This window comes from Rattus rattus, chromosome 1 (genome assembly GCF_011064425.1).
Source record: "Rattus rattus isolate New Zealand chromosome 1, Rrattus_CSIRO_v1, whole genome shotgun sequence".
Taxonomy (NCBI): Eukaryota; Metazoa; Chordata; class Mammalia; order Rodentia; family Muridae; genus Rattus; species Rattus rattus.
Genome location: NC_046154.1, coordinates 252,198,901 through 252,342,478, shown reverse-complemented (window position 1 = coordinate 252,342,478; position 143,578 = coordinate 252,198,901). Strand labels below are relative to the sequence as shown.

General features: G+C 45.6%; 1 protein-coding gene across 3 annotated transcripts; it reads left to right on the top strand.

Moving 5' to 3' along the window:
• Positions 1-25,169: 25,169 nt before the first annotated feature.
• On the top strand, positions 25,170-125,091 carry Tcf20 (transcription factor 20). Of its 3 annotated transcripts, XM_032918562.1 has the most exons (6): positions 38,028-38,084; positions 76,442-82,228; positions 110,559-110,652; positions 117,780-117,829; positions 118,828-118,950; positions 123,772-125,091. In XM_032918562.1, the coding sequence occupies exons 2-5, from the start codon at positions 76,478-76,480 to the stop codon at positions 118,909-118,911; spliced, it is 5,979 nt and encodes a 1,992-aa protein (XP_032774453.1). In that variant the 5' UTR covers positions 38,028-38,084; positions 76,442-76,477; the 3' UTR covers positions 118,912-118,950; positions 123,772-125,091. The 3 variants fall into 3 exon arrangements, with proteins under 3 accessions (XP_032774461.1, XP_032774453.1, XP_032774458.1); XM_032918570.1 differs by lacking the exons at positions 38,028-38,084; positions 118,828-118,950 and adding an exon at positions 25,170-25,338; XM_032918567.1 differs by lacking the exon at positions 118,828-118,950.
• Positions 125,092-143,578: the final 18,487 nt, after the last annotated feature.

The window sequence follows — 143,578 nt, the reverse complement described above, 5'->3', positions numbered from 1 at the left end:
ATCCAGGATGAAGCTCCTTCTCTCACTGAAGCTGCATCCTGTAGCATGGGATGGGCTTGACAGGGGAGCCCAGACTGGGACGGTTGGGAGCGATCTAGTTGACGCACAATGGCCGAAGTCGAGAACGACGCACCTCCCTGACTCTTCTGCCACCCGCCTGGATCCAGCTGCTCATGTCTGGCTGTTTTTTCCTGGGTTCTGTGAACGTGTGGTCTCCAAAAAAAGGGATAGGGCCTGGTGAGGTTGGAGGACAGAGGCTAGGCACTCTGCACTTTAATCTTCTTCTCAGATTCAGGAGAGAGATGCTTGGAACCTCAGAGATCTGCAGCCCCGTGCCTCTTCATGAGGGAATATTTGTTACCGTCTTTCAGATGCGGAGTTCAAGGCTCAGCAGGGATAGACAGGCCAGAGAGCGACCACTGGTTGGGATAGGAAATGGTTGTAGTGGCTGAGAATGAGTGCTTTGGTCCCAGTGACAATCCTTGGGAGGCCTGGGGTGTCTCAGTTCCTAAATCTGAGCTCTCCAGCGCTCGTCTTCCCATACCCACCATTAAGAGTCCCCTCTGTGGGCTCTTAAGTAGACTGAGGCTTATCTGGCCAGACCCATCAAGACCCCATCCATAGGGGCCATCAAACTTCCTCACTACTTGAAGCCGAAGATTCCATCCCAGCCCCTGGGCTCCCACCAGGCTTGCAGAACCCTGGCTGTGTGGGCTTCCCAGTTAGGTGCCTTTCTGATCAGAAGGGAACCGACTAGGATGGATCAGTGACAAAGTCCTGGAGGTTCTTCTCCCACCTCTGCACAGTGGCTTGTTTTCCCTTTTCTCTTCTTCTTCCTTTCTTTCTCTCACTCATTTGTTCGCGATGGCACTTGTGAGGCTTCAGAGATTCGCCTTGTTCTGTGACCCTTTGTTCAGTGTGCTGCCATACAGCGCACTCCTTACCAACCCCGTGTGTGGTCAGCTTTCTGTCAGTGGAGCAGATGTCTGGTTTGTTTGGGTTCACAGTTTGGAGTGCCCTCCACGGTCGGCTGGTCCTGTGGCTTGGGGCCTATGACAAGGCAGTATAGCATTACAGCCGGAGTGTGGAGTGGGGCAAAGCACTTACTTCATAACCAGGAACCAGAGAGCAGAGGTTGGTGTCCCACAGTCACCTCACAGGGCCTGCCCCAACAGCCTGAAGAGTTGTGTGTGCCATGACCCTAAACGTCCCACCACTTCCCAATAGCACCAAGTCAGACGCTCACAAAGCCTCTGAAGAACATTAGATCCAAGAGTCTCACTGTCCATCTCTGCAAGGGGACTTCAAAGTCCCCCCTTCCTCCTCAGGGCTTCCTCTCTTTCCCTCCTTTAGCATTTCCTTTCTTCATTCCTTTCTCTCCTGCCCTTGTATCTGTGAGGCTGGTCTTGAATTCATAACCCTCTGTCCCAGCCTCCTGAGCGCTAGGATTATGGGTAGGCTTTCTTATGCCCAGCTGATCCTTTCTCCCCTCCCTCCATCTCTCCTTTTTCCTTTTCTCCTGTCTTCTTTTTCTCTCTCTCTGAGAGCAGAGCTCATGCAGGCTGGCCTCTACCTTACTATGTAGCCAATGCTGTTATGTTACATAGTTAAACGTTTGTTACTGTGTTGGCTTTGAACTCTCAATCCCTCAACCTCCGCCTCCTGAATGCAACACCATATACAGCTTTCCATCTATTTTTTGTTTTCAGCATTTCTGTTGTCCTGTCCAGGTTTCTCTAAAATTTGAGCCCTATAGAGTGTCATGCCTCCTCTAGGGAAGGACCCCCTTTTGAGTCCCAGCATCTGGGTAATCTGAGAAGGCCAAGGCTATCTTAAATGTCCAGGGCTCTGGTGCTAGGGTTTATGGAAGCGATGGAAAACAGCCAGTCAGGCAGACAAGCAGCAGGCTTTTGTGTTTTCAGGGCTACCAGGGATGAGGCCCTTGCTACCCTTGCTCTGGTGGCCCTGGCTCAGCCTTTAAATCTGTCTTGCAATGTAGCTGGCCAGGCCAGGCCAGGGTCCTCCCACTCATACTTTGGCCCATCCCTTCCTCCTGCCCTGGATGTGGATATGTGATGCTGGAGTGGGCCCTGTTGGAAGCCAGGGCAGTCCCTCTGAACTTAATGGCTGCCCAGCAGATGCACTGTGAAAAGCCATTGCATCCAGTTTGAGCCTTCCCCCATACTCTAAAGCAGGAATGTCCCCATTTTTCTAATAAAGGAAACTGAGGCACGGAAAACGCCTAACTCTGGCTACGCACATGCATAAATATATATGCACACGTGTGCGAAGGCTGGGAAGGGTATCTCTCTGGCCCAGGCTTATTACGGGAGGTAAAGCCCCAAACAGCCCTTCCGCTCCATCTGCTTCCCTGACTATATGCACCATCATTAGTACCATAGGACAACAATTCAGCTGACTGCAGGGCCTGGCAGGTGGCAGGCTGTGTGTGGGCAGCAGCTCGACAGCCTGGCCCCCACCTGTACCCCACTACCGTTCCCGTACTCATGGGCCCATTTTTTGAGGGCAGTGATGGGTAGACACTCTGATGTTCATCCTCAGCTGTGGTGCTGTCCCTAATCGGTCCTCCTCCAGGCCGTATTTTCTCCAGTATTGATGAGCCAGTGTCACCAGGATGCAGCCAGAAGTTGAGCTAAACTCAAGATGGATCGAGCCCAGGCCTCATCAATCTGTTCGTGCCACTCTGCTGGGGAAGGCATCGAGTGCCTATGCACATAGCTGTGCAGCCCTCAGGGCTCCCCAAGGGTCCTTTGCAGGCCGCAGATCCACCTGTCTGGTGCTTTGTTCCCTGCCTTGGAACGTGCAAAGTCATGGGGTCCCCAAACCTTCCAGTCTGGGGGCTCTCGGCCTGGCTTTCTGCAGTCTACAGATGAGCGCACACTGCCAGCCTCAGCCCTGAGACCTGGGTCACTCCAGTTCCTTCTGCTATGTTTTAGTCACAAGGCCACCAAGTCCTCCAAACCCCATACCCCTCTCCTCCTCCAGGCTTTTCTGTGTCTTGCTATTTAGGTCTGAATGAACCGTAGGTGCACTGGAACACACACACACACACACACACACACACACACACACACACACAGGCCCACGGGGTGGGGGGGGTGGCAGAAGAGAGACAGAGTAGATCCCTGCTGTTAGTAATCTCACCACCTCATTCCTCCTGCTGACCCTCCAGACAGCTGGAATCAATGAGATCCCAGGTCGCAGAGAAGTTGCTGGGATGTAGATTTTGTGTCCCCAGAGCCCATTCATCTTCTCATTGAACCAGTACTTCCTGGCTCATAGCCCCTCAATGTGTGTTTGATGCATGAGTAGCATAGGACTGTCCCTGCCCTAAAAGTCCTAATCCTCCTTCAGACTCCTAATAGAGGCACACCATCTTCCCTGGGAGAATGGGAGGTTCTGCCTTCTGACTCAGCAGCTCAGGGGCACAGGGAGACAGGGATGGAAGGGCTGGGGATTAGGACCAAGGTAGTCTTAGCCATGTGGACAGCAACTTCAGAGCCTGCTGAGGGCCTACGTTTCCATGTGCTTTACTCATCTCTTGCTTTACAGGTGAGGAGAGTGCAGCAAGGCTCAGAGAGGTGACAGATCATGACATTTAGTTCCTGAAGAGCTAACCTTTAGGTGAAAGTTAACTCTGCCTCTTGCAGGAGGAGCGAGGAGTTTCGTCCCAGGCCTGGAAGGCAGGGAAGTCATGTCAGGGAAGTCATGTGGAACATTTCACAGACTCTAGACCCAGAGCCACAGCTCCTGGGATAAGAGAGAGCAGAAGGCTGTTGCTGGCATCAGAGCTATGTGAGCAAAGGGGGCTGTAGGATGACGTGCGTGTGTATGTGTGTGTGTGTGGGGTGTTTGTTCCTGTTCATCAAAAGCTGTGTGTGTGTGTTTGTGTTCATCAAAAGCTGTGTGTGTGTGTGTGTGTGTGTGTGTGTGTGTGTGTGTGTGTGTTCATCAAAAGCTATGAATAGGGAAGAAGGCTAAGACTCAGATGCCCAGGGAAAGGAATAGTTCCTGTAGAGGCTGGGGAGGTGGCCAGGCCTGAGTGGGGAGGGAGCCCAGGACAGGAGTGCCAACAGGGCTTGGCTGCTGAATGGAACCTCCTGGCATAAGCTCTTGTCATGATCCTGGCTTTTGGCAGCTTCCAGGCTCTTTGGTCCTTTGTTTCTTCCCGTCTCTTCCCTTGCAGGTCCCCTCCAGGCTGACAGGGCAGGTTGGGGGCAGGAGGCTACAGGTATCTGTCCTTGTGGGTCATTGGCTTCATAGAAGTCCTTATGGGGCAGTAGTGAGAAGGGTGAGGAGGAGCCTAGGAACTGCCCCACTTCATCGCCTCAGAAGAGTGAGCAATGCTTCACTGCCCTCCCCATCCTCAGCCATGGCTCCCTCTGGTCCTCTAGTGGCTTATCCTGCATGGGCCTGGGGCCAGCCGGCTCAGCCATGCATCTCGTCAGCTCTCCACCCTCTGCAGGCAGCAGACATCTGGCCTGGGTGGTTCAGTGCCCTTATGCCTTCAGTAAGCGTCACTCCCAGGCCTTTGTGGATACACTTGGGCAACTCCTGTGGCTGTGGGCAGAACCAGTCTGTTTGTTTTCATTAAGGCTCAGAGAGCTGGCTGGGATGAAGCAGTACCAACATTTGGGCCAGGTCTGACTAATTTTCACCCAGCTTCCACAGGGAGACAGCACTCTGCGCTTTCCTTCCTCCCTGCTTCCCATCAGAGGGATCAAACTCAACCGAGTGTGGGGAGGCTCACTGTGTGTGGACATCTGTGTGTGAGTATATGTGTGAAGGGATTCATGATCGTGTGTGTGTACTTGAGAGAGAGAACATGTATGTGTGAGTGTGTATGTCTCTGTGTGTGTGTGTGTACTGGAGAGAGTGTATGCTGTGTTTGGTGAGCATGTGTGTGAGTGTGTGTGTGTATGTGAGTGTGTCTGTGTGTGTATACTGGAGAGAGTGTGTGCTGTGTGAATGCGCTGTGTGTGTGGTAAGCATGCGTGTGAGTGTGTGTGTGTATACTGGAGAGAGTGTGTGCTGTGTGTGTGTGTGCTGTGTGTGTGGTGAGCATGGTGTGTGTGTGTATATGTGTGTATATGTATGACTGTGTGTATGTGAGTGTGTGTGTGTGTCTGTGTGTGTATAACTGGGGAGTGTGTGTGTGTGTGTGTGTGTGTGTGGTGAGCATCTGTGTGAATGTGTGTATATGTGTGCCTGTGTGTGTTCATTCATTTGTTCTTTCATTCATTTATTCATTCCTAGACGTTTTGTGCCTACCCAACACTTTAGAGACCTTTGGGTCAACTCTGTAGAAGTTGAAATCTAGGGCCAGTGAAAATAGAGGCTTAGCAAATAAAGGCCCTTGCCACCAAGTCAGACACTCTGAATGTGGTTCCTGGGACCCTCGTGGTAGAAGGAGAGAGCTGATTCCTCTAACTTGTCCTGTGACACACGTGTGTCCACACATACAAAAGAAATAACCATAATAAATATTTAAAAAAAAAAAAAGAAGCTGAACTCTAGGCTACAAGGTTTGATTTTGAGTTTGCCCAGGGTACTCTGGGTCCTCCAGTAAACTAGCTATTCTAGCTCTTTAAGCCTCAGTTTCTTCACTTGGGGTTAAGAAGAGGTGATGTCTGTGGATAACTAACCCTGAACACAGTAGGCCTTACCCTGTGAGATGCTCCTGTCTCAATCCCCACTCCCCACGGCCCTCCAGGAAATATCAACACACTGACAGTGGCTTCACCCCTGCTCTGAGCTGTCTCACACTGCCTCCAGGTTCAGTAGCAGAACCTGAAGGTCAGATGGGTTCCTGGCCAGACTCTAGACACCTGGGTGTTCCCCCCATGGGCCTCCACCCCACCTCAGCTACCAGACCAGGGCTCTACACATAATAGACACTTAATACATGTTTATGGAATTGAATTAACGATAAAACGAGATAATGGCCTGGAAGGAGCCTGAGTTGTTAGGAGGGAATGCACAGCATAAAAACCAGGCATATTTTTTTAAGCAGATTAATCTGGTCTTAACTCATTCTAATAGCTTGCGCCCCTATTGGCCAAGGCCATTATTATAATATATAGCCAGGGCCAGGGAGCTGGAAGATAGCTGGTGCCTCAAAGTTCACTTCCCAGAGGATGCCGCTGCACGCTGCTTCCCAGCTGACCTAGCTGGGGCTCAGAGAGCCTGTGGGACCTGCCCAGGGTCATAGATGAGCAAGGGAGAGCCAGAAAAATCCAGCCCGGAGGTCTTTGGCTTATCTATGAACAGCAGCTAAGCTAAGAGCCTGCTCGGGAGGTCTGGATGTCTGCTGCAACGGTGGTGTTTTATTCGCCCAGCACCGGCAGGGCCAGAGAGCTGCTAGATTCCCATCCCTGTGAGCTTACTATCCAGTTCTTCACACTTTAGTCTAAGTTCACATCCTAGTGAGGGCTAGGATCCGAGGGCCCGGAGATCAGTGGGCTCCTGGAAAGGAAGCAGTGGTCCAGCTCCGGTGTGAGTAGATGCAGCAGAGTCCCTGTGTCGTGGTTGGGCAGTCCTCCTCCTCACATGTCCTTGGTTCAGATCCCAAGTGCGGATGGAAGACCGGAGGTTGGGAATTGTCTTAGTTCTTTTGTTACCATGATAAAACCGTCTGACAAAAGCTATTGAAGGGAGAAAGGGTTTGCTCTGGCTCCCAGTTCAAGGCAGGAAGTCAAGGTTGAAGCAGCCGGTCATATTCTATCCATCATCCGGAGACAGGGACGCATGTGCTCAGCTGCTTCTCTCTGGCTTGTTCAGTCCAGGATCTCCTGACCAGGAAACGGTCCCAGTCACAGCAAAAATGGGGTTTCCCCTCATCAGTTAATCAAGATAACCACCACAGGCATGCCCAGAGGCTGGACTTTCAGGTGATTCTAGATTTTGTCAAGACAGTTAACACTACTCACTTCAGGAACTGTGGCTGGCTCGGGGAAGGAGTCTCAGGTGGTGACCAGGGGAAGTTCTTAACCTGACCGTCCAGGGAAGTGGGGTGGCTGATAACCACCGTTGTGTGCTACTGGCCAAATGTAGGTCGTAGCTATGGCAGTGGTTGTGCTGTGTGGCTGTCCTGCAGCTTAACAGGAGCTAGCCTGTGGTGCCACTAAGGCCCCACTTTTGCCATTATATGACTCCAGTCAGTGCCTGGGCTCCTTATCTGAAACAAGTGTACTGTCCTCCTGAACCCCCCGTTTCCTGGTCAGGAGGACAGCAACAATGGCCAAGGTGTTTGGTACAGCCTCAAGCACAAGGGAGGCTCCCTCCATTGGTGGCATTTCCCTGCTTCTCCCATCTGCCGAGGAGGAGCTCAGGCAGAGAGGTATCTCCCATAATCCACAGGGCACCAAAGGTCACCAAGGTGGCCTGTGAAGCATCCACTTTTACAGCTCGTAGAGGGAGAAGGATGTCTCCCTTGGCAGGAGGCTTCCCCTCTTCAGAGCTCTCTGGGAGAAGCTGCCTGAGTGTGGGGGTCCCCTACTGGTCCCCGTTGTTGCTCCCCACCTGCCTCTTAGCAGGTGGACCATGCTCAGCTGCTGGCCCAGCCTGGCAGGGCGGCTGCAGCTTTAATCAGCCACCGTGCTGCTTTCCTTGGAGGGAGAAATTGCAGGTGGCAACTCGTAATTTCCCAGGCTTCTCCCTCTCATTAATTTCTCCCTGCAAAATGGAGATTTTCTGCTGAGCCGGGAATTGGCAGCCGAGCACGGCATCTCTGGCCCAGCCATGCTCCCTGCTCATAGTGGGGGCGGTGCCAGTTCCTATGCTCATACTGTTTGCTGTGCCCCCCTTGCAGAGGCCAGAGGTTTATTCTGTGTTCAAATTGGCTCGCCGAGCCCCACCAGGTCTGGAAAATTGCTTGGTTCACCCCGTGCTCACTGTTCTCTCTCTGATGGTGAGAGGAGGTGGCGACCTGCCAGAGTTAGCTGTCGGTGTACTGTGAAGGGGGCAGAAGTTGCAGGATCCCCCTGCCCTCTGTACCTCCATTTCTACTGGCGTGGGCTTCAGGGATGTCTGTGTCTCACTCTTGAGGGGCTCTTCAGCTTTCCAGAACTTAGGACCTGCAGGCAAGTGAGCAGAAAGAAGACAGATGGTACCCTGACGGCCGGTTAGAGAGAGTAGAGAGAGCAGAGGTAGAGTGTGGCTTTGGAAGCCAGAGGCTAGGAGGATGGATGGAAGGTGGGTTCAAGGAAGTCCTGGTCCTGGGACAGCCAGGGAACAGACACTCTGATGTCTTCTATCCCTAAATGTCAGGCGAGCAGCAGCCAGGGTTAAGACAGGGTGGTTCCAGAGTGAGCCAGGGGTGTCCAGAAGGAGAGTTTGATCTTCCTTGGGAAATGAGAGCTCTTTGGTCAGACGGGCCTGGTAGAGACACCTGTGGATGGCCAGTGTGGAAAGTGGGAAGGGATACGTGAAGATCCTGAAGGATGCTGGGAGCTGAGGTTCCCAGGTGAGCCTCAGAACCACTGTGGGAAGGAGCTGAGAGCTGGGAGGAGGGAGGAAGGCGTGGTCCTCATCTGGAGGAGGTAATCTCTGCTCCGTGTGAGTCCGGGAACTGGAGCGACCAGTTTACTCATCCTCACCCGTAGCCTCGGGGAGAGGTGCTCTGGAGAGGTGAGGTGCACCCTGCCTGGACTTTGTAAACGGCACGAGGGGGTCCTGGGTGTATCCAGCTTAAGTCTTGCTGTCCCATGGATGATCAAAGAGAATTCTACTGTGTGTCCAGAGTTCCCCCACAGTCTGTGTGTTCTCCAGGAGGTCTCTGGGCCTCTCCGAATCTGGTTCCTAGTTCGTGTACACTATCAGCCAAAACCCGGACGGAGCCTCTCAACACTGAGATGTTCACTGTAGTCCGTTCCTCGGTTTCCCCACCTATAAATAAAGTGCCAAGAACCCATGCCTAGGGCCTCCCCATGAGACGTGTGCCTGTCGCTCTTCTGGGACCAGGATGCCTCCCCACTTCCGCTAGCTCTTGATAACCCCTAGTGCCATCCCCCTCCCCCTTAGGCACTGCCATGTTGGGTTTTACCTGCCTCTCCCCACGTCTGCCGTCTATTTATGGAGTTTCTAGGAGAGACTCTAGCGCAGCTTTGATCTTTTCAGAGGAATGGGCAGCTGAGGCTGGGAGGGATCTGGCTGTATATTTTCTCCCTTAATGGGGTATTAAGTAGACAGCCCAGATGGGGATCTCCTGGCGGGCGGGCAGGAGGGGGGCGGGCCGCATGCTGCTTCAGATCAGCCTGAAATATGGCCGGATCACCGCCAAACCTCAAAGGATGATACCTTTGGGCTGGCTGGGAACCAGCTTTGATGTTCTTGCCGTGAAGGGACCAGGCAGCTCTTCCTGGCACAGAAGGCTGCAGCCTTGGCCCCAGCTGTAGTCTGCCAGATATCAGGAATAGAGAGGGCCTGCCATGTGGTCCTTCCCCTCCCCCACCTTCCCCCTTTTATGCCTTTCTTTTGCCTATTTCTCATACCTCTCCTCTCTGTAGCCCTTCCCTTTCTTTCACCTCTCTTCCTCCTCTTCCTCCTCCTTTTAGCCAGCGTCATTTTCAGGCAGTTACACAGCTTCTATTCGAGAACCGTCTCTCATCCATAAGGGTCGCCTGGGTGGAAAGGGCATCCTGTTAGGGCCAGCCCTGGTGCCAGCCAGACTTTTCCTCTCACCCCCTGGTTAGCTGGCTATGGAAGGGGGTTAGAGGTGGGGCCAAACTGCCTGGAGGGGGTCTCAAGCCAACACCGATCATCAGATTGGAGAGTTCAGTCCTCTGGCTTGGAGAATTGGGATGTGGTTGCCTTCATTGGCTGAGTGAATGCTGTTAAGCCCTGGAATGCTTGCCCTGCACTGAGCCTTGATCTTGGGCTGGAGCTTAGCTTCACTGAGCCTCCATTTCCCCTCAGTACCACAGTGTGAGGGTGGGGAGGATGAAGCCAGAGCTTACATCTCAGTATTTGGCACAAGGGGCATCAGTAGACAACACTCTGTCCTGTCTTAACCTCAGCAGTGTCAGGGCCAGAGGCTGGGTTTCAGCCAGTTGATCTCAATCTCAGTTGTGCCACGTGGGTGGGAACCGCTCAGGTGTCGTCTGAGCTGGGGGGTGGGAAGGCACCACAGAGCCTTCAGTGAGAACCGGGTTCTCCTGGAGCAGAGCCTGTGCCAGTTTTCTTCTTGCCACCCTCCTGTCCTCAGCTCTGTTCGAAACATCCGGGAATCCTGTCCACCCAGGCCTGAGAAGCAGAGGGTCCAGCTCTGGTCTCTGCCCCTCACCTGCTGGTGATCTCAGCCTCTTCTCCTGGCCTTGGTTTCCTCCTCTATAAATGAGCGGATTGTTAATGTCCTTCCTGAGAGAGTAGCGCAGAGGCTGGTGAGTGGAGCAAGAACCCATGAAAGACCAAGGATCATTCAGGGGAGCCCTTTTATGCCGACCCCAAATCCACATGCTTCAGGGAAGAACACAGAATGACAATTGTGCAAGGCCACATCCCTACCTCAGCCGCCCCCTACCCCTCTTACCTGAGTCCTGTCTGGTGTCCATCCTGTCTCTGTCCTGCAGGCTCTGGTCTCCTGGTCTGAAGAATGGGGCTACTAGCATCTGATGAGCCATCATCAGTCACTTCTGGGCTTTTGTGGGGACGGCTGGCCCCTCAATCCTGTAAGCACGACTCTGTGGCATTGCTTCAGCTGCCCTTCTCATGTATACTTTGGGGGCCTCGTGGGTTTCTCTCCTGGGCCCACATGTGCCTCAAAAAGACTCTTTCTCTAGGGACTTAAGGGAACTCATCCTATGTTTGAGGGCCAAGAACCTGGAATGTAGGGCCGCCATCTCCAAAACGTGGGTGTAGTAGAAGCCTGTGAGGCCACCCGGCCAGGAGGCTTTATCCATAGGACTAGACCTTGGTGGGAAGCATCAGCCTTGGGGATGGCTGCCAGCGTGCTGGCTTCAGTTCCAGATAGGAACTAAGGTGTTCAGTGCACGTGCCTCCACCTGCCTGCCCCCCCCCTTTCCCTTAGAATGGCCCCCTTTCCTTTGAGACAGTGTCTGGAAAGCTCTGCTTCCTCTGGCCCAGCGCATCCACTGTTGCCTGCCTAGTTAGCACACTTAGGAGACCCTGCTGTTCCTGCCTCCTGTCCCTCTGCAGATAACATTCTCCTATTTCGTTCTTTGGAGGTCCAGGTCACCTGTCTGGTGTGATCTCCCTCCCAGCCTTCTCCTCAATCGCTCAGCCCGGCCCAGAGGGAGTACTAGGTAAATATTTGCTGAAGAATGGCTTTAAGAAAGAACAGGTTTCTAGCCCTGTGTCTCGATTCCTCCCACAGTGAGGATCTGAGCTGATCTCTCTCTCCCTCCAGCCCCTCCAAAGGCTTCCCAGTGCCCTGGAGATCAAACTTCCAACTTCTGAGGCACATTTTCTTCCACTCTGCTGTACCTCGACCCCTATCCCACTTTGCCTGTTGAATGCGGTTCCCGTGTGTCTTGCCCTGAGTTCCTTGCAATCCTGGAGCCTTCCCTAGGGAGCCTCTCCTGCCAGCAAGCTGGGACAGCTGTCTCCTCCATGGAGGGCTCCCATCTCCATCCCAGTCACCATGTAGGGTTGCCCTGGCCAGGATTCTCCTGCAGCTGAATGTTAGGGTGCCGTTCCAGGCTGGAGTGTGAGGGAGCAAAGGCAGCCAGGATTTGGAAGGGTCAAGATGACATGTGAGAAGCTGGCTAGGAGGGGCAGCCATGAGGAGCCAGGGTGGGGTAGGGTGGGGGGGAAGGACTGCCCAGGGCACGGGATGGGGGTAGAGGATTCCTAAGACCCAGCTATTGCCACCAGCCTCCATCACCTCCTGTTCTCCCGCAGATCTAGATTTATGGAACCTCAGATCTGGGACCCCTCTGCCCCCAAGTTCCAATCCTCTCTGTGATCTTGAGTAAGCTCTTACCCCTCCTTAGCGACCCCACAATGAAAGAGCAGGTTGAAGCCTATCATAAGCCCCATCCCAGCTGAGACCCCTGGGCCCGGTGAGGACCTGCTTGCTGTATTTGGCCCACATGGTGGATTTTAACTGTATTTGGCCCACATGGTGGATTTTAAAAAGAGTTCTTTTTCTCCCCTTTGCACCAGTATTAAAAGGAGGAAGCTTTTTAAATGAAAGCCAGATTTCCAGCTTCTTTCAACCAGACTGGGCTGGCCAGAATCTCCTTTTACCAGAGGAGTTGGGTGGTCCTTGCTCTTGGGCCCCCTACCCAGCCACTGAGCAGGGGGCCCTTCAGGCTCCAGCCGCTCCAGGGGACAGGTTTCCAAACCTGTCTCCTCATCCCTTACTTAGAGATAAAACTCCGTTCATCCCCTCCACTCCCCGTTCTAGACAATCTGCCTCGTTTTAAAATTCCTTCAGCAGCCCCAGGCCCGGCAGCTTCTCCCAGCTAAGGAACGCAAGGAACGAGGTTGCACGTGACTCTGCTCTGCGGCGGGCAAGGCTTTGATGTTGCAGTGATTGTAGACCGCCCCTCCCCCACGGGTCCCTCCCTCCCCACCCCCCTTTCCCCACTCCCTTTCTTCCACTGTTCTCTCCCCCCATCTGCCCCCTCCACTTTCCCCTCCTACCCCTCTTCTTTCCCTCCTCCCTCGCCCCTCCACTTCCTCCTCCTCTTTCCCACCTCCCCCTTCCCTCCACTTCCTCCTCCTCCTCTCTTTCCCACCTCCCTCTCCCCTCCACTTCCTCCTCCCCTGCTATTCTCTCCTCTCCCGCTCCAGGTATCAGCTAATTCCCTGGCTCTGGCCCAGCTAGATCCAGATGGGGGGAGGGAACCCCACCATTGGGGAGAAGTGCGGAGGTTGACCAATTGATGTCTGGGAGAGAAATGGACTTGTGGGTTGGCTTGGCATGTGCTCCCAGGAAGAGTGGCATCTCTACCCACCACCCCGGGACCAGGGAGTTCCGGAGTGACCTCCTCCTCCCAACCTGCCAGTTATTTCTGTGAAGATTTGAGGCAAGGGCTCCCCCTCAGTTCGGGGCGGTATCCCTTCTGCCCCGTGGGGAACAGAGGCCCTAGAGCATCTAAAGCTAAGCTGCAGATTAGTAAGAGGAGTGTGGGGTATGTATGGGGTGCAGATGCTGCGTTATGGGGGAAAGCGGCAAAGATGTGGCAGATAAAGATGAGGCTGGGGAGAGGGTGTGTGGGCACCCTCAGAAGGACCACACCCCTGTCCTCTTCTCCCTCAGTGAATGGTTCTCAGTTTCTGGGAGTTCATATTGTCTGCCTGCTACCTCTCAAGTCCTCTCAAGGCTTCTCTGGTAAATTCTTCCAGTCCCAGGGGGTGGGGTACATAGAGACTTGGTGTTTGCTCGCCACTGTTGTCATTTACTGTCTCCAGGGTGGGACCCGGCAGCACCATAGCCTTGTCTGTACTGGCATCCCGCTGGCTGGGGCTTCCCTGCTCTTTCCCTCTCCGTCCTCCCTCAGCAGCTGCAAAGGTGCCCTCCGGATGCCTAGGAGGTTGTCTGGTCCTTGGGAGAAGGGCCCCAAGGTCTAGCCGAGCCCTGCCTCATGTCCTGTGGCTGCATCCGCCCTTCTGGAGGACAAGCTCTGGAAGGCAAGTGCAGAGATAAGCGATTAGGGCCAAGCTGGCATCTTGCCAGCTGGCAAGACTGCTATGCACCTGGCCATTCATAAGGGACAGGAGCGAGCGTAGTATCTGGCCAGCCCTCCCTAGCACCAGCACTACAGGATCAAAGAGGGGCCAAGATTCCTTAGCAGACCAGCCCTCTGCTCTGCGGGTCTGTTCAGTGGAGCCCAAGCCCCTCCAGACATGAGGTCGCCAGAGGCACCTTTCTTTGGTGACCCTACCTTGCTCTGCTGAGCCATGCTGGTCTGCTTCTGCTTTCCTGGGGTGCCTGCCTTCTTAGCAGCTGATAGCCCACAGTGGCCCAGTCTTAGGTGAAGAAAGTCTCCAGAGGACTCCTTCAGTCAGTGCTACCTGTCCTGCATCCCAGGTGCCCCCTTAGCCTCCTGGGTTAAGAACTTTAGGAGCCAAGAGTAGTGTGGCTCTGGGCCTTCCTGTCACGTTGGGAATCTGATGAGCGGAATGGTAGGACCTGTGGTTTGCGCCTCACCTGTGTGAGTCACTCACACTCCCTGGGCATATGGAAATAGAGCCAGTGGCGGTGCCATATCCTAAAAGTTTGACTGACTGGGTGTGAGAAGAGATGGTGGGAAGCCCCCAGCACTTTAAAAAATATATTTTATTTTGAATAATTATGTGTGTACGTGAATGAAGTCTGAGGATGGACTTGTGCATGCGAATCAGTGCCCCAGGAGGCCAGAAGGGGGCGTTGGATTCCCTGAGCTGTCCTCACAGGCAATTACAAGCTGGGAATGCAGGTCTCTGGAAGAGCAATCTGTGCTCTTAACCTCTGGGCCATGGCTCCAACCCTGCTCTCCGTGCTTTGAATAGACATGAGCAGGTGGGCTGAGTGTTTATCCCTGCGTCCTCGTGGCCAGTCTTGAACTCCAGACTCGACAGATGCACGGGGCTCTGCCCTGTCCAGGCATCGGGCCCTGCGTCAGCCAGGGGGGCGTCAGGGTTCCAGCCTCAGGCCTTTTTCCTCGTGCCGAGTGGCTGTGGGCGAGTTATCGCCCCTTCCCGAGCTCAGCCGCTGTGCAGTGCTAGTATCTCCTCCCAGAGGAGTCTGCAGTGGCACCGGGGGCCGAGCGAGCGCTCGTTCAGTGTCAGCCGTGGTTGTTGCTGTTCTTTATTATTATTTGACGTGAAAATCTCCTGCTCCACGTGCTGCTTCCACAGCAGTCGTTGTTTGTAAAGAGCTAAGCTGAATAAATGGGGACCCAGCAAGATGATGTCCCTGCTCCCTGCTCAGGGCTGGCAATGACAGGGCCCCCTTGAATCTCTGGTGGGAGGAGGAGCTTGGCCCTATCCTGGTGGTCTGGCCGGGGCCCTGTTCAGGGGCAGGGGGTCTCAGCCCTGCCTGGCCTGCCTCCCGGCTGACAGCTCGGGCACTGTGAACTGGCTGCCAGCCAAGCTGCTTCCTCTCCCAGCTGGCTGCCACCCAGGGCCGGATGCCAAGGGGCCGGCTGGTGGGCAGCAGCTCCGTCGTAGTAGGGCTGTGATCCCAGCCAGAAGACTCCAGTCAGGGCTGGGTGTTGGGGCTTCCCACCAGCCCCTTGAAGCCCCTGGGAGCCGAACGCAGCTGCGTTGGCTCTTGGCACTGCCCCCACAGCGATACCTCTGCAGAGCACAGAGAAGAGCGGATCTTTGAAAGACGCAGTAGAAAGAGCACACCTTGGGCGGAGGGTCCATGGAGCAGTATGGAATGTCCTGCAGCCTCTGTGTGCACATCCAGAAAATGGGGCCAGTATAAGCCTTTGGGGCCTGTCTCATGGGTGGCTCGCAGGTGGCTGTGGTATTGCGTTAGGGTAAGGGAAGCTGTGAGCTTCACTTTGGATGTTATCTTTGTTTGCTCTTGTCTATAGTTGGGGTTGAGGGTGCGTCGTGTGCCAGCTGTGACACTCCTTCCCACCCTGGCCTACCTCAACTTATCTCCTCACGATAGTAGGACGGTATTATTTGGTCCTTTGGATATCTATGGTCAGTGATGTTTTAGGTCTACCCTCCTTAGGCCTTTTGGACAACCTTGGTCCCACCTGTGCTAGACTATGTCCCAAGCACATTCCTCTGCCTGGAGCTATGGTTTGCACATAGGACACTATTTTGACAGCCACCTTTGTGCACAGCTCCTTCATTCCATACCATAGGTCTGTGTTCCGTCTGTGGGCAGCCAGACCCTCTGCCTAACACTTTGTAAAGCTGGACGGTGAAGGCTTGTTGATGACTGCCGGCTCGGTGCATTCTCTGTTCACTGGGGATGTGTCCACTGTGTGGTTGGCCACGAAGATCAAAGACACATCAGCAAAGTCGGCCAGGAGCCTCACGGGGTCTCCCTCAGTGGTTGCTGTTGCCAGTAGGAATTCTAAATCCTCTAACTGCTGGGCCCAGCACCCTGGACAGCACCAGCCTGGCCCTGCCCTCTCCCCTAGTTGGAGGTAGGGCACTTTACCACCAGCCGGGTCCAGTCTCTGCCACGCCCATCCCTATCAGCCTCCGCAGGCCTCCCCTCCTGCTCCTGGAGTCTTAAGTCTTCGGCACAGTCTGGTAATTAAAAACCTTCAAGGGGGACTTTATTGAGTTAGCATTAGTTATTTTGTCAGGCTGGGAGAGCGAGAGAATTATCTGTCCTCCGGGAGAGGGGGGCTGGGCGGAGGCCGTGGGCTGAGATTGGCAGGTGCCTGCTTGTGCACACTGCAGCGGCGGCGCGGGGCTCGGCAGTTACATGGTTGCGCTGCACTGCAAGTGCCAGGAGGGGCCGGAGGGGAACAGGCAGCGGGCCCTTCTCTACCCAGAGGCTTACCTTGCCACACCTGCCCACTGTTCAGGTCCTTCTGCTCCTGGATTTAAAAAACAAAACAAAAACAAAAACAAAAAGCCCCCTTCTGAGCCAAGATGGCTTCCAGCTCTGGTGGGGATGAGGCAGGAGACTATTTTCTTTACAGGCTGTAGGGTATAGGCTAGACCTCTTGTTTTCTACAGGCCAGGACTTGAGTCTAGGGTTGGCCAGAGAGCTGGTTTGAGGTGCCCCTGACCTCCTTGCTTCTTTCCATAGCTGGAAAATAACCTTTTACAGCCAGGTAAGGTCCATGTGGGATATGCAGCTCTGATCTTGGGCCAGCCCCTCACTGGGGAATATAGGGCAGCGATCTCTCCCTCTCCAAGGCTGTCAGGATCAATAAATGAAATTGAGCATGTGGTCTCTTGTTCCGGACGGGCCCAGTTCTCAGTCCCCTGGAGATGTCCAGCCCTAGGGAGGGAACCAGCACTTGTCCCTTCTGCAGGTCTTTCACTTTGTGACTAATCACTCCGACTCCGGGTGCCGTGGGTCTGTTTTTCAGATGAACAAACTGAGGCTTGGAGCTGTAAAGTGGTTTGTGGAGTCAGCCAGCAGTAGGAGGTTGGGTTCAGATCTGGGCCTTTCCTTTGACCCGGGGGCCAGAAAGACAACAGTCTAAACCATGGGGTCTTCTGGGAGGGCCACTAAGGAGGATTACTAGCAGCTGTCTGCCTGCTGCAGGTCTTGGGCCTGACCAGGAGGTTACCTCTTGGAGATTGGGCCCCTCTTCTGTTTAGACTATGTCCTGCCCCTGCCTTACTCCATAGCTAGGCCTGAATTCCTGCGCCCCCCACCCCCTTCTACCTACAAGTCCCAGACCCTGCCATTCCTTTGAAGAAGTACCTGGCTACCTGGCTAAGAGGATGTGAGATCTGGAGCCAAGGCTGGGAGTGAAGGAATGAGTTAGCCATGTGCCTGTGACATCTACGGCCAGACAGAGTAGGGCTCTCATGGCCCTGGACCTGCCGTGGCTAGACTGAGAAGCTCATGCCTCAGAGATGCAGAAGGGATTGGCCTGGGTGTAGGAAGCCTGAGAGTCCCATGTGGGCCTTGTTTTCTCCCGGGGTCTCCTGTATGGTGCTTTGAAACTCAAATGAACCGGTAGGTCCCTGCCCAAACCTTCCTCATGGGAAGCCTTGTGGGACTTGCTGTTTGCTGCCTGGGGTTCGTTCTATAGCCCACCTTGGTTGCAGCTGACAGGCTGGGATGTCCCTTCCTAGAAGGCAGGGATGAGTACTAGTTGTGTCATTGGTTTCAAAGTGTCTGCTGGGTGCCAGCTGAGTCCCATCTCTGCTTCATATTCCTTGAGTCCAAAGCAGGAAGACCATAGGACGAGAAGAGGGAGAGGTCCTTTTATGCATCCTTGGTTACTGACCACCAGAGCCTCGGGGAGGGCTGGGTACAAACACACAGGTCTGGACCTGGAAACCATGTGGTATCTCCTGCTAGCTGTGGCACCGGGATGGACTCCCACTTGGGAACTGGGGATATTTATCTAGACCCTTCAGCATGTGAGAGGGGCCCATGCTTGTGTCAGTTTCTAAGCCTCAGCTTTCTTTTCGGAGAAATGGAGAGAAGCCTTTCGGCTTTCATGTGTTCACGAGACATATGTATAGTAGCATGCGAGAGGCCCCAGGCAACACTTCAGGGCCCTTAGGTGCAGGAGATCAACTGCTGTCCTTCAGCTGGGCCCTTTGCTGGACGTTGGGAAGCTAGGGCTTGTCCTGCAGGTCTGATGCTTGTATCCTAAATGCCAGTTCTGACCTGAACTGGAAAGGAACTGAGTTGAGTCCCAGCCCCTCAAGCAGCCTCGCCGCTGGCCTCTTGTGAACTGGCCCACATTCCTGTGTTCTTACAGGCTCTGTCTCTCCCAGTGCTGGGCCAGAGTTGTAGTCAGGTTCAAGAGGCTCTTCCGTCCAGTGGACCCAGGGCCCCACCTTCATTTGGCCTGGACCAGGCGGTGGGAAGCAGGGGCTGGTTTAGATGACTTAGCTCTATGGATGTCCTGGGCCTCCAGACACCTGCCCAGCCCTTCCCTGTATACCATTCTGCTGCTGGCCACATCTGATTCTCCGGGGGTGGGGTGGGGTGGGAGACCCTTTGCCTGACACTTTGTAAAACTGGATGGACCTTAAAAGTCACTTCAGTGGGGGGAAGGAAATGGAGTCCCAGAGCCTGCTAAGAAGAGCCTGGATCCAGGTTCTGAAGGCTGAGCTGATTGGGACACTTTTCTGTCCTGTGTGTTTCCTTGTTTGAAAATGGACGACCTGAAGCTGCATTCCATGGTTGGTTGGAGATTTAAACACCTGAAGATGCGGCTTTTCCTAGCCATACTCTTCTGGTTGGACAGAAGGCCTGCCTAGTGTCCCCAGGATGGCAAGGATGCTGAGCCCAGCTTTGGATCAGGAACTCTTGAAAGGCAGGCTAGTGCCTCCGACCTCAAAGAGAACGTTCAGTGGTCAGCGCTTCCTTAAAACCAGTCAGCAGGGTCAGGAGAGGAGAGTGCTTCTTCTCCTTAGAGACAGCACAGGCCCTACAAACCGTCTGCTCCCATCCCCTCGTCCCTCAGCTTCTGACATTACCAGTTACACTGTAGTTTTGGAGTAAGCAAAGACCAGCAGTCAGCTCCTGGCTTCCGTAGACCCAGCCTGCCCCCTCCAGGTCTGGGTTAGCCCCATAGCTGAGCACAAACTCCCATTGCCAGAGTCTCCTTTGCCACCCACGCTTTTATATTTCAAGCAGATGAAAGATTTTTTATTCCTTTTTGTATGCCTGCCTTTTTTTTTTGGCCAGGATTTGCTGATCCCTGGATGCCCATTTGTCAAAGCCTTGCTGTGTTGAGTGGACATCAGAGAACCTATGCTATGTGGCTTCCTGGGGGCTCTAAGCTTCCTGAACGTGCAGGTTCTAGGACAGGAGGCCAGGGGTCAGGGCTAAGGGAAGAAACAGTATTGGGGGTAAACCTTACCACAGGTAGGAGCCAACAGGAAGTACTCTGACTAGACCTTGGCTGGGCTTTGGCCCATTGGTTCTTGTTTGGCCAGCCTGGTTCCCATGGAGGGCTGGAGTCTGGCCCTTCTTCCCTCAGGCTCTTGATCCCCTGGCCAGGCCTGCTCCCCTACCAGCAGCCAGCAGTGCAGGGGGCGCATGCGTGCAGCGGGAGTGAGCCGGCTGTGGAGAATTAATATTCCTGGAACATCGCCCCGGCCGCCTGCACACGCCGAGGAGAATATTACGGCGATTAGCGGTGGGAGTTCGGCCTGCACGCAATATCTGGATGGAGAATTCGGTGTGATTAATCTGGCGCTAAGTAGCAGCCTCCGGGGTCCGCGGGGCTCTGGCATGTTTGGAATGAGAAAAAAGCTCTGGAGTGCAGAGATTCTTTGGGGGGCTTTTTAGGGGTCTGCCAGGGTAGCAGCTGTGCCTAGGGAAGGCTGCAGGCTCCTGATGGCCCTGGGTGAGCAGAATACCCCATGTTTGCGGCTCTTGGCAGACTGCCAGCCCGCAGAAGTGTGCCATTCAAATTTGCAGCCCACCAACACCCCAGCCTTTTCTCTTAATACTGTGTTCCGGGTCACAAATCCTGGGTTGCAGCTTTCCTGCATACTTCGTGCCCCCCTCCCTGGCTTCTGTTATCTTATCTGTAAAATAGGGTGCATGCATTCTTTTAAGAGCTGTTCCTTTCGCATCTTATGGAGGAGGAAACTGGCAGTGAGCGTTTCTTCAGGGGTGGTGGTGTGCTGCCCGGGTGTTGGGGATCACCATTAAAAGCACTATAGAAAACCTGACTGTGGGGTTGGGGATTTAGCTCAGTGGTAGAGCGCTTGCCTAGCATGCGCAAGGCCCTGGGTTCGGTCCCCAGCTCCGAAAAAAAAGAAAGAAAAAAAAAAAAAAAAAAAAAAAAAAAACCTGACTGTAACAGCCATTCATTCTACTGCAGGCAATGACAGATCTGCTGCGGGAACCATGATCTATGGCCTCATCTGTAAAATGGGTATAAAGTAATTATCTCCTTGAAATGGAGGCCCAAGTCAGGATATTGATTCTTGTTTTTACGAGCTTTGTTCCGGACAGTTTTATAGTCTGATTTTGGGCAGGGTTGAAACTGGAGGGGTGCGGGTCAAGTGAAAGCTGGCTAGCCTCAGTGAGTATCCTCCCTGCTTCCAGTGTTCGATTTACAGGTGAGGAAAGCAGAGAAGCAATATCAGTCCAAGGTTAAGCGGAAGTTTTGGTGTTGAGGGTCACAGACTTTGGAGCCAGCCAGACCTGTGTTGACCAACAACAGGACTTCCTTTCTCTGAGCTTCAGTTTTCTTGTTTGCAAAATGGGACAATCTTGCCAGCCTTTTGGGATAGGACAGCACAGTGGGGCTGGAACAGAGTAGGTGCTCAGCTCTTAGGAAGAGAGGTCTGGGAGCCCCAGAACCCAGTGCATAAAGTTGGCCCACATCCTCTGTGCCCAGGGACCTTACCAGAGGTCCTGTGGTAGCAGAACTCAGATGCTGTGCCTGTTCATTCAATTGCTCCAAATTTGAACATTTCCAAATCTTACTAAGACTGGAGACCTCCAAACAACTCATCATTCTGTCCAGAAAGTGGATACTGGATCAATTGTCTTCATTCTCCTTTTCCCATGCAAGGGAGGTAATGGCCTTTGAAAGGGGGTTGGTTTGTGGTTTCCCAGCAGAAGAGTGGTCTGTGGTCTTGAGCAGCTCAATTCGAAGCCAGGCTTTTCAGGAGGACTGATTTTAGTGAGCTCTAAAGCAGCTGGGTACAGCGCAGAGCTCTGTGGGGTTGGCTCTGCGTTCACTGTTGACATCTCAGTGTCTGGGACAGCAGGAGCTCAAATGAGCACTGTGTGAATGATTGCATGCATGCGTGCATGTGTGATCTGACGGATGGGTGCATGCATGTGTGATGTGATGGAAGGGGGTGTGTACAGACCAAATGGGATGGATGGGAACACACCTCTGATGGTTTGGACAGGTGCAGGCATGCATGCACACATGCATGATGGGATGGATAGGTACATACATGGATGGGTGCATGCATAATGATTTAGACTGGTACGTGCACGCATGATGGAATGAATAGGTGGGTACACACGTGTAATGGGATAGATGCGTGTATGGACACCTGATATAGGATACAAAGAGGACAGGGTGCATGGGTGGTGCATGCATACATACATAATGCCTCAGACTGGGCATGCATACATTATGGGCTTGATGGGTGCACATGGGTGATGGGATAGAGACATATGGGATAGAAGCATGATGGGATAGAGGGTGCATGAAGAGAGCATGGGTAGATGGGCGTGTGCATGCAGAGTGGATGTATGCGTCCCACAGCATGGGATGGATGCATGGTCTCATGAGAATCAGGAGGGTGAACTGGTTAAAAACGTTAACTCTGGAATCAACTTGGGTTCCCAATTCTGGCTCCGTTCTTTATTAACTATGTGAGTTGGAGTAATGTACTTCAGACCTCTGGGCCTCAAGTTGTTCATCTGTGAAATGGGACAAGATGATTTTAGCATCCCTTTCAAGGCAATTCTTGTTACTGTGATGTTGGCCTTGATCATCAACAGGATGCCCAGAATGGAAGGTTGGTGCTCTCCAAACCAGCCACCATATTTCTCCAACTGAGTGCAAGCTCTGAAGTGAATGCAATTGGGTCTGGCCACCCAAGTGTGAGAGTTGCCGCCTTAGCAATCAGCTTTGCCTTTGGGGTTAGGTGGCCCCGCCATGTCTGTCATTTGCTTCCACCTCCCTTTCCTGGACAGGGTGTCCTGACCCAGCGTGCCCATCCCCCACTTTTCCGGAAGCTCCTCCTTGTGTTCGGTTCATCTTTCTCCCTTCTAAGTCCCTTCCCTGTGTTTCTTCTGCCTGTGCTTGTGAGCTCATGTATGTGGAGTGCTGTTGGAGTTAAGAGTTGCACGTGTCTCCACGCTTGAGAGGACTATAGGGACCCACGTTTATGGCATGTGTACTCAGTGCTAGCCGTGCGTCTGAAGACAGTTTGTTCCTATTTCTTATCAGACACCAAAGTCTCGGGAAAGCAGAAGGCTGCCCCGCTTCAAGAAAGGGAGAGCAAGGGCTGGAACGGTTCTGTGGGAGTCCAGTCTGCTCCTCTGGTGACCACGCCCTTTTGACTGCACAGATGCAACCTATCTTCTTGGCCCCGATCAGATAGTCACTGAGGCAGCTAACCTTGCTCTGGCTCCAGCTGAGTGTGCACCCTTCTGAGTATTTTGCATCCCTTATCTCATGCCATCTCGAAACCTTAAAAGGGAAGTTCTAGTCTTCCTCCCATTTTACAGGTGGAGCCTATGTGGCTCAGAGAAATGAAGTAACACTTGCCTTAGATCTCACAGGAAGGAAGTAGCAAAGCCAAGGTCTAAAGCCAGGCAGTCTAATGTAGGTGCCTGCCAAATTGAATTAGAATTCTTCAATCCGAGATTTCAGCCATCCTCGCCTAGGTTCCTCAGTGTAGATTCTTTTTTCCTTTCTTTTTTGAGGCAGGGTCTCACTATGTAGCCATGGCTGTCCTAGAACTCCATATGTAGACTAGGCTGGCCTCAAACTCACAGAGATCCAAAAGGCTTGGAACTGCTCTGTCCTGCTACTGAAACTCACCCTGTGTATATGTGTCTGCCTCTGCCTTCTGAGTGCTGGAAATAAAGATGTGGCTATCATGCCTGTCCTGCGTGTATTTCTTAAGTGTCCACTGTTTGCAGGCATTTTGACCGTGGTCAGAGGACATTACTGACCTGTATCCTTGATTAGAGTCCCATTGGGGTAGAACAGGTAGGTAAACAGGCGGAGGTCCAGGCAGGAGTCAGCCCTTACTGAGACCCTCCAGTGGACACTGCTATTACAGTGCCTATCTGTAGGCACATAGGATGAAATGGACTCAGAGGAGCCACCTGGCTTATCTGTGCTCACAGTGAGCCTCGGATGCTAAGATAGGAACCCAAGCAGTCTGCCTTGATGCCTCTCTTCCCCCTTCTAGCTGCCTTCCAGGATGCAGTGCAGAAAAGCAGGGGGAAGCAGCATCTAAGTTGGTCTTGGGATCAGACTCTCCTGTGGAAGTGATATCTAAATCAAGATCTCGGGTAACAAAGGGCTGGCAGTGGGGAGAGTGGGTGTTCCAGGCAGGGAGAGCAGCTGGTGCAAAGGGCCAGAGGCAGAGAACCTAATCAAGAATTGTGCTCTAGGTTTCTGGGCTGACACTTGCAAACACATCTTTCCTGGGTGGCTGGTTTATCTGGAAGTGTACTGAATAGAATGCCTGCTGTGGACTCTACACCAAGTCGGGTCTTACAGACTGTGCATGCCCTTGGCGGGGTGGAGGGGGGAGAGGAGGTGTTGGTACAAAGAGTACAGTGGCCACGTGGGTTCCAGGATTTGAGAGATATCCGGAGGAATGGAAGTAGTTTTTAGATAAGGAGGAAATAATTGGTGCTTGGGGCCTGGCACGTAGTAGGCTGTCACCAAACATCATCAAAGAAGTCCGGACGCCTATGTGTGCTGAGATTGACTCGACAGGCGTCCCGGATGCCCTGTGGCACAGGGTAGGATGCTGTTTTGGAGTTGGTGGATCAGGGCAGCAGGGCTATATTGGGACTACTGCCAAAGGGGAGCAGAAGTAGACATTTGGACAGGGGAGGCCTCAATAAGCTAAGGATCCCTTAAGCAGGAGGTTCATGGGTGATGGACGCTGTAAGCCAAAGACATGACTGTGGTTCCCAGTACCAGGGGCTAGACCCCCGGTGGGCCACTTCCTGAGCCTTGGTCTCCCTTTCTGAATGTGAAACAGGGGACTTACCTCTTAGGCATTGTCATGGGGTTAAAGAGAGGGACTGTGAAGTATCCAGTAGCAGGTCTGTACATAGTAGGGGCTTAATTGCTCAGAGCTAGTCCTCCTACCTAGACAGTAAGAGGCAGAGCTACAGTTCCAGGACAACCTCCCTTCTGCTGCCATTCCTGAATGGGAGGCTTGGAACGGCTCTGTCCTGCTACTGAAGCCCGCCCTGTGTGTGAGTGTGTGCGGTGTCCTAGGTATGCCCTCAGTGGCCTGGGAAGTTTCAAGATGCTAAAGGCTGCCCAGCTGGCTCTCCAGCCTCTGTGCCAGCCTGTTCTACCTCCTTAGTGACTCCTGGCTCCAAGTGTGGCTGTGCAGCCTCAGGAAGGTTCTTCCCTCTCTGAGCTCCCCCAGTATAATGGAATCCTCTTTGGCCTTTGTGAGCACCATCCAGGTGCAGATGCCAATCACCGTACACAGTAGGCATACTGTGAGTGGGCATTCTTACCTTCACCCTTGCTCTAAGCTTTGATTCCCCACCTACGGTGGGCATTGGCTCTTTTTAAGCCATCCACTCTGGGGCCAATTATAAATAGACACATAATCGCCCCTATCTATAGAGATAAAACGTATTCTTTAGAGATGAGCCACATGCCCCTCCCTCTACCGCCCCCCACCCCCCAACACTGGCACTAGCTCTTCGCAGTTAAGGGCGAAGGAGGGATCTGGTACTCCTCTCTCTCACCCATTCCTCCTCCCTGCTGCTCCTCCATCTCCACCCTGCAGAGGTGTGATCTGGCAGGGGCCGTGATGTCAGAGGCTCAGCTGATGTCACCGCCCCGGCCCTGTGACTTCACTTGCTTGCTTGGGCAGGAGGAGCTGTGAAGAGGCTGAGACCGAGAGGAGAAACTGCCCCCTTTCCGTTTTCTTCCCGATTTCTCGTTTTCCCTTCCTCCCTCCCTCCGCGGGGGTTTGTTTTCCTGCCGGCCTGCATGCTCTGGGCTGTCAGGGGGTCTGGGGCAAGTGCCAGGGGAGGATGCAGCTGCAAAGGTAACGGCGTGCGCGGGGCCTCTCCCACGGTCGCGAAAGTTTGCTCTGGCGTGTGAGGCGTGCCCGCTGGGCGCCGCGCCGCGCCGGCCCCAACCTCCCCGGGGGCGTGCAGGGGCCAGCGGGCCAGGGCCAGGCCAGGCAGGGGCCTCCTGGGCGGCCTTCACTGCCTTGTCCCCATCAAAGGCCGCAGCTGCTCGAGTGGCGGCTGCAGCTTTGAAACTGCCATAAAGAGCGATGGAGGGAGGGGAGCGCGGGGGATGCTCAGAGCAGTGCCCAGGAGGGCGGCCGCGAGAGGAGGGGTGGCCGGGGCTGCTGGCCGAGTGCAGTCGCAGCAGCAGGGGCGTGAAGGGCAAGGCCCCAGGTCAGGATCTCCGGGGCCAGATCCTTGTTACTGCCCCTGTCCCCTCTGGTCCAGCCGCCCTCTGTGGCCGGGACCCCAGCAGTGTGGTGCAGAAAGCTCTAGGAGGGGGCAGGGGCTGATTCCCCCTATTATTTCCTGACATATTCTTCCACCTCCAGCAGGCCATTTGTCAGTGGTAATGCGGGACAAAGGAGGGGGCAGTGGGTGGTCTGCTCGAGTTTCGCGATGGGCATAGAGCACAGGCCGAAGAGAAACGCCAACAATTAGGAGGCAGATCCAGAGCTTTGCTCATTCAGTCTATCGAGGGAGCCGTCATTTTGTGTTAGCGTGTGTGTCTGAGGTGGGAGGAGGCAGAGAGGGGAGAATGACAGGAGAAGGATTATGACATTGTGTTGTCTCTGTTTGTGGTAAATGCAAATTTGGCACCAGTGGTTTCCTGGGAAAAGCAGAGGCAAGTGACCCAGGCCAAGGCCTTGGCCCACACCCACCAAGGGAGCGGGTGGGCGGTGGTTTGGGATTTTATTTGTTCCTCCCTTTTTTCTTTCTGGTGTGTGCTTCTTCCATTTATTTTACAGTGAAGAGCTGGAGATAGACAGGCCGGCATGGCGGGAGGAGTCAGTCCCCTCTTCCCTGGTTTTCCAGGCCCTCCTCATTCAATAGGAGGTTCAGGCACCTCCCTTGCCCCCAAGTCTGCCCCAGGTCACCAGTTTTCCTCTTTGGTCCTCTGACCCAGGCCAGGGTCACACTTGGTTTCTTTTTTTTTTTTTTTTTTTTTTTGGTTTTTTTTTTCGGGCCTGGGGACCGAACCCAGGGCCTTGCGCTTCCTAGGTACACACTTGGTTTCTTAACCTGGATGCCTGAGGGCTCTGAAGGCTGCTTCTGCTCACAGCTGCTTACTCAAAGTGACTAGAGACACCCCCAACCAAGACCATGATGGGACTGTGAACTCCACGCCCACCCCTGGCTTCAGTTCTTGCCTGGACTGCCAGGGTTTGTTGGCAGATGTCCTGGGCCTTGCCTCTTTTGCTAGATCTTGAGGGCCGGAAGTGTGAGCCTTCTCTAGGCCAGGAGGCGGCCACAGCTCAAGGCTTTGGGCTGCCACAGAGTTCAGTAGGTACAGTGACATGGACATAGGGGATCATTCTGCTTGAAGCCAGCTCTCAGAATGCATGGAATGGGTTTTATCAGGACTAGGCTCAGGTCCCACTGGGACTCAAGAGTTCTGAGCTGAGACTCTAAGCCAAGAATCCTTTATAGTGAGGGCCAGGAAAAGATGTCCAGAAGGATAGTTTGTCATATTATGGAGCTCGTACAGTGCCCACTTTCTCCCTGCTTCCTCTAGAGTTGACCCCATTCCTGGACCTTCCCACTTCCTTTTTACCTGTCAAGTCCTCTGGACTCGGCTTCTCCTCCAGGGCTTGGGTCCCGTCCCCGCTTAGCGCTCTGACCACGCTGGTAGCCTAGCTCTCAGCCTTTTTGGCACAGAGTGTTGAGCACAGAGACTTTTAGGGCAACCCTTGTAAATTCCTGACTCAACCCAAAGCTGAGCAGGAAGGCTTGTGCCTGGAGCTCAAGGTAGCAGAGTGGCTTGGAGACCCCTCGTGGAGTGGGACTGTGAAGGTGAAACAGCTATTGCCTGCATCTGTCCTGGATGGGTCCAGTCCTTTTGGCAAAGCCACCCAAAGGAGAACTTTCCCAGTGGTGCTTGTTATGCTAGGACTGCAGCCTTGGTTATGAGGGAAGACACGGACTGAGTCGGGGCAGCAGGGGCTGGATGAAGAACAGCTGTCCAAAGGCACGGCGTTGGGCTTGGGGCTTAGTCACCCTGATGGCCTACAGCGTCCTGGTATTCTGTGGAACTGTGTGGCAGGTGGAAGAGGAAAGGGTGAAGATGAACTCTCCCAAAGAGGTGTGGGGTCCATCCCAGGCTACAGGGGTGCTAAGAGCCCCAGGCTGATCCCTGGTCCCTGCTAGCCATCTTTACCTTGCCTAGACCAACAGATGGCCTGTTCACTTACAGCTGCCTTAGAGCCACCCTCCAGTCCCACAGGTATCCTCCCCCTCCATTTGGTTCGAGTGGAGCTGGAACAGTAACCTCCCTGCTGCTTTAAAAGGCAGTGGCCTAGGAGCAGTGCTCTCTTCCTGTAGACTTGTTATGGGGATTAAGGATTAGACTGAGGTACAAAGTAGGTGCTCAGCTAACGGCAGTTGTGGCTATTAAGGGTGCCAGAAACCTGGGGGACAAGATCAAAACAAAACAAATGAACAAAGCCTCCCTTAGTACCTTATTAGACTCAACAGGGCAATCAAGAGAGGCTTCACAGGGGAGGTGGCTTAAGGCTTTGAAGGGTGAGTAGACACCTGCCAGGCTAAGGCAGAAGAGAATGTATCTGGAGAAGGGAAAAGGAACAGAGCTTACACGGGGTGAGAGGCAGGTTAGGGAAAGGGGAACAGGCTGAGAGGCACCTGGCTCTTTCACAGTGGGAGCAGAGTCTAGAGGCAAAGCAAGGTTGACCTGATGACAGACCGTGCTGGCTACCCATATATACATCATTGAAACTCACCCTCACATACGTTTATGGCTGCAGAATCTTGCCAGCTCCTGCCAGGTCAGACCTGTCAGCTGCCTTGGGGTATGGGGATTTGTGGATGGCTCTACACTTGAATTTAGACTAGTATCAATTTTCTTACTTTCCATTCCTCTTCTGTTTCCCACAAGGATTAAGATCGGGGGTGGAGGTGGGGGTGGGGGTGAGGCTGGGTCCTGTGTTGCATTCCTAGGCCAGACAGGCTACATTCAGAGCTGGAGGCAACGTTTCTGAGGGAAGTGATCTGGAGAATTTTGAGGCAGATTCCGGGAGCTGCATCTCCAAGCTGGACCCCAGGGGTGACCTGAAGCTCCCGCAGAGTCTGGCTGTCTAGTTCCTCAGCCCTAGGTTTGACCAAAGTGGTAGCATAGAAGGTGGTCTATGTCTCAAGGCCAGACTGCTTGGGTTTAGTCTCTGTAGTATTCAGACTGGTCATGTGCCTGGGGTAGCAGTGACAAGCACTTCGAAGGGCTCTGATGAAGGTTACAGGACTTACTTTCCTCACACCCACCATCTTAGAGCTGTGCTCTCTGGACTAGCAGGCACTTGGAAACTGTTAACTTGAAGAGAGAACAGCCCAGGAGAGTGAAGGCTTAGGATATCTAGGTATCGATTGCATAATCCCTCCAAACCTCAGTCTCCCTAGCTATGAAATGGGGTTGGTATCGTGCTGAGTTATAATGACCCTTACTGTAAACTGGGCTGGCATTGCCTGATTGCCTACCTTAGTAGTCTCTCCCTGCCCTGAGCTCTGTTAGAGCAGCGTGGAGGGATAGGAAGCCCAGAGCTGAAAGGGCAGGGGAAGAGCTCTAGAGACTTGGCATTTTCTAGATGGGGCTGAACCTCCATCTCTGGTTACTGTGTGCGAGACAGAGGGAAGTAGTCTGCTAGAGTGTCAGCCCTGGGGATCAGCCAGGGCCCACCCACCACTGCAAACGAGCCACTGGTTGGACACAGGGTAGAGCCACTGATGCTCCGAGTGGCCCTGAATGTGGCATGGCGTCCTTCTGGACCTCAGCCCCGCTTTGTGTGGAGGAGGGCTTAGGTCTCCTTAGGTCTCCTGCTTCCTTGAAGTGCTCTGATTTTCCTGTTGCCGGTTTTCTTGGATGGCGCCCATGCAGGCTGTGCCTCGGGCAGCATCATCTGCCCACCGGTTTTTCTAGAAAGGACGGTCTTCCCTTTCATTACGCCTGGCTTGCTTACTAGTGTACTACTCCCCGCTAGCACTGTATGGAGGCTAGTGGAGGGGCACAGAGGGTCTGGCAAGGGTCTCGCCTCCTCCCAAGAGAATGGGGGAGGGGGTGCCTAGCACCTTGGCCTGTACATTTGTGAATCCATCCAGGTAGTGGGTATGGTGGGGTTTGGGAGCTAGACACAGATGGCTCTGGGAGGTGACTGTCATGGAGGACCCCAGAGGTCATGAGCACTACCTCCCTCCACCAGCACAAACTTTAGAACCAGCCACTCAGCTCCACTGAGTCTGTGCTGGTAGTTGTGGCACCTCACTTCCTCAGGACAGCTGTCTGTGTGAGGCTACTGAGGCAGTCGTGAATCAGGCAGCCCTTTGTAGTGAACAATAAAAATCTCTGGGGGCACAAAACTGAGGGCCCCGGAGCTCAGGGACTTCACTGAAGGTTCTCGTACCTACCTGCTACCAAAGGAGAAGAGAAGCAGATTACAATGCTGGGGGTCCAGAGACCACTGACAGGACATTCAGGAGACACAAAACTTGGGATGAGGTGACTGTGCAGGTCCGCCATCGCTTGGTGCAGGGATATACTGATATCAGGTGTGTGGGAAGAAGGGGTGCTTCGCATGGCTGTGGCGCTTCAGGAACATTCGTTCCCTCCTGCCCAAGGTGTTTCTGTACGCGTTCATACCCGTGGGGTTGCTTAGCAAATACTGTCTCAGCCACCTGTTACCTTGCATCCTCAGGCCGCTGACGCATGCCGCCTCTTGCCTCTGTCTGTATACACCCCGACAGTCAGTGAGGACCCGTGTGGGACCTGGCTCGTAGAACTGTAGTGGGATGCTGTGGGTTAGCACAGGAAGTGCTTCAGTGCAGGCGAGTGCATGTGAAAGCTGCAGGCACACTTTCCTTTGTTCTCTCTCGTCAGCTCAGGTGCCTCTGCTCACACTCAGTGTTGACTGAGGACCTGCAGCGTGCCAGGCCGAAGCCTCTCTGCCTTGGTGCCTGGGAGCTGAGTGTGCGGCTCTGATGCAGACGGGTAGAGCTTCTGAGAACTGGTGTGCTGGCTCCCACTGCTGGTGTGACTGACATCCTGACGAAATATGTCAGTTGGAAACAGTTGTGAAAGAAATATCTGGAGAGACTATTAGCCCTGCAGGAGGACCACAGGGAGTCTGAACTCAGGTCAGGTGCTAGTCTTGGCTGTGTTTTCATGACTCGGGGAGGGAGGGGCGTCCTCCTTTCCTCAGTTTCCTCATCTGAAATCAGGGCAGTATTCGGCGATCTCACCTTAGAAGGTCGACTCTGTGGGATTGCTCACGTGGTAGTGCATTGTAAGCAGCTGTGACAACTTGCATTTTGGTTTCTGGTCCCTAGCATGATGACCAAAGGTACATCCTGTGTAGTCCATGTGCTGATGCTGGGCATGGACATCAAATAAAGCTTGTTCTGCTCTCAAGGGCTTCTGGAGTTTTGGCATCATTGAAACCTCTGGATTCTGTAACTTGCAGAGAGAGGAAGGTCCATCAGGCAGATTTGCTCCTAGAGGGGATATGTGGTCACCCAGGTCATGCAACCGAAGTTTCTGAACAGTTAGTTCCTTGTTCCGGGCACTGGGTCAGCTAATAGGGATGAAACTGTTTGGTCAAAGGCCAGTATTGCCTTTGAGCTCAGCCTAGGAGAAAGGGTGTGAAAATCGCCCCAAAAGATCAGAGAGAGGGATGTGGAACAAGGCACAGCTACAGGGCAGCTGGAAAGGTGGATTTGTGGTGCCGTCTAAGAACTCTTCCCTTTGTCTTGGGATGAAGCCTGTGACCCGCACCATGCTGCAGCTGCACCCCTGCTTTCCTTTGAAGCCTCAAGCCTGAGACCCGCACCGTGCTGCAGCTGCACCCCTGCTTTCCTTTGAAGCCTCAAGCCTGTGACCTGCACCGTGCTGCAGCTGCACCCCTGCTTTCCTTTGAAGCCTCAAGCCTGAGACCCGCACCGTGCTGCAGCTGCACCCCTGCTTTCCTTTGACTTGCGCTGTCCTGCCTCCTCCCCCTTTCTGCTCTCTTTGCTTCTTCCTGCCTTGGGGCCTTTGATGAGCAGCACCTCTCCCTGCAACTCATCCAGACTCAACATGAAGCCCCATAGGACCACAAACATCATGACAACAAGGACCTTTTATTCAACGCTTGGAATATGATAAAGACCCAGTCAGTGTTGAGAGAATGAATGGTTATTAAGGAGGCAGCATTTGAGTTGGACCTGAAAAAGCAAGGTAGAAATACCTTAGTCTCTGTGGAGGCGGAGAGGCAGGCTCCTCTGCCTCTGGGAATAGGCCAGGCCAGGGACAAAACTTGTTTGGTTTGGCAGAGACAATGAAACAAGGGAGTGGAGGTTGGCACTGTGAGCTAAGCCAAGAGAGGGCTTTGTATCCAGGAGAGTGGGACTTTGGAAGCCACTCCGCAGCTACTGCACACTGTTTAGCCAGGGACAAGTGCTCATGGGACTGCAGTGAGTTGGCGGCAGAGATGAAAGTGGCTCACAGAGAGGCTGGAGTCAAGGACTGATGTGAGTTGGAGAATACATGACTCCTGCTGCTTTCTGTTCCCAAGGCATCACACATGTGCTTGGCAGTTGTCCTTGAGAGCTATCAGGGAGATGGATGCAGGGCAGTAATGAGGCTTCTCACATGATGTATCTTTTTCTGGGAGACAATTGGTTTGGTGGCAGGGCAGCCATTCCCAGGTCTCTGGAGGGGAAACATCAGTGTCCCCATTTCTGAGCCATTCTCGTTGAGAAGGTAACCCCCAGCTCTGCACCCTTATACCTGGACCCTAGTACAAGGTGAGGGAGAAGGATGAGCAGAACCATAGCCACCATTACATCCAGTACAAGAGCCCCAGGATCCTCTTGCAAGGCAGCCACTGTGAGAGAGAGAGAGAGAGAGAGAGAGAGAGAGAGAGTGTTAGTTTGAAGGGGCGAGCTTGAGGGCAGCTACTGGGCCCACCGCTTAGTAGTTGTGTATCTTTGAGCATCTTCCTAGCAGCCTTGGACCTCTTCAGCCATGAGCTGGAGCGATGCTCTGGCCTCTTGAGGGCTGAGGCGAAGTGACACATACAGAGTCCTAAGCCAAAGAAACCGCGGCTCAGAAGCAGTCAGAAGCAGTGGCCGTTAGCATGGCTGCATTTTTCTCCACCGTTTGCATTCTTAGCAGGAAACTTGGGTTTCAGGCTTACAAATGAAGAGCATGTCAACAAAACAGGATGGAACAAAGTCTTTTCCCAGCATGCCTCAGCATGTGGCACTGCCTTCCTGTGGCGCCCAGACAATGATGTGGCTAAAAGTCTTGAGCTTTCAAGCAGAAATAATCCCAATGGAAAGGAACCTCCCATTGTTAGAAGCGATGCAGGGGCTTGGCAGCCCTACTCGCCTGGCTCGGTTTTAGCTCAGACCCCTCCTAACTGCTGTGCCTCAGTTTCCTTATCTGCAATGGAAGAGCAGTATCTGCTTCACAGGTTTGCTGTGAGGATTAAGTGAGTTAATGTGCAGACTGTGTCTCCCTTAGTGCTACAGTCAGATCGTTCATCGTTAACCCTGAGCACTGAGTGACTTGGTGGAGGCTCTGGAGCCAGAAGGCTGGGTACCAGTCCCAGCTCTGCCTTCTGTTGGCTGCCTCACTTGGAACTAGTCACTCACTCCTCTGTGTGCTCATTTCTGCCTAGTATCATGATGGTACCTCACAGGCTTTTAGTGAGATGTGAAAAGCATCACCCAGGGAAGGGACCCCGTTCCTAGGAGGCAGGTAGAGCACTTGCTTCCCATGGCCCAAATCCCAATTTACAGATAAAAAAGTCAAGACCTAAGTCAGTAAGTGGTTTGCTGGAGTACACACTGATGAGAGCTTATTGGTCCCCAGTTTTGTGATCTGTGTTGGTAGTTCCATGTCAGTGGCTGCCCAGGAAGACTCCAGCCCAGAGAGAGGTACAGTGGATTTCAAGCTGTGTGGAGAGCTGATGTCTCCTACCATCTGCCTTCAGGGTCCTTCTTCTGTGGTAAAATGAATGCTGCTAGGTGTCAGTTCCCCAGTAGTCTCCAGAGCTGCAGTAGACTATGGAGAGAGGCAGCCGCCGAGTTCTTTGTTCTCTATGGTCTCTTTCCCTGGCCGCCTGGAGACTTTGGACCTGCCAGCTGTCTGCCCCTTTTCCCAGTAGTCCCTGAGCACTAGGAAGTTGGACAGTCAAAAGTAAGGACACTGGGGACCTAGGATAATCCCAGCTATGCCTTTTTCAAGCTTAATGACTTAGGACAAGTTACTTTAAATTCCCCTGCATCTCAGAGGCTGCATTTGTAAAGTGGGGTATGACATCAGTATCAATCTCATCAGGTTCTCTTGAACATTAATTAGGGTGATAAGGGGAACTCTGCTCAGTTCCTGGTATTCTCTGGGCTGTCTCCTAATCGGCAATATGTAATTTTTATAAATATGCTGTCTTTTCTCGCATAGTGTACCAGACACCAGACGGAGGTGGGAATGTCCAGTAACCAAAAAAGAAAAAAAAAAAAAAAAAAAAGACAAACAGCCCAGTGGGACCAGTGGGAACCATGACTTTGATCTTGTTAGGGCAGAGTGGAAGGGCAATCCGGTGAGCAGAGGCCACTGTGAGACTGCAGCGGTCCTATCAAACCCTTCACAGGATATAAGGACCCGCAGGGCCCCATCTTCATCATCTCTTTCTACTGCTCTGGGCACAGGTCTCTTGTGCATAGCAGGGGCAGTAGTTCCCTCCATTTACAGTCTTGGGTGTGCCCACCGGAGGCCTGATAGCCTTCCTTCACCTTGCCTGAGAAAGAACTGTTGAGGCTTACAGCCTCAAAGACTGCAGGTGATCCTGTGGGATGAAGGCATGCCCAGAGCCTCAAGCCATGCCTGTGTGCCTAAGCATGCTCAACACCTCCATCCTTTGCCTGGGGAAATCACCTGGCTTGGGACAGGCACAGCATGGTGACAGGGTAGTTTCCCCTCTGTCAACCACAGGCTTTTGTTAGTGCCTCCTGCAGGAGTAGAAGTGAAGCCCGGGGCTTGTGAGTGAGGAATCTAGGCTTTCCTCTTGGTTTGTTAGAGTTGTTAGCCAGCGGCCCCTCCCAAGAGGAAGGAGAGCATGAGTCTGCTGAAGGATAAAGGTGAGGGCTGTTCTGTTGTTCAAAAGAGTCAGCCACAGGGAAGGGCACCAGCCTGCAGCTGAAGCAGACACCCAGGCTCAGTTCTCTCAAGTCACTGATCTGCTGAGCAGGGCCTGTCTCCTCAATCAATCCGTGCTGACAGATGGTAGCGGAATCAGTGACCTAGAGGCAGAAGGCTCCATTTGTAATCCCAGAGTGGTCCAGGTTCTTGGAGGAGGGCTGAGGAGTTTGTAATAAAAGGAGTGACACAGGGTTTCCAAAAGCCATCTCCCAGCCGAGGGAGAGAGAAGGGATTAGTTTTTGCCTCTGGAATTGATACACAGTGATTCCATTCAATAGGTATCTTAGAGTGGACTGGGTTAAGAGAGATGGGAGAAAGAAACAGCTCATTTACTCTGTTTTCTTTAAAAGACTACAAAGTATAGAAGGAAAGCCGAGATGGATACATTTGAGACAAGGGAGGGACACAAGAGGCTGTGGCAAGCTGGGTGTAGTGTTTTTGGGGCTGTGATCCCAGCACCCCAGATGCTGAGTAGGGAGGAGGATCATGACTTGAGGCCAGCCAGGGCTACATTGTGAGACCCTGTTTCAAAACAAAACAAAGTAACTACCCTGAGTTGTAAGACTGTGGGCAGCCATTTATTCCCCCCCCCCCCCGGGGGCTTCATCCGCTTTGCTGTTGTATTGACCTCCAATTTACAATGACTCCCTTATTTCCGCCTCCTGAGTCCTGGGACTCCAAGCGTGGAGTCATGCACGGTGGTGTTAGAGTTAGGTGTGTCTGGTACTGCATGAATTCTTCATGCAGCTCTCTTTAGATACTCACAGTACCTATAAGTGAGGTGACACTAGGGGGTCAGGCATGGCACTCGGGTGAAATGTGTCCAGGGCCACACACAGCACAAGAGCATGAATACCTGTCTGCTGGTCATGATTTCAATGAATGTGTTTCCTCTCTGTGATACTTCAAAGGCACATGGGAGGGCCCCAGCAGATCTGGCTGTAGAATGGGGCAAGTTTCCATGTGGTGGTCACCTGGACAGTGTTCTGTTAGGAGCTAAAAGAATAGGGAGGGGGCTACCTTAGGAAAGGAGGCAGGAACTGGATGCAGTGTTTCTCTACATCCTGTTCCTAGTGAGCTCTCTTGTATCCCTTTTGTCCCTTGAGACAAAGTGAGACCTAGGAAAGGAGGGAGAATGAGGAAATGGTGTCCCTTCTCTTCATGACTGTCTCATGAAGCTGCTGCTGGGGCTGTCCTCAACACAGTTTTCAAGAAGGCAAATATCCCCTGTCCCCCCCCCCCCGTGTGTGTGTGTGTGTGTGTGTGTGTGTGTGTGTGTGTGTGTGTGTCTCAAGTGTAGAAAACTTTAGGTCAGTTTTCAGTTCCTCCTACCTTTCTCTCTGCAGTCCTGACACTAACTGAAGCCAGGCTTTGGTCTCTTAAAAGCCTAGTGCCTGAGAATTTGAAAACGAAACTCACAGTTAGAACAATGGGAACAGCTAGAGGGCAGGGCCTGGCAGCCTATTCAGCTCTGCTCGGGAAGGGCTTGGCACTTTGCCTGTTGTCAAAGAGGTGTGGGGGAATCAAATCTCCAGGAATAGTCCTGACCCGCATTGGAATCAGCCTCCAACTTGGTGAGAAGGTACAGGACACCACATCATCCTGTCAGGGTCCCTAGAACCTCTTCAGGCCCTGCCTGGGAAGCCAGACCCTCTGTGGGTGGCCTGAGGCTAAGGGAAGCATGAATTGCTCTGGCTAGGTAGAATGAAAGGTAAAAGCTAGGCCACAGGGATCTGTAGACCTCAAATATCTGAAATCTGGACCCCAGATGAAGCACAACTGACTCCTGTCAGCATCTCACCTTTCACCCAAAGCATGTTTGATCCCAATCTCCTCTCAAGTTGGGTTGCTTTAGGAGGGGACACCACATACCCTACAATATCTAGGCCAGATGCAGGCCTAATTTAGAGTCGGTAGTTTTAGGGACACCTAATCCAAACTCTTCTCCTTCCTCTTGTATCGATGGGAAACTGAGGTCCAAAGTGGAGAGGTCTCTAGGTGTGCCAGAAGCAGAGTGTAAATATTCCAAACTCACCCTATCCTTTTTCACTTTGCATAGCAGGGGTTGGGCACATGGAACCACCATCTAAGGCAACCTCTGGGCTCTCAACCTATGGGTCGGGACAGCTTTGGTGGTGAATGGCCCTTTGACAGGGGAGACCACCAGAAAACACAGAGTACAATTTATAACAATAGCAAAATTACAGTTATGAAGTAGCAATTTAATGGTTTTATGGTTGGGGGTCACCGCAACATAAGGAACTAAATTAAAGGGTCAAGCATTAGGAAGGTTGAGAACCGCTGATCTATGAGATGTTTGTAGGAGATTTTCTTGAGGAAAAAGAAATTTAGCTTTCTGCTCCGTGAAGATATCCAGGAGACAAGGGAAGGCTGGTTAGGGCCTGAGGCATGGCCCTGGAAATCTCTTACTTCAGTTCTGGGCCTGCCATCCAGGAGTGCAGAATCTCAGCGCCATTGCAGACTACTGGCATGAGAGTCTTTTTTACAAGTGAGGTAGGTTGGCTTATTTGCTTTTATAAACAGAGGAAACTGATGCTCAGAGACTGTTGTTCATTCAGGAACACCCAGTAGGCATTATGGGCAGAGACAGCATGCACACACTCTACGCTGGCCTGGTGTGACCCACCTGGGCCCGGCGGACGTTAAGAAAGCAGGCGCCACCCTGGTGACGGCTCAACTAACTGTACAAATTGCCACGGGCTTCACAGGCTGCCAGAGGCGCGACTTCGAATTTGCAGGCTCTGGGAGAACTCCAGAAATCCCAGTAGAAGGTTCTGCGCCACCAACTCCCAAGAAAGTTGCTTTGAGGGCACCCCACAGGGTATCCTCAAGCGGAGGAATGGAGGTAGCACTGGGCGCGTGGTACGGGACCGCTGAGTGGGGTCTCGTCGCTGTGCCTCTCGACGCTGCCACACGCGGGTGGGCACGCGCGCCACCCCGCCCCCGGCCCCGCCCCCCTGCGCCGCCCGCCCCGCCGCGCGCCCTCCCGCCCGCCCGCGCGCCGGGGCCCGGAGCCGCCTCATTGGCTGCGCGCCGTCACCTGACGCTCTGTTATTTCCTGTGTGTTGGGAGAATGGAGAGAAAAACCCGGAGCCGAGCCGCCTTCGGCCCCTGCGAGGCGGCCACGGCCTCAGCCGGGGAGTCCTCCCTGAAGCGCGCCGGAGCGGGGGTGAGCAAGCGAGCGCGCGGGCCGGAGCGAGCCTCTAGGGGCCGCGGCCCCGGCCCGCCCCGCCGTCGGCCTGGGCGTCCGCGCTGGAGGCGGTGGAGGCACCCCCACCCCCACCCCGCGCCGCGCCGCCGCCCCCTCCCCTCCCAGTGCCGGCGGAGGCCGAGGGACGGGCCGGGGGGCTCCTGCAGGTAACCGCCGCTCGGTCTGAGGGAAAAGGGCAGCCCGAGGGGCCGGGACCGGGCCGCGCCGCTCATCCTGGCTGCTGGGAGCACAGGTCGTGGCCCGGCCCGCCCTGCGAGTGCTGAGCCTTGGGAGTCGCCGAGGGGGCTGAGGGGACCGGCGTGGGCTGCTCAGGGGTCAACCGCCAGGACGGGCGTCAAGGCAGAGCGGGCCGGAGGCTCTCGGGCGGCGGGCGGAGATACCTGGTCGTTGCGGCCTGAGGTGCTGAGGGGTCTACGTTCTTGGCAGCCCGGCGGGGACCGGCGTTGCTGGCCTCTTGGCTGCGGGCTGGGAGTGAGGCACCGGTGGTGGAGGGCCGGGCTTGGAGCGGGCCGGGGAGGGGCCGGCTGGGGCCGGCGGAGCAGCCGCGCGAACACCTGAGGCCATGTGGATGCGGCTGCCGCTCGCCTGCTGGCGGTCCAGGGCAGGTACCCGGCGGCGGGGCGCGAGCTAGGGGCGCAGGATGCACTTCCTGTGTGGGGCGCTCTCCCCTCCCCCGCCGTGGTGAGCAGGGCAGGGTGTGGGGTCCGGCGGAGTCCACGAAGGAGCTCTTCTCGCGGGTAGGTTTGGGAAGGCGAGGCTCTGAGTCTCTCTTCCCCATTCTTACGGAAAAGTGGTTTAAAGAAGAGTTTGCTATCCGGCCTGCGGCGGGAGGTGGGGTGTCTTGAGTGCGCCAGGATGGGAGTGGAATTTAGTGTTGGGGGACGGTAGATTCCTCTACGGTTTGTGGGTGCGGACACCAGTGTTGCTTGCCTGCCTGCCTGTGTTCAATTCCTTTGGGGACGAATCAGAATTGGGGGCTTCTGCCCGAGCTCTGCGTTCTCCCTCCAGAGATTAGATGACTCTGGTAAATGCTATAAAATGGATGGAATTTTTGAGCTATTATCTAACAGGCTGATCTTTGAATGATAATTGGACCCTTATGCTAACAGCCTTGGTGAAGAGTTTTATAAAAGGTTTACACGGGGTGGCATTGGTGGCTGGGGAAACTGCACTAAATTCCGATCTAGGAGGCCTGGAATGCACTTCCAGCTTGGCCACCAAATAAACTGTAGCCCTGGGCAAGTTACCTACTACCCTTTCATGCCTCAATTACACTTCTGTTAAAGACTCCTTTGCAGGCCAGGCATTTCGAAGGTTTATTTGAGTTTGGTTTGGTGGTTCTTCCATTCCTGTTTTGTACTCTCATTTTGACCATAGGAACTTTTCTGAGAAATGTTTAAGATGTTCCTCACTGGATTGAAAAGTAACTTGGTCAAGATAGTTTTTGCTCAATTCCCAATGCTTTTCTGTGCTTCTGAAGAGAAAACACACACTATTAATAGCTGTCTAGCCAATGTTGAATGCACATTATATTTTTTCTTTGTGATAAGAGTTTTCTGACTAATTGAGAAATATGGATGAGATGATTGGGTCCGTTTTTGTTGGCCCTTTCCATGCTGGGAAGGGATATAATTTCAAGATCTTTTAGGTGACTCTTGGCTAACTTGAAATTTCTAACTTCGGTCTTGGAGTAGGGATAAAGTAGAATTAGCTGTGCGATGTAATAGGCTAGTAGAATTAATATCCACCTCAGGAGGCAGTAAATATTTGCATCCGCGGTTTAATCCTAGTGGTAGGGTATTTCCTGGCAGATGCTGAAGAACCCCAATTAGTTTTACCTATTTTTTGGTGTGTGAGGGCCCTGGGCCATATGCTTTTGAATAGTAAATACCCCTAGACCAACTCGGATTTTGTTCTTTTTGTCTAAGACTTTTAGTATTGTAATATTTGAGGGATATATATTTAATGTGATCTCCTGTGCCTCTTATTTTTGGCTATGTAGTTCTGAATGGCCTTGAACTTCCAGTGATCCTCCTGCCTCCTGATTTTATTCATCTGGGGTTAATAGCTTAATTCCCCATAAAACATAGTCCATTATGTTTTTCTTGGATCATTTTTTAAAAATTTGGTCTGTATAGTTTAAAATGGTCTTAACATGGATGGGGGGATGGGCTCATAATGTCTATTTTGTGTATGTGTTAGAAGAAGGTTTTCTTTTTCTTAGCATCAGGCCTGTCACATAAGGAGACACTTAAGACTATATGAATGAGTATAGTCATTTTTGGAATTTTCTAAAATATGAAATTCTATTAGGACTTGAATTATGACCCTCTCTTCAGCCCCCCCGAGACTTGTCTTTATTACGTTCTAACTTTCTCTTAGAGATAGGAAAGGATTCTAACATTTGCATTAAAAACAAAAACAATGGGGCTGGAAGAGATGGCTCAGTGGTTAAGAGCACTACTATTCCAGAGGTCCTGAGTTCAATTCCCAGCAACCACATGGTGGCTCACAACCATGTGTAATGGGATCGATGCCTTCTTCTGGTGTGTCTGAAGGCAGCCACAGTGTACTCATATAAATAAAATAAATAAATCCATGAGCCTAAGAATTCTCAACTGTCCTAAAATGTCTTCTCAGTGGACCTGAGAGTTCATCATTCCTTCTCCTCAGTACATAAGCTCGTGGGAAGTGGGACTTGGATATAACTCTCCTCTCCTAGACCGTAAAACTCATTACCAGGTTCCTTTTAACTCAGGGCAGGCTCAAGGTGCAGAGCAGTTAGTGTGAGCAGCCCTGAAATACTTAGTAGCTTTCTGCTGTCATTCTGCTTCACTGACTCTTAAAACAAAACCACAACAAGCAACCACACAACTGGTGAGTATGAAATCTGGACCTGGGTGAAATACTGGAAAGTGGTTTCTGTGACCCTTGGGAATTTTCTTTCTTTTTTTTTTTTTGGTTCTTTTTTTTTTTTGGAGCTGGGGACCGAACCCAGGGCCTTAGCGCTTCCTAGGCAAGCGCTCTACCACTGAGCTAAATTCCCAACCTCCCTTGGGAATTTTCTTAACTTTCAGTTTGCTCATGCTTGGCCAGTTTTGCTGGTATCCCTAAAATTTAATTTTAAGAGTTTCTCTTTCTTATCTAGTTTTGTCATTTTGTCTTGAGCTGAAAACAACTGAAAGTGCACAAGTCATAAAAGGTTGTCTTTCTTGTTGTGTGCCTGTGTTACTGGTTTGCAGTGTTTAGGAACCATGTCGTGATTGCTTTCATTTTGACCAAAAGAGACTTTGTTGGCATAAATTTATGAAAAACAGAACTTTTCCCAGGATGCCTTAAACATTACTTCCTCTTGAGGGTAGTATTTTTAGTTTTAGGCCCTTGAAAGTCCTGTGGAGGTGAAACTGGGGATTGAGAGCAGAGTCTCAGTCATGCTAGGCAGGTAAATACTCTGCTACTGAGCTATAACCCCAAGCATCTCAAGAATTTTTGTCATGACCATGGTACCCACAGTATAGGTGAAGTTTCTCATGATGACAAATAAAATTCAGTGTTTCCTATAGTAGGGCCATGCTTACTTTGAGGTAATGCACAAGACTAGCAGGAAGATGTGCTACGTAATAGGAGTTGTTGATATAACTGTGGCCTCATTTGATGATTCTTTTTTTTTTTTTTTTTTTTGGTTTTTTTTTTTTCGAGCTGGGGACCGAACCCAGGGCCTTGCGCTTCCTAGGTAAGCGCTCTACCACTGAGCTAAATCCCCAGCCCCTGATGATTCTTTATGAATTTAAGAACATAGAATTGGGAGTGGTGGCATATGCTTTTAATCTCAGCACTTTCAGAAGCAGGCAGGTCTCTATGACTTTGAGGCTAGCCTGGTCTACATAGAGTTCCAGCAGGCTGGCAAAGGCTGAATAGTGAGATCCTGCCTCCAAACAAACAAACAAACAAACACCAACCAACAAAAGAATGAGAGCATACTAGCTACTAGGGAAACTACCCCCTACTATAAAAGTTCTTCTGTAGGATTGGGACACTTGACTATCAGCACAATATGGAGATAGTTTCTTTGTTTGAACATAACATCCCTAAATGTTGATTAAAATCCTCTTCTATATGTCTTGTCATTTGCATTAATAGATGTTTATGGGCTATGCTAAAACGTAGAAGATGAAATGGTAGGCCAGATAGAGAATGGGCCACTCTGAAAACATGCCATAAACAGTAAATAAATAAGAATGTCATATAGTAATAGCTACAAGGAGAATAAAAAAAATATAGGTGGATGTGTTGGTGCTTGTCTCATGAGACAGCAGGATTGTGAGTTTAAATCTAGCTTGAGCTGCATAGTAAGCAGGCCTATCTGGAAAAGAAAGAAAAGGCGCTCAATATGATAATAACTTAGAATACTGCTTTAGAGTGGTTTCAAGATGGCCCCTGTTTTGTAGACATTTCTCTTAGCTGGGTAGACAGATTTAATCTTTAGGGCAAGTAAAAAATGCTAAGTAATTTACTTCGGCCTTGAACATCTGGAAAAAATACCCAAGGCCATTGCTAGGAAGTGATGTTCCCTTCTCATAGTCTGCTACCACCATTAAACATAGACTTTCTGTAACAAATGTGCTTTATCCCATACTTACAAAATAACACACAGAACCTGTTTCTTACTTGTGTGGCCAGCCATGTTGTAATCAAGGAAATACCCCTTGGGATGTAGTGCCCCACTCTTCTCAAGAAGGCCCCTCCCCCTTGACATCCCTCCCCAACTTGGCTGGCTCATTCTCACTATGTAGCTGAGAGGATGGCCCTAAACCCCTGATCCTCCTATTTCCACCTCCTAAGTTCTAGGGTCAGACGTGAACTATTGCACTCAAGAAGAATCCCTACTTTTACCAGGCACAGTGACTATTTTTCAGGCTTCCTAAATAATAGTTTATACTTTTAGTCATAGAAGTGAAACCAGGGCAGTCCTGTAACTGAAGTGTAGAGATAATATCAAAAGTTATCCCCACATCTAAAAATGCCTTATTGTAACTGAACTCTAAGGAAGCATTTCTCCATATTATACATTGTGGACCAAGACAATAAGGATAAGAAACCAGTTAGTGGGGTCTAAGAAGCCAACACTGTTTGCCTTTGTGAAAAGTAACAGCAACAGTCTTTGTCCATACTGCTTCATATTGATACAATGTTTCTCCAGATTGGAATTTCATAGGGTTTCTGTTTGTTTTAGGCCTAGTCTTGTAGTGATTGAACTCTATTTAATAGACTAGGCTGCCCGAACTCACAAAAATCCTCCTGCCTCTCTCTTGAGTGCTGGCATAAAAGGCATGCATGACCACACCCTGGTGAATTTTTAAAAATTGGAATGCATTATGCCATATGCACATGTGCGCAGGTGCACATGTGCACGTCTTTGTGGAGAACAGCTATATGCCCAACTTTTATGTGGGTATAGAGATCAGATTCATGATCAGGCTTACATGGTACACACTTTGCCTGGCTGGCAAAGAGCAGGCTCCCACCTTGACTATCTGTGTAAATCACCATTCTTTCAGTTTTTCCTGAGCTGTAAAGTCGTTGGGTTAAAACAGATTTATTCTTTCTTAATCTAGTTTGTAATATGTATTTGGTGTAGGTGCCTGCAGAGGCTAAAAGAGGGTGTTGAATCCCCTAGAGCTGGAGTTGAGGTTGTGAGATGCCTAATGTGGGAGCCAACTTAGGTCCTAAGGAAGAGCAGTTGGTCTGCTTAACTGTTGAGCCATCTCTCCAGCCCCCATTGCTTGTTTTTTTTGGGGGAGTTTTCTTCTGGCTCTGAAATTCTGTAGTCATGGATGAAAAGGGAAGCAAAAGGCAGTTAAGATACCATTTAGCTGGGAAAGAAGTTGAGCCTCCTAGCTTGGACTAGCCTGTCTCATCTGTACTGCGTCACCCTTTGCCAGATCCTCTTATAGCTGCCTTTGCTGCTCAACATCCTTCTAGCTCAGTTCCACTCAGTTGGGACCCTCTGTTTTTGAAACAGTACCCTAGCAAGACATACAGAAGTCACTGTGTTCACCACCTCAATCTGAAACTTTAAATGTAAACACACCAGTGGATGTTTTCTGCCTTCTTTTTTTTTCCTTTTGATTTTGGTTTTGGTTTTGGAAACAGGGTCTCTTGTTTCCTAGGTTGTTCTTGAACTTAATGATGGTTCTCCGGAGTGCTACACGTATAGGCATAATCCACTACACTTAGGTATCCGCAGTTTTTATTAAGACAATTAGAAACAGTCAGACATTACTCCTTACTGAAGCCTTTAGCAGGCACCATGAATGATCTCCCTATAGTTCTTCTGGCTAGTCCCTATCCACACTCACTATCCCCAGTGCATGAAAATAAAAAGGCATAATCATTCTGCTTCATTATTTGGATTAACTTTTCCATACATCTCCCTCCTCTCAGTGGTATCACTACCTTTCCAGTTTCTCAAGTCATGGTTGTATCATTCTCTTATAATTCATCACTGAGTTACCGACAGTACTATTTCTGTTATATGACTTTCTTTTTAAAAATTGTTTTTAATTTTAATTTTATTTTATGGGTGCTTTTTTCCCCCCTGCATGTATGTCTGTGTACCACACGTGTGCTGGCTGAGATTGCCATTGTAAGCTCCATGTGGGTTCTGAGAATCTAACTCAGATCCCCTGGAAGAGCAGCCAGTGCTGTCAACTGTAGAGTCATCTGTCCAACCCCATAATATAAGTCTTGTAATGATATTTCTTTCATCCTGTCCCCACTACCCCAGTGCCATATTCACCCTCGGTGGAACATTGGCCTATTTCTATTCACATCTGCCTCTACTCCATCTTAGCCAGAACTTAAGAATCATCTCTTTCCTAATTAGAATATTTTGTTTCCTATAGCACCCTATAGAGAAACCTGACCCCTTCTGTCTTTTTCCACCTATATCTCTGACTGCTTGTCTCGACTCTAGCTTTCTTCAGCAACTCTCATTATTCAGTTCCTTGAAAATGCTATTTCCTCCAGCCAGAACAGTGACTACCCTAGCCTTTTCTCATCCTTCCTGATGTTTGTGGAATGAAGTACCAGAAGTTAAGCAGTATGAAAGTGAAATAAGAAAAACTGTTTTTGGTGTGCATCTGTAAAGTTCTTAAAGAAGTAGAAGTGTGTGTGCAGAATGCTAGTTTGGTTATAGCATAGGCAGAGTTTTTTAAACAGTATATCTAGGAGTCTGCTATCCTGTTGGTGAATGTGTAAAATGATGTAACCATTTTTGGAAAACTTAAAAGAAATTCTTAGAAAGTTGAACATGTATATCTTGTGACCATGTAGTTTCATTTTTAGGTATTTATTCAGAAGAAAGAAAAATTTCTGCAACTAAGCTATATGCAAGAATGCTTATAACAGTTATTCTCTTAAAAATCATATCCTGGAAATGGTCCAGGTTTCTATCCATCAGCAAGATAAACAAACTAGTATTTACATTTAATGAAAGGCTGCTGAACAATAAAAAGGAACAGACCACTGGTACTGTGGTACTGTAATAAAGATGAGGTCTCACAAAACGCTGAGTGAAAGTTAGAAAATGGATCATCTTATTTATAAGCCAAAGTAAACCATGATGTTAGGAATTGGATCGGTAATTCTTTTTGTTTTGTTCATAGGCATGTCTCATGTAGTCCATGGTGGCCTCAAACTTGTTAGTTATGTGGCCAACCTCTGCTCTTTCTCCTACCACCTCCCAAATGCTTGGATTATGAGTCTTTCTTACAATGTTTGGCTTTGATACCCCTCCCTGACACTTTAGGTAGATGAGGATTGACTAGGAGGGGGACATAAGTTTTTTAGAGCAGTGGTTCTTAACCTTCCTAATGCTGTAACCCTTTTAATGTTTCATGTTGTAGTGACCCCCAATCATGATGTTATTTTCATTTCTACTACATAACTATAATTTTGCTACTGTTATAATATGTAGGATATCTGATATGCAACTCCCAAAGGGGTTGAAACTCATAGTTTGAGAACCTCTATTCTGGAAATATAAATATATCTGTATCTCAAGAATAGATCCTGTGTTTATAAGTAATTTTATAAGTAAATTATATCTGAAAACAATTTAGGAATTAAGCTAGATTCTAGGCTGGTGGTGGCGGTGGTGGTGGTGGTGGCGGAAGAGGAGGAGGAGGCAATGGCATGTCGACAGTGGACAGCAATGGCACTTAGATCTCTGCAAGTTTGAGGCCATGCTGGTTGGTCTACAGAGTGAGTTCCAGGTCCATCAAGGCTACATAGTGAGGCCCATTCTCAAAACTAAAACAAAACAAATAAAACAGGCACTATAGTTCACACTTGTAATCTTAGCGCTGAGGAGACAGAAAAGGATACTTGGGGCTTGCTAGCCAATGGGAGAGATCCTGTCTCAGAAAACAGGGTTGAGAACAACTGAGGAAAACACCCAGGGCCATTTTCTGGCCTCTAGGCACCCACCTGTACACATGCACCAAAAGTAGAACATGATTCAGAGTCTTGAAAGATGGCTCAGTTGGTAAAACACTTACCTCATAATATGAGGACCTGGGGTTTGAATGCCCAAAAGCCAACTTGCTGACCAGTTAGCTTATCCTGCTTGGCAAAGTTCCAGACCAGACACTGCCTTAAAGAAAATGTGGAAGGTACCTGAGGACCTAAACCCAAGGTTAGCCTTTTGACTTTCATATGCTCCCTCCACAAATGTACATGAAACAACGCGCCTGCACACACGCACAAAAGTTGGGTGTTTTTAATCTTAATACTTGAGAGGTAAAGGCTGGCTGATTTCTGTTAGTTGTAGGCCAGCCTGGTCTATAGTGAATTCTAGGACAGCTAGGTTCCTTCAGAAAGACCCTGTCTCAAATCAAAATAAAACACCAGAGTGAGATGGGAAGCACTTTTACCCCTGATTGCAGGGCTGGGGTTTGGGGGTGAAGTTCACTCTTTTCTCTCGTCCTAACAGAGCAAGCAACTTGTCTGTCTGTTCTCTTTAGATATCTATCTAAAACTTTTGTTTACAGGAAAAAGACTTGAGAAATATTTCCAAACACCACTTTATATGCCTTTTTGGCTAGTCAGAGCCATTTTGCATTGTTTTTATTTTGCTTTGGCTTCTGTCATGTTCTCTTCAGTGCGTTAACAGTGAAAGTACTGTTTTGCCAATGAGCCATTGCTCTGTTGTGATCTATCCTCAACTTCTGTCTATCCGTGGTCAGTGTAGGTCAGAGGTTATGTAATATAAAACATGTTTATTTCTCCAAGTTTGTCTGTTGGCCAAGATGCTGTGTTAAGCTTTTTGACTTTATGTCTTTTCACATAGGTATTTATATTGAATTTAATTGTAGAAAATTTACAGGGTATTTATATGACTAACTAAAATTAATAATAGAGAAGACTTCAGAGGAAGAAATAATGGTCTGAGTTAATTTAGCCTGAGAGGAACAAGATGATTGAAAATATTGGTTTTAGGGTATATTGAAGAGTTTCATAGTTAGGGTTTTACTGCTGTGAACAGACATGACCAAGGCAACTCTTTTTTTCAGAGCTGGGGACCGAACCCAGGCCCTTGCGTTTGCTAGGCAAGCGCTCTACCACTGAGCTAAATCCCCAACCCCGACCAAGGCAACTCTGACAAGGACAACATTTAATTGGGGCTGGCTTACAGGTTCAGAGGGTCAGTCCATTATTGTCAAGGCAGGAGCATGGTAGTGTCCAGGCAGGCATGGTGCAGGAGTTGCTGAGAGTTCCACATCTTCATCTGAGGGCCACCAGGAGAAGACTAACTTGTGGTTAGGAGGAGGATCTTGTCTACACTCGCAGTGACACAATTTCTCCAACATGGCCACACCTCCTAATAGTGCCACTCCCTCAGCCAAGCTTATCCGAACCACCACAAAAAACATGGCCAACTGTTCCTCAGCTCTGAAAAACAATGCAGAGAGGCCCAGAATGGAGCATTGTAGTTTAGGTGAAGAAATTGAAGAACTCCGTGCTCTGTGGGGAAAGCTGGGAATTTCTGGAGAATTTTGGAACAGGAGTGCTCTCATTAGTGTTGAATAATTATCCTACTGGAGGGCAGTTTGGGACTGTGTTCTTAAGAACAGAATGGCGCCTACACACTCTAGGACTATCAGTGAAGCCAATAGTTTATAGCCACCTGCGCATGTGTCAACAGACAGTGAAAAAGTGCATGTTGTATTGAATTCAGTACTAACTACCCCTACCCAATGAGTTTAAACCTGACAAAAGGCCTGAGGGTGCAGCTCTGTGGTAAAGTGTTTGCTTAACATGCACAAGGCCCCAAGTTCCATCTCTAGCATTGCAAAGATAAATATAATGACAATAGAGTTTCATCTTTTGATTGAAAAAGACTTTGTGGAAGCGGAATTGAATTTTAGTATATTCCATAGGAGACATTTGAGTTGGGAGTGAAAGACATTATAGCTGGTATCATTTTTTAAGTATTTCTATGAAATGAAAATAAAAATTTGCTACACCTGGTTAGCATGTGCTAAAAGCTGACTTTCCCTGAAGATAAGTGACACAGATAAGGGATAGGCTACATCTGAGAAAAACATTTCACTTCAGTCAAGATTGCTAAGTAGATTATATTCTATGCACAAGAAATACCAAAATATCTTCATTTTTTCCTAGAGTTCAGTGTCCGTAGGAGAATCAGACACAGAAAATTAACATTTATAAAATGTACAAAAGATCTGTAAGACAGTAGCAGTGGTGTAACGAGCTCTAGAGGAGAACATGGAGGGGGCTTGTTAACTCCTGATTGAGAATGGAAAGAGATGAATGAAAGCTGTGGAGGAGGAGACATTTAGTGGGCCTCACAGGAAAGAAGAGTGGTGCAGAAGCAGTGGGGAAGGAACATGCCAAGAACAAGTTCTTTAAGACTGGGTCAAAAGTATGTGGTCTATTGCTACAGCAAAGTGAGCTCTGGAGCATGGCAAGGTGGGTGGTCAGGAGCAAGAGGGACCCGGGCAGCCTAAGAGTGTGACCAACCTTGAATTTGAGTGCTTGATTTGCATAATGGAACATGGTTTGGAAATAGAGTTGTAGTCCATGATTGAGAGGCCCTTTCTCACTGTGAGGAAGGCTGGGTGGAGACATGGGAGGGTTGCAACCCTGTGACGAGTTGGTGAGTTTTGCTTCTTCCTCTTCTGGTTTTCCCCTGGCCCAAAGCCTTGTAAGAGGCAGCATTAAACTAAGCAACTGGTTTAAATAAAGTGGACTTATAGGAAATTCTGGCACTAAATCTGCCTTATCATCAAAACAGGCAAGGATATTCTAGTGGCCAAAAACTCAAGTTGTTCATAATTTTTATGTAACAAATTCTAAAAGCTAGACATTCTCAGTGCTTGACAAACATTGACTTATTTAATTATTAGAAAAATTAGGAGGTAATGTTATCTCCCATTTTGTGGATGAGGAAACTGAATCTTGGAAGAATTGAATGACATGACCAAGGGCACATAACTAGTATGTAGCAGAGCCAGCTTTTGGTGTTGGGCACTTGGCTCTTGTTCTGCTCTTAACTGTACTTGATTTGGTTCTGTGTTTAATCTGCTAGATGAGTGGCAAGTGATGTAAGTACAGGATTCCTTGGAGGAGGAGAGATTTGGTTTTGGGTTGTAGAAAAAGCAGAATGAAGAACTGTCTTTAAGGACCAATATGTGAGAAGATAAGGACTATGCACCATTGTGTTCCCGACCTGTAGGGGTGTATCGTTTGTGCTCAGCAAATAGTTTTTGAGTGGATCAATGAGTAGAGTAGAGTTGCTGCTCACTTTCCAAGCACTGTGCCATGGGAGGGGTCTGTTGTTCTCACAATGGTCCCATGAGTGCGCTACTTGCTTATATATGCTGTGTTCACTCAGTTTTAAAGAATGCTGTTCAGACAACTGTTTACTAAATTTAAAAAGTCAACTTATTTTCAAAATAAAAATATTGGGCTTTATGATTTCAGCAGAAATCTATATATTCAAGTGCTGGACAATGCCTCTGGTTTGTCACATAGCTGTATGTAAGATGTGAATCTTGAAAAGGTTTAAGGAGTCGGGGGGTTAGGGCGATGACTCAGTTGGTAAAGTGCCTGCTGCGTAAGCATTGAGTCTACATTCCTAGGACTACATAAGAAGCCAGGTATGCCATGGTGGTCCATGCCTATAACCCTAACTCTGGACAGGCATATGCAGAAAGCTCCCTGGAACCAAATCTTTGAGCTCCAGGTCCAGTGAGAGAATCTTGTCCTGCTCTTAGAGAAAGATAGCTGTCATCAACCCCTGACCTTACAAACCTTCGCACAAATAAATCTCACACATTCACAACTACATGGACACATACATGTATCTTACAAATATGAATTGACATTGAATTCTTGATAGTAGCTAAAGTATTTATGTAATTCATGTAAAGGAAAGTTTATAATAAATATTTCTCAACAGACTAACATTCTTTCTACCCTCCCTATCTCCATTTTTATATGAATATTCATAAGATTTGATATTGGCCCATCCTTACCTGCTAAGAGGCTTGCTAGTGGTTCATTAGGAAAAATATTTTTTAGTAACCTAGTGCTAATTCAGCTCAAGAACTGTCTTTGCCAGTATTAAGTCACAGCATCGATCATGTAGAAGTCTTCTATATGAGATCATTAGTAAATTAATAACTGATACAGGTTTCTAGGGAAGAACAAACTAATGTTTTATCTTTGCCTAGTTTGTTCTAAATTAAGCCATTTGAAAAGAGGAAAGGGGTAAGTTTTTTTAGTGAATCAAGACTTAATTCCACAGCCAGTCAATTTATATATTGACCTAATTTAGCATATTCACCTTCTATTAAAATAGATCTTATAATATTTTCTATTAAAAATAAGATTTAACTACTAAGCTAACAGTATGAAAAATAATTTTATAAGAGTATTACTTTTAGTTAAACTAGTTATATAAAAAGCTATTTTTATTGAAATAGTTACGTATGGAAATATGTTAATGTCACGATTGTTTATCTAATACAAATATTTTAACTAAAATAGCTTCTAGAAATGTTTTTGTGGCTGGAGGTGTTTTCTAACGTTATTTTATAAAACATCGCTTACTGTTGTGTTTCTAGAGCAGAAGACTTATTAGGTTTGACCCTTTGAATTTGTGGTTTCTACATTTACTGATTCAGCCAAATGTAAATGAAAAATAATTTAAAATAAAAGCTTTATAATTATCTGGTGAACAATATAACTATTTTGATAGTTTTTATATATGTTATGAAAAACTGAAACATTTTATGTAGGGAACATTGTTTTTAATGTGGGGAACTTGAGCATCCACATAATGCCCATGGAGATTCTGGAAGTGGGGCTTTTTTTTTTTCAAATGTATATGGATGTTTTGTCTGCATGTATGTCTGTATATGTCTGGCCAGAAAAGGTATCAGATCCCCTGAAACTGAATTGTGAGCCACTACTGGGAATTGAACTCTGGTCCTTTGGAAGAACAGCTACTGCTCTTAACCACTGTGCTATCTCTTTAGCCCTGGTGGTAGTAGGTCTTAATTGCTACTAATACCATATTTATTTCAGACAGTTTAGACTAGGTTATATATAATATTTAGGGCTGAGTGTAGTGGTATATACTCTTCACCCCAGCATTTGGAAAGCACTGTCAAGTGGATCTCTGTGAGTTTGAGGCCAGCCTATATCAGAACAAACAAACAAACAAACAAACAAACAAACATCGGTTTTTGATGTAGAAGTAAAATACTGTCTGTTCATATTAGACCACTGATGTAATAAAACACCGATTCATACTTTGAGCTCTTGTACCAAGTACCAGGTCTAGTCTTCTATTCATTATTTTATTTCTTATAAGTTAACCCTATAACCAAGTACTTTATTAGTAGAGTGATAAGCTAAACCAGACTTGAAGTAGATTTGAAAGCTCGTATAATTTATTTAGTGGTTATATGTTAGAGCTAAGGCCAGACTTTGTCAGGTTCCAAAATCTGTTTTTTTTTTCTCTTCTTATGTTAGATGTGTACACTATATAAACTTTATACCATGTGGCCACTCCCTCTATATGCAGAAAGCCTTCCATGCCTTCCTAGGGTTCAGGTAGCCTCCTTTTCTGCTCTGTTTTCTTAAGACATCATCTGACATTTTGTTTTCTCCCCTAATATGAGCTTCAAGGGATAAAAACAGTGTCATCCCTGTTTTTAGAGTAGTATCTGGTATACAGTAGGAGCTCACATATTGATTGAAATATGTACCTTACGGTTATATCTCTCTATGATACTCATATAATTGATTTTGTAGGAGTAGTGATTATTTTCTTTCTAGACTCTGTTTAAAGTGTGTGAGTTGAAGGTCCCCTGCGGAGATGCTGAGGAGCCCTCGCAGGGTCAGTTTATGGCTGTTGCAGATGAAGTTGAAGGAAGTGAGTGAAGTGGGCACGGAGGAAGGCCTGCTTTTAAGTTGCTTTTCTAGCCTCCAGAAAATAACTTCTTTCCCTGTGTCTTCTTATATACTGCCATAAAGTCTTTCAAAGTTAGCTTTGCCATATCCCTTATTTGTGTATGGATCATGTGTAGATACCTCTCTTTGTAGTCCCAACTCCCAGCTTTCTCGCAGTAATTACTCTATGTGCCCAGAACTCTCTCCATTCTCAGTTGTAGGTCTGTGTATTCGACATTAGCCATTTCTTGAAGCTATTATTTTTCAGGGCCTTTCTCAAATATTCTTTCTCCCAGGAAAGCTTACATGTTTGTTTGTTTTCCGTTTCTCTAGATAGCCTGGGCTGTCCTGGAACTCACTCTGTAGTTACCAAGATGGTCTCAAACTCGTATGGTCCCACCTCTGCCTCCCTAGTGCTGGGATTAAAGGTGCACACCGCAACTGCCTGGTGTTGACATTTCTTTAACCAGTCATTTCTTTGCTTTGTAATTTTTTTGTTTTCTCTATGTTGGAGATAGAACTCAAGGTCTTTGTGTGTGCTGGGCAATTCTGCTACTTCCATATCCCTTCTCTACTTTGACTGTTTTTTGGCACCTTCTCTTTAGCAAGTTTTTTTTTTTTCATTGTTTATTTATTATGATGTAGGTGAATGTGCACATGGCATGACGTGCTTGTGAAAGTTAGAACTTGTAAGAGTTGATTCCTTTTTTAAAGGATTTATTTACTTGTGTATTAGGTTTTTTGTTGTTGTTGGTTTGGTTTTTTTTTTCCCCCGAGACAGGGATTCATTCTCAATGTCCTGGGTGTCCAAGAACCTACTTTGTAGATCCTCCTGCCTCTGCCAACTGGGTGCTGAGATTAAAGCTGTTGACCACCAAGCCCTGCCCTGTGTACGAATGCTTTACCTTCATGAATGTCTGTGTACTGTATGAATGTCTGGTGCTTGTGGAAGGCATGAAAGGGCATCCTGTTATTAATGTATGTGGTATGGTTGGTATGTTTGATGAACAATTATTGATACATTGCTATTAATGAAAATTTATAGTTCATATTTGAGTTCATTCTTTGGAATTTGCCAATACATAATTTTATGATCCTACCATGATGACCTCATACAGAGAGCCTAACTGCTTGTGCTAGCTAGCTCCATCCGTGGCTCCCCGGCTCCCCTTTGTATCCTTAGCAGACACAGATCTTTTTCACTCTCTGCAGTCTGCCTTTCCCAGGATGTGTCATTTTTGGAGTCATATTGTCTGTATCCTTTTCGAACTGTTTTTTTCTATCCAGTAATGCCTCAAAGGCTCTTCGTCAGTGTTGTCTTCTTTCCTGACAGGGTCTTGCTATGTAGCTTTGCTTGGCCTCAGACTTGGGATGATTCTCCTGCCTCTGTCTCCTGTGTACTGGGATAGGCGTTGCCACACTCTGCTAGTTCTGTATCTTTCTGAAGATTGATATATCTGTTTATCATTGTTAATAATTTACAGAATACCACCAGTCTATCTGTTTACTACTGAGGAGGCATCTCAGTTACTAATACTTTTTGACAAATATAGATAAAGCATGTAAGTTTTCTTGTCTTAAGTTTAGTTCATTTGGATATTTAGATGTATGACTTACTGATATCTATCAGTAGGCTTAGCTTTGTAAGAAATTGCCATACTGTTTTTTTGAAGTGTCTATATATTAATTTTTCTTGCTGTTTTAAAAATTAACTTATATTTTAATAGATGAATGTATTACAGATAGTCATTTTAGCCCCTTTTAAGTGTACAGTAAAGTGGTACTAATTATATTCACAATGTTACACAACCATTATCACTCTTTCCAAAACATTTTCCTTACCCCAAACAGAAACTCTAGGCATTAGGCACTAACTCTCTATTTCCTGCTCTTCCAGACCCTTATAACCTCCAATCTTCTAATCTGTTTCTGAATTTGCATGTTCTAGTTATGTGGTATATATAGAATCATGTTTGTCCTTTTGTCTCTGGCTTATTTTACTAGCAGTGTTTTCAAGGTTTTCCTTGTACAATGTAGCAGAACTCCATTCTTTTAGATTGAGTAATGCTGCATTGTAAGTATAAAGTAGGCCCTTTTGTTTGTCCATTATCTATTGATGTGTATTTGTGTTCTCTTCACCTTTGGCCTATTTTGAATAATGTGGCAATAAACATTGGCATTTAATATTTTTTTAGGGTTAGAGATGTAGCTAGGTTTGTACAGTGCTTATGCTTACTTACATAGCTGCATGCTATGTAAGTTTTCAGTCAATCCCCTGTCCTGTAAACAAATGTGTTCCACACACTTGTAATTCCCTAGCAATAGGAAGTTGGTGGGGTCAGGTGGATCAGAAATTTAGGGTTGTCCTTGGCTACATAGTCCAGTTGAGGCCATCCTGGAATATATGAGATACTGTTTAAAAAAAAGTATCTGGGACTGGAGGGATGGCTCAGTGGTTAAAAGCACTGACTGATCTTCAAGAGGTCCTGAGTTCAAATCCCAGCAACCACATGGTGGCTCACAACCATCTGTAATGTGATCAGATGCCCTCTTCTGGCATGTCTGAAGGCAGCTACAGTGCACTCATTCATATACAATAAATAAGTAAACATTTAAAAACGAAAGAAAAGAAAAAGTACAGTATCTGTTGAATTTTTGTTTTGAGTTCTTTTGAATATTGATGTGTATGGTAGAATTGCTGTTTATATCTTAACTCTGTAGTCTTTCAGGAGCTGCTACATTCTGTTCCAAAGTGGATATACTGTTTAACATTCTCATCATAATATATGGGATTTCTAGTTTCTCTGTATATGGGCCAGCATTTATAATTTTTAAAATTTTCATAGCTATTCTTAAGGAGTGTGAAGGAACATCTCATTGTGGTTTTGATTTGCATTTGCATTTGCTTGTTGGGCATTTGTGTTTCTTCCCTTCCTCAGAGAAATTCAAGTCCTCTAATTGTTTTCTTATTTGTTGGTGTAAATACGTGCTTCTGAACGTTTGTGTACGTTTGCACGTAGTTATAAGTGAAGCCAGAAGTCAGTGTCACATGTTGTTCTTGAGATGCCTTCCACCTTGGGTTTTGAGACATGGTCTCTCTCATTGGCCTAGAACTTGCCAGTTAAAGAAGGCTGGCTGGATGGCCAACAAGTCCTAGGGGTCTGCCTGTCTCTGCTGCCTAAGATTGTAAGTACTTGACACCATGCCTGGCTTTTTCATAGGTTAGCTTTTAAAAATCAGTAGTGGTTTTGTTGTGGGGTTGTAAGTTCTGTGTAGCACATATCTGATACTATATGATTTGTATTATCTAGGAATTTTGTATTCTTTCTGCTAATGCCTTTTGGATAATTTAGTTTAAATATGGATGAACCTGTATGTGGTGGTCAGGGACAACTTTTGGGAGTTTTACCTTGTTGAAGCAGGGTCTTGTCATTTCTGTCACTTCACTCCAGGCCAGTGGTTCTCAACCTTCTTAAGGCTGCAGGCCTTTAATCCAGTTAGTTCCTCATGCAGTGGTGACCCCAAACATAAAATTATTTTGTTGATATTTCATAACTGTAATCTTGCTACTGTTATGAATAGCAGTGTAAATATCTGATATGCCAGGTATCTGATATGTGGGACCCCTGTGAAAGGGTTGTTTGTTGTTGTGACCCATGGGTTGAGAAATGTTGCTCTAAATGGCAGACAGCCTGTCCTGGAATGAGAAACTCTTGTTTTCCCTGCTCCCTTCTTTAAGGATGGCTTTGCTGATACTCACCTCAGCAGTTCCTCTCCCACCAGAGTGCATATCTGGCATTTTCAAATTAGCTGGGTGTGGTAACAACAGAATCCATTTTACAAGGCAAGTTTCTAAGTGCTGGAGGATTCCTTGTTTCCAGTAGCTTTCCCACACTCAAGAGAATGAGACTTCAGGAAGACTGTGAGTTTGAGATCAATTTGGGCTTTATGAGATCCCGTTTACAAAACATAGTTAAATCATTACATTATAGTTTCCTTATTCTAATATCTGGACTTCTCTGTCTGGATCCTTGTTCTTCATGTTTCTTACAGTATTTTGTCTGTTCATGTTCGTGAGCTAGAGATGGAATTTGGAGCATTATTTATAGAAATAATTAGAGGCTGAGGAACTTGATGTATTTTCAGGTGCCTGAGGGCACCAGTAAACCAGGATCACTTGGATCCGGGTTAGAGTTTTTGCATTGTTCTAAACTGACCGGATGATTCTAAACTTACTCTTACTCCTAGGAAGTAGCTTTTTGGAGCTCTCCTGCCATGTTACAGGGTTGGGGAGGTGTCAGGCATGTAACTGGACCTCCTGGCCACTTCTGACAGGTTTACAAATGCCCCCCAGGCCTTCTTTGGATTTTCATTTTTTTTCAAGGCAAATTATTTACCTTTTGTTGGTGTTTTAGAATTTAAAAAAATGGGCTGGGGATTTAGCTCAGTGGTAGAGCGCTTGCCTAGCAATCGCAAGGCCCTGGGTTCGGTCCCCAGCTCCGAAAAAAAAGAACAACAAAAAAAATAAATAAAAAATCATGTGCTTATATTTTACTTAGTCCTTCCCACATACAGAAAAGTTAGTTTATAACTAGAAGCAGAAAGTGAGTTCTTATCTTTATAAACTCAAGTTACTGTAACAGTAACCTCAAACTAAGTGGCCATAAGGTTAAAGCTAACACTGAATCCTGATTTGCATGCTAGTCAGTATAGCTAGCTGAGCTGGTTGGGGAAATTACACAGTGGCAGTTTATTGGTTTGTTGACTGATTTTTTTTTTTTTTAAAAAAAGATTTACTTGTTTTTATGTGTATGAATATTTTGTCTGCATGTATGTCTATGCACCACATGTGGGTAATACCCACAGAGGTCAGAAGAGGGCATTGGATCCTCTGGGACAGATGATTTTGAGCCACCATGTGATGCCCAAGGTCCTCTCTAAGAGCAACCAGTGCTCTTAATTGATGAGCCATCTTTCTAGGACTAGTTGCCTAATTTTTGATTTGTTCTGTTTTTCTCTGTGCCCTGGCCATCCTGGAACTTGTTCTGTAGAATAGGCTGGCCTTGAATTCACAGAGATCATCTGCCTCTGCTTCCTGAGTGCTGGGATTGAAGGCCAGTTCTACCATGCCTGACTTTCAAAAATCTCCCATTTGTTCACAGTGTGCATCTAAGCAAGTGACCTAACTATTCTGTGTGTTTATTTTCTTATCAAGAGAAAATGGAAATAATAGTTGTATTTCATAGGTGATTATGCTGATTCATCTAGTAACTAAGCCAGTCAGATTGTTTGGTGGGGTAATGATTCCATAAATTTTAGCTACTCCTTTCAACACTTGGACAATTGTGAACTACTTTGTTAAAATGTTTTACCCTTTTTGATTTTGTGGTTGGGTTGCTACACCCAGCTGTGTTCACCAGCCTGACCTTCAGTGTTTGCAGCACAGTGCTCCTACCTTATCCTCTCAAGCTCTGGGAGGACAGTTTACCACACTAACTTTTCATAAAATACCCTTTTTGGTTTCTTACTTTCAACTTTAGCTTGGGTGTGGTTTTACCTTCTAGTTAGCCTTTTGTTCTCTGGATAAACTTTAGAATGACTTGAGGTTCAGGTGTTTACTAGCTTTATGCCAGTGATTAGACAAGAAAGAGAAATTCTTGCACTTACTTGAAAGGCTGTCTCTACCTCTGAGTTGGGTTCTGATAGGCAGGCAGTGTTCCTGCTTAGGAAGAGTAGCAACTAGGCGGGGAGTGAGATGGCCCTTTGGTGGCTTGTGGTCCCTACAGTGGGGAGTGAGATGGACCTTTGCATTCCTGACTGAATTAGAGAGGACAGATGAGGATGTTTTTACGAATGAACTATAGGCCCAGGATAGGAGTTTCCTCCTTTTCACATTAGACAGTGATGTGGAAATTAACTACTGCCAAGTAGGCTTTGTTATATATTGTTTTTAGGGTTGGCTTTTGTTTGATCTGTGGCTACTCTGTTTTCTGTTTTCTTGTTGCTTATCTCTTGCCTTTTTTTTTTCTTTTTTTTTTTTGCCCCACCCCTACCCAAATCCCCTCCCCCTTTTCCTATTTTTTAAAAATTAGTTTAGAAGTTGACCTCAGAGAGGATTCAAGTGGAGACACTATGAGGATAATTTACGTTATTGTAGTTCGTTACTGTGAGGTATTTCATTTTTACAAATGAGGAAAGTATTATGGGTAGGTTTTTACAAGAGATAAAAACTAGGAAGTGTTTAAACTTAGGTTTCCTGATTCTAAATATAATACTTTCTTCAACATATTCAGAAGAATCAATACCAAACAACATAATAGGGACTTAGTTGTACCTTGCTAAAAATAAAAGTATATTTTCTTATTTTGCTTACTAAAATATAATTCTATTTCTAGAATTTTTTTAAAACCTTTTTTAAAAAGATTTACTTATTTATTTTATGTATATGAGTACACTGTAACCGTATTCAGACACACCAGAAAAGATCCCATTACAAATGGTTGTGAGCCACCATGTGGTTGCTGGGAACTGAACTCAGGACCTCTGGAAGAGCAGTTAGTGCTCTTAAACCGCTGAGCCATCTCTCCAGCCCCTTTTTAAAACTTTAAAAAAAATTTTTGACCTCTTCATTTTGGCTTGACTGCAGCAGGTGAGAATAGTGCTAACCATTCCTTCTCCCAGGATAGACACTAGTGTGTCCTGTCTAATAGTACCAACTTCTACCCTCTTGACTCCTCAGGATATCACATAAGAGAAGTTATCAGTTGAGGGGATGCTGGGGAGTCACTGCTCCTCAGACCTCTGAAGAAAGACAGCTAAAACAATTATCAGGAGTTTTTCTTTGTTTCTTTATTATGTTTACATTCCTCCTGCCCTCTTACCTTAGTAATATGAGAATCTAAAATGTGGTTTGGAAGTCACAGCATTTGTGCAGATCTTATGCTGCTGAACTGATTTACCTTTTTTATTTTTTAAATTATATTATTATTTGTTGTTATGTGCAGTGTATTTGTGTGCCTGTGGCAGGACAGTTAGAAAACTTGGGGAATTGATTTTTGGGGAATAATCTCAGGTCTGTCTTGGGTCTTAGTTTTATTGGCAGACAAGGTGAGCCATCTTGTTGGTTCCTTTTGTGTTTCTTTGTGATCTCCTAACTTTAAATTAACCTGCCAATTATTTTTTAAAAGATTTCTTTTAAATTGTGTATGTGCATGTGAGTGTAGTGCCTGTGGAGACTAGAGATCCTCTGAAGCTGCCGTTATAGGCAATTGTAAGGCCATTCTTTCACCTACATACACCCAGGAACCAACTGGTCCTCTGTAAAGCTCTTAACTGTAGCACTCTCTCGCTCTCCTCTTGCTCTTGCGCCCCCCCCTTTTTTTTTTTAAAGACAGGGTTTCTTTGTGTAGCCCTGGCTGTGCTGGAGCTCTGTAGACCATGGAGTGCTGGGACTAAAGGCATGCGCCACTACCGCTAGGCTGCTTAACTTTCTCTTTTTTTTTTTTTGGTTCTTTTTTTTTTTTTTCCCAGCTGGGAACCAGAACAGGGCCTTGCGCTTCCTAGGCAAGCGCTCTACCACTGAGCTAAATCCCCAACCCTTAACTTTCTCTTTACCGTCCAACTTGCCAATTGTTTGTGCCCTTCTTGGACATTGTGAAGAGACTATTTCTTCTTAATTTGAAGTTGAAGTTTTATATTTCTGATATGTTTTAAATCTTTGAACTAGTTCTAGATGTAGACTTTTGTGGATTTGAGTTTTTAATATATATAATATATGCATTATTACATATGTTATAAATATATATACACATACATATGAGAGGGGGAGGGAGGGAGGGAGGGGCTCAATGTTCTAGAAATAACTTGAGTCTACTGACACTAAGCTCTGAGACTCAGTCAGGAATGCACTTGACTGTAAGCACAATGGCTGTAGTTTGATATTCAGAACTCATGGTGAAGTGGCTCATGTTTGTAACCCCAGCCCTGAGGAGGTCAAGACAGGGTTTCGGGGACTCACTGGCTGCTACACTAATTCGTGCACTCCAGTTCAAAGGATGTTGATGTTCTTGAGGATGACATCCAAGGTTGTTGTATGTCCTCCACATGCAAGTCACACGCATACACGTATATGTATGTGCACACACACACAGCTTAAAAAATAAAGTAGAAAGATTGAGAGCTAATATTGTTTTGGAGTTGTGGTGAGTTTGTGGCAACAGTGGAATTTTACAACCATCTACTGACCTACTTTTCTCAGTTTCTTTGTTTCACAGAACTTCATCATCAGTATATGTTCCTCCTGTGCCTCCGTCCTCAGCTGTATGGAGAGTAAACTGTTAAAAGGTCCATTGGCCTTTATCTGGAGTGGACTAGATTCCGAGAACTTGGTTCTGTCTTTTGTTTGATTTATGTTTGAGCTGTGACTTTGGTACCTTCAATAAAATCAAAGTTGGAATGCTTTGGTTGACTTACTTTTCTCATTGGTTTGTTCAAGAAGGCCAAGACACATTAAAGTCTATTTGTCCTGTTTTACATTCTTTTCTGGAATTGTTAGCTGGCACTGTTGTTTTTACAGTGTGTTGTTTGGGTTTAACTTACCATAAATTCAGATGTATAGTGTTACAAGAGCTTGTTGAACTAAATGTAGAAGCTTGCTTTTAATGGTCAGCTTTGGAAAGTAATTTTCAAAAGCCCTTTTAAGGAAAAAAGCTTTAAGAAAATCCTGTTTTGATTGGCATTATTTACATTTTAATAGTGATTAAAGCAGTTTTTACCCATCAAGTGGTGACTTATTACATTTAGTCCCATGTAACAAGGCTAAAAAAAAAAAAAAAACCAACCTGCTTCTCCTTATACTTTAAAGTTCAGAGGTTTAAAGCTGAGATTGGAGGCAGGGATAGAAACTTTTTTTTAAACTGTTAGTTCCTCCTACAGATTGAAATAAAACTGGGTTGTTTGTTTGCTTTGAGCATGCTAAGTTATACCCCATTCTAAAAATGTTGGCCTTCACATATGAGCTTTGTTTTTATAAGGAAGATGGATTGCACTGCCAGCTTACCAGTATTTGAATGAATGCTCTGTGCTCAGTCTTAGGAGAATCAAAGGTTCTACACTGTGGAGAAAGTAAAGGGGAAAATAACTTCTTACAGTGTTGTGTGTGCCTTAGCTCTAGGTAGGTGTTGATGTCAGAGATTTCTGTGGGATTTTGACGGTAAATGGTATGTCAGCAAAGTCATTATTACTCAGTACCAGTTTTTAACAAAAGTGAGACTACAGAGCGCACATTAGCTGCTCCAGGAAGACAAGCTGATAACGGCACAGTAGGGGCTAGGGGGCCCAGCCTCAGCTTGTTTTCACTGTCCAACTGTATAGATTGTGTAAATTATTTAACCCCAGTTATGTCATCCATAGAATGGCTAATAATATCACAGAATCATCTTAACAGCTCAGCGGTTAAGAGCACTGACTGCTCTTCCAAAGGTCCTGAGTTCAATTCCCAGCAACCACATGGTGACTCATAGCCACCTGTAATGGGATCTGATGCCCTCTTCTGGTGTGTGTGAAGACAGCTACAGTGTGCTTATATACATAAAATAAACAAATCTTTAAAATCACAGAATCACTAAGATTGAAACTAAGCAATTCCATGATTCATTTGAAGGCATTTGGGCCTTGTGTGAGATCATGTCTCAAACAACAACAACAAAAAAATCCCACCCCCAAACTCTCAAAAGATGACTGGCTATACCGTCTCTCACACAGTTTAACTTAAAAAAAAAAAAAAAACTTTATAAAATACCCTTTTATTAGTGAAGTAGAATTTCATCACTTTCTTCCTCTTAAAAAAACTTAAAAATACTTATTATAAGGAACCAAAAAAGCCTTGGGCAGGGTAAGGTGACATGTGCCTTTAATGCCAGCACATGAGTGTCTTAAGTAGATGGATCTCTGAGTTTAAGGACAGTCTGATCTACATAGGGTATTCCAGGACAGCCAGGGCTATATATAGTTCTATTTTATTGTGTGTTTCTTTGCATTGTTTAGTTTTTCTGGTATTGGTGTTGACTGCCAGTGTCCTAGCTTTACGGTGTCAGGAGGGTAGAAAGTGAAGGCCTAAAGCATTTATTTTGAAAGCAGTTTGAAAACAGTCTTCATGCTGAACAAATGATTGGGTTACAGAGTGGATGCACCAGAACTGGTGTGCAGGGAAGGCTGCCTTTTTTTTTTTTTTTTTTCTTTTAAATAAAGTTCATCATATTGTCTTTCCCAGTATGTGTATGTAACAAAGAAAAAGAAGTCAAGTATTCAAGAGGGAACAAGGCAGGGTTGAAGAGAGGAAAGGGAAACAAGGAAATAATGTAATTATATTTTGTTTTAGAAAAATAATTAAAGAAAGAAAATAACATTAAAGGTGAAGCATACAAACTAGGAAATATGGTCTCTAGAGCCAGACAAATATGACAGTAAATGGAACACATAGTATGATTAGAAAAAAGCTGTATATAAATAATTACACAATAGCAAGAAAAGCATGTGACAGGGACAGAAATGACCTGCCTTCACCAAACACAGTGAAAAGTGTGTCACAAAGTGTGGGAGTTGAAATAATATGATTTTATTTGAAAACCTTCACCACCCTCATTTGAGACACGGTCTCTCTGTAACCTTGGCTGTCCTGGAACTCAACTATGTAGACCAGGCTGGCTTTGAACTCAGACACCTGCCTGCCTCTGCATCCTGAGTGTTGGGAGTAAAGATGTGTACCTAGCTTAAACCCATGGTTTGAAGGGACAGCAGAATATGAGGTCTGTAACATTCATAAACAGCAAAATCTAGTTTTTTAGTATCTACTACAATATGCTGACACTGTCACTGGGTCTCAGAAAAAAAAATTTGGGGTTCTGTCCTGAAAAAGCTCTCAACTCTGCAAAAGTATTGAAGTAGAGTAAGACCACGGTCAGAGGACAGTATGAAACAGTTAACCAGGGAAATGACATTTTTCCTTTCCAGTCATAAATAACCAATCCAAGTCCATAACTCTGTATACACAGTTTGCTCCATGTCTACATTTCCTTTCCTTTTCATAGTAATTTCCTTTACTTCCTTTTGACTTCTTACCTCTTAAGTCTTTGAGTGTTAGAGGGATTTGAGGATGAATCTTAAGTTTAATTCTTAGGCCAGTGGCTTCAAACTTCTTTTTAAAAAATAATCATACCAAGTGACAGCCTGGTATTAGTACATATATGAAAAAGAAACAAGTTTATGAAAATAAACTAGTTTATATGCTTCATCTTTAGTTAGTTTGTTTCTTGAAATTCTTTTTAAAAAAATAAAATATAATTACATTGTTTCCTTGTTTTCCTTTTCTCTTTCCAATCCTGCCCATGTAACCTGCCTTGTTTTCTCTTGAATTCTTGGCCTCTTTTTCTTTGTTATATACACATACACACACATGCTTATGTGTATAAGTACAATGTGCTTAATCTAATTAGTCTGGTTTTTTTTTTAACCTACTTTTTTTTAGTGTTTATTTTAGTGTTGACTACTTGGTAATGGATAACCAATTAGGGAGTTAATCCCTGGGAAAGACTGTTTCTCCTTCCAGCATTCCCTAGTTGCTTGTACTTCTTTGTGTAGAGGTAAGGGCCTGTGAGATTTCCCTCTCCATGTTTTTTATGTCTGTTGGTGGAATACTTTTTCAGATATTGTTTGGGAATCATGTTGTTGAGATATGGGTGAAACTTCCATGTCATTTATGTGAGATTGGGTCTTATATAATTTCCTTGTCTTTTGGCTCTTACACTTCTTCCACACCCCCCAAACCCCTCCCATGATGTTCCCTAAGTTTTAGGTACAGGAATTGTATTGTAGATGAATTCATTGTGGTCCGGCACCCCATAATACTTGTTCTAGGCATTTTGATCAGTTGTGGCTTTCTGTAATGGTCTCTATGTTGCAAAGTTGTTTCTTTGATGAGAGTGGGAGCTGCTCTTAGCTTTAACGAGGGGTATAAGGATAAATATTTCGAATGCAGTTAGGAGTCATGCTGGTTTAGCCAAATGTTAGAAGTAGGTTCTTCTCTCAAATTGAAGACCTCACTTATCCCATGTAGTTAACTAGGTTTCAAGTATCAAGCATAGTTTTTCTCCTGTTGACTGGGCCTTAATTCAGTTAGACAGCTGCTGGTTATCAACAGGATATAGGCGCCACTCTTTCATCCTTCAAGTTATTTTTGTCATGCTGGCCACTCTTGTGACTTATAGGTGTTGCAGCTGGATAGGGCTGTTGGTCGCTTTTCTTGCTTGGAAGCTGCTTTAGTTAGGGTTTCTATTGCTGTGAAGAGACACCATGGCCAAGGCAGCTCTGAATAGGAAAAGAATTTAATTGGGGCTAGCTTACAGTTTCATAGTTTTAGGTCATTATTGTCATGGGAAACATGGTGGTATGCAGGCAGAAATGGTGCTGGAGAGGTAGCTGAGAGTTCTACATCTGAATCAGGCAACAGGGAGAGGGACACTGGGAGCACTTGAAAGCTCAAAGCCTACCCCTAGTGATACACTTCCTCCAACAAGGCCACACCTCTTAATAGTGACACTTCCTGTGGGCTTATGGGAGCCATTTTCATTCAAACCACCATAGACACACACAGCACCTTCCTGTACTGTAAAAGTCTCCAGGAGAATATTTTCAGTTCTTCAGGATCCCTTCGTCTGAAGTGCATGGTGCCTTTAACAATAAGGTCTTATTACCTCCAACTTCTGGGAGGCCACCAAGGATAACAATAGACTATATTGTTTTGGGAGTCTTATAAACTCCCCTGCCCAACAGTTAAAGGGAATTTCTCTTGCCTGAACTTGGGGGTTTTGTTAGTGTTTTATTTTACCCTCTTCCTTTTTTAAAACCCTCTTTCCTTTCTATATTGACTTCCCTCTTCTCCCTCAATTAAAGCCTCCTCCCTGTTTCCTCCTTCAAATCACTTAAAGATTTATTTCTACTGTTTATACTTTTGTGTCCATGTGTCTACAGGTGCTTTGGGAGGCCAGAGAATCAGGTCCTCTTGCAGGTAGTTGAGAGTCACCTGGTGTGGGTGGTAAGAATTGAACTCGGGTCCTTTAAGAACAGTACATGCTCCTAACCACAGCCATTTCTTCAGTCCTGCGTACTCTGGAGCTGTCACTCCATGTGATTTTCCATCTGTTTTGTTTTGTTTTTTTAAAGTGTTGAATTCAAGATCCTCTGATTTGAATGTACAACCTGCTTCAGGTGATCTTACTCTTTCCTTTGAATTCTTTATGCTGCTGACTTTACCTTTACCCCATTCTTACCTGAGTTCCAGTCATGCCAGCTGTCTATCTGGCATCCCTCTCTACTTGGATTCCAGTGAGACTCTCAGAGATGATGTGTCAGGCGGAAGCCTGATTCCTGTTGTGCTTCCAGTCTCATCCCTCTCCGCAGTGGTGCCCGTTTTTGCAGTCGCATTGTAGGAGCTGGTGCTGGAGTCTGCTACCTACACAAGCCCACTGCCAGGCTGCTACAGTTGGACAGATTCGAGTTTTCATCTCTGAAGGATGTAAAGCACTGGTGTTCAGCTAATGTCGCTGTGTTGTTTGTGTCCCTCACATTTATTTCTGATACAATAGCAATTTCTGTTGGCTCTGAATTCTAAACATGTCCTTTATTTGACCATATATCACTACATCCACCAACATTACATTGATCTGTGCAGTCAGCATCCCTTACACAAATTACTAAAGTAGCCTCTCTACTGACTCTGCTTCTGCTCTGCCCCTCCCCTACTTGTTTTTCATGAAACAGTCAAGCCATTTGAAAACCGAAACCAGAACATGTCACCATCTAGTTCAAAACTCCCAGGAGACTTCTAATGGATTCCAGTTTGGGGCCCTTAGTTTCTCAAGACCTTTCATCAGTCTTTGTTAAGCAGTGCCACATGTGTGATTGCCTGGTGTGAGCTGGTTAGCAGGCAGAATGTGATTCCATAGGCTCGTGGTGCCCAAGACCCTGCTGTGAGCTTCATGAGAACAGCAGTGCTGCCTGCCCATCCACGTGCTCCACAATTGAGGTCCACGGAATAGTGTGTTGTATCATATGTTTTCTCAAGGTCAGAAGGAGAGGGTGGCATTTCTGTCCTGTGCTTAAAGAAACTGAGACTTAAAGAAGTTCATAACACATTGAAGATTTTAGTAGTAATAAGCTACAAAACTGAGTTTAAACTGAATTTGTCTGATTCTCAGTCTATGATGCCTGAAACTGCATGGCTGACAGGAGTAATTAACTCAAAAGAGAAGAGTATTTGAGCAGGTTCAAGCAGGAGACTCTGGTTAGTCAAACAGTGAAAATGGAAAGACACTGATAGTCAAGCCATGGGAGCAGCATGGGCAGTACCTGCAGGTCTGAAACCTGAGTATGAAAGGCAGACCATGATAACCATGAAAGATGTCTTGGTGGTAGAAGCTAAAAGGCCTTGAATTATATAAATTCTGTCTCTCTCTGCGCATGAGAGAGAGAGAGAGAGAGAGAGACAGACAGACAGACAGACAGACAGACAGACAGACAGACAGACACCTATAAAATGACAATTACTTCCTGACACTGGCTCCATTTCCATCAGATGTCTTTCTGGAAGAGTGAGCTGTTACTTACCTTGTACTTTACCTATTCCTTAGAAAATCAATCTGCCAAGAAATCTAGGTTCTATTTAGTAAGACACATAGAAACCTGAAAATGGCTGTGCTTGGTGGCACATAATACCAACACTCAGTGTCTTAGGCTTTTCCTGCTGTGAGCAGACACCATGACCAAGTCAAGTCTTATAAAGGACAACATTTAACTGGGGCTGCCTTTCAGGTTCAGAGATTCAGTCAGTTATCCTCAAGGCAGGAGCATGATAGTGGCATCTAGGCAGGCATGGTCCAAGAGGAGCTGAGAGTTCTACATCTTTATCTGAAGGCTGCTAGCAGAATATTGGCTTCCAGGTGAATCTTAAAAAGCCCACACCCACAGTGACACACCTACTCCAACAAGGCCTCACCTACTCACTCTAACTGGGCCACAGCTTCTAATAGTGCCACTCCCTGGGCTAAGCATATACAAGCCATCACACTCAGGAATCTGAGCCAGGAAAATCCTAAGTTAGAGACAGCTTGGGCTACCTTGCAAGACACTTTTTTCGAGAGCCAAACTGAACAAAAACCTCCATAGCAGTATCAGTTGATCCTAAAGACTAAATGTTTTTTGTATTTTCTCTTAATTTTTGAAAAGATGTTTAACTTTTAAATTTGCCTGAAGTTTGTTTTTATGGATATTGTGAGGTGAGGTTTAACAGTTTTTTACTACCCCAAAGTGGCATACTAGTGTCCTTTATTTTAAGTACACTAAAAGTTTTAATATATGGATAGGGTATGGGTTTCCTGCCTTTATGGTTTTACTATTTTTATATATTGCTTAGAATTCCTTTTAGATGAATTTTAGAATTAGTTTATCAAACTGTAATAGAATTGTGCCACATAGATAGTGGAATGATCGGTGGCTGGGGAGGTAGCAGGAACAGGGTACAAGGACGAGACTGAAATTCTTGGATGTTTATCTTGAGTAAAAGAAAATTGTATGTCTTTGTTGAAGGTTATAGAAGCTAAGTTCCTTACTGTCTGACAAAGGAATTAACAAACATGGACTGATAACAAGGAGATGTGTTAGGCTGGCCTGAGAAGTATTTTTATAAGTATGGAACTACATCTGTAGAAACAGTTCAGGGATGGTAAGCATGGGTGCACAGCACTTTCAGGCTAGGAGCACTGGCCTCTTAGTCTCAGTCCTAGCACCTACATCTTTGTTCTGAATCATCTTCCTTCAAGAGGACTTGCCTTTGGGGAAATGGCTACTTCTAGGAGTTGGAGCTGGGAAAATACCAGATGAGTTTGAAGTGTCTTTTGCCAGGAAATGGGCGAGTCATTCTAAAGACCAGAAAATGTCAGGCTGGCTCCAAAGTTATTTGAATTTTCAGTTGGCCAAATCTGGGACTTTTGAGTGGCAAATAGATGAAGAGGCCAATACTGTGCCTTTTGATGAATGTAGACAGAATGAAGGCTAGAGTATCACCAACTGTCAGGTGTCATAGAGATGCGGGGGTGGCCATTTGGATGTTGACTGTTAGTTGATACTTGACAAAGAACAGGTTATTGACAGATCCAGCAAAGTGATTATTTTGAAGAGGAGCATGATAGTACTTTAGAAGAACCCACTAGACATTGGCTTGACATCATCAACCTGTTTGACATTGGCTTGATATAGTTAACATCATCAGTGTAGGAGGATTGGTTGCTGTTGGTTTTGCTTATGTGGTATGTCTTGTGTTGCTGTCAGTCTGGCCATTAGGAAATGCAGACCAGTCTTAGGCTGAGGGGTGACCCCATGAAATGAAAGGACCTAGCAGGGACATAAAAATCAGCAAAATGAGGGGCTACTTCAGATCAATAGACAGCAGCAGAGACATGTCACTTGGATGAAATGTTGTACCACAAAGAGGGGGAAATGTGGCCATTCTCATAACTGAGATAAGGCCTGTGGGCTGAATTGGTAGTGTAGTATTAATGTGTTTTTGCAGTACTAGTGTTAGTGTTAGCTTCCTGATGTGGAGGCTTGCGTTCTGTTATGCAGAAGAGTAAGTGTTTGTGTTTTAGATTTCTCATAGTGATTGGGAACTGGTGGCTTTGGGTACATAAAGAAAACTTAACAAATGAGGTAAAACACTGAGTTGGGCAATCTTGCTAAAAGGTGTATAAGTACTTAGAACTTTTCTGTGTATTTGGAATTATTTCAAAGTGAAATTAATACTGTTATTAAACCAATCTGTCTTGACTTCTGAAACTGGCCCATTTTGTCTAGCTATATTCAGTTTGTTTTAAACTTTTAGGGGCTTTTCAAAAAGTTTGTGATTTTGCTCGTATAGCTTTTTACCTACTTCTGTTTTGAATTAGTCTTTTGACTTTTTTCTAGAAGTATTTTTTAAAAAGATTTATTATGTGTTCTGCCTGCATATATGTCTGCATACAAGAAGAGGGCACCAGATTCCATTACAGATGGTTGTGAGCCACCATGTGGTTGCTGGGAATTGAACTTAGGACCTCTGGAAGAGCAGTCAGTGCTCTCAACCTCTGAGCCATCTCTCCAGCCCCTGTCTTTTGACTCCTAATTTAAAATTATGTTGAAGGGTTTACAGAGAGAGACACTGCCTTATGTGGCAGCAGTGATTGTCAATTTCCTTCGTTTCGTCTGTATTTTACTGTGATGTATTGTTAACATTTAAATGAGAAAGAAAATTCAGTGACACCCCAAAGCCCTCATAACATACTTAGGGGGAGACCTCCCTAGTTAACCCAAGGGGCAATTAGTCCCGCTTTCTTGTCCTCCTTCTGGTAACTGTGGAGCTGTCAGGATCTCTCATCTGTCTATTTGAATTGACTTTGGGATACCCCTGTGTATAAGATAGACAGAAAAGGGGATGGGCACGGGGGCCAGAATGTGAGTGGCAGTCAGGCTTCTAGGAGCTTCATTCTTTGTAGGGAAGAGGAGGCAGTTGATGAGACACTTTATTTTCTGGGCTCTTTGGGGAGTTTGTCCAATAAGCTTACCCATTGGGTATGTAATACATAGTGGGGAATTGGGGAATTGGAGAATTGGGTTGTTTTTAAGCCCCCCCCCCCTTTGAGACAGAGTCTCTCTACTTAGCCCCAGCTCCCCTGGAACTCTCTGTGTAGACCAGGTTGGCCTTGAACACACAAAAATCCAAGTGCCTCTGCCTTTTTTGAGTGCTGGAATTAAAGGCATTTATTATCATACCCAGCTTTTAAACTTAATTATTAGAAAAAGCAAAGCAAAGAAACAAAATCCTGAGCCAGTGAGTGCATGCCACTTGGGCACTGCAGTGTGTGAGGTATACAGTGTGTTGGCTCTGAGTCCCTAGTCCATGGCCTCTCTGGTCATCCTCCATGCCTCTGGGTTTGTGGGGTGCCTTGTGCCTTTTTCCCTTGGGCAAAGAAGTGGTTTGTTGTCAGCAGGACAGACAGTACAGACAGACACTACTGAGATATGATGTAGAGTCCAGTAGTATAAGGTATATATATAGTTGTATATATGTATGTATTATATAAAATTTTGTTTGTGTGTGAGGCTGTATATCCTCAAAAGATTTCGTCTTTCCAAATCATTTCCTTTGTCCTCCATCTATAAGAATGTCCAATTTTCATATGCAGTCATAGCACAGGTATGCATTTCATGTGACTAGAATCTTCACAATGACTATGTACTATGTAAGTAGTATACCATAATTTGCTACAGATCCTGCTGGAACAATTTTTTTAATTACCAATTTATATCTTCAGAAGTTTGTAAGAATGTTTACTGCTTTTGTTATGTTTGTACTGCCCTCAGCCTAAGTTCACCAGATGGGATATGTTCTCTTAAGTTGTTATTGAGACAGGTTCTTACTATGTAGCTTTGACTGGCCTGGAACTCGGTATGTAGAGCAGGCTGGTTTCTAACTCACAAGACATATGCCTACTTGCTTCTACCTCCCTAGGTGCTCAGATTAAAGTTGTGTGTCATTGGGCCTGGCTCTAGAGTAGACATTTCCTATTCTGTCTGTCTATGAAGCACATGATTTAACTTCTAAACCTTGGTTTATAAGAGTACTAACCTTGTAGGTCATAGTAAGGAGAGAGACTATTAACATTTATGTAAAGTACCTGGTAGTATGTGTAGCATGTGTTGGGCATGCACCAGATAAGCAACAACCATTGTTAATTAACTCAAGTTACTGGTCAGGATTTTCAAAAAGGAAAAACAAGTGTATTTGGGATGGTTCTTACTTAACATATGGTATAGGAAAAGGATCATGAATTTTAGAATCAAAAGAATTTAAGTTAAAGCATATCAACTCCCAACATGTCTAGAAAAATGACTTAGAACATGTCATAATTGATCAGTTTTTTCCCCCTTGTGTTTATCTGCATACACTTAGGGAAAATGGACAGCTGGCCATGTTGGAAGTTGCTTAATATATAATTATTCATGGTATTAGTAGCACATTCCATAAATACTGGTTAAAGGTAAACACTTTTTACTGTTTGGTTTTCTTAAGTAAACCAACAAATTCTTTGCTGTAAGGATAACTTGTAGAGAAGATGACATATTTCAGCAACTCCTGGGATCCTGGGGCCCATGTGACCTGATAGGGTGGGAGTGCATTTCTGGACTGGATGTTTTAGAGAGGTGAGAAGGGTAATGGCTCAGAGGCACTTTTGAACACAATTGTTAGGCAGGACAGCAGAAACAGGAAGATGCCGTAGGTTATCCAGGACTGTGGGGAATGTGATATTGTCAAAGTAGCAACTGGAGGAAGTCTTAACTCTGTTGTTTCCATGATGGGTACTGAAACAGAGAACTCCTTGGGAACATTTTCTATATCAGGAAGATGGGAGTGGCCACCTCAGAACTAGAGGATAGAACAAATAGAAAAGAACAGGGCTGTGATTGGGCAGTGCATTGTAAACAAAAATTATGAATTGTAATTTACTTTGTAAGTAGTAGTTCAGGGTAAGACATTGAGATAGTCAGGAAAACAACAGCATTCGTTATTTTTGCTGTTGAAAATAAATTGAGCCAGATGTAGTGGCTTACTTATAATCTCAGTACTTAAGATGCTGAGGCAGGAGGATTGCTGTGAGTTTCAGGCCAGCCTGGGAAGTACAATAGAGACCTTGTTTCCAAAATTGATTTTGTAAGAATAAATACACATCATGTTTGTAGAAATCGGTTCCTCTACAAATGGCACCACTTAGCATCATTTCATGGAAACCCTGACTATAATAGTTAATGAATTCTGCACATTCTGGTTCATCGCCTACCTCCTGATTGCTACTCTTGAACCTTGTGTATTTTCTGCAGTGTTGCTGTGTACATTGACATCTCTTAAGTGTTTCTTTTTTAGTCCATGTTGTATACCATATTGTATGGAACAGGAGTTTTTCACTCTCCATAATAGTGTACTCTGAAATTTTGGGAATGAGAGTACTTTATCAGTCAGGGTCCCAGTAGAAAACAGAAGGCACGTTTAATTGTACCATTTATATTTTGTTCAGGAGAAGAGAAGCTTTGTATTCTATTAAGAATATGGTCTAAGGAATTTATTAAAACATAATTCTAATACCAATAAGAGCAAGGATGGGAAGAACTGGGATTGGGAAAGCCTGTCAGATTGTTGATTACCAGAAACTGGAACATCATAGTACATATTCTTGGGAGTTTGATTGGGAGCTGCTTGGGAGTCTGTGTCAGCTGCAGTTACCTCCAGGAACTCTCAGCCTCTCGGTTTCTTCTGTCTTCCTAATCTCCCCTGCACTTCTCTCTGGACACTTTAAGCCTCTGAAAAAGACTCTAAGAAGTAGCACCACCCCAGCCCCAGCTGCAGCCCCAGCTCCAGCTCCTGACCTGCTGAATGTGCAGGAAGGGCTATGGACAGCCATGCAGAAGGATGACCAAACAGGGAAAGTGGCATCTTCTAGCCTGGCATTCATGGGGAGTTGTTAATACCTCCTGCACAAGAAGTAATTTCTGAGCTCAGGGAAGATGGCTAAATGTTTAGATTGCCAGACACCTGACAGAGCCTGTTGGTAGAAAGTCTTTACCAGCCTCAGAAACTGCCTAGTCAGGGCCAGGAGAGTAAATTTCTTTCACTGTTTCCAAACTGGGCCAGAAGCCAGAGGGTAGTAAAGCCTGTCCATTGTCTCTGTGGAGCCTAGAGGGCAGTTAGTATATTCTCACAGGGGGTCTAAATAGAATTAACTCCAGGACTGAGCTTTTTTTCTGTTGTTGTTTGAACAAGGAATACATTCTGCTGTCATTCTGGCATAGGTCAATAGTTAAATCTTTCTTGAAGATACTTGAGGGGTCTTTGGGGGAGAAAAGAATGGATTGGAGAGAATAATGCTCTTAGATGATGACAGACAACAAAAGTTAATACTAGTTTTCTATAAAAATGAGGTCACCAGCTTTCCAAACCAGGCTGGAGAGAACACTCCACAACTGGGACTGGGATGTGTAGGCTCAAAGTTCTGGACCTCATAACTGCTTGACTAGAAGCTTCTACAAGGATGATTTTGGAACACCTTTTAGTACTTAAATCTCACATGTGCCAAGAATATGTAGGTCATCTGATGCTTTGCTGGAGATAATGGCTACTGTTTTTGTTTTTTTTTTCTTTTTCAAATCTGTAAACTCTTACTATAGGAAGAGAGGGATAATCCACAGTGAAAGAATGTTCAGGGGAGAGCTAGGAACAGGACTGCAGAGAAATTGTTCCATATCTGTTTTTCCTGTGGAGATAGGAGTATCCAGGTAACCCCAGGCCAAATAGCTGATGCCTAAAATGGTCTTTAGCTCCTGGTGGCTCTGATTTAGGGAAAAATAGGGAGCTGGTACAACTATTTATACATTCAAACCTTCAGAAGGTAGTTTTATTATGGAAGAATTAACTAAACAACATGGACAGTACTTGTACAGAGATTATCTCTGGACGTAGCTTTTCATACCTTCACCTGACTGCTAACTTTGTTTTGTTCAATTTATCCTTCACTAATCACTAAAAACTAGAAGCATGATACAAACAAGGGAAGTTTAGATGATGGAATTGTTCTTGACAGTCCTAAAGATGACAGATGAGGTAGAGAACCAACTGGAACAGCATTGGAGGGCAGCACTCAGGGACCACCTTAAAAAAAAAAAAAACAACCAAAATTCTGTCTAATCTTAGTATGATAAATATGCCCTATGGGGCTGCCACACTGGGCTCTCAGGAATTCTTGATGAATTCTGTGCCTTCTTCATCTGTAAAATGAGTGTTAGTACATGTAATTGCTGGAACACGATTAAGCATTCTGTGGCACCTAAGTAGATGTTCATGGGTTCAGCAGACTCATGGGGAGACTGGTAACTGTTGCAGAGGTATTTGAAAGTGATAAGTATTTTTCTTCAGGCACTGACATTTTTAGTATATGAACATCTACAGAATAGCTTTGAGTCATGTGACTATATATAATCAGACTTAGTCCCATTTCTAGATATAAGGTATTTTAGAAATGTGTCAGGAACGAGACATAGTATTAAGTTCCTTTAATTTTTGCACTCAGGAGGCAGAGGCAGAAGGATCTCTGGATTCTGAGTTTGAGGCTAGCCTGGTCTATGTAGTGAGTTCCAGGACAGCCATGGGTACATGGACCCTATGTCAAAAATATCAAACAAACCAAAAATGTCCACATTTGGGGCTAGAGAGGTGGTTCAGTAGTTTAGAATGCTTTATTGCTCTTCTAAAGGACCTGAGTTCAGTTCTTAGCACCTATCTTGGGCAGCTCACAACTGCCTGTTACTCTAATTGGCCTCCAGGGCCATCCTCACACATAGAACATATACTTTCACAGACATACACACGTAAAAAACATCTTTTTAAATGGGTTAAGCTTTCAGAGTTTAGGGTTGATATACATCTGCTGTGATTTTTCTGAAGTCCCTATATTATGTTGGCTTTTTCCTTAGAACTGGACCCAAAGGATGTTATAGGCACCTTGTCTTCCAGCTATGCTTTTAGATTGATGATACTTTGTTTCTCTCACCCACTTATCACCATCTCTGAATGGTGCTAGTTCTGTAAGGGCTAATGCTTAAACCATTTGATCATCAGTGCAGCTTTTGCTCCTTACTGGTTGAGTGGCATATAAAAATTATAGCAAGGAACAGCAGTCTCTGCCCTTTAGGAGCTTTCATTTTAGTTTTAAAGATTTACTTATTTTTATTTACATGAGTACACTGCAGCTGTCTTCATGCACACCAGAAGAGTACATAGGATCCTATTACAGATGGTTGGGAGCCACCATGTGGTTGCAGGGAATTGAACTCAGGACCTCTGGAAGAGCAGTCAGTGCTCTTAATTGCTAAGCCACCTCTTTGCCCTCATTTTAGTTTTAAAGGAGAGATAACACAGTAAACATTCCTTTGTTTTAATTTATTAGACCATACTGCAGCTGTATTGGGACCAAGGGAATGAAGTAGAGGAGGAAGGAGAGAGGCTAAGTTTCATAGTAGCTGTTTTTAAATAGGATGCCCAGGAGGAGGCCTTGCTAACTGCTAATGCTTGGTCTTTACTGTAGGGATGATCATAATGACCAAATACTAGATTGGCAAATGGAAAGTCATATGGAAATTAGAGGTACTTCTTGTAAATCTCAAAAAAAAAAAAAAAAGAAAAGAAAAGAAAGAAAGAAAACCCCAAACTCTGGAAAGATCAGTAACTTCCATTCTCTGGCCTAAATCAAAATAGCCCTAATATCTAGAAATTGAGGATAGGTGGTCAGGAGAGGTACTTTGGAAACAATTTTATGTCAAGAAGCAGTCAGATCTGATGAGTGCAGTATAAGGAATCCGTAGTAACAGAGTTGAGTGTCCCAGAGTCACTAGTCACCATAAGCACTTGATTTTGAGGAACTGGCTTTGGTTCTCAGGATGGTTGTGTCTCAGTCAGTGATTGGAGTAGGCAATCCCTGAAATAACTGCTCCATCATTATTTGAGGCGCCTTAGTTTAGTGGCCAGTCTAAGGCGTGAAAATAAAGAAATGAAAGGGGCTCTTGTCACCTCACTCTAACTGAAGTTAATAAAAAATTGTTTTTATTTGCTTGAAATAATATATTCCAATATTTACTCCAGTTGAAATTTTCAGGTTCATTTATCTAATGGAATTTTTTATTGACTGTGTCTTCGTTATATTACAGACTCCTTCATTCTTTTGACCATTTACCTGCTTTTTTGCATTATTAGAAATGGATAGAAAAGGGAGACAATATTTAAGTGATCAGCTTTATCTGGTCACTGAGTTATTTAGTCTTGATCTTTGTTAGTGTCATGCAGATGCATGTCTCATGCTTTCCTTTCTTTCTTTCTTTCCCTTTCTAGGAGGGCTGCTGGCCTGCTGCTGTGCTGCTGAACAGTATGCAGTCGTTTCGGGAGCAAAGCAGTTACCACGGAAACCAGCAGAGCTACCCACAGGAGGTGCACAGCTCATCCCGAATAGAAGAGTTCAGCCCTCGTCAGGCCCAGATGTTCCAGAATTTTGGGGGAGCAGGTGGTGGTAGCAGTGGCACTGGCAGCAGCAGTAGTGGACGGCGAGGAACAGCTGCGACAGCGGCAGCAATGGCTAGTGAGACCTCTGGCCATCAAGGCTATCAGGGTTTCAGGAAAGAAGCTGGAGATTTTTACTACATGGCAGGCAACAAAGATACCGTGGCAGCAGGAACTCCACAGCCTCCTCAGCGAAGGCCTTCTGGGCCTGTGCAGAGCTATGGACCTCCCCAGGGGAGCAGCTTTGGCAATCAGTATGCGAGCGAGGGTCATGTGAGCCAATTTCAAGCACAGCACTCTGCCCTTGGTGGTGTGTCTCATTATCAGCAGGATTACACAGGGCCTTTCTCTCCTGGGAGTGCTCAGTATCAACAGCAGGCCTCTAGCCAACAACAACAGCAGCAGCAGCAGCAGCAGCAGCAGCAACAGCAGCAACAGCAGCAACAGCAACAGCAGCAAGTACAGCAGTTGAGACAACAGCTTTACCAATCCCATCAGCCTCTGCCACAAGCCACTGGACAGCCAGCCTCTGGCTCATCCCATCTACAACCAATGCAGCGGCCCTCAGCTCTGCCATCTTCTGCTGGTTATCAGTTAAGAGTGGGTCAGTTTGGGCAGCACTACCAGTCTTCTGCTTCCTCTTCTTCCTCCTCCTCCTTTCCTTCACCACAGCGTTTCAGTCAGTCTGGACAGAGCTATGATGGCAGTTACAGCGTGAATGCTGGATCTCAATATGAAGGGCATAATGTGGGTTCTAATGCACAGGCTTATGGGACACAGTCAAATTATAGCTATCAACCTCAGTCTATGAAAAATTTTGAACAGGCAAAGATTCCACCAGGATCCCAGCAGGGACAGCAGCAGCCACAGCAGCAGCCACAACCTCAGCAGCAGCAGCAGCAGCCGCCGCCGCAGCAGCAGCAACAGCAGCAACATCCCCCCCAGCATGTGATGCAGTACACAAATGCTGCCACCAAGCTGCCTCTGCAAAGCCAGGTGGGGCAGTACAACCAGCCTGAGGTTCCTGTAAGGTCCCCTATGCAGTTTCACCAGAACTTCAGCCCTATTTCTAACCCTTCTCCAGCTGCTTCTGTGGTTCAGTCTCCAAGCTGTAGCTCTACCCCTTCTCCTCTCATGCAGAGTGGTGAGAATCTCCAGTGTGGGCAAGGCAATGTATCTATGAGTTCCCGAAACCGAATTTTACAGTTAATGCCTCAGCTCAGTCCAACTCCATCAATGATGCCCAGTCCTAATTCTCACGCTGCAGGATTCAAAGGGTTTGGATTAGAAGGGGTGCCGGAAAAGCGGCTGACTGATCCTGGGTTGAGTAGCTTGAGTGCTCTGAGTACTCAAGTGGCCAATCTTCCTAATACTGTCCAGCACATGTTACTTTCTGATGCCTTGACACCTCAGAAGAAGACTTCTAAGAGGCCCTCATCATCATCTAAGAAAGCAGATAGCTGTACAAACTCAGAAGGCTCCTCACAGCCTGAAGAACAACTCAAGTCCCCCATGGCAGAGTCACTGGATGGAGGCTGCTCAAGTAGTTCAGAAGATCAAGGCGAGAGAGTGAGGCAACTAAGTGGGCAGAGCACTGGCTCTGACACCACCTATAAGTGTGGAGCTTCAGAGAAAGCTGGCTCCTCACCCACGCAAGGTGCTCAGAATGAGGCCCCTAGGCTCAGTACCAGTCCTGCTGCTAGGGAAGAGGCTGCCTCTCCAGGTGCTAAGGACACATCACTGTCATCTGAGGGGAACACAAAAGTCAACGAGAAGACAGTTGGGGTGATTGTCTCCCGAGAAGCCATGACAGGCCGGGTAGAAAAATCTGGTGGACAAGATAAAAGCTCGCAGGAGGATGACCCTGCCGCCAGTCAGAGGCCACCGAGCAATAGTGCTGCAAAGGAAGGGAGCCACACAGCGCTTCCACAGTCAGAGCCCCTGGGAGGCGGGGGCAAGGGGAACAGGAATGGGGACAGCAACAGCTCTAACCACAATGGAGAAGGGAGTGGCCAGGGTAGCCACTCTGCAGTAGGCCCAAGCTTCACAGGCAGGACTGAGCCTAGCAAGTCTCCTGGAAGTTTGCGCTATAGTTACAAAGAGAGTTTTGGGTCAGCTGTACCACGAAATGTCAGTGGTTTTCCTCAGTATCCTTCTGGACAAGAAAAGGGGGATTTTGGCAGTCATGGGGAGCGAAAAGGTAGAAATGAGAAGTTCCCAAGTCTCCTACAGGAAGTGCTTCAGGGTTACCACCACCATCCTGACAGAAGGTATCCTAGAAGTGCTCAGGAACATCAAGGGATGGCTAGTGGCCTGGAAGGAACTGCAAGGCCCAACATCTTAGTCAGTCAAACCAATGAATTAACCAGCAGGGGCCTTCTGAACAAGAGTATTGGATCCCTGTTGGAAAATCCCCACTGGGGACCATGGGAACGGAAGTCAAGCAGCACAGCTCCAGAAATGAAGCAGATCAGTTTGTCTGACTACCCCATTCCCAGAAAGTTTGAGATAGAACCTTCATCATCAGCCCATGAGCCTGGGGGCTCCCTTTCTGAAAGGAGGTCAGTAATCTGTGATATTTCCCCACTAAGACAGATTGTCAGGGACCCAGGGGCTCACTCTCTGGGACACATGGGTGCTGATGCCAGAATTGGGAGGAATGAACGTCTCAACCCAAGTTTAAGTCAGTCAGTCATTCTTCCTGGTGGATTGGTGTCCATGGAAACAAAGTTGAAATCCCAGAGTGGGCAGATAAAAGAGGAAGACTTTGAACAATCCAAATCTCAAGCTAGTTTCAACAAGAAATCTGGAGACCACTGCCACCCTACCAGCATCAAGCATGAGACTTACCGTGGCAATGCCAGTCCTGGAGCAGCAGCCCATGATTCCATTTCAGACTATGGCCCACAAGATAGCAGGTCCACACCAATGCGGCGGGTCCCTGGTAGAGTTGGTAGCCGGGAGACTATGAGAGGTCGGTCCTCTTCTCAGTACCATGACTTTGCAGAAAAATTGAAGATGTCTCCAGGCAGGAGCAGAGGCCCAGGGGGAGACCCTCATCACATGAACCCACATATGACTTTTTCAGAGAGGGCCAATAGGAGTTCTTTACATGCTCCTTTTTCTCCCAACTCAGAAAGCCTGGCCTCTGCTTACCACACAAATACCAGGGCTCATGCTTATGGGGACCCTAATACTGGTTTGAATTCCCAGCTTCATTATAAGAGACAAATGTACCAGCAGCAACAAGAGGAGTATAAAGATTGGGCCAGCAGTTCTGCTCAGGGAGTGATTGCTGCTGCACAACATAGGCAGGAAGGGCCACGGAAGAGCCCACGGCAGCAGCAGTTTCTTGACAGAGTACGGAGCCCCCTGAAAAATGACAAAGATGGTATGATGTATGGCCCACCAGTAGGTACATACCATGACCCAAGCACTCAGGAAGCTGGGCGCTGTCTCATGTCTAGTGATGGCATGCCTGCCAAAAGCATGGAATTGAAGCACAGCTCTCAGAAGTTACAAGAGTCTTGTTGGGATCTTTCTCGGCAGACTTCTCCAGCCAAAAGCAGTGGACCTCCAGGAATGTCTAATCAAAAACGGTATGGGCCACCCCATGAGCCAGATGGACATGGACTAGCCGAGTCTACACAGTCATCCAAACCTAGTAATGTAATGTTAAGGCTTCCGGGTCAAGAGGATCATTCTTCTCAAAATCCCTTAATCATGCGGAGGCGGGTTCGTTCTTTTATCTCCCCTATTCCCAGTAAGAGACAGTCACAAGATGTAAAAAACAGCAGCACTGATGATAAAGGGCGCCTCCTCCACCCATCAAAGGAAGGTGCCGATAAAGTGTACAATTCCTACAGCCATCTTTCTCACAGTCAGGATATCAAGTCTATCCCTAAGAGAGATGCCTCCAAGGACCTTCCAAACCCAGACAATAGAAACTGTCCTGCTGTTACCCTGACAAGCCCTGCTAAGACCAAAATACTGCCCCCACGGAAGGGACGGGGATTAAAATTGGAAGCTATAGTTCAGAAGATCACATCCCCAAATATTAGGAGGAGTGCATCTGCAAACAGTGCTGAGACTGGGGGAGACACAGTCACACTGGATGATATACTATCTCTAAAGAGTGCTCCTCCGGAAGGTGGGACTGTGGCTAATCAGGAGGCTGAGATGGAAAAGCGAAAGGGTGAGGTGGTATCTGACCTAGTCAGTGCAACTAACCAGGAATCGAATGTTGAAAAACCTCTTCCAGGGCCTTCTGAAGAGTGGCGTGGCAGTGGGGATGACAAAGTCAAGACAGAGGCACATGTAGAAACAGCTTCTACTGGAAAAGAACCCTCTGGTACTATGACATCCACAGCTTCACAGAAGCCTGGTGGTAACCAAGGGAGACCAGATGGTTCCCTAGGTGGGGCAGCACCTCTAATCTTTCCTGACTCAAAGAATGTAGCTCCAGTGGGCATATTGACCCCTGAGGCAAACCCCAAGACTGAAGAGAAGGAGAATGATACAGTCATGATTTCACCCAAACAAGAAAGTTTCCCCCCAAAAGGGTATTTCCCATCAGGAAAGAAAAAGGGGAGACCAATTGGTAGCGTGAATAAACAAAAGAAACAACAGCAGCAACCACCTCCACCTCCTCAGCCCCCTCAGATGCCAGAAGGTTCTGCAGATGGAGAGCCAAAGCCAAAAAAGCAGAGGCAAAGGAGGGAGAGAAGGAAGCCTGGGGCCCAGCCAAGGAAGCGGAAAACCAAGCAAGCAGTTCCCATTGTAGAACCCCAAGAACCAGAGATCAAGCTAAAGTATGCTACCCAGCCACTAGATAAAACTGATGCCAAGAACAAGTCATTTTTCCCTTACATCCATGTAGTAAATAAGTGTGAACTTGGAGCTGTTTGTACAATCATCAATGCTGAAGAAGAAGAACAGACCAAATTGGTGAGGAGCCGGAAGGGTCAGAGATCTCTGACCCCTCCTCCCAGCAGCACAGAAAGCAAGGTGCTCCCAGCTTCATCCTTTATGCTGCAGGGGCCTGTGGTAACAGAATCTTCTGTTATGGGGCACCTGGTTTGCTGTCTTTGTGGCAAGTGGGCCAGTTACCGTAACATGGGTGACCTCTTTGGACCCTTTTATCCGCAAGATTATGCAGCCACTCTTCCGAAGAATCCACCTCCTAAGAGGTCCACAGAAATGCAGAGCAAGGTCAAGGTTCGGCACAAAAGCGCTTCTAATGGTTCTAAAACTGACACCGAGGAGGAGGAGGAGCAGCAGCAGCAGCAGAAGGAGCAGAGGAGCCTAGCTGCTCATCCTAGGTTCAAGCGGCGCCACCGCTCAGAAGACTGTGGTGGAGGGCCTCGGTCCCTGTCCAGGGGGCTCCCTTGTAAAAAAGCAGCCGCTGAGGGCAGCAGTGAAAAGACTGCCTCAGACACAAAGCCCTCTGTACCTACCACTTCAGAAGGCGGTCCTGAGCTGGAGTTACAAATCCCTGAACTACCTCTTGACAGCAACGAATTTTGGGTCCATGAGGGTTGTATTCTCTGGGCCAATGGAATCTACCTGGTCTGTGGCAGGCTCTATGGCCTGCAGGAAGCGCTGGAAATCGCCAGAGAGATGGTAAGAGAAACCCCTTACCAGCTTGGGTTCTGGTCACTTCACTTTGGCCCTGGTTCTTATACCTTGGTCTTTGTTCTTACACGTCACAAGTTCTTTCCTTGACCCAAATGATAAACAGAAGAGGAAGTGATTTTAGATGGTGTGGCTTACCTATATTTTCATCAGTAAAGTCATGTTTTTGCCTGTGAGAATTTAGGAAACAAGGGTCCCTGTTATACCTTTTCTCAGCCCTCATTTTTGCACGGTAGGAGGTCGTTCACTGTTAGCAGTGCGGGTTTCCTAAGCACTGCAGCTAGTTTTCTGAGTAATATTTTACTACCATTTAATTTGCTAATTTTTGTAAATTATTTTCCAATGTGTGTACTCACATACTACACTGGTTACATCCCCTGTCTTCCTAAACACTGTACTGCTTTAGGTTTTGTTTAGTTTTATCTGATTTGGTGCAGGGTCTTACTCTGTGGACCAGGCGGACCTTAAACTCAATTCTCCTGTTTCAGTCTTTTAAGTTCTGAGATTTCAGACATGAACCACCTCACCTGGTGAATGCTCTTTTCGAGACAGGATTTCTCGGTGTGTAGCCTTAGAACTACACTGTAGACCAGGCTGGCGTCGAAAGCAGAGATCTGCTGCCTCTGCTGTCCAAGGGCTTAGCTTAAAGTCACTCCAGCACCGCCTAGCACCTTTTATTTTCTTAAGTATATTCTTTAGCCCTTACTTGGCAGATGGAGTATTCTCTAGATCTGCTCTTTAGTTCTTACTCTCGGCCGCTCATCATGACCGCTCACTACACTGCTGACACTCTGCTGTTCTCATCCCTTCCGTGTTCCTAGACTTATTTAGGGGAGCATCATCCATTAGTAGGTTATTTTTGAGGCTTTTAAGGTTCTTTTTGTTTTGTTTTTTAAACTCAAACACCTTTATTTCCTTCCTTTCTTGTTAAATTATTTTAAATGTCTGACCATGAGTTTTCACGCAGGAGAAAAAGATGCTAAAGAGTGATTCTTTGGGAATGTCTGTTACAGCATGGACAAAGCATTCTCTGTGAAGACCTGGACATCTTTCCACTTGTTATCAGTGTACTCCATGCTCCTTTGGAGAGGATGCTTCTCCTAATTAAGTCATGTTGAGTTAGGAAGTTTTTACTTCCTCTCTCAGACTTGGAGCTAGCATTCCCATTTTCCAGCCCCAACTCACACACACCCTTTTCTGCGTGTAAAGCAGACATGATAACCGCTACACTATGGAACCGGGCCACACACCCTTTTCTAAGGTCTGTGCCGCAGTTCATTTGTCTTCCTGTTGCTCCTCTATTACACTTTGTTCTCTGCTTCCTTTGAGCCCAGTGAGTCATTTTTGTCTTATTCCAGGCTTTAGCTTTCAGAATCTGTATGCTTTCTTCTTCAAATCCTCATTAACCTCATGTCTTAGGGTTCTTATTGCTGTGAAAAAAATACCATGACTAAAAGCAACTTGGGGAGAAAAGGACTATTTCATCCTTCCCCTTGTAGTCCATCATACTGGGAAGTCAGGACAGGAACTGAAGGCAAGAACATGGCTGGCGGTTGGAACTTATGCAGGGCCACAGTGGAACACTGCTTACTGGCTTGTCAGTCTATTTGCTTATATAACTCAGAACCACAAGTTCAGTGGTGGCACCACCTCTGGCAGGTCTGGCTCTCCCAGTAATAACTAGTGAAGAAAATGTACTACAGGCTTGCCTATAGTCTGTAGTCTGGTGGGGGCACTTTATTAATTGAGGTTCTGTCTTCCCAAATGACTTTACTGTCTGCCAAGCTGATACAAAAACTAGCAGTATACCTGGTAAGTTTATCCACTTCCCTTTGTGGAAAGGGACCATGTATGTAAATGTATTTCAGTCTACTACATTAAACCAGGTCACCAATAATCAGGCTAAATCTCTAATATGTGTCTAAATCTGTAGACAATGTTATAGAAAGAAAAAGGCACTTTATAAATGATGCAATGATACAGCGTCCCTAAATCAGTTAGCTTCTTCTAAAGGGTGAATGGTGAACAGCATTTAAGTGAAAACACTAAAATTGCCACTCAGAATGTTAGCCTACTACTTGTCAGATTTGATCCTAAAATAAAATCCAGAATATTTTAATTGGAACAGATACACAAATATGGTAATGTCTTTCCTAGTCCTCTCTTTACAACTTTTAGTGACTAACATCATCAACAAAAAAGTAGCACTTCAGGGCACAAGCAGGCAGTGGTGCTTGGTGCCAAAGCTGAGAAGTCTGAGCTCAATCCCTGTGGCCTACATGGGGGAGATACTAAAAGTACTTCCAAGTTTTAGAACTGGACTTATAACCACAACTGTTTGAGAAGTACTTTAATTTTATTCTTTAATGGATAGAAATGTGAAATGCTTCATTTAAGGAGAATGATGTAAAGAAAGTCATTTGACTTTGTGCTTCTTTGTAGTAGATTTGAGCCAAAGTTCTGTCTTTAGGTTTGATGTAAACCACTGCTCCGTCAGAGCTGTACATCTCATTCTGTTGACAGTACCAGCAGTTGACCATGTTAAATCTTGAACTGAAGCTTTCCGTGTCTTTCCTCTCTCTTCCACAGATGTTTAGTTTACACCTCACCTTAAGACTAGAATGCTAGCTTTATGGTTTAAACTTAAGTTTTCAATATACTTGAACATCTGTATTATCCTTGTCAGCTACCCAATAAAATGGGAAGGGAAAACACTGTCATTTTATTATACTTACAAGTCTGCTTAGTTGGCTTTCATGCTAATGCCTGCCTGCCTGCCTGCCTGCCTGCCTGCCTGCCTGCCTGCCTGCCTCCTTCTCTCCCTCCCTTCCTTCCTTCTTTCCTTCTGTTTTTTTTTTGGGAGGTGGGCCTGCCCTTGAATTCTTGATCCTTCTGCCTCAGCTTCCCAACTGCAAGGATTTTAATCATTCATAGATTATGACAACTGACTGACCGTGTTTCTGTTTTTTGGCAGAGGTAGTTAGATCCCTGTGAGTTTGTGGCTTGCCTAGTGAGTTCCAGGTATGCCAAGGTTACATAGTAAGATCCTGTCTTAAAAAACAAATGAATAAAACTGTGTAAACAACTGAAGTGGGTGAGGGGCTTTACTCTTCTCTAGTGCAGCTCCTCTGAGTATCTCATTTCACTGTTGTTCCCTTTACTTCTGTTCAACCTTACAAACTGTTTATGTGCATTGGTAAAAACATCATGATTCTGCAATGACTTGACGTGGAAGTGCTGTGGAGATTTTTGCTTCTTAAGATGCGTATGTTGCAATTGATTTATATGTAGTGTTCTTGAGACACTTAGGAATGTGAAGATTTGGAGTCACAGTGGAAGATGATCTGGTTGTATTTCCTCTTTGCTCTGTACTGTTTCTCTGTGCTCTGCCATTGCACCCTTTCCAAAGTATACTTTTGCCGTCCTCTTGAAGAAGATCTACCCCAAACACATGCGTGCGCGTGCGCAAACACACACGCACACACACAGAGAGAGAGAGAGAGGGAGAGGGAGAGGAGAGGGAGAGGGAGAGGGAGAGGGAGAGGGAGAGGAGAGGGAGAGGGAGAGGGATAGGGATAGGGATAGGGAGAGAGAATATGAATGAGAATATATATGTAAAGAACTGGGTTTTGGCTAAAGTTTTTTCCTTTGGTTTTTTTTTTTTTTTTTTTTTTGGTTTTTTTTTTTTAAACTCAGAGGCAGCTTCCAACCTGAGTTGGAAGCCAAGTGGTAGAAAAAGAGAAAACTCACAAATTGTCTTATGACCTGTGGCACACAGGTACCCATGTACATACATCTTAGTTTTCAGTTGCTGTGAAGAGACAACATGACCAAGACAGCTTATATAAGAAAGTTTGTTGGGGTCCTGCTTACAGTTTAATAGGGTTAGTCCCGATCATCATGACGGCAGGCAGGCAGGCAGGCAGGCAGGCAGGCAGGCAGGCAGGCAGGCAGGCAGGCAGGCAGGCAAGGCACTGGAGTAATAGTTGAGAGCTTCCATGTTGAGACGAAACCCACAAGGCAAGGAGATAAAGAGCTAACTTTCTCAGGCCTCAAAACCCACTCCCCCAGTGACATATCTCCTCCAACAGAGCCACATCCAATCCTTCCCAAACAGTTCCAAACATTCAAATATACGAGTGCAGAGGAGGGACTTGAGGAGGTGGGGGTTTGGGGGATGGCATTCTCATTCACATATGTACAAATAAATATATGTTTAAAATTTTCAGCTAGTATTCTAAAGATTATATTAAAGAGTCTTTGTTTTTTATTTTTGTTTTGTTTTTCAAGACAGGGTTTCTCTGTGTAGCCCTAGCTGTCCTGGAACTTGCTCTGTAGACCAGGCTGGCCTCAAACTTATGAGATCTACCTGCCTCTGCCTCCCAAGAGCTGGAATTAAAGGCATGCAACACCACTTCCCAGCTAGAGTAAAGTTTTTTTTTTTTTAATTGGATATTTTATGTACTTAGATCTCAAATGTTATCTCTTTTCCCCCTTCTCTCCTCCCTTTTGCCCCCTCCCCCTTCCCCTGCTTCTATGAAGATGTTCCCACTCCCACCTCAGCACCCTGGCATTTCCCTACATTGGGGAAATGAGCCTTCGCAGGACCAAGAGCCTTCACAAGACCAAGGGCTTCTCCTCCTATTGATGCCAGACAATACCATCCTCTGCTACATATGCTGCTGGAGCCATGGGTCCCTCCATGTGTACCTTTTGGTTGGGGGTGTAGTCCCTGGGAACTCTGGGGGGTCTGGTTGGTTGATATTGTTGTTCTTCCTATGAGGTTGAAAACTCCTTCAGCTCCTTCAGTTCTTTCTCCATTGGGGGTCCCTGTGCTCAGTCCCATGGTTAGCTGCAAGCATCCTCATCTGTATCAGTGAGGCTCTGGCAGAACCTCTCAGGAGACATCCATATCAGGCTCCTGTCAGCAAGCACTTCTTGGCATCAGCAATAGTGACTGGATTTGGTGGCTGCCTATGGGATGGATCTCTAGGTGGGGCAGTCTCTGGGTTACCTTTCCTGCAGTCTCTGATCCACTCTTTGTTCCTGTATTTTCTCCTGTGAGTATTTTGTTCCCCCTTTTAATAAGGACTGAAACATCCACACTTTGGCCTTCCTTCTTCTTGAACTTCATATGGTCTGTGAATTGTTTCTTGGGTATTCTGAGCTTTTGGGCAAATACCCATTTATCAGTGAGTGCATACCATGTGTGTTCTTTTGTGATTGGGTTACCTAGAGTGCAGATTCTTAACACATGTTCAAGTAATGGATAATTTACCTTGTGATGTCTAACCGACCGGACTTTAATTTACTTAACTCTAATGGTCTTAGAGTTGTCCTCCCTCCCTCCTCCCCTCACTCCTTCCATCCCTCCCTCTCTTCCTTCCTTTTTTTATCCCTCTGAGACAGGGTCTCTTCTAGCTGCCCTAGAACTGGATCTGTAGACCAAGCTGGCCTTAACTCACAGAGCTCTGCCTGCCTCTGCCTCTGCCTCTGCCTCTGCCTCCTGAGTGCTGGGAGTAAAGGCAGGTGCTACACATCATCCAGCTTAGCTAGTTTCTGTTATTGTGATAAAGCACCACAACCATAAGCAATTTTGAGAGGAAAGGGTTTATTTTATCTTACAGATTATAGTCCATCATCTAGGGAAGTCAAGCCAAGAAAGAACTCAAATAGTACAGGAACCTGGAGGCAGGAGCTGATGAATAGGCCCCAGGAGGAATGCTTATCGGCTAGCTCCACCTACCATTTTATAGCATTCAGGATCACTAGTTTAGGGGTAAGATCGCCCACAGTGAACTGTGTCCTCCTGCGTCAATCATAAATTTAAAAAAATATACTCTAGGCTTGCTCATAGGCCAGTATATGGTGGGAGCATATTCCCAAGTGAGGCTCCCTTTTCCAGAATGGTGCTAACTTCTGTCAGGTTGACCTAAAATTAGCCAGCACAATTTGTAAATGTACCTCTTTGTTACTATTTTGAAATAGCTCTCTATAATAGTTCAACAGTCTTCTTCAACTTCACGATTGCTGGGATTATGAGCATGTGCCACCTTACTTGATTTTCAATTACAAGTTTTAAAATGTTTTAAAAATCATTACTTTTAAGCCTAGCATGGTGGTGGACACCTGTGATCTCAGAGTCTGGAACACAGGTTCTAGGCTAGCTTAGGCTACATGTGACTCTATTTCAAAAAGCAAGTGGAATAAAATAGTAAATTTAAAAACAACACGATTAGACTGTAGCATGAAATAAGATAATGCACACTAGCACAGCAGAATCCAGTCAGAAAGTCAGCTTTCTTGTTGACTGAAGTAAGCCGTGTTCTCCATGATCTCTTAGTTCACATTTTTACTGTTTAAAATTAGTGGCTTCTTGTTTAGATAGATGGCTCAGTGGTTAAGAGCACTGACTGCTCTTCCAGAGGTCCTGAGTTCAGTCCCCATCAATCACATGGTGGCTAATAGCCATCTGTAATGGAATCTGATGCCCTCTTCTGGTGTGTCTGAAGACAGATACAGCATTCTGATATATACATATAATAAATAAATAAATCTTAAAAAAATATTAGTGGCCTCCAAAGCCTGATAAGACTGCTGCTGCCAGCCAGATCTCATTGGAGCTTTGACTTAATTTGTGTCTCTTGTTTTTAACTCCAGTAACTACACTCCAGTAACTATACACACAGGTCACAGTGGCATCTGCTTCTGCTTCCTCTCCTCTCTGTCTCCTTTTTACTCTCTCCATCCCCCATTCTTTCAGCTACTTGCTTGTCTTCGCTCCTACTTCCCTCCTTGTGTATATAACTAGATCTCTAAGGGCAGGCCTCAAGGCCTTCTCATCTGTCACCACAACTGCAGCTTACTGGAGAACAGGTGTAATTATTTCATTTACCTCTTCCCTTAAAACTGTATGGAGTCTCTTTAAGTCTACAGAATATCATTAGTGTTAAAGATCTAGAGAAAGAGTTAACTGCCTTTTCACCAGTGTTTCCTTCCAAATTCTAAGGAATTTTAGGTGAATTTTTCAGTTTTTAATTTTATTGAATATAGTATTAATCTATAGAGCAGTTATAACAAGTTGAAGAACTATACTTTTCCTGCAGCCTGTTTGTTGACTTTTTTAAAAAGATGGTGGAGGTACATTGTAGCAGATTTAAAAGTAAAGCTTAGAAGAAGTAGAGTGCAGTACTTTGGGAAATGCTGCAAGACCATAACACAGATACTGATAAACAAGTCACAGATACACAGACTGCTGTATGCCAAGCCAAATAACTGTGGGCCTAGGTACTGCTTGACCATGAGGGGTGTGACTAACTACAGTGTGTGCTAAAGTTAGGCATGTGTCTCATAGCAGCAATCTGAATCCCTACTAGAAAACCAGCGACAATGCTAGAGTGCTTGAGGGAACTTAAAAGTAAGCTATCTATAAATGTGGTTATAAAGAGAATTTTTTCATGAGGACTGGTGGTGTCTTCATGATGTGTCTTCATATATGTCTTCAGTAAAGATATGTTCCTATTAGAGTGCTCACTCAGTAGTCTGTAGTTCCTTGTGTTCTCAGGAGCTCATTCCAAGAATCTCCAAATCACTTTGGTAGAATAGTTTGCATATGGATAAGCTGTTTTCTTCTTTATTTTGTTCATGTAAGGAGACTTAGATTTGGGAGGGACCAGAGTATGATTTTCAGACGAGTATTGATCTGAACCTTAGGAAATAGCATTGGTCAACATGTTTATTCTTCAAACAAAAGGAAGGGGATGAAGTCTACCTTGTACATTAAGTAAAAACATGAAGGGCTGGGACTATATGCATCAGGATCCTGCTTGCCTGGCTTGTACCAGACCCAGAATTCTATCCCCCCAGCAAACAAAAAATCATTAATATTCTTGTGAGTTAGCAAATTTTGAGAGTAACTACCAAAGAATGAATAGAGCCTGCCTGGCAATGAAGTTGGTTTTGCTTGATTTGTTTTTTTTTTTTTTGTAGTACTGGGAATTAAACCCACGGATTCATACTCATATATGCTACACAAGTACTTTCCCACCTAGCTGTATATATCCCTAGTCCAGAATGGAGTTTGTTTGTTTGTTTGTTTGTTTTGGTTTTTGAGACAAGGTCTTTCTACATAGCCCTGACTGTCTAGACCTCACTGTAGATAGTAGACCAGGTGAGCCTCAAACTCACACAGAATCTACCTACCTCTGCCTCTCCAGTGCTAAGATTAAAGGTGTGCCCTTCACCCCACCCCGGCCCTGTTTTTAGACTCAAACTAATTAAGATTGTGTGGCATAAAAGTATAGATTAAGGCAGACATTTCCTAGTTCCTCCCTTTCCTCAGTTAATGAAATTGTGAACTCTTAGAGGTTGCATTGGTGCTTTAAGGTGATCCTAATGGCTTTCAGTTTATGGACAGTTCCAAACCACTAGAGAGATTTTCTCAACACAGGAACCATATGGCCTGGTTTGTGTGTCATGAAGAAGCTCAGGAGAGAGGAAGGAAGAAGTGAACAGTGAGGAGAAGCGTTGGAACGAATGAGCATAGTAGTTGATGTTGTCTGAATATGAAGGAGAAAAGGAAATGGGAAAGGATGGACTGGAGGAATGCTTTAGGATTTATAGTGGGTCAGTTTTATACTAAGCAGATAGGGCAGCTAAAGGTTAGTGAAGGAGTTCAGGGTATAGCTGCTAATGTTAGCTGCTAAAGTTCTCGCTTAGCCAGCAAGTGGTGCGGATGGGAAGACATCACTGATGGAAAGGAGGAGGACATTTACAGTTGATATGATGTGGACAGAAGAAAGAACTTGATATGTAAGCAGTTCAGCCCAAAACACCTGTTACAGTCAGCAGTAGGCTTTAGTATAGAATTTTAAAATAAGGACTGATTTTTTACTTAGCTTTCCAAACAAATGTAAAAATAGTAAACTTTAAAAATTAGAAGTCTTCAAGAGTGGGGGTGCTATGCCACTCCTGGGAATTTCAGTGGACAACTTTCAGAAGTTTTTTGGTTTTGGTTTTGGTTTTAAACCACATGGGTCCCAGGGATTAAACCCAGGTCATCAGGCTTGGCTTTATCCCACTGAGCCATCTTACCAGCACCAAAATAGTAAAATAGGAAATTTTACTCAAAAGTGAAATAGGAAATCATAAGATCTGTAGAGCAAAATAACTTGTTATTCTAATTATTTCATAAATTAAAACTGGAAGAGGGGAGTAGGAAGGGCAAGTAATTGTTTTTCAGCTGAGCTTGGAGTCACATACTCTGCCCTTGAGAAGACGGATCAGGAGTTCAAGGCCATGCTTGGTTACATAGCAAGCTTGAAGCTAGAGTGAACAAAAAAAGTGAACAAAACTGGCTCTTTGGGGTTTCTTTTTATAACTTCTCAAGATAGCTCACAGTATACTATTAGGGAACTACAATTGCATTTAACTGTGAGAACTGAGGTGAATCAATGATATTACGGGCCAAAACACCCCTCTCTGTTTTGCATAGTAGCAACCATTTCCCAGCGCTCCTAGACTGCAGCTTGGAGCCTTTGCACACAGAATTGAAACTAGACAAAGTGCATGCGTTACTGTTCAGTCAGGCGAGCTTTGAAGGGGAGTCGATGCTGTGGATGCACGTTCTCTCCGAGGGCCTGACATAATTCCAATCACAGGAAATGGAGATGTGGGAAATGCAAGAGAAGACTGCGCCTGATACAGTGATGGCGTAGGGTCACGTTACTTCTGATTCTTGAAGTAAGCCAGGTTTGGTAGAGTTACAGGTTTGGGCTGTTACATTTAGGATCTGATGCTTAATTAGAAAATATTGGCACATACTGCTAAGAAATGAATAAGGAGAATTTAAGAACTGCCTCATAGTTTGTGCAGATGCACGAATTTCTAGTTCAACTTGAATCTCAAAAGATAAAGATCCCTTAGATAGAAGTGGAACCCACCACTCCACTGGCACTAAATCTCTCTTGAAATGTTTTGTCAAAAGGGCAAAGGGAAATAAATGCTAGTAGAAGGAAATGCTTTCTCTTAAACGCTATTTTTTCAATAGGTCTCAGGCATGGCCCATTGTGACTGAATCTGTGGAGGCATCTGGGCTTTTTTAGACTGAAAATTCTGAAATTTTGGTTCATATGTAAGGCCCCTGTTATGAGTAAAAGTTACTCAGCTTGTATAAAACTACCTTAGAATGCTTTAGCAGGTAATAATTAAGAAAGCGATAATTGCTAGGTGATTCCCTTTGTTGAATTCAGTAGAGATTCCAGGTGAAGAAATAAAAATACACTAATACTCTGAAGAGGTGGCCCCTCAAAATTTGAAATCTCTTTGTCACTGGGAAACTTGGCACCTCCCATTTTAGAAAGCAGGCCTGGATGCATAAGTTTGCCTTTATTCCTAAAAAGCACATTGAAGGTGAGACTTGGGGGCATATGGATATAATCCTAGCCCTTGGCAGACTAAGGCAAGAGAATCGTGATTTTGAAGGTAGCCTGGGTTATATAATGAGAACTTGTCTTAAAAATATTAATATGCCATGCAGATACATTGACCTCAGCTCACCTGATTCCTTGCTCCCACTTCCTGGCAGCAAAGTGCTGTTTGGAATTCACGTTTTATTAATACCTGTTATACATACGTTTAGTTGCCCTCCATCCAGCATTAATCTTAACTCCTTGTTCTTGCTCTTGGCTTTGAAGTGTAGTTTGTCAGGGCCTTGCTATAAGTCTGCTCCTGTGCAGGCTTTCTTCTTGTTTATTGTCTGTCTTTTGGGGAGCAGTTGAGTCCAATATTGCTGATGACAGAGGCAGCAGGCTGCCATGTTGAGAGCATTTCCTGTGAAAGAGCTTGACCTCTTAACACCCTGAGCTCAAGCTCGAGATCTGCAGTCCAGCTTGACTGCAGTTGCTAGTGTACCATGGTTTCCTACCCCACCATTCAGAAGCCTGGAGACTTAAACTCCTCTCTCATCCAGACATTACGTTCTATGGATTAATGTTTCCTACATAACTCATAGCTTTATATCTCATGCCTCTAGTCACCCTCTTGGCTCAAACCTTCATCTTTCTATCAGAATGACTTCTTCACTGGTTTCTTTGTATTGTATTTGACTGCATCAATCCATTCTCCATGCCCAGCAGGATTTTTTTTTTTCCTCTTTGTTGGTTGGTTTTTAAGATGTGTGTGTGGGGTATGTGTGGAGGTGTCTGTAGATGTTAGATGTAGAGTGCTCATCACTCTGCCTGTTTTCTGAGCCAGGGTCTCTTCTTGAACCTGGGGCTTATGTTTTGGTTAGGTTGGAAGCCAGCCAGTTCCATTGATCCTCTTGTTTCCATCTTCCTTGGCACTGGGGACATAGGCATTTGTGGGGCTTACTCAGTTTGTTATGTGAGTGTTGGGATCTAAACTTCAGTTCTCATATATGCAAAAGATTTGCTTTTAACTGCTGAGCTGGTTTTTCCCACCTCTGAGGTGATCTTGCTGAAACCTAGGTATGTGTTCAGTAGCACCAAATACTCAGTTTATCCACCCAGCATTTAATCAGCATCCATTATGTACCAGTAATAAATCAGCTCAAGTAAGTGAATTGAAGCCGTGTGATAAAGACTGACGTATGGTTGCCTTAGATTGGGTCCAGGCAAAGGTTTTCTGAGAATCTGAGAGGAGAATGATGGGAAGAGTCAGCCTTGGGATCTGAGACACTTTCCGTAGAGGGAATGATTGGCACCATAGGCTCTCAGGAGGGTTGGAGCTTGGCAGATTAGGGAACAGGAGGATATGGATATGCAGCACAGTTGACTCAAATGAGAGTGCAGTGAGGTGATGTTGTATGCAGCACCATTCCTTACGACAGAGTACTAAAGGAGGAACAGTTGGTAAGGGGACAAGGATTTATATCTTGTCTCTGTTAATTAGTTCTAAGATGCTTCTTAGTTAAGTGCGGAAAATTCCAGTTCAGGAGTTTCTAATGGATGGTTTCCTAATTTTTTTCAACTCAGTGACATTGTAGCTTAGTTTAGGTCAGCACCTGTGTAAATGCTGTGATGCCATGGTCCCCGGATGCTGTGAGTTTATGTAAGACAGCAAGAAGCTCACCTGAATTGGGAAGGGTGTTGGGAAGGGCATCAGGCCTAGAGTCCTACTGCACCCAGACCCACTGCTGTTGGAGTGACTTAAGTAGCTAGAACATTAATTGGCAGGAGAACTCGACATACATCAAGATACACAGCCTCCTGCGATCCCAGGCTCTTCCACTGTACCCTCAGAAGCTTGTCATCTACCAAGAATATGCTTTTAATCTGTCCAGCCTCTTCTCCTGGCTTTCTCACTGTCACTGCCTTCCTCTCCCCCTTATCTCTTGGGCAGAAGCAGAGTCTTCAGCAGTTAGCCTGTGCGCCACACCCTCTTCAGGAGCTTTGTGCTCCTTCCCTCACTGTGACACCTTAGTCTAGGTCGCCTAAGAGCCCGTAATTGAAGAACATGCTGCATTAGCAGGCATGGCTTGTTTTTTTTCCCTTCTTTCCTCTCTCCTTTCTTCCTCTGTCCCGTTCTATGATTGTTGGTAGGTATCTTTGTAAAGTTGCTTTACTATCCTTCCAGACCTATATTATCCCACCTCTTAGGAAAAAGGGGAGGGAACTATTAAGGTGATTATGGATAAGATCTTAGAATTCAATTCCAAAGATCACATTCAAGCCTTTCTAGATTAGCTCTAGAAAACTGTCCAGACACACACGCTGTGGTACTTCCTCACCAGTAAGTACCAAGTGTGGCTGGCCCTCGGCTCCTTGAATTTGGATCTCTTTGTTCATTGGTATATTTTTAGTTTTGACAGTTTAACTATTTTCATCCTCTACTTGTTTTTTGTCTTTAAATCCCATTTCTAAAAGAAAACCCATACAATGGCACCATCTTATTGTAGCATTGATTCTGCCGCCAAGGGCCAGAAGGAGGGAGCACAAAGGCCCTGGGGTTTACTAACAGTTTTTGAAGACACCAGAAGAATTTGTTAGGCAGTGAGTAATTATAGAACATTAGAGATCTCTGATCAGCCTTCTTCCAAACATTCTTCTAGGAATTGATTTTTTTTTTTTTTTTGGAAAATGGTATCTTATAGCCTCTTCACCTACTTCTTATCCTGAAAAATAGTACAAGAACTACCCTTTTAGGTTGTGGATGAATGAGAGTTGTCTCAACAGTGAGTAGACGCTAAAATGCTAAACACGAGAGCCAGGCATGGAGGCATACATTTATAATCCCAGTACTCAGACTGAAGCAGAAGACATAGTAGATGCCAGGCTAGCCTGAACTGATTTGTTCCAGGCCAGCCTGGGCTACAAGTGAGGCCAGTTTAAAAAACAAAACAAATAGGGCAACTCAGTAAAATGCTTGCTATGCAACATAGCACGGAGACTTGACTTTGGATGTTCAGCACCCACATAAAAAAGCGAGGTGTAGCCGAGTGTGCCTGTAATCCCAATGCTGGGGAGGCAGAAACAGACTGATGTCAGACACTTGCTGGCCAACCAGTCTAGCAGAATTAGTATGCTCCAGATTCAGCAAGAGACCTTATTTTTTAAAAAAGAAAAGTTGGAGAAGGCCTGGAGAGACGGCTCAGTGGGTTAAAGTACCGTCTGTTCTTCTAGAGGATTCCCACAAGGCTGCTCACAAGTATCTGTACCTCCACTCTCCGAGGACCAGATGTCCATCCCACCCCCAAAAGAAATAGATGGAGAAAAAGACACTGGATGTTGACCTTTGGCCCAGTACATGCATGTGTGTCCAAACAAACGTATCTATCATACATACAAATGAAAGAAACAAAATAAATGGAGGTAGGAGAGAAACATTTCTAACCTTGTCACATTACTTGGAAGTTTCCATTTTCTTTACTTGTTAAAGTACCTTGACTTCTCAATTCCTCCTGGGAGACACTAAATCAGGATGAAGTATAATGGACTGAACCTGTAATCATTACCCTAGGAGCTGGCAGTCTCCCAGTGTTGTATCCATAGTCTGCGTTTGTAACTCACCTTTTACTTCAGGCAGCGCAGCTACAAGTGACCAAATCATCCTTTGAGAAAATGAGGTGTCATTTCAGAGAACTCAGTGTTGGTGGTTTGGTCACACACCTGTTACCAAAGTGCTCTTAAAGATCTGGACCAAGCAGCTTTGCCTTGCAGTACAAGTCACCAGGAGTAAGAATGCCCGTGGTAGTCAGAGTGACCTGAAATGTATAGAGCGTGACCTTTTCTAATGCCTGGCTAGGACAGTGGTTCACCTTAGGGTGTGGGAACCATGATCTGTGGGCAATTTCACTGAAAGTAACTTAAATATGCTACCATTTCCATATGGTTGGTTGTCCCCCAATATTTCAGTGTTGAAATTTAATTCCAACTGTGCAGTATAAGGATGATAGAAACGTAATGCATATAAGTTATTTAAGGTTGGGTCTTTTAGGAGATGAGGCCTTAGAATGATCCTCCATGATTAGAATCCTGGTAGCTTTATGCATTTCCAAAGCCCTAAGCATAAGCAAATTCCTTTCTGCCGGATAGGACAGCTTTGCCTGGCAGGACCTTGACCTATGAAGTCTTAGTTATTCAATTGAAAGTTTACATAGATGAGAGTGTTGGGGAGACAGACAGAGGCCTGAGCAAGAAATGGTGAGTTAAATGCAATATAAGTGCACAGAGAGTCAGTGAAAAATAAAGGTTCTTAGTGCAAAAGGTTGGGCCCATCTTTGGAGAATTGTGTTTTAGTAGTATCTTCACTGGTTAGAAATCTATTAGATGTGTCTGATTATGGCAGATACTATGTCAAATCATAGAGATTTTTATTTGGGTGCCTCACAGATAAGCAGTTTCATTTTTGGTTTCCTGTGTATGTACTGAGCTCACAGATGGTCTGAGCCCTAGAGAGAAGCAGTGCTATAAAGAGTCACTTCCATAGTTAGTGATTTTAGCCAAAGGATGGCCTGTTAGTTTCACAAAGCACAAAATGTAACCATTCATTTTATCTAGCCAGTATACTGTTTGACAACCAGTAAAATAAAAATATGCAGCTTAGAAGTCAAGATTTTAAGCTCTGTAAAGATGCACTTCTACACTTCTGAAGATGTTGCCCTCTCCCCATCACTGGGCTGCTGCAGGTTTCTGCTCCTGCTGGGTTCAGCCTTTTCTCAGGTTTGCAGAGGAAAAATACTTATTTACTTCCTTAAGCCTAGTCCCCTATCAGCGCTCAGAACCCCTCCTTTCTAACCTCTTAACATAAATCCCTTTTCTTAACATGGAAACAATTTCCTGAGAGAAAACATTTGCAGGAAATTTGTGTGATTTTCTTCTTGGACTGAAAAAGAAACCCTCTGGTTAAAATTATTTTAACAAAGTCTATACACCTGTAAGATAAAATACAAAGGGATTAAGAAACAAGCAGCTGGACAGCCCACAGAACCATCACAGTGCATGCAGCCCGTTACTGACATGTAATAGCCACGGTTCTGACAGTGAATTAGCATAAGAATATGGGTGTACTCTGTGCAGGAGAAACACTATTAAAGCAAGCCTTGTGAGTAATGTTTTAATACCTAGAAGAAATGGGGAATGGGTTTTAACTTAAATTGTTCCAAGTGGATGAATTTTGTTTGTGAAATTGCATTAGATTGCTCTGTTTGCCTTCTTAAATTATTATTGCTGATTCCGAAGACTAAAACTGCAGAGAACTGGAGTTAGGGAATTGCAGAGCATTTAGAACCCACAGCAAGCGGCCAGTACCTATGCCTGCTATAGACAGTTGACGTGCAGCTCTGTGTGGTAGTTAGGAGCTTTTCCCTTATGGATAACTTGACTTGTTAGGCTCCTTTACTGCTACCCCGCCTTATGTCACGTTCATCATCTTCTGTAGTGTTCACTAAAGCAAGATGACTGAGCATACGGAGAGATGCTGTGCTGGGAACGTTTAGCAAGTACCCTCCTGTCTAACCTGGTCTCCCGCTGCTGAAGTAGAGAAGTAACAGAAAATGGCTAGAAGTGCTACTGTTAAAGTTTTTGTTGCTTTTATAGAGTATCCTAGGAGTGTCCTATATGCTCGCTCACGCCCCCCTCCACCTCCCTCCCTTCCTCTCTCCCTCCCTCACCACTCCCCTTTCTTTTCTCTCTAAGTAAAGCTTTTGGCCTTCTTTGTAATAACATGTTCAGGGCATTTCGTTTTCTCCCTTAACCAGTATCCTTATATAAGGCCCTCTTCACATTTCTCAGCTGGATATTTATCCCCATGTTACTGACTTAAAGACAGACAGACACACCAGTTTTTCAAAGTCAGAGAGATGCTGAGCAGACCAGCTTGGTCTACAGAGCAAGTTCCAGGACAGCCAAGGCTATACAGAGAGAGAGAGAGAGAGAGAGAGAGAGAGAGAGAGAGAGAGAGAGAGAGAGAGAAACAAAGACGCATCAGTGTGGTCTTTTTACCCCTTTTGTTTGCTGCATGGTAAAATCTATTGCCTAAGTTGTGTGTATTATAAATATATTCTGATCTGATCAAGGTTGTAGCTAGTTCTGCTATCCCGGCAGGTGAAGCATAGAAAATTTGGAAAGATGAAGGAAAAAAAGCCTTCAAACTTGACTGAAAAAATTCTGACCTCACTGTAAACTGAAGGTAGGCCATACCCATGGACACAGAAAATAAGAACACTTGCCCTCCTCTTGGACCAGAGTGGAGGCCAGGAACACAATTAGGAGATGCTGCCCAGAGTAGCTGTACTCTCAACACTTGAATATTGATCCCATATTTTATGTTATTTCTGGAGCCAGCTATACCCCACAACTGCCACTCCCTTAGCCAGAGGTACTGTGGCAGTTTTGTAATGTAGCTTGAAAGGTGTTCCCAGTAGCACAACTTTTTTGGTTTTATATCCTAGTGGCCTTGAGTAGCCTGCCCTTTCATGTTGGGCATATAGGCATGTGCCACTTTACCCAGAACCACTTTTTCCCCCTTTGAAATAATTTACATGTGTTTATATGTGTATCGGGGGAATGTGTGCTGTGGTACACATGTGGGATTGAGGACAGCCTGTAGGAGTCATCTGCTCTCTCCTTCATGTGGACCTACTTTTTGATGGGAGGTCTTATGGGAGTAAGAATGGACAGTTTTTTTGAGAGATTATTTCTATCTTTGGGAACTTTGTGATGTATATGGCTATTTTTTTCTTTCTTTCTTTGTTTCTTTCTTTTTTTTTTTTTTCTTTTTTTCTTTTTTTCGGAGCTGGGGACCGAACCCAGGGCCTTGCGTTTGCTAGGCAAGCGCTCTACCACTGAGCTAAATCCCCAACCCCTATTTTTTTCTTTCTTTTTCCTTTCTTTTTTCTTTTTGGTCTTTTCAGACAGTGTGTCTTGCTTTCTAAGTCATCTGGCCAAACTTGAAATACTTCTGCTCTTAGTTCAGGCTTACATGTGAGCCACCATGATGGATGTAGCCCAGGTGGTCAGGCTGGCTCAGTAAGCCCTTCTCACGTGGTCAGTGTTTTTGGACTCCTGCTAATTCTTTCATTTGTTATGTGTTCCTATGTATTTCAGTCTCCGTTTAAACATCTTCAAATGCAAAATGCTTCAAGAGACTTTTAAAAAAAGTATTGCTCAACTACAGAAGACCTGAGACAGGAGTTCAGTGAGAGTAAAGGAGCCAGGGGTGTGCAGTGAGGCCTGCAGGAGTAGACTCTTCAGCCTTCGAAAGGGGATGCAGAGATGCAGACAGCTGCCTCACTCACTTATAAAAGACTGTAAGGAAAGCAACAGGCCCCACAGTCTGCTTTTTCTTTAAGCCTTGGTCTAAGTGGAAAAAATATGGTAATAAGTAAATGACTTAATCTGCCTTAATTTAATAGACTATTAGATATTTACTGTACCCCAGTTTTGACATTAGTAGGTGCTAAGAATATAATACATATACAAAGATATTTCATGTTTTTTATAAATTATAACTATATTTTTTGTAGTTTGTAAGATTCTTTTACAGTGATTTTACACAACTTTATGAGGAAAGTAAAACCAAGTATCCCCATTTTATAAGATGATGGCTTTTGGCCCTCAGTCTTTTGTTCACTAGATCTATGCTGATTTGGACCTAGGTAACAGTCAAATTAGACCAACCATGTTTAGTCTAACATGTCAGTCGAACCCGGAAACTTTGTGCTAAGTACAAAAGTAGGCTTTAACCAGTGTGCGCTGCTAACATTACTGCTAGCTGACTTCTTGTACTGAACAACTTTTGAGGTGCAAATTTAATGAATTCAGGCTTTGCAGTTGACACTTGCAGAACAGCTGTGGGACATGAGTACTTCTAGTACATCTGTGCACCTGTTGGAGCGATAAACCAATGAGCCTGGGAAGAAAAAACTCCGGGCTGTGAAGACAGTCAGGGTATGCTGCTTCTACTGCTACTGCTCTCTTCTTTTCTTTCCTTTTCTTCTCTTTTCTTTTCTTTTCTTCTCTTTTCCTTTCATTTTCTTTCTAAGATTTATTTAATTTATAATGTGAATACACTGTCACAGTCAGATCCCATTACAGTGGTTGTGAACCACCATGTGTTGCTGGAAATTGAATTCAGGACCTCTGGACAACCAGTTCGAGCTCTTAACTGCTGAGACATCTCTCCAGCCCTCAGGGTATGGTTCTAGGGCTGGCACGAGTGCCATCCTCCAAGACAAACCAAGCTGTGTTCCCAGATAAGGACTTTGATAGAGAAACCTCAGGAGAGTAGTATCTTGCTCTAAGAAAAGACTAAGGCATATACTGTCCTGCCAACACTTTAAAGCCCTCTGGAAAGAAAGTAGCTGGGATAAAAAGTTGCCATGGCGGGTTTGGGGATTTAGCTCAGTGGTAGAGCGCTGCAAGGCCCTGGGTTCGGTTCCCAGCTCCGGAAAAAAAAAAAAAAAAGTTGCCATGGCCATAAAGGGTAGTGTGAGGGAGACCATGTTGCACTCATGTAGCAGGAGCACATAGTGAGATTCACAGATGTTTCTGCCCTAGATATAGAAGGTATAATTAAGAGAGAATAAATTTCTTATTGCTAGCAAAAAACAAATACTTTCCCCACATTTCCCCAAGCATTAGCTTTTGACAAATGGTGGAATGGTCAGCTCCGCTAGCTTGCTTCAAGGCTCTAATGTGTATTGCTTGCATTCTCCCCATCAGCTATATTTCAGTGTGCCCATCCAGGGGTGCCGGAGTAGATACTGTGAATATGGACAGAAGAGTGCAGGGCTGAAAGCTAGGGTGCAAGTCTGAAAGGCTTGCTCAGAGTCGATCCATCAATTGGATTGACGCACTGACCAACTGCTGCAGTGCTCGAGGCTGCTCAGAGGCGTGCGTCCGTTCGTTCACTAAGCAGCATGATTATCCCAGGTCACTGTCAGCTCTCAGGGAAGTGCTGTTGTGGAGTGAAGAGTCATACAGTATTCTTCCTTCTGCCTCCCTCAGATGAGGAGAAGATGGCTCCTAGTCAGTTCAGCCACTGTAGTTTGCTACTTCAAGTCACCGAACCCTGCTTCTAGACTGTGACAGGCACTTGTGAAAGGCCAGGCTGCATGAATGTCTTCTTAAATCTGCCCAGAAACTAAGACATTTTGTAATTTATTGACAAGGTTTCTGGTGCCTAAAAATATAAGGGTTTTGTGTGTGTGTGTGTGTGTGTGTGTGTGTGTGTGTGTGTGTGTGTGTGTGAGACAGAGAGAGAGAGTTGCTTGAAAATAATTTTTACTCTTTTTCTATTAAAAGAAAATTAAAATTTTCCTTTCTTCATCAGTTTAAGCTAATATATGTTTGAAAAAAGCATCTTGGTGTGGTGACAACATGCCTATAATCTTAATACCTGTAAGAGGCAGGTGGACCTTTATGAATTTGAGATCAGTCTGACCTACATAGCAAGTTCCAGGCCATGCCAAGGCTATAAAAAAAGGGGGTGGGGGAGGAAAGAAATTAAATTCAAGACTAGGCTGAGCTATATGAGACCCTGTCTCAATTTTTTTTTTAAAAAAAGCAGAAGAAAAAAATGTATCAAGATTTAAAATCATAATGTAGTCTGCACTTAGCCTGCATTGGCTGGGTACTGCCACTGCTCTGCCTGCTCCTCACCCTTCCTAAGTCAAGGACATTTGCTGTGCAGGGACTTAGCATTATTATAGTATCATATCACAGTATGGGACAAGTGCAGGTAAATTTTTTTCTTCAGGTAAAACAAGGAGTAAAATTATACTGGCTAACGTATAAGTTTGGGTATAGAGTGGACAAGTGGAGAGTTTAGAGAGAGGTTTTTATATTTCTTTGTTAGTTGGCACATAGGAGGCACATTGATTGATTGATTGATTGATTGATTGATTGGAGTTTCTCTTGTTTGATTGTTTTGTTACATAGACCAGGCTGGCCTGGAACCCAGAGCTCCACCAAGCTACATCATGAGTGCTGGGATTAAAAGCATTATTAGTTCTTGTAAAATGTGGGATGGTTAAATGAATTAATTGGTGGAACTGAGAGAAGCATGGCAGGGTGAGGAGAGTTGAACTTGTGGGTAGTAGAAAAAAGCTACAGTTCTATATTCTTTGCTTTAGTTTCTGCTTCTTCAACTAGAAAAAAAAATTGAGAACAGACTCACTGTGCCACCTTTAGGGACCTTGCGATAGCAAAGCTGACTTCATCAAAAGGAAATGCAATTGTAGTGTTTCCCATGAGGGAGAAATTTGTTGCATTAAAGAATGTAAGAGAAAAATGAGCAGTCACTTCTGTGTCACTGCGAGCTTCTCAGAAATGCCTTGCCATGACTTCCTTGCCATGACATATCACATGCCTGTTACCTACAAGTCCAATGTGAGCCCCACTGGCTGGATTCAGTTGTTAGCTGTGCTCTCTTCTACTGGAAGCTTAGGGATGATTTTTGTCTGCCTGCCTTTTTTGAGCTCTGACTACTTGCAGTCTTTGGCTTGTGGCCCTTTCTCCCATCTCCAGAGTTAGCAGCAGTCTTGCACACGAGCCTGCTCCCACTTCCACATCTCCCTGAAGCCCATAGCTCTCCTCACTATGAGAAGATCTTTGTTTTTAATCAGTGTATTGGAAATAGATCCATACCCAGGTGATGAGCACACTGTCCCCATTTTGAGACTTATTACCTCTGGAAAAGTATTAAAAGTCACTGACACTGGGGACTCCGAGGAATATCAATGGAGGCTTCAGTTCTGCCTTTGCACCCATAATCTTTGATTGCTGGATAGGGTATATAGAAGTCTAGTGGAGAAAACATGGATTCTAGCCTGTCATTGTAATAATTTCATAGTCTATGTTACAAGTTAAGGAGTTCTACGATTGCTTAGAGGATTTGCCCTTCTAGCTTAGCTCTTTCTGGTGTTCCCTGGTCTCCAGACTACAGTTGTGTGAAGCACTGGACTAAACCATCTGTAAGGCGCTTTCTTGGAGGTCCTTATAATCCCTGTAGGGTCTGTTCTTTTGAGTGCAATGTAGTCAGCTTTATTGCACTTTTAAAAATGTTATCTGTATGAATGTTTTGGCTGCATGCGTGTGTATGTACCACATTACTGCCTGATGCCCCAAGAAGTCAGAAGAAGGTATTAATCACCTGGAACTCTGGATCTGGTGTTAGAAAATGGTTGTGGGCCACCAAACTTGGGTCCTCTGGAAGAGTCAACTGTTCTTGCCCACCAACCCACCTCCAGCTCCATATCATGCCTTTAGCTGGAAGAAGCAGGTTGCTTTCAGAGGTCCTACAAAGGACAGAGCAACTGGTGTTGAAGTAGGAAGAGGACAGGCATCCATGTTCCAGCCCCTTGTTTTCTCTGCTTTGATTTGTAAATGAGTGATAAAAGGCTGCTTTATGGGTGATTGTTCACTTTTTGGTCTGTAGGACATGTGTAGTGTGTCATTGGCCTGTAGTTATCTTGGGTGACATAACTGGTTCTGATCCAGCCACTATTTTAAGTCTGGATTGATGCATACAATACTGACCATTTCTGTGAGGTGAGCACTGTTAGTACTGTCCTTAAGGGTGGATTCAATAAAGGTTAGGAAATTGGCAGGTCAGACATAGCAAGGCAGTGGGAGAGTCACTTACAAAGTAGTTAATTTAGATTGTAGAGTCTGTGCACTTAACCCTTCCTTGCTCAACACGTCAGATAATAGTCTCTTTCTGTATCAGTTATGGAATGTTGACTATAAGTTGTGAAAGTAATTGAAAAAGCAGAAGAGAGAGAACGAGTATGCATGCATACATGTGCTCATCTGTCTGAATGTCTTTCTGTCTGTGTTGTCCTGTAAAAGTCTGGATATGGGCAATTCTTGGGTTGGTTGGGTTAGTGCTCAACAGTGTCACAATAAGTCCAAGTCTCTCATCTTCCCACTCTGTTGTCCCTGCAGATGGACTGGCTTTGTCAGGATTGGCTTGTGTTATTGATTAGATGGCTGTTACAGATCCTGTTGTTTGTACTCAAGGGAGGCTGAGCAAGATGGTCTGGTTTTCTGCTTGGTTGGTTGGTTGGTTGGTTGGTTGGTTGGTTGGTTGGTTGGTTGGTTGGTTGATTTTGTTTTGAGACAGGGTCTTACTGTGTATCTCTGACTGTTCTGGAACTCACTGTGTAGACCAGTGAACTGAAATTTCATGCTCACCTGAAATTCAGAGATCTGCCTGCCTCTGCCTCCAGAATGTTGCTGTTTTCATCTTGTCCATATTTAATGGCAAAACTTTGGCAGAAGCCCCTTTGCTTGTATAGACTTTCTAGAGTTCTTGATGCACCCATTTTCATTGACTATCATGAACTGATATTCATCCTCTAAGATGGAGAGGGCCTAAAACTGAAACCCTCTGGATAAATGATTACTTGGGTACCTTGTGTAAGAAAGGTAGATTAGTAGGAACAGCTGAAGTCTGCCACTGATAGATCGGCTGTCTTCTGTTTCTTTGGTTTGGTGATAAAGCCTTTTTTTCTGAAGGAGGCATAGACAGTAGATAACCTGGAGATTCTACAAGTGCTCTTAACTGTCCTTGGTTTACTCCAGGCTAAATGATCTTTGCTTCCTTCTCATTTACTGCTTATTGATACCCAAAAGGATCTTGGTGTTCTGAAAGGGAGGCATTTGTCTCCAAGAGACATTCTTACCTGTGACCTAATGCTAGGTCCTGCCCCTCTGATACTTTACTTATCCAACCTGTCCAGTGGACATGTGCAGGTGCTACCACGCGAATGCCCTACTCCATATTCGTAGCTATTTCATCCTGACAGCGTGGTGAACAGTTAAGCTCCATGGTTGCCAGTGTTCTGGGAGCTTAGCCAGCTCAGAAGTAAGGGTTTAAGGAGCACACATATTTCATTTTTCATAGAAGCAGGAACAAACACCTACTATGTCTTCTGGTTAGCTTTCCTACTGGGTCATGGCCACACCCAGGAAACCTGAATAATCTGCATCTTTCTTTCCTTAGTAGGGCCACATGTGGTGTGTTTTGATAATGTTAATAGGATAGAGTGTGAGCCACATCAAGGTGACAACAGAAGTGTGCCCTGCGTTAAGAGTATCTGACCATATAAGGAGGAGCACTGCAGTCAGAGAGTAGTGTACCATATAAGGAGGAGCACTGCAGTCAGAGAGTAGTGTACCATATAAGGAGGAGAACTGCAGTCAGAGAGTAGTGTATCATATAAGGAGGAGCACTGCAATCAGAGAGTAGTGTACCATATAAGGAGAGCACTGCAGTCAGAGAGTAGTGTACCATATAAGGAGCAATGAAAGCAGAGTAGTGTATCATATAAGGAGGAGCACTGCAGTCAGAGAGTAGTGTATCATGTAAGGAGGAGCACTGCAATCAGAGAGTAGTGTACCATATAAGGAGGAGCACTGCAGTCAGAGAGTAGTGTACCATATAAGGAGGAGCACTGCAGTCAGAGAGTAGTGTACCATATAAGGAGGAGCACTGCAGTCAGAGAGTAGTGTACCATATAAGGAGGAGCACTGCAGTCAGAGAGTAGTGTATCATATAAGGAGGAGCACTGCAGAGAGTAGTGTATCATGTAAGGAGGAGCACTGCAATCAGAGAGTAGCGTACCATGTAAGGAGGAGCACTGCAATCAGAGAGTAGTGTACCATATAAGGAGGAGCACTGCAATCAGAGAGTAGTGTATCATGTAAGGAGGAGCACTGCAATCAGAGAGTAGCGTATCATGTAAGGAGGAGCACTGCAATCAGAGAATAGTGTACCATATAAGGAAGAGCACTGCAATCAGAGAGTAGTGTATCATGTAAGGAGGAGCACTGCAATCAGAGAGTAGTGTACCATGTAAGGAGGAGCACTGCAGTCAGAGAGTAGTGTACCATATAAGGAGGAGCACTGCAATCAGAGAGTAGTGTATCATATAAGGAGGAGCACTGCAGTCAGAGAGTAGTGTACCATATAAGGAGGAGCACTGCAATCAGAGAGTAGTGTACCATATAAGGAGGAGCACTGCAATCAGAGAGTAGTGTACCATATAAGGAGGAGCACTGAGAGTAGTGTATCATGTAAGGAGGAGCACTGCAATCAAAGAGTAGTGTACCATATAAGGAGGAGCACTGCAATCAGAGTAGTGTACCATATAAGGAAGAGCACTGCAATCAGAGAGTAGTGTATCATGTAAGGAGGAGCACTGCAGTCAGAGAGTAGCGTACCATATAAGGAGGAGCACTGCAATCAGAGAGTAGTGTACCATATAAGGAGGAGCACTGCAGTCAGAGAGTAGTGTACCATATAAGGAGGAGCACTGCAGTCAGAGAGTAGTGTAACATGTAAGGAGGAGCACTGCAGACAGAGAGTAGTGAATCATATAAGGGGGAGCACTGCAGAGAGTAGTGTATCATGTAAGGAGGAGCACTGCAGTCAGAGAGTAGCGTACCATGTAAGGAGGAGCACTGCAATCAGAGAGTAGTGTACCATATAAGGAGGAGCACTGCAATCAGAGAGTAGTGTATCATATAACTGCAATCAGAGAGTAGTGTATCATATAAGGAGGAGCACTGCAATCAGAGAATAGTGTACCATATAAGGAAGAGCACTGCAATCAGAGAGTAGTGTATCATGTAAGGAGGAGCACTGCAATCAGAGAGTAGTGTACCATGTAAGGAGGAGCACTGCAGTCAGAGAGTAGTGTACCATATAAGGAGGAGCACTGCAATCAGAGAGTAGTGTATCATATAAGGAGGAGCACTGCATCAGAGAGTAGTGTACCATATAAGGAGGAGCACTGCAATCAGAGAGTAGTGTACCATATAAGGAGGAGCACTGCAATCAGAGAGTAGTGTACCATATAAGGAGGAGCACTGCAATCAGAGAGTAGTGTACCCATATAAGGAAGAGCACTGCAATCAGAGAGTAGTGTATCATATAAGGAGGAGCACTGCAATCAGAGAGTAGTGTACCATATAAGGAGGAGCACTGCAGTCAGAGAGTAGTGTACCATATAAGGAGGAGCACTGCAGTCAGAGAATAGTGTACCATATAAGGAGGAGCACTGCAGTCAGAGAGTAGTGTACCATGTAAGGAGGAGCACTGCAATCAGAGAGTAGTGTACCATGTAAGGAGGAGCACTGCAATCAGAGAGTAGTGTACCATGTAAGGAGGAGCACTGCAGTCAGAGAGTAGTGTACCATGTAAGGAGGAGCACTGCAATCAGAGAGTAGTGTATCATATAAGGAGGAGCACTGCAGTCAGAGAGTAGTGTATCATATAAGGAGGAGCACTGCAATCAGAGAGTAGTGTACCATATAAGGAGGAGCACTGCAATGAGAGAGTAGTGTACCATATAAGGAGGAGCACTGCAATCAGAGTAGTGTATCATGTAAGGAGGAGCACTGCAATCAAAGAGTAGTGTACCATATAAGGAGGAGCACTGCAATCAGAGTAGTGTACCATATAAGGAAGAGCACTGCAATCAGAGAGTAGTGTATCATGTAAGGAGGAGCACTGCAGTCAGAGAGTAGCGTACCATATAAGGAGGAGCACTGCAATCAGAGAGTAGTGTACCATATAAGGAGGAGCACTGCAGTCAGAGAGTAGTGTACCATATAAGGAGGAGCACTGCAGTCAGAGAGTAGTGTATCATATAAGGAGGAGCACTGCAGAGAGTAGTGTATCATGTAAGGAGGAGCACTGCAATCAGAGAGTATAAGGAGGAGCACTGCAATCGTACCATATAAGGAGGAGCACTGCAATCAGAGAGTAGTGTATCATGTAAGGAGGAGCACTGCAATCAGAGAGTAGCGTATCATGTAAGGAGGAGCACTGCAATCAGAGAATAGGGTACCATATAAGGAAGAGCACTGCAATCAGAGAGTAGTGTACCATGTAAGGAGGAGCACTGCAATCAGAGAGTAGTGTACCATGTAAGGAGGAGCACTGCAATGAGAGAGGAGCGTACCATATAAGGAGGAGCACTGCAATCAGAGAGTAGAGTACCATATAAGGAGGAGCACTGCAGTCAGAGAGTAGTGTACCATATAAGGAGGAGCACTGCAATCAGAGAGTAGTGTACCATATAAGGAGGAGCACTGCAATCAGAGAGTAGTGTATCATATAAGGAGGAGCACTGCAATCAGAGAGTAGTGTATCATATAAGGAGGAGCACTGCAATCAGAGAGTAGTGTACCATATAAGGAGGAGCACTGCAATCAGAGAGTAGTGTATCATATAAGGAGGAGCACTGCAATCAGAGAGTAGTGTCATATAAGGAGGAGCACTGCAGTCAGAGAGTAGTGTACCATATAAGGAGGAGCACTGCAGTCAGAGAGTAGTGTACCATATAAGGAGGAGCACTGCAATCAGAGAGTAGTGTACCATATAAGGAGGAGCACTGCAGTCAGAGAGTAGTGTATCATGTAAGGAGGAGCACTGCAATCAGAGAGTAGCGTACCATATAAGGAGGAGCACTGCAATCAGAGAGTAGTGTACCATGTAAGGAGGAGCACTGCAATCAGAGAGTAGTGTACCATGTAAGGAGGAGCACTGCAGTCAGAGAATAGCGTACCATATAAGGAGGAGCACTGCAATCAGAGAGTAGTGTACCATGTAAGGAGGAGCACTGCAGTCAGAGAGTAGTGTATCATATAAGGAGGAGCACTGCAATCAGAGAGTAGTGTATCATATAAGGCGGAGCACTGCAATCAGAGAGTAGTGTATCATATAAGGAGGAGCACTGCAATCAGAGAGTAGTGTACCATATAAGGAGGAGCACTGCAATCAGAGAGTAGTGTACCATATAAGGAGGAGCACTGCAGTCAGAGAGTAGTGTACCATGTAAGGAGGAGCACTGCAATCAGAGAGTAGTGTATCATGTAAGGAGGAGCACTGCAGTCAGAGAGTAGTGTATCATGTAAGGAGAAGCACTGCAATCAGAGAGTAGTGTATCATGTAAGGAGGAGCACTGCAATCAGAGAGTAGTGTATCATGTAAGGAGGAGCACTGCAATCAGAGAATAGTGTATCATTATAAGGAGGAGCACTTCAGTCAGAGAGTAGTGTATCATATAAGGAGGAGCACTGCAATCAGAGAGTAGTGTACCATATAAGGAGGAGCACTGCAATTAGAGAGTAGTGTACCATATAAGGAGGAGCACTGCAGTCAGAGAATAGTGTACCATATAAGGAGGAGCACTGTAATCAGAGAGTAGTGTATCACTTGGTCAGAAACTCACGGCAGCTTTCCTAGTATATTTAAAATAGGATTCATGTACAAAAATAGCATTTACATACAGGAACCCATATTTTCTGGAAAGAAAAATATACTTGTATTGGGCATTTGAGATAAGTGGATCAAAATTAAAAATAAAAATCTTACAAATATAAAAGCTAGAAACCAAATCCCACTTTCAATTATAAAAGGTTTCTATATGTGTGTGTATATATCTACCTTAACTCTCCTCCTACACAAGATTTCTATGTAGAAATAGAAGCAGGATCTACAGACAGCACATGATAGCAGGAAGAAATTTCAGTAGATCAGGGAGTGGGTAAAATAGGCAGGTTTGGGCACCATACCCACAGATATGTCTGCCACGTAAGAGTGTCACTTGCCCTGGTGTGTTTTGTTTGATTTGAGGTCATTCATGAGGCTTAGCCTTAAAACAGTCTGCTGGGTCTCTTCCATTGTGTGGTCAGCAAGTGGTGGTGAGAGATCTACCAACCTATCCTACCACCACCGATCCCTCCAACCACAAAGGCCATGCTGAGGTCGAGCTAATGAGGCACGGGGAAGTCCTGTAAGAGAAAGTCTAGTGTGAAGTTACTAACGTGCCTTATCTTCCTTTCAGAAATGCTCCCACTGCCAGGAAGCTGGCGCTACTCTGGGCTGCTACAACAAAGGCTGCTCCTTCCGATACCATTACCCGTGTGCCATTGACGCAGGTGAGCTGGGACCATGATCATTATCTCTCCTTCTGTATATTGCTATTGTCTCCCTTATTTCTCTTCTATTTGTAAGTTCTTACTACAATGGCAGCAATTAAAATACCCATTTTGTTCATCTAATTCATGTATGAACTACCTACTTAGGAGTAGATACAATTCAGTAGTTCTTGTATGTTTGTGGAGTCTAGCGGCCATTACTCCAGTATGTTGAGCATTTAAGCTTTCATCAGTTGTAAAACATTAACACCTTCCTTCCCTCACTCCAGCGGCTGGCAGTTAGATATTCACTTTGTTTCAGTAGGTGTGCCTCGTTCAGGTAGTTCATATAAATGGAGTCGTGTGCTATTACTTAACATTTTGTGGCTGGGGTTTTCAGTTACAGTGTTTCTAAGGGTCATCCATGTAGCAGCATTTGTAACTTAGTACTTCGTTCATTTCCCCCGCCAAACTATCTGCTATACAGGACATGCCAATCAGATCCACCTTTCATCAGTTGATAGCTGTGGGGTTTGTTTCACTTCTGTGAGTCATGTCACCATAGAACAGTTACATACAATAATTCCATGTTTAACCTTTAGTGTAATAGCCATATGGTTTTCCAAAACATACACACTTTACATTCCCACCAACAATGTATTAGGATTCCAATTTCTCAATATTCTTAGCAAACATAATTACACTGTAGACATCCCAGGGAGCTGGGGTGCTATATTGATATAGTTGGACTTTGTACTTCTCTAATGATGTTGAACATCTTTCTATGTCCATATTGGCCATTTGTGCAGCTTCTAGGGAGAAGTGTCTATTTCAGTTCTCTGCCCGTTGTTAAATTGTTGTTTTATTTCTTTTGTCCCCCTGACCAGATAGATCCATGGATCACAAACACTTTTGGAAGTGTTTGTTTCCCTCTCCCTCTCTCCTCTCCTCTCCCTCTCCCTCTCCCTCTCCCTCTCCTCTCCCTCTCCCTCTCCCTCTCCTCTCCTCTCCCTCCTCTCCCTCTCCTCTCCCTCTCCCTCTCTCTCTGAGACAGGGTCTCATATAGCCTAAGTGGCTACCAACTTATGTAGTCAAGGATGATCCTGAACTCTTGATCCTCCTGTCTCTACTTCCCTAGTACTGAGATTACAGGTGTACACTGCCATGCCTAATTTACATAATAATGACAGGCTACTTGACATTGTTCATGCTAGACAAGTGCTCTGTCCCCAGTAAAAGTTTGCTTTTGATGAAATCTTACTTTTTTCTTTTGGTATTATCTCAAGTAATAATCACCTAGTCCAACGTGGGGGTTTGATGTCTTTTTTTTCTAAGAGTTTTATAGTTTTAGACCTTTTATTTTAGTCTTTGACCATTTTGTGGAGTGTCAGTTCAGAGCTGTTCTTTTGTGAGCAGCTGTGCAGTGGTCTTAACTCTACTTACAGAATAATCTTCCATCACTCGTGAAGTGATTCTGGCACTTTGTTGAAAATCAGCTGACCACTGTGCATGGGGCTTTCTGGCCCCATCCAATATTCTACTATCACGATTACTATAGCTTGGCAGTAGGGTTTGAAATTGGGAATGATAGAATACTTACTTTAGTATGTGCAAGGTCCTGGGTTCAGTCTCCAAGTACCCCCCGAGCCCCCAACTCCCAACCCCCTAACCCTCATCCCAAATAGGAGCAAGAGATTTGGAAAGATTGTACCTTCCCCCCAAGATTGTTCTGACTATACTGGATCCATCCCTCTTTGTTCCCTATGAAATTCAAAGTCAGTGTACCCATTTCTGCAAAAAGAAGACTTAAAATTTTGAGAGGGATTTCACTAATTCTGTAGATGAATTGGAAAGCACTGAAATATTAAGTTGTAGGAAAGTGGGTGGAACTGGAAACTATATTGAACAAAGTAACCCAGAGTTAAACAAATACGACACATTTTCTCACATGTAGATCTTAGATTCTAATGTAGTGTGTGTGTGTGTGTGTGTGTGTGTGTGTATGTGTATGTCTGTGTGTATGTCTGTCTGTGTGTGTGTATGTCTGTGTGTGTATGTGTATGTCTGTGTGTGTATGTGTATGTCTGTGTGTGTATGTGTATGTCTGTGTGTATGTGTATGTCTGTGTGTGTATGTGTATGTGTGTGTGTGTGTGTGTGTGTGTGTGTGTGTGTGTGTCTGGATGAGGGCATGGATATAAGTCACAAAATCGAAAAGTGGTTTAGCAGGGAGGGAAAGGAATTAGAAAGTGCTTGAAAGTGGAATACCTCTGGTTATTGATGGGGGAACAAGACAGATGGGCTAGAGAGACAGGAGAATCAACAGAAATAATACATGGAATGATATAACTGAACCTGTTTGTTTAGGGGAAGTTTCAGTGCATGTGGCGTACAAGGGGCAAGCTGCCTTGCTCTGGCACATTCTACCCCATGCCCTCGAGATGCTCTCACTGAACTTAGAGCTCACTATTTTGTTTTGAGTTGGGCTCCTGCTAGCAACCCCCCTGGCCCTCTGGTCACTGTTCCCCAACCCCCCTGGCCCTCTGGTCACTGTTCCCCAACCCCCTGGCCCTCTGGTCACTGTTCCCCAACCCCCCTGGTCCTCTGGTCACTGTTCCCCAACCCCCCTGGTCCTCTGGTCACTGTTCCCCAACCCCCCTGGTCCTCTGGTCACTGTTTCCCTCTAGCAATGGGTGTCCTCACTCTTCGTCCTGGTGGTTTTCTCTGTTGCTGTAATAAACCTTGACCAAAAACAACCTAGGGGAGGAAAGGAAAGGTTTTGTTTCCTTTTGTAAGTTTCAGATCATGGGCAGGAACTGAAGCACAGGCCACAGAGGAGTGCTGCTTACTGGTTTGCTGTTACAGCTTGCTCAGCTTCCTTTTTTTTTTTCCTTTGTGCCCCCCCTTTTCCTTTTTAACCTATTTTTATTTTATACATAAGAGCGTTTAGCCTATCTGTATGTCTGTATACTGTTTGTCCTTAGAGGTCAGAGGTAGATATTGGATCCCCTGGAACTGGAATTGCAGATGGTTGTAAGCCACCGTGTGATATGGGTGCTGGGAATCACAACCAGTGGTCTTAAGCACTGAGCTATCTCTACATTTTTTATTTTTTGAGATATATGCTCATGTAATCCAGCCTTGCCTCAAATCCACTATTATGAAGGATAAGCTTGAGTTGATTCTTCCCTTCATGCCCTTCCCTACTTGGCCTCATTCTCCCTGCTGACAAATTTTCGTGCTATCTAAAGTGTTCACCCTAGCTTGAGCTTGGGCAGTTAAATCTTCTTGAGTGAAGCAGTTGCTTTTCCTCATGTTGTTTGTAGTTACACGAGAACATCTGATTTCCTTCATTTGAAGCTTCTCTTAAATGGGGATTCCCAAGTGTTAAGTTTAGAGGGGGATAGTTTTGAATAGGGTCTTATACAATAAATGACTATCCCAGTCAGTGGCTGGGTATGCCGTGCTCTCCCATATAGACACTGTTCAGAAACAGAAGCTTGCATTCTTAGATGCAAGCTTTGACTTTGCCCTCTGAGCAAACTTTGACTCCAGTCAAACTCCATTTGTACCCTCAAGAATCAGCAGTGTTAACAGCCAAGTTCACAATAGCAAGGCCCTTGTGATTCTGTTCTTGGCTCCCAGTCTACAGTTTCTTAGGTGCAAAGCCCATTTCACAGTAGTGGAGATGCTGTCCACTCTCCTGGTCCAGGGTGATAGCTGCAACCATGTATGACTGTTGAGTACTTGAAATATGGATAGTGGGAGTATGCATACGTGTGTGTTTTCAAGACAGAATTCTCTGTGTAGCCCTGGCTGTCCTGAAACTTGCTCTGTAGGCCAAACTGCCTTGAACTCGGGAATCCACCTGCCTTTGCCTCCTGAGTTCTGGGATTAAAAGTGTACACCAAAACTACCTGTTGGAAATTTTAAATTTAAAGTCAAATAGCTGTGTATGACTCATGCCAGATAAGACTCAGAGCTACCCTAATAAAACTCAGGCAGTATAGTTGGATTCTTACGAAGGGCAGTGGGAACATCTTCTAATGGAAGCTTGCCAGACCACCTCTTCAAAAGCAAGACCTCCTCCATTGAGGGGTAAGTAAAAATGATGCCTGTTACTTTCTGTTCCAACCTGTCCTGTGCCAACACTTAGCAAAGTCACCTTTGCCTTCAAACTCAGAGGGCAAGGAGAGTAGTAACACTCTCTCCCACGGTGTATGGAGGTCGGATTTGCTCCTGGAGGCTGTTTTGTTGACTGGACCACTTTGTGAGTCTCTTCTAGCTCATGGGGTGATCTGACAGATCGATGCTTTGGCCCTGCCTTACGGGAATTCTGACTAGGCCATGTGGACTGCAAGATAGTTCCAGGACCGTAGAAAAAGTAAATCAGGTGGTTGTCACTGGCTAACATGTGGGGACTGGGCATCTGCCAGAGTCCTCAGATGGGATTTCACTGGAATTCTTTGTACTCTCTGTTCTTACCTCAGCACTAGGGAGGTTGATGCCATAGAGAATCTCCCCTGTAGCGTCTAGCTTCTGAGCTTTCTGCCTATGTCCTGACTTCTGCTAAAAATGAAATTATAGTCCCTGGTGATTCGCAGATTTGTATGAGGACAGAAAAGAGGAATTGTCTATTAGTGTGCTCAAAGGGCAGAGGTGTGCACATTCTGTAAGACTTCTTTAGGAGATTTCATCTCCAGAAGTAATATATATTTACATTGTTTTCTTTGTGACCTTTTTCTTTTGACTCAGAAAAAGCATTTTCTAACTTTAGGAAACATTTTAGTAACGGACACTCACAACTAGTCACACTGTTCTGTCACTGAGGACAAATGAAGTACCTGTGTCTTTCTAATGGTCTTTTGCAACTGACTCAGTCTCTATCACTGGTGGTTTTGTAACCCTTGTGCCATTATGGTGGTCAAGCTTCACAAGTTCCATGTTTGAACTGGGCCTAGAAACTGGCGGCACAGCACTGCTGGAGCTCAGGTGAAGAGAGTGCTTTCCTGAACTCCAGGTGTCTGTCTCCTGCTGTTGATAAACTCCCTGGCAGATTGGAGTAGCAGGGGTCTTGATCATGCTGTGTGCTGGTAGATTTTAAATGAACACATTTCATTTACTGCTGTGCCAGTTTCATGCTGGAGGAGAGGGGCCTGGACGTAGTGACAACTGGCAGGTCTTTGGGCCTTGATTTAAGAAAGCTGATAGCCTACTCTGTAGGTACGCTGTAGATAAGGTGACCTGAGACTCCAGAGGCAGATAATACTAGTGAGCCAAGTTCTACTACTGCCTTACTGATTTGTGTAGGACCCTGGGGGTCTGAGAAGTTTGCATCTATGTGTTCCTCGGCTTCTTATGTACTATTACACTTAAAATACGTTACTTTATAGGCTGCTAATCTGGATTTCATTTAAACGTTAAATAGCAAACTTAATGAGGTAAGTGCCGTGGCTTCCTCTTGCTGTAGTGCCTGAGAGCTCTCTGAGAATGTGTGATCCGTATTTATTAACATTCTGCCACCGTGTCCTGCATCGGTGACCTGGCTGTCGGTCTGTCAGAGTTGTGATGCACAGAGTGAACTCATTAATTAGATTTATCTGCCCTGCCCCACACACTGCCGCCTTTGTACAATAAAGCTGGACTCCTTGGCGGCACACATATTCCTACTGCCATTAGGAATGCTGTCACCGTGTTAAAAGTTGGAGTATATCATTTTTTTCCTCCAGGGATTAAAATCACCCCCACGGGACTTTATTTTCCCTCTGATGTGTTCAGTGTGGACTGTGTGATTATGACAGGAGTGTTTTCTATTGTGTCTCTGGAGGCTGTGGGATGCAGGTGACAGCAGGGATTCCTGGCCCGGTCACCTTTCTAACTTGAATACTGAGCTCTCTCAACAGAGGGAAAAAAGGGTCACCGTATTTCAAGTGGTTTTAAAGAGGCTCTGCATTGATCCTATACAGTTAGCAAAATACTATGTTGAAAATTAACTTTGATTGTTAAATATTGTCATTTTAGATGTACAGAGAAAAAATTTTTAAGATTCATTTATTTTAAGTATGCGAGTGCACTGTAGCTGTCTTCTGACACACCAGAAGAGCACATCAGATCTCATTACAGATGGTTGTGAGCCACTGTGTGGGTGCTGGGGATTGAACTCAGGTCCTCTTGAAGATCAGCAGTGCTCTTAACCTGAACCATCTCTAGTCCAAGAAAAAAATTTTAATGGAAACCACCTATTTTCTTCAAGAGAGCCAGCCATTGATACATTTTTGTAGAATTCTTTTAAGGCTTTTCTTTTAATGAATATAAAACATTTGAATGAAATTTAAAGTTTACTTACACGTTTGTGTGTCCTGGTTGTTGGGGGTGATTTTTGTATCACAATACCATGGTTATTTACCCATAGCATCAGCCACTTTAAGACACTAGGGTTTGTTGTGTTTTGTGACTGATGCTATCTATGTTAATACACCGTGGATTATTTTGGATGTCACTAATGTTTTCCTATTAGGAACTACAGTGTGGTCTAAGAAGCAAAGACTAAGAGGAAAACAATTGTGTGTCTAAGACACAGATCCAAATGATGTTAAACGTTCAATGACTTGAACTCCAGGCACAGGGCTGGAGAGATGGCAGAAGGTTGGAGAGATAACTCAGTAGTTAAGAGGTCCTGAGTTCAAATTCCTGCAACCACAAGGTGGCTCACAACCATCTGTAATGGGATCTGATGCCCTCTTCTGGTGTGTCTGAAGACAGCAACAGTGCACTTATGTATAATGAATAAATAAATCTTTAAAAAAAAAAAGCAAGAAATCAATCAATCAATCCAGGCAGAGCCAAAGCTTCTGGAAGTCCTGTATCTTGAGGGGAGGCTAGGGTTCCCAGCCACCATGTGAGCACTCCATGGCAATTCCCTGGATAATTACTAAACAACAAACTAGGGGGAAATAAATACATCCAGTGGCATCTGGCTTTTCCACAAGTACAGTGTTATATATAAATAAAGAGTGTTGCATATATACATTTGGGATTAAGAAGGAAATACATCAGTATTGAGGCCCCTTACATTCATGTGTATCTGTTCAGCCAGTATAGCCATACTAAGTTAAGCATAGATTCTAATGTGACTTTCTTGTTTTATAGATTGTTTGCTGCATGAGGAGAATTTCTCGGTGAGGTGCCCCAAGCACAAGGTGAGTCACAGACTCCTGAATCTATCTCAGTGGGGCTGACTATGTAGCTGGGAAACAGGGGTAAGACCCAGGCATTGGAAGACTTCACCTGTGCCTGTCCCAACATGTACTTGTAGCTGTAGCTCTCTCCTGGCCTTAGGAAGGAGAGTGTCACTGAACTGAATGACTCCCTGGGGAATGGGCCCAATAGCCTTCGTGGTAGGTTGGGAAGAGGTATTTTTTTTTTTTTTTTTAGGGAATGTCTGTTTTTTAGGAGAAATTAAAATATCAGGCCCAATGAAATTGTTACTGCTTTCTACTTCAGTTTAGTAGAACTCCATCCAGTTTGTGGATCTGGTTAATGAGCTGGTGCAAGGCCTGGTCTAGAAACATTTCTCATACGAGTAAGTAGGGCTGACTCCAGAGCCTGGGAGAAGCCCTCATCCTCTCTCAAGTAGCAGAAGCAGCCCAGCAGTGTATAGGTGATGACTGCTGCCCGCCCATTTCCCAGTGTCTTGATGCTCCCTTCCTTTAGGAAAGGTGAAGAAATGGGACTAGTAACCTATTTCTGAGGTAGAACAGAAAGCTTGGGATGGTATGAAGGAGGAGGGATGCTGCCCCTGTTTCCTGTACTTGGACCTGTGTAGCTGAGGTCACACTGACACCTGGTGGCCATTGACCACCCAGTCCCCAGATAGGGCCATAAAATATACTAAAGGAATCTTTAGAGGACTGTCCTCAGAATGTTCCTGAGCGCTTATGCTTGCTTTTAAGAATAATCCTCAGAGATGGGTCTCAGGATCAAACAGTATTTTTACTTTTATTTTTACTTATAATCGACATTTTACCTCAGAAAGTCCAGTCTGGGTGCCTCCTGTTTGTCATTCAGTACTGACTCTGCTTTTTATTTCCTTTTCCATGTGCCATTCCTGTCCTTACGTCTACCCTTCCTGGTTCCCACACACTGTATTTCCTGTTCTGTCCCTTTTGTCTTGTCTCTTGGCTTTGGCCGGCATCAGCCTCCCCTTCCATGCCCTCTTCCCCCCTTGCAGAACAAGACCGCAAAAGGCAGCCTCAGCACAGAGCAGTCGGAGCGGGGGTGAGGGGGGAAGTGTGCACGTGGGAATGGACAGCAAGCACAGGTGAGTTGGGGCTGCTGAGCTCCTACCACCTCCTCACCCAGCTCCGTGTGTGGCTGGCCTCTTAATGGCTCCAGGCTGCACCACCAGCATTTAGTCGTGTGGATTAATAAAGCAAGAACACAACAGCTACTTATTTGTTAACTTGGCTTCCTGAGTGTCTGCAGGAAGGTGGTAGAGACCTCAGAACTATCCACTGCCAATTAGAGTCAGGACAACCTTTCCAAAGTTAGCTCGTTAGTGAAGAGCTGGCAAATGAACCTGTGAGTGACAATCCTAAAGGCAGAGCTTTGACGACAACCCTGTGGGAGCCTGGCATTTGACTCCTGCCTTAGAGGAGTCTAACTAGTGGGCACTTACAGAACAAAACACAACAAACCCCCTACATTTTGGTAGTGCTTTTATACTATTTTTTTAAAAGATTTATTTATTTGTTTGTTTGTTTATTATAAGTACACTGTAGCTGTCCTCAGACACACAAGAAGAGGGCATCAGATCTCATTACAGATGGTTGTGAGCCATCATGTGGTTGCTGGGATTTGAACTCAGGATCTCTGGAAGAGCAGTCAGTGCTCTTAACCATTGAGCCATCTCTCTAGCCCTATACTATGTTTTCTTTTGAAAAGAAAAAACAAACAGAATATTTTCCAAGTTTTCTTATTTGTAATCCTACCCCAGTACTGTGAAGAATTCCATTTTGTAAAAAGCACAAAGAGAAGGAAAATGAAGATCTATCAGACTTCATCATCCACTTTAATTATATTCTTAACGGTGTCAAGGAATTAAACTGATTGTGGTGAGTGTGGTCATACAGCCATGAGAATGCAGTTTAGAGGATATGGGCCCTAGAAGCTTGCTCCAACCTCTCTGCAGGCTATGCTACCAAGGGATGAGAACATGTAAGCTAGGAGAGCGGAACTTACATGGCAGAAGGCCTTTGGTGCCCCAGTGGGCAGAGATACCAGCTATCTGTTGTGAAGTATTCTCTGAGGGATAATTCTCTAAATGGAGTCCTCTGTTCCCACAACCACAACAGGCCTATTCTCTGCTGGGTAGGTTGTTTTCCCTGGTTAGACCAAAAACTAAGAGTTTTTGTCATTTTTCTGGAAAAATCATTGTAAATTTGAAGAATTGTTGCATTCATCTCAGAGTATTTGGTTTTCTCTCCTCCATGACAATGTTTGTTTAATTGGTGGTTCATTCACTGAGTTCAGAGGGGGCTGCTTGCTCCTACTGTGCCGTAGGCCTGAGTCAGATATGGGCTCCCCAGGCTCTGCATTGGCGATGCTGGGTGCTTCCTTGTAGTCCTCTTCTTTGCCTGCCTCTTCCAGGGAGCAGATTGGCAATGCCTGGACTAGAACCAAGTGAAAAGTGCATGAAAACCATTTATATGTTCTTGGGTCACAAGATCCTAACATGAAGACTGATGGACTTAACAAAAAGGCATTGTCAGCTCTGAATTTTAGAAGTTGCTGCTCTGTACAAGCTGTACACTTGTCCTTCTGGTATAAGTGCTATGCCCCTCAGGACAAAGTGGTAATCATACATGCATACATATGCACGCATATGTGCATACATACATGCACACATAACACATACATCATACGTGCAAACATACATGATCACATATATACACACATGCATACACATACCTACATGTATTCTCACGTGTGTGTGTTTTGAAGAACAGTTTACATTGGATTGGCCTTTAGTGGAACTCATGGACTAGGATGCCACTTAGGTAGACCCTGCAGTGTCTATGTCAGTGTCTCTCTACATTGGCCCAATGATTAGAGCCAAACTCTAAGTAGGCCGTGAGATATATTCTTGAAGTAAGTGTCTTTGAAGGCTTGGTCGAGGTGGAATACAAGTTCATTTGGAACTTGGTTTTCGTCTTGAATTCTAGCCTGAGTTTTAGAAATATGGACCTTGGTATCCCATCTGTTAGGAACCTTGGTCATCATTCCTACTCGTTCTTGGGCTCTTCCAGCTCTATTTCTGGACCTTGGACAGAATAGTGAGTTTTACTTCTGTCCTTCTTGGGCTGGTATCTGGTCATAATAGGCCTGACCCTCATGTGGGGTGGGCCTCAAGTTTGTTGGGGTTGTAGCAGGACAGAGCCCGTGTCCAGTCTTAATATCTGGAATATTCTTTTTATGTACTATTCCCACAATGTAATTTTTCCCCTCAATTTGTCTGTTCAGCTGTTAAATTGAGGTAAGTCAATATCCTTCCAATGCCAAACATTTGTTGAAACCTCATGGTCAAGGAGAGAACCATACCACTGTCCTCAGGGAACACTTATCCTCAGGATGGAGAGCCACCAAGTAATGGGAACCTCTACAAGGCAGGGAAGGGACAGTGAGTGTGCATATGTGTCCTGATCTGGTACCCCACTTTCTCACACAGAATGGTGAGGAAGGGGCTTTGGAACCGAGATTAAAGCCACTTAGTATCTCTATGCTTCTGTTTCTTATGTAAAGAAAGAAAAGTGATGAACTCAGGATTTGATAAGGCCTCAGCAAATACTAAGCCTTCCTCCGCTGTGTGCTTTCCAGCTGTGTGTTTCTTAGAGCTCTTCTGTCTAGCAGAGCATGCCCAGAGCTGGAGGATAGAAGATACTCTCTAGCATGTGGGGTTATGTACTTGTCCCTGCCAGGCTAAGACCACCTCCACCCATTTCTGGGGATGAGAAAGCATCATGGTAGGTCAGTGGTGTTAAGATTGTTATTCTCTGGCTACATCGCGGGTGTAGACAGGGACCATGGCTTCCCTACTAGCTCCTAAGATGCAGTAGACGGAACAGAAACCATTGTTTGAAGTGATGCTCTGTCCTGGGTGCTAGGAGTAGCACCTACCCACATGCCCTACACAGAACAGCCATGTAAAGGACGACATCCTCCCTTTTCCTTCTCAACAGCATGTAGCCCATCCACAGATGAATAAGTGTCACCCCAACCCTAGGTTTATCCAGGGAAGTGCTTCTGGGATTACATCTCCAAAAGGGGCGGGGACCCTTATATCCTAAGTTGATATGTAGTTAGAATTAAATCTCTTTCAACTCTTCCCTCTTTAGGTAGGGATCACATGTGAGCTTCAGAGAGGGAGTTTGCCTCTGAATCCTGGCACAGTTGAGCTGAGTGATGCCTATTGCTGTCGAGTGAGTCAGGTTGAGAGTTTGAATAGAGGGATACAAAGGAGACCCTCTCAGGTTCAGGCCATAGGGTATGTTGGGAAAGTCCAGAGAGAAACCCAGTGCTCTACCTGCCGAGCGTCAAGAAGCTCGTTGATTTGTAGTTGTGAAGATAGAACTCAAGTTGTAGGCAAGAGCTCTTTCTACTGAGCTACCTTCTAGACAAACCGTCTTTAGTGATGACCATCCAAGTGCTGTGATTACAGACAGTAGCCTCATGCCCAGTGAGATTTAAAGAACCTCTTCAGGTTGGAGTGACACAGAACTCACTTGACATAAGCCTGTGGGCTAGCTCCCTCCTCTGAGCCATGTGTCATGCAATGAAGCACAATATCTGGAATCTAGTTAGCAAAGGATTGAGTTCCTGTAAACCTTGATCATACATCAAACTAGCCACATGCTTTGGGCTGCAAGTGTCACCTCTCTGAAGAACGTGAGCTTCTTCATCTTGAAGATGGATTTCCAGGTACCTTTGTACCATCATAAGACACCTACATTTCCAGAGCTGGAGCCTGGGTGGTAGTATATACACTGTCTCTGCAGAAGCTCTTCCTCCTTACTGATGTTTGCTGTAAAGCACTTAGCAAGGGCAGATGTATATGTGTGCTTCTGAATGGCACATTCTCCATTCCTGGACACGTACCAGCCTTCTCAGCTATTGCTTATTGATGAGTTCTGTGGAAGCAGTTATTACACAGAGGGCCTATGTTTTCCTGAAGTTTGTTGGTGGCGATAGCAGGAGAGGCTTGAACAAGAGACAAAAAGAAATACCAAGAGAGACAGATGCAGAAAGTGCAGTGATTAGCAGAAAGCAAGGATGAGGGTGACTTGCCATCAACAGCGACTTTTGGTGTAATTTTTCTGGACTAATTCTTTGGAAACTAATGTGTCTTCCCTGAGCCCTTCCCACATAAGGCAAACCATGAGACACTCCTCAGTCTCCTGAACGAACAGTCTATTTGCCCTACATGGGTCATAAGAACAACTTGCAACCAGAAATGATGGATGAGAGAAGTCGCTGGGCCTCTTGAGTACCTCAGGTTCCTGAAGAACTAGCAGAATTAAAACTTCCAGCTCTATGCAAGCTCCAGAAAAATGGGCTAGGGCCTGTCCAACCTCCCCATCAGAGGCTCTGAGAAGTCTTATTTGCATAAAGAACAGAGTCAACTGGAGACAGATGAGAATAGTTGTGAGATGATCTTTCCATAATTTGGGGGTGGGTACTCTAGGTCTCAGTAACAACAGAATACTCTTAGCCACTTTCATGAGGACTGAGACTGGCCACAGGTTGCTGAGCCAACCACAGACCCCCTCAGTGCTTACTAAGCTGGCAAGATTCATACATGGACTCTGAAACAGGGCCCAGCCGTGGAGGTCAAGGAATACTCCTGTCTTGGCCCCTTCCATGTAAGGCCCAGTCTCTTGTATCACTCCCGCCTTAACCAATGTTTGGTTCAAAGCCACATGAGAGTGGAGGCATTGAGCTTGAATGTGTTCAGAATCAGCAGCCATCTCCAGAAAGGGCTGAGGGTAAGATCCCTGTTGAAATCCATATTTTCTCATTGCTGCAGCAGCTGTGCTGAGACAACATGGAACTTCATAGCACCCAGTGCCTACTGTTTGTTTTCCAGGTGAGACTGTGGAGATGAGAAGGTGGTGGACACACTTGTTGGAATGGAATCCTCCTGCTGTGCAACCACACCCCACTCTGCCCTGCCCTGCACCCCGCTGCGCCTGCCCATGCCAGCACTTCCCTCCTATGTTCTCACATCACACTCAAACTGGTGACACCACAGGAAAAGAAAGACACAAGATGTTGGAATGGCTGTTTCCATGGACACAATCTCCATAGTGACAATGTGGGGAGGGGGGAGGGGTGGGCTGATGGGGAAACGGGGAGTTAAAAGGGAGGGATAAAAAATATATATATATAAATCTATTTTTAGTCTGGAAAGACTTTGTTTAAATGAAAGGTGCGCTATCCCTTTTGATTCTATTTTAAAATTATCTAGTTAACTCAAAATTTGTTCCAATGACAATGAAATTTAAATGTGAAATTGAACTGAACAAACTCATCTCATAAAGGATGGGGTGTGGCTTTGATCCTTAGCTTGTCTCACAACAATTCAGTGAACACTAGGCCCAGGACTGAAAGAGCAGACAGACAAATGACAACCACCCTTCCCTTGGTCAGAATCTGTCTCACCAGGAAAGTTTGGGGGAGGGGGCAGAATGGGGATGGTCATTTTCAAAAGTGCGGGGAATGATGTTTAAACACAAAAATAAATGTTTTCCTTTCCAGAAACACTATTTATTTTTATTTTATTTTTTTTTTATTTTTTGTGGGGGTGGGGAGTGGGGTGGTAGTGGTGAAATTGGCAGTTGCCCCTACGTCATGGCTGTCTCCTGGAGCACTGTGGCCCCACCAAGTAGGTAGAGAAGCTCCATAGCAACAGCTGTACCGCGGAGTGTTTATCTCTGGCGCCCTTTCCTTGGCACATTCCACGTAGCTGGGACCCTTGGGAGCCCACAGGGCCCATGGAAACCATGAAGGCCCAGGCCTCTGCTGCTGAAACAAGCAGGGTCTGGGAGAGAACTGTGGTGTGGGCCATGTGGGTGGACTAAGCTGACCGGAGCCAGCCACTTTAACACTTCTTTATTGCTTTCATTTTCAGAGTGGAAAGGGGCTTGTCAGATTCATGGCCCATGCTACAGGATTCTTTATGTTGTATTGTTTTAATTTGTAAATGTATAATTTTTAAATATATGAGTTTTAAAAAAAGAAAAAAGTACAAAAAAACCTTGTTAAGGCCTTAAGAAGGGATATGTGCATCTTTCGGGGTCACTCTGCCGTGGGGATAAAATAGCTGTTTTACAAACAGTTTTATTTAAAAAAACAAAAATCAAAAAAAATTCAAAAGAAAAACGTAATAAACTTCATTTTAACCTTGTGTCCTTTTTCATTTACTCTAAGTGAATGTGTCTCTTCCTTTTCCAGGATGGGCCTCCCATGGGGTCTTTGGCTTTTATTCCCCAGAGGTGTCACCATCAGTCCAGATCCCTTAGTTCCCTTTCCTCTGGAAGGCTGGGTGGGTGGTCCTTGCCAGCAGAACCTGGATCCAAACACCAGGGTCTTTGCCTCCTGGGGTTCTGACTTTCTGAAGTTGACATATTCTCAATCAGCATTAATTTTAAGGATTGTTAATTTTAAGGATGCAGTATCAATGAATTTTTTTTTTTAAAGAAAACAAATATTGGAAATAGTGTTTTGAGTTGGAAGTAAGCTAAATGAGTTCTAGTGTGCTCATCAGTTTGGGGCTGCAGAAATGGCAGGTTAATTTTGCTTTAATGGGTGTATCAAGCAGTGTGGTCCATTTCTCATCACACCCATGTGGATGGTGGAATGAGCGTTGAGTGGTGTGTGGGACTATGCTCAGGTCAGGCAACTGAACAAGGCCTCAATAGAAATGGTTTTTGAGCTGGTTTTCATCTCTTGTTGATAACCTGGATTAATACAGTTAAAATGAAATTGATAGACTTCAGGTATCAAGGTCTAAGCCTTAAAACTTGAAAAATGGGTTATCTTGAGGAAAATGTTTTCCTGATGGCTGTTGTCCGTCACTTTCCCTTTTGTTCTTTTGTTCCCTTTTCCGTTTGCAGGTGGCACCTGAGCACAACTTCATTGGTGAGATTCAGCAATGACTGAGGCGGGCAGTGGCCTTGTTCAATTCCTCTTGATGGCAGTTTCCTGACTCACAAGTCACAAGTGCCATGGCTGACTCCTGCAGTTTGTAATAGGTTTTGTGAACGCAGTTTTAGGTTCACTGTAGCTTTCCACAGAAGATAAGCTCAAACGGATCTGCATCCTTCACACACTGGCAACCCATCCCACTATAGTTGCTCCCCTGGAGTAGCACATTTGTTGTGAGTGATAAACCTACATGATACCTCATAATCGCCTGCCATGTCTGCATTTGATATCAGGGTTTGCTCCTTGTGCTGTACACTTGCTGGGGTTTAGACAAACTTATGACAACTGTGGCCTCCATTAATTACAGAACAGTTTGCTGCCCTCAATAGCCCATGCCAGTTGCTCCTGCCTTCTTTTCCAAAACCTGAGGCATTGCCTTTTTAGCATCTTCATAGTTGTGCCTAGTCCTACAGAATACAGCTGCTTCAGATTGGCCGTTCCCAACTTGGTGATGCACATTTATGGTTCCTTCATGTGTTTATGGCTACACAGCTCATTTCTTTGCTGCTGCCAAAAAATACTTCATTGTCTAGATATGCCCAGTTTTTCCTACTTCCTGCTCACCAAAGAACATCTTGATTGCTTCCAGTTCAGGCAATTGTGAGTAGAGCTGCCATAAATATGTGCAGGTTTCTGTGTAAACACAAGTCTTCAGATCAGTATGTCATGTGGTAAAGATATGCTTTGTAAGCAACTGCTAAGCTGCCTTTCAAGATGGATGGAGATACATACACGTGTGTGTGTGTGTGTGTGTGTGTGTGTGTGTGTGTGTGTGTGTGTGTATTATGATCTATGAATGAGAGTTCCTGGAGATATTCTTTATGTTGACCTTGCTGATAGGTGTGTATGTAGTAGGTTATTTTTAATACTCTTTTAAAATGTTAAATATATATATGTATATATATATATGTATATATATATATATATTATATGACTGTGTTCTACTTGTTTGCCTAGTACCTGTAGAAGGTCCTCTGGGACTGAATTTACAGAACAGTTGTGGGTGTTGAATATTGAACCTGAGTTCTCTTGAAAGTCAACCAGCACTCTTAGCCATTGAACCATTTCTCCAGCCCCTCTTTTAAATGCATGTTAAAATTTTAGAGTTATTTCCTTTTAGAAGTATGAATATTAAAAAAAAAAGAAGTATGAATATTTTCTTCATGTTATGCAACTAAGATCCAGAATTTTTTCATCTGGCAAAATAGAAACTACCCATTAAACAACTATGGGTTTAGGTCTGCTCTGCGGCTTCCACTGCCTGTGATCTCTGGCTCCCCCCAGTGATGGTTTTTGGGTATGCAGCTCAAAAGGCTGCCCGTTTCTTTTTATTTATTTTTTTCAAATTAGATATATTTCTTTATTTACATTTCAAATGTTATTCCCTTTTCAGGTTTCCTGAACATAAACCCCCTTCCCTCCCCCTCCCTCATACGGATATTCGACCCCCATCCACCCCCCCTTAACCCTCACCCCCCCACACACACACACACATTCCCCTGCACTGGGGGTCCAACCTTGGCAGGACCAAGGGCTTCCCCTTCCACTGGTGCCCCAACAAGGCTATTCTCTGCAGTTGGAGCCCTGGGTTAGTCCATGTATAGTCTTTCGGTAGTGGTTTAGTCCCTGGAAGCTCTGGTCAGTTGGCATTGTTGTTCTTATGATGTTGCAAGCCGCTTCAGCTCTAATTCCCCCCAAAGGGGGTCCTATTCTCAATTCAGTGGTTTGCTGCTAGTATTCACCTCTGTATTTGACATGCTCTGATTGTGTCTCTCAGGAGAGTTCTATATCCAGTCCCTTTCCACATGCATTTTTTAGCTTCATCAATCTTATCTAGTTTTGGTGGCTGTATATGTATGGGCCACATGTGAGGCAGGCCCTGAATAGCTGTTCCTTCATTTTCTGCTCTAAACTTTGCCTCCATATCCCCTCCTATGGATATTTTGTTTCCCCTTTTAAGAAGGAGTGGGAGCATCTGCATTTTGGTCATCCTTCTTGAGCTTCCTGTGGTCTGTGGATTGCATCTTGGGTAATTCGAGCTTTTGGGTTAATATCCACTTATCAATGAGTGCATACCAAGTGTGTTTTTCTGTGATTAGGTTACCTCACTCAGGATGATATTTTCTTGTTTATTCCATTTGCCTATGAATTTCATGAAGTCATTGTTTTTGATAGCTGAGTAGTACTCCATTGTGTAGATGTACCACATTTTTTTTTAATCCATTCCTCTGTTGAAGGGCATCTGGGTTCTTTCCAGCTTCTGGCTATTATAAATAAGGCTGCTATGAGCATAGTGGAGCATGTGTCTTTGTTGTATATTGGAGCATATTTTGGGTATATGCCCAGGAGAGGTATAGCTGGGTCCTCAGGTAGTGGAATGTCCAATTTTCTGAGGAACGCTCCAGACTGATTTCCAGAGTGGTTGTACCATTTTGCAGTCCCACCAACAATGGAGGAGTGTTTCTCTTTTCTCCACATCCTTGCCAATATCTGTTGTCACCTGAGTTTTTTATCTTAGCCGTCCTGACTGGTGTGAGGTGGAATCTCAGGGTTGTTTTGATTTGCATTTCCCTAATGACTTTTTAGCCATTTGATATTCCTCAGCTGAGAATGTTTTTTTAGCTCTGTACCCCATATTTTAATAGAGTTATTTGTCTCCCTGCGGTCTAACTTCTTGAGTTCTTTGTATAGTTTGGATATTAGCCCTCTATTGGATGTAGGATTGGTAAAGATCTTTTCCCAATCTGTTGGTTGCTGTTTTGTCCTAATGACAGTGTCCTTTGCCTCACAGAAGCTTTGCAGTTTTACGAGTTCCCATTTGTCGATTCTTGATCTTAGAGCATAAGCCATTGGTGTTTTGTTCAGGAAATTTTCCCGAGTGCCCATGTGTTCGAAACTCTTCCCACTTTTTTTTTTTCCTATTAGTTTGAGTGTATCTGGTTTGATGTGGAGGTTCTTGAGCCACTTGGACTTAAGCTTTGTACAGGGCGATAAGAATGGGTTGATTTGCATTTTTCTACATGCTGACCTCCAGTTGAACCAGCACCATTTGTTGAAAATGCTGTCCTTTTTCCAAAGGATTGTTTTAGTTCCTTTGTCAAAGATCAAGTGTTGAAAATGCTGTCCTTTTTCCAAAGGATGGTTTTAGCTCCTTTGTCAAAGATCAGGTGACCATAGGTGTGTGGGTTCATTTCTGGGTCTTCAATTTTATTCCACTGATCTACTTGCCTGTCTCTGTACCAATACCATACAGTTTTTATGACTATCGCTCTGTAATACTGCTTGAAGTCAGGGATGGTGATTCCTCCAGAAGTTCTTTTATTGTTTAGTATAGTTTTCAGTATCCTGGGTTTTTTGTTATTCCAAATGAATTTGCAAATTGCTCTTTCTATCTCCATAAAGAATTGAGTAAGAATTTTGATGGGAATTACATTGAATTGAAAGACCCCCAGATTTTGGGGAGACTCTCGCTCCAGTCACGGGTTGGGGTACCCCCAGGAAACACGAGAAGCCAGTCTTGATGTAATCAGCAAGAGGCAGTTTTATTTACGAGATCTCGGGCTGACACTTATCTCACACAGGAGATTGAGTCCAGCCCCGAGCCTCTCTAGGCAGGAGCTTATATAGGGAAAACCAGGGGTTTTGTGTGGATACACATAATTGGCTAATACAAAGGGTGCACAGTTACTATTGGCACGGAGTTACATCAACAAAGCATATGTGTAATCTAGCATCTCAGCAATGTGGGCAGGGCAACTCATCTCACTGCAGCAGGGGGATGACCCATCCTCAGGGAGTGAAGGAAGGGGAGGGGGTGGCTCCAGATGGCCAGTGTCCTTGGGAGCTGATAGTCGGGCCGGTGAGCCCTATCTCAAATTCTCTCAGGCATGTCTGGACTTTGTTTGAGACTAACTTTTTGAAATTTAACTCTTCATTCCCCTCTACTTGTTGTGAGTAGTTCTAATCTCAGAACTACATGGAGAGCTCAGCTTCATCTGGCATAACAGCTTGGTACTGTTGTCTTAACATGAGGACGTGTACAGCGCTAATCCACTCCCTGACAAAAGCTAAAAGGCGATTAATGATGTAGGGCCCAAAAGTGAGCAAAAGGAGGAGGATAATCAAGGGACCAGCTAAGGCTGACAGCGGGGTGGTAAGCCATGGGGACCTATCGAACCAGCTTTGAAACCAATTATCAGTGGTTTCTCGTTCTCGTCGTCTCTTGTCCAACCTCTCTCTAAGTTTAGCCATAGAATCTTTAATGGTCCCGGAGTGATCGAGGTAAAAACAACATTTTTTCCCTCAAAGCAGCACATAGCCCTCTTTCTTTAAGGAATATCAGGTCTAATCTTCTCCTATTTTGAAGGACTACCTCTGAGAGGGAGGTTAGGTATTCTTGGAGGTCAGCTAAAAAGTCTTTAGGATTCCAATCTGAACACTATCTAAACCTATACACCAAGGTCATGACTATCTTAGAACTTTTAAATTTATGGTCCCTGAGGCACAGTCCCAAGAAGTGTTAGGAGTATTAACATATGTAATGTTACATCATTTGTAATAGAAATCAAGCCTATCTCTATATTTTTCTCGATGGAACCCAGGGCAAACATGAAATTCTTGTTTCTAAAGCACACTCCTCAAGTGAGCATTATAACAACCTCCCAGTCACTTATCTGATGTGTAAGTCTAGGGAGCTTTTTGAAGATCTGAGTGTCCCTCTAGGTCCCAACTCTCAGCCCCAACAGCTAGTACGCTGCTGGTGAGGGCTGAGACTTGATGGCTGTCAGGGTCGTCAGTAGCACCAGGTACGGTCCTTTCCAGCGAGGCTCGAGTGTCTGGGCTCCGTGTCATTGTATGTAGCTACAGTCTCCGACCTGGAACGGATGAGATGTCTCGGGGGTCCCTGGGGCATAGGCTGCTGTCAGCTGTGAGCAGATTTCTTTCTGTATCACCTGTAGGTCTTTTACCCTGACACATAAATCATTATTACTATGACATATTGGTTCAGTAACATCATCTAATATAGTCAGAGGATCTGAGGCCCCATATAAGATCTCAAAGGGGGTAAAGCTGAATCTGGAAGGGGTATTTCTTGCTCTGAAGAGAGCAAGAGGGAAGGAGAGCCACCCAGTCTGTGCCAGTCTCCATGGTTAATTTGGTCAGGGTCTCTTTTAGAGTCTTATTTATTTATTCTACCTGTCCTGAACTTTGAGGTCTGTAAATACAATGTAATTTCCAATCGACCTCTAAATACTTGGCCACACCCTGGCTTACCTTGGCAACGAAAGTAGGGTCGTTGTCTGACCAGATTACCTTGGGCATTTTAAAAGGGGGGAAGATTTCTTCCAGTCCATTTCTGTATTTGGCAAAGTGAGTCTTTTCTTTGTTCTCTGAGGAGTATAGCTTTCTCAAGGGTGTCATTGTCTTTTGATGTTTAAGCAATTTGGGCCTTTTCTTCTGTTTTACATTCTAAGTGAGGCCATCCCTTAGTCCAATCCCAGTTCCCAGTGGCTGTCTCTTGTAGGCCTGTAACCAGGATAGGCTCCTGTATAGCCATTTCCCGAGCCACTTTATCTGCTTTGTTACTGTCCCATGCCACTGAATCTCTTCCTTCCTGATGTCCTGGGCAATGATTAGTACTCACAGTTGTTGGCTTTACCAGGGAATCCAAGAGATGGCAAAGGCATCTGCGGCACTGATGTGCTGGGGGGTTGAGGTTCAGCCATCCCAGATGACATTGTGTTGTCCACCATGGCAGCACCCCCTTATCTATCAGCCAGTCGCAGAGGTCTTTCCTCCACCCATAGGCTTCCGTCAGTGCTTGACACTCGTGCTGTGGTGGCTCCAGGTCCGGATTGGGCAGCAAGGTGACCAGATTGTCCCCAACCGGTGGAGAATTTAGTCCATGGCAGCTGACCAGTGGTCCCATCTTTTGGGACGCTCTATTCAAAGGCAAAACATCAGCTACTCTATCACAGTTTAAGTCCTGGATTGGGTGATAATTGTTAGTGTCCGGCTGGCAGGAGTGATGTGTTCCAGGCAGAACAGCACTAAGCCACACATCTCCCAGCATCAGGTACTGGTGCACTGAGACAGGTCTTAAGCTCCACATACACAGTCTGTAGATATGCATACACATGGCCTCACCCAGCCATTTTAGCCCACGCAAGCCATTTTGGAGAGCAATTTTCTCATGAGCAAGGGATAGGGGCAGTCAGGGATGACCATGAACTAGTGGGTGGGTTACCCGGCCCACGCCAAGGTCCACTGTTCTTCGGGCAGTCCATAAGTATTGTTCGTTGCCAGTAGCCCCTTGCACTCAAGGTCTTTGGATATTGGCCCACTGGGGGGGCATAGGAGCACAGAGCATTGGGTCCCTGTATCCACACTTCCCTTCTATCTCTGTACATAGCCAGCACTCTAGGACCAAGAAGCTCTCCAGTGGCCCCTCTTGTTCTTTCTTGGGCAGTCCCTGACCCAGTGTCCTTTTTTTTGTATTAGGCACACTGATCTTTAGCCAGGAATTCTCTTCTGTTGCCAGGTACTATCTTCCTAGGTTCCCTAACTACTGTGGCCAGTATATGTTCCTCTCTTGTCTCTTTTCTTCCCTAGCTTCCTGTTCTTTTTACCTTCTTTCCTCTTTCTCTTCCTCTGTCTCTCTGTCTGTATCTTCTTCTACAGCTATTAGTTGCTGTCCACTTTTGTGCACCGACCCTGAACCATATATCAACCTTATTTTCTCTGCAACTTACAACAACTCTCTCAGTGACTTAGCTTAACCCTTCAAGTTTCTGTAACTTTTTCTTTATATCTTTTTCTTACTTTAGCCAAATTGGTGGGGCGTTTTCTAGCCCCTCTGAGACCCACCCTTGGAGCCTGGCAGCAGACCTGGCACTCCCTACCTTTAGGCGTATTCAAGTTAACAGTCAGGAGTGAGGGTCTTCCATCCGTGTCTGGAACATTCTTTCTGGCCTCCAGTAGGATTCCGTCTTTCCTCAGTGGTAAAGAAGACCTGTAACAGTTACTAACAAGCATCTCAAATGGGATGGTGAGAAAACAAGAGAATCTTGAGAATAGAGGTCCACTGAAGAGGACAAATAGCATTTAGTCACACAGCTAAACCAGGAGGACTTTTTGGGACAAAAAGGCCATTGTACAAATAGCAAAGGTTTGTAGTCTCCAATACCTCAACAAGGAGACATTGTCCTAAATTCTTTTAGAAGTCTGGTTTCTAGGATAAAAATTCCATAAAAATATTATCTCAATTTAGACCTGTTTCCCTAGATTGGCCCACGTCACATGTCGTCTAGAACGACTTCATCCAAATTACCAGGTTTACATCAACTTTCTGTTACCAATATTATATCTTTTTAACCATATCTAATAACTTAAAAGCCGATAGTCCATAACCAAGGCATGTAGAGCATATTTATACATTTAAAACCAATGAGAAACAAAATTGAAGTGGCTACACATATCTTTAATATTTAGACCAAGCACCATTTTCACCTGTTGAGTCTAATAATCACAGTCAAAGATTTTCTAAGAGAAACAGCCATCAGTTTTATTACCATAGAAGCTGAGGAGCTGCTGGTGCCTTTAAGATCAGCTCATGCAGATGCTCAGCCCCCCCCCCCCCCGGGCGGCTTCTCCAGCTGACCTAGACTCCTGGCTACAGGTACAGGGCTCTAAAGGCCTGATTGAAACTGCTTTTTATTCATCTGTTCCTTTTTGAAACGAGTTAAAACCAAATCAAGGTGCGAACGACCAGCAAATAAAGTTTTTACCATTTTCTCTTTTGAACATGAAACATAAAATATTTAAGCAACAAGAAACAAAAACCACAGACATGAATTGACATACATGGACGGCTTGGTGCACCAAGGACAGACAATAGACAAAGAGGAAAAACTAGATGGTGTTCCACAAAAGGAACCCAGATTAACCAGTTCACCTGGGGCTATCAAGACCTCAGTAGCAGCCCTTTACCAAACTGTCTCACTGGGCTTAAAGGCCCATGGAAAAGAAAACATTAATCTTGACCTGGCCACCGCCAAAGCCTGAATTCTAAATCTTGACTGGTAAAACAAAGTTCTTCACAGTTTGTTGCAGATTCTTTGAAACTATTTTAGGGGCTTCTCTACCCCCCAACCTGGGGCATTTTGACCACAGGGGCAGGAACTGGCTGCTGTGGGGATAGGATCAAAGGCACTCTCCATGTCAATGATGACTAACAAAAGTAATTTAATGTTGGAGACGGACTCCTCTCTTGGAATAGGGCCAGCAGATAAGGCAGGCTCCCTTAAAGAACTTCTCTTAATGAACACTCTCCTTTTGTGAGCAAGTGTTGAAGGTCTGGCCACTGAAGGCAGCAACTGGAATTATTATTATTTTTTTTCCCCTCAGGGCCAAAAGTCATAATACAACCACTAACTCTATGCTATCTTTTTGTTGTCAAAGCGCCAACCCCAGCCAGCTCCTTACCTTGAAACTCCTCTTACGCTGACACACTTGGCCAGAGCTGCGCTGCTGCCCACGCGCAGCCTGCAGCCTGCTAGCAGGCCTGCATGCTCACCACCCTCAGCCCCTACATTTTCCTACTCTGTGTTGTCCCTTCCTTAGAAGCTGTGAATGTTTAAGCAACAGGGAGAATTTTTCTTCAGGATCTAAGGTAGAGCTTTCAGGTTCTTGTTAATGCCTGCTTCAGATGGATCACTCGCTAACCTGGAGTCCTTCATACACAACGGTTAACAGCAGCTGGGTTGGACAATGGGAGTAAAGAGAGGGGCAGCTCTCCTTGGGGAGGAGGCTCAAGAGAGAAAGATAAAACTCCCCGGCAGAAAACAATTTCTCTCAAGCAAATTATTTTTAACTTTTAAGTTAAGCACCAAGAGGACCAAGTAAAACTCCTTGACAAACAAAGCAAACAGTTTCAAGATTTCAAACACAGTTGTCAGTCCAAGATTTTAAACACAGTCAGATCTTTTTGACTGTCAGTTGCCGGGTCCTCCCGACAAAGGCTGGCTCGTGGAACGTCTCTCACGTGTTCCAGAACCTGCGCGATTGGGGCGTCCCCCTGTGCGCTTTCTAAAAAGGAAAAAAAAGAAAAAGACTATTCAGAGTAGGAATCCTTCATCTACTCACAGGCGTCTGTCCGGGGTGGGAAGCCCTTCCACCCGAGTGCACTCAAAAACGGGGTGGGAAGCCCATCCACCCGAGTGCACTCAAAAACGGAGTGGGAAGCCCATCCACCCGAGTGCACTCAAAAATGGAGTGGGAAGCCCATCCACCCGAGTGCACTCAAAAACGGAGTGGGAAGCCCATCCACTCAAATACGGGGTGGGAAGCCCATCCACCCGTGCACAGGGCAGGAATCCTTCTTCTGCCCAGACAGTGCACCAAGACCTTAAACCGGTACCGAAAAACACAGACTACAGGACTTAATTCACACACACTCTCACACACAGCGGCCGCTTTCCAGCACTCACACTAACGTACCTCCAAGAGGCATTCGGATCTCCGGGGGTCACGCTCCTATCCCGGACGAGCCCCCAATGAAAGACCCCCAGATTTTGGGGAGACTCTCGCTCCAGTCACGGGTTGGGGTACCCCCAGGAAACACGAGAAGCCAGTCTTGATGTAATCAGCAAGAGGCAGTTTTATTTACGAGATCTCGGGCTGACACGCATCTCACACAGGAGATTGAGTCCAGCCCTGAGCCTCTCTAGGCAGGAGCTTATATAGGGAAAACTAGGGGTTTTGTGTGGATACACATAATTGGCTAATACAAAGGGTGCACAGTTACTATTGGCACGGAGTTACATCAACAAAGCATACGTGTAATCTAGCATCTCAGCAATGTGGGCAGGGCAACTCATCTCACTGCAGCAGGGGGATGACCCATCCTCAGGGAGTGAAGGAAGGGGAGGGGGTGGCTCCAGATGGCCAGTGTCCTTGGGAGCTGATAGTCGGGCCGGTGAGCCCTATCTCAAATTCTCTCAGGCATGTCTGGACTTTGTTTGAGACTAGCTTTTTGAAATTTAACTTCAGAATCTGTAGATTGCTTTTGGCAAAATGGTCATTTTTACTATATTAATCCTGCCAGTCCATGAGCATGGGAGATCTTTCCATCTTCTGAGATCTTCTTTACTTTCTTCAGTCTTGAAGTTCTTGTCATACAGATCTTTCACTTGCTTGGTTAATGTCACACCAAGATATTTTATGTTATTTGGGACTATTGTGAAGGGTGCCATTTCCCTAATTTCTTTCTCAGCCTCTTTATCCTTTGAGTAGAGGAAGACTACTGATTTATTTGAGTTAAATTTATACTCTGATACCTTGCTGAAGTTGTTTATCAAGTTAAGTAGTTCTCTGGTGGAACTTTTGGGGTCACTTAAGTACACTATCTTATCCTCTGCAAATAGTGCTATTTTGACTTCTTCCCTTCCAATTTGTATCCCATTGACCTCCTTTCTTTGTCTGATTGTTCTGGCTAGGACTTCGAGTACTATTTTGAATAAGTAGGGAGAGAGTGGGACTGCCCATTTCTTAAGCTAGACATTTGGCACTCTTAGGGAAAGAGCTGGGAATTAGAAGTTTCATTCCAATGACATGGTTATTCCCCAAACAAAGAAAGGAAGAAATATCATAAAAATGATCAGACCTTCCTTTTAATGGACCTACACTGGCTGACTGCTACAGCTTTGAAACTGGTCTCTAGAATTCTCACAGTAGTTTTTGGGTCATGAAGGGCCTAAGTGTAGACCTAATCTACCTTATAGCTACAGTATTTTGAAGTTCAGTGTCTTGTGACCGAGGGCCCACCAGTACATTGTACATTTAACCCCATGACATGGGTCCCAGAGCATGGGCTGTTTCAGTTTTTCTAAAGGAGTAAATCAGTACTGACCATGAATAGACTATTGTATGCAAGCAGTGCGGAGTTGCAGCTCAGAGCAAGTAGTGTTCAGTGCAGTGCAATACCGTGTTTACTGGCTATCACTTATGCTCTTGTAGCATGAAGACACCTGCCTCTGAGGCCCCTGAGGAGGACCAGTGAGTTGGCACATGCAGTGAAAACAGCAGTGCTTGGCACAGAAGTATTAATTATTGCAAGGCACATGCCTCACTCTTATTTTCCTTGTGGTTGGCCCATCCTAACCACTGGCCTCTGGCATAAGGGGGATACCACTCTCTATATGCCATTAAAATGACTTGGGGACAGGTTTGACACACAAGAAGTAAAGGTAAATGAAGATTGATTTCCATTTGAAGAACACCTGAACCATCCTTTAGATGTCAATTCTCTGATAGTGACCAGAAGTTTCATTCCACGGCCAGATCTAAGAAGCCCCCCAGGTTGTCAGTTTTGCCTTTTTAATCGACTGACTTCAGGTTTGTTCTAAGGATTATGTGTACTCCAGCTACCTTCCTCTAACTGTCCTTTGCCTATTGACACAGGCCATTCTACTAGCACTTGTTGCCTTTACTTCCCATCAGCCCCTCATCTTCTGCAAAAACGAGGGCCAGTGCTGCTTGGGCCATGGAGTCTTGCTGGCTCAACCTATTTTTCCTTCCTCCCACCTTCACAGTCTAGCACAACAGGTTCTTAACAACCTACAACCCACAGACATGTGTGCGTGTGTGCATGTGTGTGTGTGTTGTCAAATGACACCACAGGGGTCACATACAATTCATGACAACAGAAGTACAGTTATGAAATAGTAACAATGATTTTTTTGGTCACGGTCACCACAGCATGAGGCACTGTATTAATGGGTCACAGCATTAGGAAAATTAAGAACTGCTGCTCTAGCATTCCAGTTAACAGCTTGGCTCAACAAGAGAGCAAAACGCAGCCTTGACTCGTGCCTAGGCAATGCTGTTATCTATCTACTTCTTTGTCATAAGTGACTAGAGTAAGGACTAAGGTGTTCCCAAGAATCCTGGAAGCAGCCATGGGCTACAGACTGGGCTGTGGTCTCTGGCCTGTTCAAGCCCTCTTTTTGCAGGTGGCAGGCCTGATTGATAACTGACCTGTCCTCCACCTTCCAAGCCCTGTGCCACTTCCTGAGCTAGGCAGCCTGCTGCAAGTAGTTTAGAACATGCTTGTACAAAGTAGGGGAGTTCATGATAGAAGGCAGCAGAGGTTATGGTGGCCCTAGCAGTACACAGTAAATCCACAAACACCCCCAAAAGAAGGGGTTGCAGGACCTGAAGATGGTGCACTTTTCAAGAGCAGAACTATAGAAGGACAAACACAAGTAGGGTAGGCTATGCTTCAGATTTGGGATCCAGTCATATACAGCAGAAGTTGTAAGTCCCAAGTCCTATTGGAGGAGGTCTTCATGGTGGGGGGCAAATGTTAGGATATAGTGCAATATTTCAGGAAAAGAGGTGCTGTGGCAGATCATAGCTCTTGGTGTTACATAGGCCTTGTACCTCAAGGAACTGAGGACAGGTGTACTGGTTCTGGCAAGGCCACTGCTGAGGAAGTACCAGTCCTTTGCTGAACTTACATAACAGACTTCCCAGCCACAGGCAGCAGATCCTCGTGCTGAGAATGCAGCTCAGTGGTAGAACATTTGCTCTCTGTATCTCAGGTCCTGGGGACAGTAACGACAGCACAACAGAAAGCTCCTGTGGCAGGTCTGGTTCTTACTGTCTACTGGGGATCTTCACTTGTAAACCCTCTGCTCTTCCACTTCAGCTACAGCACTGCTTCAAAAAGTTGGTCAGAGCCTGGAAGGAAGCTAGTATGACCAACATACAGTAGCAGGAGGTGCTGGTAAAGATGGAGAGAACACCTTAGTCTACCCATCAGTTCCCAAGTGGGAACGCTTGAGCTTTCGTCACAGATCCAAAGGGCTAGGTGAGTATGGGGAGGCAAGATGGCACAGAAGGGCCAGCGACCGGGAAAGACGCTAGTGGGAGTGATGATACAGTCAAGTCAAGCCACGGGATTCTATGGCGGACACATGGTGTTTAGAAGGAACTGGCCAGCACCTTAGGATGGTACCAAACACAGAGGACAGAAGATACTGGGAGTAGAGCACACTGCCTGGAGTACTTGCTTACATGCATACCACATGTTCTACTTCATGGACCAGAAGTGACAGGGATGATAGAGATTGTGCTGACCCTCCGGAGCTTCAGCCAGGGCAAACAATAGCTGGAGCGAGCAGTGGATGACTGAGACTTACTAGCTGGTAGGTCTGTGGGTGATGGACTGAAGGACACAAGGAAGGGAGGGGAGAGGCACCGGAGTGTTGGATAAGTTAACCTAACCCACATCCTCACTTCCAGGACACCCCTTTAGCCCTAACATAGTCCTCACATGGATCAGCCCTTAACACAGAGAAGAATGTCCTAATCCTAAACCAGTGTGATTCATCCCTCATCTACGGCTGATGTCACATGTTCACTTGGATGCTGGATCTGCTGGAAGAAGCATGAAGGTGAAAGCTGGCTTCTTTTCAAGGTACCATGGTCACCTGTGCCTTATGTGAAGCAATCTCCATGCACCTAGAGCCTCACTAGAAGAGAATGTTCATACAGCGACCTGCTAACCCGGGAAGGTGGCTGCCTCAGCCTTGCTAGCCTGGGTCCAGCTATGTGTGATTCTACCTTAGATATGTGGTGTAAGGCTAGAACTGGGAGGTGGGGGGAGGGGGAGTATGGTTGCAAACCCTGAATTACTTGACACTTGTAGCTCCTTGCGTTGGCTTGACCAGATCTCTACAGAAGTGATAGATCTTACATGGATCAGCCCCTAACATGGAGATAGAATGTTGGACGAAGTTGCCTGTACTTACCCACTGAAGTGATATGCTGTTTCTCCAGGCCATGTCCAAAAGGAGACTGATGGTATTATGGGGCAGGTGCGGCCTCCATAAATAACACACTAGGCCTGCATGTATTTTACCGAATGCTATGATTTATGAGGTGCAGCACTTTGGAGATATAATACTCGTGAATTTGTCCCATGTGACATTTATAAAATTGAAATATAGGGCTTCCAGCTGGGCGGTGGTGGTTCACACTTTTAATCCCAGCGACTTGGGAGGCAGAGGCAGGCTGTTCTCTAGAGTTCAAGGCCAACCTAATCTACAAACCAAGTTCTAGGACAGGGCTATAAAGAGAAACCTTGCCTCAAAAACACACAGAAAAAAAACAGGAAGATTGGGCTTTCTCAAACGTAAGTTGTGCATGGACTCTCCTACCTGGCATAGACACACCAAATAAAGGTTACCTTGTTCTGAATTGTCATCATATTGATACAAGTGGTTGTACACTGTGGCCATTGCCTGCAGAGTTCCCAGGGAAGTGAGATAACAAATGAAAGTGAGAGGATTCTAGAAAGCATAGACAGGGGGTTGGGCAAGGAGGACTACAGGGCTCTTCTAAGGTGGCAAGAAGCTACTAAGTGCACAGTCTATGCATATGAACTTAGCAGCTAGGATCTTGGTATTCCCATTGACCCAAGATTCATGCTCTGTGCCTCCTGCCAGGAAACACCAATCTCCAACCTGTCCTTGGCGCTGAAGAAGGAGAGCACCTGGGAAATGCCCTGCCCTCCCCTCCATCCTGAACATTTCAGGGTCACCTTATGAAGCAAGAAGCCTTCATGCCATAGTCAGTTGTCTGTGGGATACCTGGATCCCTTTCCTAGGGTACCTTGGAGGAAGGAGCCAGATCCCACCTGATTGAGCTCACTCCCAGACTGCTTCACATGCCTCAAGGAGCCCCTGGCTATCATGAAGCCCTTCCTTTAGTTTCTTAGTGTCCACTGGACAGTCCAGCACAGTGAACATGGCAATTTCAACATTCCCAGTTAGCCCAAGCACCTACCAGCAGGGATGAGAATTCAGATGTACAATAAACAAATATTAAGACAGACATTTGCTTTCTTGATCCAGCTTCAATTCGTGTCTATTGGGCTCTCAGAAAACGATCTACAGTCAACACTTACCCAACTGTGCCATCCCTCTGCAACAAATGACTTGGATGATGCCAAAATCAGTGTACTGTAGCAAGAGCAGTGACATTCAGTACATGAGACTGGTTGGAGCTGTATAGAGAATTCAAGAGCTGCCTGTGCCTCCGACACGTAATAGTAATAGAGGGGGCAGGAAGAAAGAGAGACCTGTGCTGATGTGCACCAAGTGACAGCCAACCCACATAGACACCCACCAATGGCTGCTGGGTTGGTGAGAATTGGCGGTGGGCAGAAGTCAATTTAAAAGAAAAATACTCTGAACCTGTTTTTAAACAATAGCTCTCCATTCCTTACTCCATTCAGCTGTGAACAACCACTGTGTTTATCTGAATTTACATAGGGGAATCCCATTCTTTTTCTTTTGTGGGTAGTTTATTTTACCTCAGGTTCATTCACTTTGTAGCTGATGTCGGTACTTTTGTTTAAGGTAAAAGAACATTCCATTATATAAATATATAGTAGTCTACAAAAATTCTACTCTTTGTTTTCTTTATTTAGTTAAGATTGGAGAGTCACCATCTAAAAATACTACATGGAAAATTTGAGACATTTTCAGCTTTAGATTTTGAGCCACAATAATCTATGACTCCATTTGATATTCTATACAAATTTTTAGGGATTTTATAATCGGATAGGAATTGCATTTAATGCTTAGAACAATAAAGCAAGCCTTCCTGTTTTCATATTCTCTTTAAACTTTTACTTCTTTAGTCAGGCTGTGGTAATGCATTCCTTTAATCCCAGCATTCGGGAGGCAGAGGAAGGCAGAACTTTTTGAGTTCAAGGCCACCCTGGTGTACAGAGTGAGTTCCAGACCAGGACTACACAGAGAAACCCTGTCTCAAAACCGAAAAAAAAAAAAACGTTTTTCCTTCTCTGAAGCATTCATATCATATTGTTCAGTCACTTCTGATGATCTTGTAGGTTATTCCTTTTGTATGGGTGTGTATATATATTTGTGTTTGTGTGTGCATGCGCATGCACACAACTCTTCATAGGGAAACTAATGCACGTGTGTGCACATCCCCATTTCTGTGATGAAGCCAGAGGTCAAAGTTGAACGTCTTCTTCAGGCCCCCTGCACCCTATTAATTGAGACAATGTTGCTCTGAACTTGGAGCCCACTCGCTGAGGTAGACTGACTCAGGAGCAGCTCTGAGCATCTTCCCTTTTCTCCCTCCTCAGCACTGTGATTGTGGAAGTGGTTGATAGATGCTAGGAAATGAACCCATGTCCTCACGCTTTTACAGTAAGCAACATACTGTGAGAGTCACTGCACTGCTCTAAAATACTCTTTCTGACTCTAGTTTATGTGTAATACTGCTTGTCATTCTATTCCCTTCACATTTTTGTTATTTCATATAGCATATTCTTTGTTAGATTAGGAAAGAACAAGTGGTTTTTTTGTGTTGACTTTTTACCTCTGCTGAAATTGTTTGATGTTCTCAGGTGGTATTGTGAAATCTTCCCTGTTTCCTGCATGCACAATTATATCATCTATGATATAAGATCCTCCTTCCTACCTGGGATCTACTGTCTCAGATGAGACGTGCTCAACTTCCACACTCAGAACCGAGAGCCTCTGCTGTGCCCACTGTCATATTTCATTTGAGTTCAGATTTCATGAGGCTGTTGGCCCTGTCCCACCTACAAGTAAACAGTGCCCTGGTGGAACCTGACTCAGGGATTGCCAGGCATTGCCCTATACTCCAAACCCTTGGACTATGTTCTTTGTGACTATAAGTCACAGGGCTTATCTAGGTCCCAGAACAGTTTTGCCAACTGCAACTCTGTCAGCAAGGGGAGTTGAAATGGAGGTAGCTTCAGTGTCACAGTCCTGCTCAGCAGTCTGCTTTGTGTGCACTTTAGGAGTCCACAAAATACTGGCATGGGAATGATCTGAGGTTGATTCTCAGTATTTTCCATTTCTTTATATACAAGTGCATCATCTCAGCACTGGTTCTGTGGTTTGAGATTTCATAGGTAGCAGACATGGCAATGGACCATAGTCCTGCTGTGGCCTCACCCCATGAGGGGTACAGTAACCATCCGGATGAAAGTGTCACCAAACCTAGCCAACCTCGGCCATCCTTTGCCCAAGCTAAGCTTTCCCCAGGTGACACTCAAGAGTCAAATCATCCCAACAAGTCTCTTCCCAGAATGCTTATGTAATGAAGGAAGACCTAGAAATGGCCCCAAGACTCACTGCTGGTCATCATTGCAGTGAAACGAGGGAGATCCAAGGCAGGAGAGGGAACAAACGGTGCACAGGACAGAGTCCAGGAGAGATGTGCCCAGGTTCCATCTGTCCTCTTACACTGGAGTCCAAAGGACAGTGATCAGTTATCTGTTGGCATGTGTGCAGAGAATTGCAAACCTGGGAGCACCACTGCCCTTTGATGGTCAGGGACTCAGTCCCAGCTTCCTGTTGTGGACATGGACACCTGTGCTGCTGACAGGAATATGCAGCCCCAAGTCACACTAAAGTCACATGATCCTGACAGGCCACAGGGGTTCCCATGGATGGGAGGACATGGACTGAGGGTGAAGGGAAGTGGACAGGGCCTACAGGGTACCCACACAGATGGTCAGCAGAACATTCAGGTCTCTCCTAAGAGCTGGTAGGAACCCAAGGAACCTTTTACAGCACACAGTGTGTGACCTCCCACACCTGTCTGTGTACTTATCT

Excerpts from the sequence above, each read along its gene's own strand:
- Tcf20 (XM_032918562.1), top strand. The coding sequence starts at position 76,478 with ATGCAGTCGTTTCGGGAGCAAAGCAGTTACCACGGAAACCAGCAGAGC. Across the intron at positions 82,229-110,558 it reads TGGAAATCGCCAGAGAGATG|AAATGCTCCCACTGCCAGGA; the intron begins GTAAGAGAAACC and ends TCTTCCTTTCAG. Across the intron at positions 117,830-118,827 it reads TGAGGTGCCCCAAGCACAAG|CCTCCCCTTCCATGCCCTCT; the intron begins GTGAGTCACAGA and ends GGCCGGCATCAG.